The 143,506-nt window shown below is 42.7% G+C and overlaps 1 protein-coding gene across 4 annotated transcripts; it reads left to right on the top strand.

Annotated features, from left to right (window-relative positions):
- Nucleotides 1–27,013: 27,013 nt before the first annotated feature.
- Nucleotides 27,014–140,298, top strand: MYO1B (myosin IB). 4 transcript variants are annotated; one of them, XM_080399904.1, is made up of 31 exons: nucleotides 27,014–27,154; nucleotides 43,494–43,634; nucleotides 58,040–58,155; nucleotides 77,397–77,491; nucleotides 80,653–80,757; nucleotides 83,714–83,760; nucleotides 86,394–86,457; nucleotides 95,133–95,231; nucleotides 95,600–95,703; nucleotides 96,564–96,711; nucleotides 97,368–97,486; nucleotides 98,190–98,276; nucleotides 98,578–98,643; nucleotides 109,609–109,713; nucleotides 111,200–111,262; nucleotides 112,003–112,203; nucleotides 114,326–114,552; nucleotides 114,731–114,931; nucleotides 116,200–116,293; nucleotides 116,732–116,881; nucleotides 119,044–119,112; nucleotides 120,760–120,846; nucleotides 121,165–121,251; nucleotides 124,018–124,104; nucleotides 127,268–127,342; nucleotides 127,748–127,882; nucleotides 128,793–128,899; nucleotides 131,883–132,015; nucleotides 133,575–133,727; nucleotides 134,638–134,765; nucleotides 137,313–140,298. In XM_080399904.1, exons 2-31 carry the CDS (start codon nucleotides 43,500–43,502, stop codon nucleotides 137,434–137,436), a joined length of 3,411 nt encoding a protein of 1,136 aa, XP_080256030.1. In that variant the 5' UTR covers nucleotides 27,014–27,154; nucleotides 43,494–43,499; the 3' UTR covers nucleotides 137,437–140,298. The 4 variants fall into 4 exon arrangements, with proteins under 4 accessions (XP_080256030.1, XP_080256031.1, XP_080256032.1 ...); XM_080399907.1 differs by lacking the exon at nucleotides 27,014–27,154 and adding an exon at nucleotides 33,237–34,762; XM_080399905.1 differs by lacking the exon at nucleotides 121,165–121,251.
- Nucleotides 140,299–143,506: the final 3,208 nt, after the last annotated feature.

The following is a 143,506-nucleotide window of genomic DNA, read 5'->3' as shown; positions in this document are numbered from 1 at the left end:
TGGGAGAGGTGGCTGTGCAATGGCCCGGTGACTGGTATGGCCATGGGGGGCTGAGCCCTGGGGGCACCTCCTGAGTGAAGCAGGTACAGCCAGAGCTTGTACGCTGAGTAGTTTGAAGACTGTGTCTTGTGAAGTGCCATTCGCTTGTACACAAACTTTTTTTTATCTTGAGGTTGTTGGAGCCAGGCATGTAAGTGCACATCTGGAAGGAGAGGACTGCCCTGTCCGAGGAAGAAAGTGATCTCCGCCCCTTAGCAGTCCCTATGTCATCGGTTATGACTACAAGCCATACATATGAAAATATAAAAATACATCTCTTAGTATTAAAAGAATATTTTGCAATAGGGATTAGCTATACATGCAAACTTAAATGGCCAGACTCAGCTGATGAGAAAGATCTTGATGCATGGTGTTAAATTTTGCATACTTCTGCAGCTAGATTTGAATCTTCTGTCTTGAGCTCACTACCAGCGTTGTGTAAACCAAACCATATGTTAGGCATCTTCAAAAGAAAACTGAGAAAACCACAGTAATTAGAGTGGGTTTTTTGAATAATCAGACTTTTTTTGCTTATTTGAAGATTTATTGTTTTGCAGTTCTGCTGAGAACAAGTATCTTTACATTGCTTTGTGAACTGCGTATTTTTTTCTCAGCCAGAGGATCCTAATTCTGAATAAATGTTGTAATCTAAATTACATATATTACAATCTACATTACATATTCATTAGCATTAAGAGGGGCAACAACTATGAAGAGAATTGCCAAATTCAGCAGATTATTGCTATGGGACAGCAAAGCCTGCTGCCGTCTCAAAAATTTTCCTGTTTCATCAGTCTGAAGAGATACAAGTGTTGATAGGTTTAATGAGGTCCTCAAATGACAGGAGGTTGTGTGCTGATGTGGGAGTTGTGTGGTGACTCAGAGGCAGCCACATGTGAGTTGCACGAATGCGTTTGTGTTCAAGCAAGGTGGTTATACTGCCGGAGTTCACCAAGGTGAAGACTCTGTTTTCCATGTGCCTTTCTTTATCAAAAGCTAATGTTATTCTAGGTAGCAAGTAATTAGCAAGAAGGTGGCTATAAAGAGATCTTGAAAAAATTACCAGAATTAAGAGTGAAAAGGACTGCATTGCCATTCAAAAGGATACTGTTGAGAAAGACAGTACATAAAATTAGACTCTACCTCATGTTACAGAAAGATAATACTGGTAGGATATAGAACCATAGCATGGTTTGGGTTCGAAGGGACCTTAAAGACCACCTAGTTCCAACCCCCCCTGCCATGGGCAGGGACACCTTCTGCTAGACCAAGCCCTGTCCAACCTGGCCCTGAGCCCTTCCAGGGACAGGGCATCCACAGCTGCTCGGGGCAGCCTGCCCCAGTGCCTCACCACCCTCACAGTAAAAAGTTTCTTCCTAATACCCAATCTAAATCTACCCTCTTTTAGCTTAAAACCATTACCCCTCACCCCATTACTGCACTCCCTGATAAAGAGTCCTCCCCCATCTTTCCTGTGGGCCCCCTTTAAGCACCAGCAGGCTGCTGTAAGGTCTCCTTGGAGCCTTCTCTTCTCTAGGCTAAACCATCCCAACTGTCTCAGCCTGTCCTCACAGGGGAGATGCTGCAGCCCCCTAATCATCTTCGTGGCCCTCCTCTGGACACGCTCGATAGAGCTTGTTTCCAAACCAGATCCTGCTCCCATAGCTACCTTTACTGGCTTACACATTGGCTTGGCTTCATAGTCTGCCAACTGGGTGGGACCTGGAGAACCTCTTGAAACTAAGCCAAGTAACGGGTGTTATGAGGTGTGTTTAATTCCAGTATACTGGAAAGCAAGTCATGTTTCACACTAAGATTCAGACTATCCAAGGAGCTGTTATCCATTAAAACATGAGATCAGTATTTTATTCCATGAGTTGTAAATATTCTTTCTGAATATGGAAAATAGGCTAGAGAGTGCTGGTTGGAAAAGGCACGTCAGGCAGTCCAGGAGCAAAGTTCAGATTCAAATTGTAGAAGCCCATTTGGTCTTCTGTCGGTGTTCAGGTATCTGCTAGATCACAGCAGTAAGCATTTCTCTACTGTAATAAAATGTTTCGTTTATTCTAGTATCTGCTTTACTATTTTGATATTGTCTTCAGAGAGATTTTTCTAATTATTAATTAAAGCTAATTGTTAATTAGCTTTTTTCTTCCTTTTTTTTTAGCGTTTATATCTTAATCTCAAACAGATATGTTTGTTTAAGCTGGAGGAAAAAGAAGCATGATGATGACCACACAGATGCTTCAGAGTGGTGAGGCTGTGCGTCATTTATGCAAAAGAGAAGTATTAGATTAGTATGTAATGAGCTTTATTACAATAAAAATACCCTCTTGCAGTTATTTCTTCCCATCCATCCTATAGCCAGGCTTAGGAGTGTTACCACTCTGATTGTGTGTGTAGCGATGGTGCTTAGAGACCCTGACTCAATGTTGCTGAACATTGTGTGCATCTCTCACCCAAAGTGCTTATTATTTAAAAGTAAATGGATGTGCAGTTGTATGAGCACTAGAAGTGCAGAAGGGGGAATAAAAGGTGACAACAGAGTAATGATCATCATTGGAAGAAGTAGTCATGTTTCTCAGCTGCGCCTCTGACTCAGACTTCGAGACAGAGCCCCTTAAGGTAACGTGTCTGGCGCTCTGTGCCTCTGTTTCCCCATCTGTACCTGCATCTAAAATGCAGATACCTGTATCTGTCTGGCAGGTGTGTTGTCCTGATTATAAAGGTCTTGGTTTTGTACAAGACTGCTATTGTGATGGCACTGGCATTATTTTTGTTAATAGGGGTTTCTGGTATAATTAGAATTGCCTTATCTACCTTTTTTTAAGTAGATTAATTTCAAGTGTTAAAATCATCATGATAAATAAGGATATTTGACTACAGTATGGGTCACTTTAAAGATCACCTCAGTCATTATCTGTCAATTTTTGTTCTTTCCTTCTTCATTTGTTGTTTGTTTCCCTGTTAGGTTTTTTTGCGGGGGGGGGGGGGGAGGGGATGGGAGTGGGGGCTGTGCAATTAGGTCTGAGGGTTCCTTGACATCTGAATTGCAAACAGCCAGTGTTTCTGTTGGAATTTGCATGTAGGGATGGGATATGTACCAAACCAAGAAAATACTGGTAACAGCACACTAACAGGTGTCTATTCAGTGTAATTTGGCAAGTTTAGCACTAAAAATGTTTACAAGCATCTTGTTAACTAGGGGAAAACTTTCTGGATCATTTATTATTTGTTAAGTGTTCACAGTCTAGTTGCTACTCTGTGACTTTGTCTCTCATGGATTCCAAGATTCCAAGCCTTAAAAAACTAAAACATACAATGGATGTATAACTAAAATAAACAATCCAAAAAAATATGGATTTGAATCCTGCTAAGATTAACATTGAAATAAACTCCTTTCCTGTACATAACTTTCTTAATCCTTTTGTGAAATTTTAACAATTCAGTTTTTCCTGCTTCGTCCCCATTGACTTTGTCTATATGGAAAGTATCTTTGGAACACATGCAAAACAGAAGTTCAGAGTCATGAGCAGACACCCACATACGCTCATCGCCTGGAGTTAAGTACTTTCATGACAAAACAGGGTGTAGCATAAATCTGTTTGGATATATCATTTTAATTGAGCAAGAGTTGCTTGTAGAAACACTGGTCAAGTTGTGTTGTTTTTTTTTAATAAGGGAAAATATGATGCAAGTGCAAATTGTCATAATGCTGAAATACTGTAGGTGTAGTTTCAGTGGAAGAATAATAGAGTCAGGACTAGTGTCTCCGATATCTCATCCTCCTGGTTATTTGAAGGTGGTAAAATACCGTTTCAGTGCACATGCTAAAACTTGCCACTATATTGTTTAAGTGTAACTCTATCATATGAATATTTAATACAAAGGAAATACAAAAAAACACAAAGGCTTATTTTTCAGAGCTTCATCAAACTATGCTCCCCTATGAACGGTGCCCAAGTTCCCTTTAAATTCTGTTGAAGTTAAATAAGAGAAAGCTTGTCAGGATTTTGAGGCTTGCTATGTCTTTAGACAGCTCAGCTCCTAGCTCTGGCTTTGAGACATCCTGAAGTCCATTACCTATGTTTGTGTTGTTCCTCAGCAAGAATTATCTAGTCTGATACACTGGCAAGGCAAAACTTTAATTGTCTTTCAGTACTGCACTTGAATGTACATGCCTTTTTACGAGAAGGCAGTCTTATTTGCAGTAAAGTCACTTCTTACAAAGCTGTGCAGTGAAACAATGATAATGTCACAAGTTTGCAGTTATGTCTAAGTAAGAGTAGTAGCTAGCCCTCTACTGCCGGCATGTTTCCTGTGTAATATTGAACTCCATCAGCAGGGATTTCCAAACTGGGAAAACCAACATGTACAGTACTGTATTTATAGATCTAGGTGATGTCAAACTTTCTGTTGTGGCAGGGGAGGTGTGGGATTTACTAAACCATGTTATTTCTGCTAATCTCTTTCTCTTGTTTCCTTTCTTTCATCACAACACTGAACGCCCTGAGCTATCTGTATAATGATTTCAGGCAGCAATCCACATTGTTAGCTTATTTCCCCTGGGTATATTTGGTGTATTTCTGAAAGTCAATTTAGAAATGGCATAGATCCATTTGAAAGGAATACAGTAGTTTCCGTGCAATTTTGCCTTATGAGTGCCTCTAGCAGGCTGAATTACCAGAGGCGCACAGCTTCTTGGAGACCTACTGTGGAGTGGTAGAGCACAGCTCAACAGGAAAGGTGGTGTTAACACATCATGGCTCTGGTATTTGATGCTCTGGGTGAAGACTTGCAAGACCAGGAAAAGAAAATCACATCTGCACTTAGTCACCAAGTCTGCAGAGGCAGATACCACTGCTTCCACTTCACGCGCTTGCAGGCAGTTGAGCCAGGCAGTGAGCACAGCCAGCTTTCGTCACAGATTTTCAGTTGTACCTTGAACTTTGAAGAGCTGAACTCTCTGAAACCTTAGTTGAGACTGAACCTCTGATTTTTCTTGCCATTAAATAAAACCACCTGGAGATTAGCAAGCTGGGTAAAAGCAAATTTACTGATTTTATATTTTCCAAACCAGAGCTGATTAAGATGTTCAGCTCAAATCTGCAAGGATCAAGGCTGCTCAAGATGCTGAGCTCCGCAAATGGTAATGAAATGGCAGTGGCGACTGGTGAGCACCCTCCAGGGCCTAGGCAGCATGACCGCTCTTTCTGCCGAGCAGTCAGACGGCTTATAGCCAGAAAGGAGATCTTGTATGTTGTGTCTGAACTGCTACGCTGTGCCCAGTGGCTCGTGTCACGGCAGCACAGCTCTTTGGTCATATCTCACCCAAAGGCTTGGAGAACAATTTGCTAAACCCTGTGAGCACTTGTGTTAAGCTTTGCTGACTCTTATGACTACTGAGCTCAGCAATGGCTGAGCTTTTCCCTCTGCCCCTGCCTTCTTCCTTCCCCAGCCAAGCAGCTGTGAGCGTGGAGTCCAAAAATGTGGCAGCATCAGAGATGGTCGTGCCAGAGCTCCTGTCCCTTGAGGCTGTGCCATCTGTAAGTACAAGTCCTGTGCCACTCAGGATCTGGAGAGACACGTTTTCTGAAAAGCTGGCCTCAGTTAATCCATACCCAAACATTTCTCCCAGCATTAACTGCTTACCCAAAAGCCCCTCTGCCACAGATGCTGTTGCGTGAGTTTCCAGTTCAGATTGCCGTTCCCCAGTGCTTGGTGCTCACATCTCACGTTGTACCTTGCTAGGGAACCTGGGCTGGTTTCTTTCCTGCCTCTCAGCTCCACAGATGTTTATGTCTAAAGGCCACCACAGCGGTACCATTCAGGTGTTCTCTGCCTTGAACATCACTGCAGCTGTTGTCCATACCTGGATTTCTACAAGATTTTGCATTTCTATTTCACCATGGCCTTAGTATTTAGTTTGGGTCTTTCTCCATACTAAAATGAGAAGAACTTTTTGTCATCTTCTACCAGGGAAACTGATTGAATAGCAGGCTTTCCATTTGTTAATAGCTCTTCTTGTGATAGCTGTGGAAATGCTGTTATGCCTGAGCAGAAAATGTAGATAAATAGGTTTACAGTCCAGAGATGTGTGCTTTGCTGTTCTGCTGTTATTTTTAGAAGGCATGTTCTTATTTTAATTGAACTCTTGTTTAATTTTCAAAGAAAAGGTTTTACTGCGATCTGCAATATAATTGTTAAAATAAGAAATTGCCTCACTCAGTATGTGAGAGGAGGAATTCAGGTGCTCAGCCCACCATGTGTGTTGCGATATGCTAAATGCAAGAAATTGTCCTCTTTACTAAGTTTATGTTTCCTGCAGAGGCCTGAAATACAAACCAGCTCACCAGTTTATGAAATTAAGGGTAAAGCTGAAGTGTTGCTTGCCTTGCCTTAGGAAAGAGATAATAATTATGAGACTGTACTTTAAAAAAAAAGGTGGTGATTGGTTCATCTTATGAAAGAATATCAACAAGCCTCCTGCTGGCCGAGTGTGAAGAACCCTGTAGAACTGTTGGACTTGTTCGTGTGTGTGTGTAGAAGGAGTTTCTCCTAAAATTGACCTCCAGCTTTCTGTTAAGTACCTGCACAGCTCTGGAAAAAGCTGCACATGGAATCAGAGCTAACGGATTTTACAATTCAAGACTTTTGCTGACTTACAGGACTCTAGCTCTTGATCAAGACACATGACATTTCAGTTAACGCCATACGCCTTGCTGATTGGCAGTTGGATAAATGCAGACTTTGTAAAGGTTATTTCTTGGTTTTCGCAGTACCTTGCGTGTTTGACTAGTATGCAATCTACAGACCTTAGGATGCTTTTGAAATCATCTTCTTTAGTAGCCTGGGTTGATTTTGAGCTTCACAGAAACAAGGTTTCCTTTGAGAAAGAAGGAAAAAAAAAAAAATCTAGTGAAAAATGTAAGTTCTTTAACTTTATGAGGGTATCTATTTTTAAGGCATTTCAGAGAAGCAATAAAAAAATTGTGGGAAATGTAGTTTAATTGCAGTGGCCATGTTGAGGATGGACTGACTCATGAGTGATAATATTTTGGATGTGTTTGATGAAGATACTTCAGATAGAGCTGTAATCCAGGCTTAGGTGATCCTGCTGGGACAGAGGTGATGTGATTTCTCCTAGTAAATGAGACATCTAAATGGAGTCCCTTTTTAAGGAGTACATAGCACCAGAGGATACTGCAGGTGTGAAGCACACACTCTTGCAGCTCATGCCAAGTAATGCTTCTTAAATGATACACTGGGGCACTATTTTATGTAACTTGCCATCAGATGACATAAATTCTCTGACAACTCTGAACTGCACTGAAGGAAGCATTCTTGGAATAGGTTGTAGTACCGGAGCCAAGCAGTTAATCAGGTGTAACATGAGGCTTTGACATGATTTACTGCCTGCTGGTAGCTTGTACTGGGACTGTATTGTCCTTCTGTATGTACTGTATAATAGTTTTAAGCTGTCCTTGGACAGGGCCCTATTGTAAACAAGCTGTCTGGCTTAACTGGGATATCCTGTAAAAATATGTTAATAAAAACTGAAGTCATTGTAAGGGATCCTATTCCTGCTATTTCTGTTTTCCCAAACTATTCCCGCCAGTGAAGTACAGCACATGCTCTTAACTCTTGCTGCGCTGCCGCGTTGCTGGTGCCTGCTAGTGTCATGATGTCTCAAAAGCCCATCAGTCATCGTGGGCCATCTCAGCTGGCTGCTGGTGTGCATGAATCCTCTCCCACCTCGGCTCACACCATGCAGAATTTACCACTGAAATAAAGCTTATTCTCAAGGGGTCATCTGATTTTATTAGCACTTATTTTATTTCATGTCCCTTTGTGTCTCAGCATGGTCAGGCCTATGGAATGAGTTCTGAGGTAGCAATTTATTTACGTTAATAGAGTTTTTTTGAATGAGGTAAGTTGTGTTTGGTGTTGGTATACTATGTCAGGCCCTTGTAGCCTGGAGCTAGTAGGTTCAGATACAGCAGTAAACAGTTCCTGGGGTGATGTTTTTCAGAAGGAGATTCTGAAAGACATCATCAGACATCATTTGCTGAGGGCAACCTCTCCTAGACTTTCTGGCTAGGAATAGATGCTGGCGGGGAGATGTGCGCCGGTGGGTTTAGACACGCTGAATTTCTTGAAGAAACACATGCTGAAAGGTGCATACTGAGAATCTGCTCCCAGAATTCACTGAATTTTATAGGCAGGGTGAGACATTTAGGAGACAGTGACCTGCATGAAGGGCTCTTGTTTTACTAACCCACCTATGGTTCCTGGAGGAGCAAAACCTAGAGGGACTCGCCTCGGTCTGCAAAGGGTAGCACTAAGTAGAACGTGATGCTTTGGAGAGATTTCTGGTTTCTGTCTCTATTTTCACCCTGGAGCTCTGCAAAGCACAAATCCTCTGGAATATGGGCACCAGGATTTTAGCAGGACCTCAAAGGGAACTGCTGGTGGCTCTAGAGAAATGTAGAAGTAGTTTGAAATAGCCCCCTCCCAGCCCACTCATTTTTGATAGACAAACTTGTGATATCACAAGATATCAAAACTTGTGTAATTTTGAATGTAAAGCAGGCATCAGAACTTTTTAGTAAGGATTTGGATCGTATCCGTAGTAGGGAACAATACTTGTGTGTTGCATGGTGGTTTGGGGAGAGGAGGGTCGTGTATGTGCAGCTGTTGAAGGCCATTAAAAAGTGACCTGAGTCCCCCCTGAGAGCAAGCCTGGGATTAACTGTAAATTGATATAGCAGATCGCAAACACAAATTTTACATTTCTCCATGGCAGAGTTTTGCTAAATGTTCTTGGTATACTGGTTACACTAATCTTTCATGTACTTTTAAAAATAGACTGCCTGGCAAGTCATCAGGTGTCAATACAATTTAATAATTGAAGAGTTAATCTTTCAAATCTGAATAAGAAGAATAAATCCCCCTGATGTATTTCCAGCATTGTAGTTAATTTAAAACTTACTTTTAAAAATAAGGAAGGAAAAAAAAGAAGGACTAACAGTTTTGATTTTGTATTGCAAAAGGAAAAATTGTAGGGGTTTTTTTGCTTGGTTTTTAAATTTAGAAATGGATGTTATCTTTGTTCTGGCAAATATCCCCGAATGCTACAGGACTTACTATCACGATTGTGCTGCTTAAAGGTCCATTAGAGCTTGGAAAGAAAATTGGTAGTGTTGGAGAGAACAAGATGGTGAGTCCTGATTTAGCTTTAAAAAAAGCTTGCAAGCATATCTCCCGTAATGCCAGCACTGCTTCCTTTTTTTTTTCTATTTTTTTTTCCCCCTTGGTCTGATTAATTAAAAGTTCTATGGTGAACTTTAAAAGACGGGCATGCTGGTTGTTTTCTAAGCATCAGTAACAAAAGTGACATTACAGAGGGGCTGGGAATCTGAGGTAAAGTGTTCTGTGGGTAAACAAGGAGTGCTTTCTGCTGGAGCAGTTACTGGCAGGGCGATGTTTCCCGGTAAAACCCCGTCGCTAACTGAATCCAGTTGTTGCGCATCAGTGTCATGGTGGAGACAGAGCAGAAGTACTCACCTCAGCTGACGGCTCGGGGCAGGAACAGTGCTTGTGAGGGGCTGGCGGCAGAGACCCAGTGCCGATGCTGACCTTCTGCCGAGGCGAGAGCCTTGCGTGAGCCCTCTGCGAGGGTTTGGTGAAACAGCAGCTGTGCACGTTGTCTTGTTCTGGAAGTCTTTGACAAGGGCGTGAAGACAGAGTTGCAATGCCTCCACCCTGGCCGGGACAAGGGGACAGAGGTGCCCTCGGCGGGGTGGTGATGGCACAGAGCCGGGGGGAGCGGCTGGCACCCCAGAGGCTGCGCTGCCGTTGGGCCAGGCCTGGCCAGGCTGGGGAGCTGGCGGGGAGGGACCTCATGGAGCCCACCCGAGGCCGGCGTAGGGTCCTGCCCTGGGGGGGACAGCCCCCGGCACCAGAGCGGGCTGGGGCTGAGCTGTGGGGCAGCTCTGGGAAGGGACTGGGAGTGCTGGGGGGCAGCAAGGTGCCCGCGGGCCAGCAGTGTGCCCGGGTGGCCGAGGGGCCGGTGGGACCCGGGGGGCATGAGGAGGAGCGTGGCCGGCAGGTCGAGGGAGGGGATCCTCCCTCTGCTCGGCCCTGGGGAGGCCGCGGCTGCAGTGCTGTGGTCGGTGCGGGGCTCCCCAGTTCCAGAGAGGCTGGGAGCTACTGGAGAGGGGCTGGCGGAGGCTGCGAAGATGACGAGGGGACTGGAGCATCTCCCTGATGAGAAAGGCTGAGAGAGCTGGGCCGGTTCAGCCTGGAGAAGAGGAGGCTGAGGGGGGACCTTATCGATGTCAACAGACACCTCAAGGGCGAGTGTCAGGAGGACGGGGCCAGGCTCTTTGCGGTGGTGCCCAGCGGCAGGACAAGGGGCCACGGGCCCAAACTGCAGCACAAGAAGTTCCATCTGAACGTGAGGCAGAACTTCTTTCCCTGGAGGGTGGCAGAGCCCTGGCACAGCTGCCCGGAGAGGCTGTGGGGTCTCCTTCCCTGCAGACATTCACATCCCGCCTGGACGTGACTCTGTGTGACCTGCTCTGGGTGACGCTGCTTTGGCAGGGGAGGGACCAGATGGGCTCCAGAGGTCCCTTCGACCCAGACCAGTTCGACATTCTGTGACCAGTTGTCTAGCCAGGCTGGTTAACTCTTTGTAGGTGGCAGCATGGCCCAGCCCCCATGAGCCCAGAGCGGACACTCCAGCTGTGTCGCTTCCTACATGCTCATGTTGATGGGCAACTGTTCCCCAGTATCTCCTGGGTATTTTGGAGACCTTTGGGTAAGCCCATGAAGCACTTCATCAGGAAAGAATGAATAATTTTGAGGTGGCAGAGAGATAGAAGCAACTAAACATTTCAAACCTCCTGAAAACAGCTGGCTGCTGGGGCGGGCTCTGTAGCTCACCTGTGTTTGCCATCGCCTGATTACTGCCGCTTGAAAGAAAGCAGCCAAAAGGATTCAGGAGGTGGAAAACCATATCCTTAACTTCACAAAAGTGTTTCATTTTTAGAAGGTCACAGTTTATTATTTCTTTAGGTTCCTGTGAGTAGGACCCATTCCAATAGCTCTGGAAGCAGCTATGCAGGACAGCAATCATCGCTTTTCAGTGGGAACATGGAGCTCATGAGTCACCATGTACCTTTTGTGTCTGCTTAGGTGATTATTTTTTTTTTAATTTTTGTTACTCTTTTTGTTAACTGTTAGCTTAATGAAAACAAAAGGAATAAAACCTAATATCTACGATGTAACCGTTTTCCGAGCAACAACAAAGTAATTATAACTTTGCACGTAAATGAGCATCACTGACTGGGGGTGGGGGTGGGGGTGGGGGGGGAGTGGAAATACAGGAAAATCACTCATTTTTAATAAAAGAAACCATTGCTCTCCCCTAACATACCACTTTTCATTTTTGTTCCTCGCCTCCTGTCTGCAATAGTTTTTGTGGGGGTTGCACAACCTATTTTCAGTGAGGTAAAGCTGAATGCTTTCCCATTCACATAAAAAGGTCGTGAACACTGGCCTTCAGAATACTGTTTATTCACCCAAATGTGATAGTCATGATAGTCATGCCTTGCAAAACATTTTGCCCTAACTTGTCTCTAAATTTTGCATTGACACAGTTCAAATTAGTCATTCGTTTCCTTCCCTAAGCCAGTGAGACTCAGGAGGGAGTCGCGACAGGAGGTTAGAGCCTATTGTACAATTTGGTATTTAAGCTGCATGCCTTTTGCATACAGTAAAAGCATCAGGGATTAATGAAAGCATTTTATGGATTTCTATATTCATGAATCATAGCAGAACCATGAGATCACTATGATAGCCTGACTACCAGATTTTCAGACCGGGTAGTGATAGTCTATTATCAAGTGTGGTTTTTCTATGCATGTGAAAAATTACCTGGTGAATGAATGTTTTTTTACTTTCCCCATTGTATTTTTCTACTGTATAAGATGCATGATAAGGCTAATCAAAATAATTTTGACAAATAGAGAACTGATCTCTTAAATTTGATGACAAGGCAAATCCTTTGCCTCTCAGACTAATGTGTCTTGTATCCTTTTCCTGAAAAACTAAAGCCATTCTAGAATGTCATTTTACAATGCATATAAGATACTTGCTGGATTAACATTCATCCCTAATTAGTGATGAAGTGATATTTTCCTATAAATTTGTTCAACAAAAAGCATCACAGTAAAACAATCACCTGTTTATTTGAAGTTAAGGTAAGAAGACAAGTTAGATCTGCCCATGACATGTAGGGTACCTCTTAGTGTGTGGAACAATTACTGTGTGTGATGCCTAGAAACCAGGCTGATCAGGATGCTGAAAAGGCGATGTAGAAAAGGGCTGGAAGCATACAGCAGAGGACGGTCTTGCCCGTGTGCAGTTTTTGACGCCTCTGGCTTCTGTGACTAGCAGAGCAGAGCTCAGTCTGCAGCCACTGGAAGTGTTTCAGCACAGCAATTTAGAACATCCTGGACCTGAAATAAGTTAATACTTCTATTCATTCTTTTAACAACCGTAACGTACTGACCTGATTTATGATCCCCCTCAGTTTTCTGTAAGGAGAGGTTGTAGGAAGCTTCTTCTGCCATTGACCTTGAGGACTGTAGGAACCATGTTGTAGGCTGGATAAAGGGGAGGAGTACTTTTTTCTTGTATCTTGTATGCCAAGACTGTATCTTATCTGCATGGACTTACATGTGACTGTAAAAATGCTGTGGTCTGAATTACCCTCATCCTGCCACCAGATTACCAATGCCTAAGCCTTGTAACTTCCCTGCCACAAGTCCTCTATAGCATTTTGAGGACAACATATGTGTCGATTTTGAACACGAGACTAGAAAACTATTACTTAATATTGCTAACACACATGGAATTCATAGTGAAAATGTCACCATATGGATCACTGCCATTCATGAAGAAATAGAATCGGTGCGTATGGCTTGTAGCTCGCTTTTTTTTTTTTTTTCCTAATCGTTAGGGAGCCTAACTTCTCCCTTTCTAACGAGACCCCTCCATTCTGGCATTGCCAAGGGGCCTTAGTCAGGCTGAGTTTCATATTGGTCCTTGAAAGTCCTCTCTACTGCTGGAGGGGAGTCATAAGGAGTATTTAATACAGGTGTAAATCAGACATAGTGCCCTATTCAGGAGACAATAGCTCTGTTCATAAAGTCATTAAAAAATGAGGAGAGTGATTTCAAAATAGTAGAATGAACAGACACATCCAAACTCCACTAGAAACTGAACAAGCTGGACAGAAATTCATGTTTCCTTATAAAGTGGTAATTGTTTCCTATAGAGACCATATGGAGCTTGACAAGAATAGCTGAGATGACCCTAATGGTTTTAGGCATGAACTTTCCTTAACCAATCATTAATTTGGTTAATGTTTTTTCCCCTGCTGCAATCAAAATAAAGCAGCTACAGTGAAGCGCATATGGTGGATAACACTATAAACACTTTCTACATATCTATAAGTTTGCCTATCTGAGCGATGACAGTAAAGTGTCTAACAGCTTTCTAAAGAAAATGGCAATGCTTGCATTTAGGCAGACCTTGGTCGATGTCTTACAATTCTTCATAAAATCTTTGCATGTTTGCAAAAGATGCAGGGCTTGCGAAAATTAAGGCCTACAGAATACAGGATTTAACACATAGCGCTAGCCCAAGTTGACTGTTTTAGGTCATGGGGGAGAAGTCTCATCTAATTACTACTATGCCTTTTGCTTTTTCCATTTTCATGATTTAGTTTCAAAGCATAGAAATACCACTTCCCCTCCCTCCTGATTGCTCGAGACATTTTGATTATTAAAATACTTTTTGTATAATTTCTTCACTTAGCCTCACAGTGCCCCCTTTGAGCATCTGTTTTAATTATACTGAAGCAATCTATGATTTTGCTGGCTTAATATTTCCAAGACTGGATGCCAGTAACAATGTGTTTGGCTACTGCCTTACTCTAGTTCTGCCAAAGAAGAAACTCCCCAGGCTGTTCACTTCTGATTTTTTTTCCCTTTTTTTGGGGTGTGTGTGTGTCAAGCCTTAAAACAAGAGATGCATGATCCAGTGTTAGTTTTGATTGACTTTCAGACTAATTTATAATTATGTCCCTTCCTCTCTACAAAAATAGTACAGAGGAGATCCATAATAATGGAAAAAATTCTGCTTGCTCTAGCAAGAAAAGAAAGCATCGGAATAGGCCCAGCATGAAAATGTTATGGTGGTATTAAGCTTTGCAGCTAGTGTTTACAGCTGTAGAGGATGTTTTCTTGTAATCTTATTCTTGTCTTTATAGTTATTACACTGAGTAACTTATTCTGTTTGCTCAGGAGATGTCTATGCTTGGCATCCTGTGGAGCTGGAACATGTAAAGCTTCTTTTTTATGAAGAGTACGCTGAAGAAAGAGAATAAGACAATATTTAACACATCCCTTGTGCAAATAAAATTAGTTACCATAGATTACTATTCTGTTTGAAATCAGCTATAGCTAACTGGTTAACAAGGAAAGGGAGAGGAAAAAAAGGAAGAGGAAATACTGCTCAAGATATTTTGACACAGGTAATGGAAGGACACAAGCAGATAAGCAGGATTTCTCTTTTTAAAAAAAAAAAAAAAAAACAAACAAAAAAAAAACCAAACAAAACAACCAAGTGCTCGCTGGAAAAATATGACATCTAAGATTAGTGATTGGCCTTCCTTTTTTGATTTTTTTTTAAAGACAAGACTATAGGCATGCATGGTCTTTCTAGTTAAAATTACAAACTGCTTAATATTAAATTGAGTGATTATGGCTCAAAACACAAACTCTAAGAGAAGGCTTGCAGTGAAGATTAAAGCATGACTTCAGTTCGTGCAGGCAGTCCTTGTTATGCTCTGTTCTGCCATGACTACACCCTTGGCCGTACCAAAGGTGGTTCAGAGGCAGTCTGGGGGCTCCCATCCATACGTTCCAGCTGTAGCTGGTAGGTGTTCTCCCAGGTTTAAAAGCTGGCACCTAGGGGCAGCCTGTTCCTCTTTTCCTTTCTCCTATTCAGCTTACATTTCTGTGGGTCCTTTAGGAAAATATAAGTAGAGAGGAGCAGCTTCCTCAGCTGTGTCATAGTCTTCTGCTAAAGAGGACAGGCAAGCTGTGTGTCCTAAAGGAAAAATTTGCTGTGGAAGTGATAATTGGGTGTTCTTGTGTTGGATGTCAGTGTAGTGGTGAATTTAACCCTGTGTGAAGCAATGGCGTGGTCCTACACTGTGCTTGGGCTTCAGGAAGTTTGTCTTGCTATGTGCTTTTTCTTAAGTGCAGAGATAAAATTAGTCTAAACAAAATTCCCTGAAATGGCTGTCTGTTTTGAAGTACCCATGTAATGTGGACAAGGGACGACTATATTGACAATAACTTTTCCATCACATTTTTATGTAAATAGCTTTGAATCTGAGCTTCATGTTGTGCTGTATTTGGAATGGTGGCAGATACCGGTGGTATTTGGTACGAAACCGGCCTTTCCCGAGGAACTGTTAATGAGCTGCAAGATCAGGCTAAAAGGTGAAGTCCTTCCCCACTTGATACCTGCAAAGCTCTGGTCTTAGAGCATGATTTTCAGAAAACAGTTTATTTGCTGAATATGAATTTCACATCTCCTAGTAGTTTGGTTGCAGTGAGGGTTGAAAAAGCGAGAAGGTTAAGAGGCTGCAGAAGTAGCTGCAACCCTTCTTCCACTCCAGTTGGAAAGGATGTAGAGGAGTAAATGAGTATCACTGGAAAGTAAAAGTGGGCTTGCCCCTTAATTAGTTGAATCCTGCTTGAAGAGGGTCGGACTTGGTTTCTGCAGGTGGCTGAACATATGAATTGCTATTTCATACCCCTTTTTATGCATATCTTTCTGTTGCAACTTTTTTCTTAAAAAAGATTAAACTGCAATGTTACTGGAAAAGTCAATAATACAGAGCCAGAGCAATAAGAAAGGAGTCTACCCTGAGGGAAGGAGTGGGAAGCCCCAGTGTAACATATTGAATGGTTCAACAGTGATACGTCCGTGATTAATAAATTCATGAGAAGCTGTTGTGCAACAGTACACAGAACAGATCAGTGAGTAAGCATTTGAAAAGCCTTGTTTTAATAGATTAATAATTAGGCAGGGCTATTCTAATTTCACAGGAGATGCATTTTAGTGCATGATCTGGATGATGGTATATGAAAATTATAAGTTTAAAAGGCTTCATAAAAATCTAATATTAGTAGGAATGGTTTCATGATTAAAAAAATGGCACAAAAGCCTTTTGATTTTAAATTAAATACCTGCATGGTTTTTGCAGCAATATTGCAGCTGTGGACTACTGGCATAGTCAAAAACCAATAAAAAACTAATCAAAGGATAAAATGAACATATATAAATTCACCTCATGAATGAGGTGAAGAGACTAGTTTTCTAAAGGGTTTGTTTTTAAAAAGTGATGTGATATGTATTTTCTGGCTTTCAGCATGGCTTTTAATTTGGAATCCTCTGCTCCTAGCGAGGAATAGCAAAACCGGAGCCAACATTAGTACATCCAGTTGTGTTTGTATCGTTACCTTTGGCACAAAGATTCAGCATGTCTTTTTAGCTTTTAGAAGCAAAAATAAAAACCTTTTAGAGTGACAATGTGCCTTTCTGTTTTCTGGCAAGGCTCCAGGACAGTTTTCTTTAGTCTGGGTTTACAAGGACAGCCCAAAGCTCAACATAGGTGGCTCAGGCGAAAATGCTTCAAATTCTGGACATTTTGCAATCTAAAGTCCAGAATCCAAGCCCAGCAACTGCCACTCAGGATAACCTCATCCCTTTTGGCCTGACTGATGCTTAGCAAATAAAATCTGCTTGCTCAAAAGACTGGGGACATGATGAAATCAGATACTTGCCCATATTGCAGTCTGAATGTTGAAACAAGAACGAGTTGTTCATTAACACTGATAGCCTTTAAAAGAAGTCTCTCCTTACGACCGAGCTTGATTAAGGCCTCACGCCTCTCAAACTGCACTGTCAGGAGGTGAACAACTGCAGACTAATCAGGGTTGATGTTCTAGTTTCTGCTCTGAAAAAAACCAAACCCAAACCCCAATGCATTTTCCTCAAGAGCTTTGAAATCTCAAAATGGCAACAGGTGGCGAATGTTTGCATGAAATGTGCAGTGGTCTCTGCAGTGCTCAGTCATTCCTCCAAGCCCATGTCTGCTGGAATTTCTCACGTGGAGAAAGTTATCTTTCTTTAAACAAGTAAATATAAATTAATGTCTTTTGTAGGAAACGTGCTGAGTAAGGATCTCCTACAGACTCAGTTCTGTATGTAGGCAGAGATGGTTTCTGGACTCAAGCCATTCATTTTTCTCTGTACAGTCAAAAACATTCATTATAGCCCACATAGTTTTACTTGAAGTCTAGCAGCTTTGTTTACAATGAAGAATCCAGCCTTTTGAAGACTCTTCTCTCTTTTCTGGTATGCTATCTTGATAAAATTACCAACCCTAATTCTTCCACCACAGCAAATGTGTTTTATCCGTCCTTTCATTGAATCACAGGAACTCCCTTGCGATGAGTGTTCTTTTCAAGGACTTGAATAGCATACGTATCCTCAGTATCTTCTTCTCCGTTGCCTTTTTACGTTGCTTGTCCTGTGTTTCACAGCCTGCTTGGTTCTGTGGCCTTGCCAATGCATCGTTGACTTCAACAGCACGTGTCGTACGATACTAAACCATTACTCAGAATGGTTCCCTGTAAAGTACGGAGCGGTAACCCTCATCAGGCATCTGACAGTCTGCTAGGATTGTTCCTGCTGAGGTAACTCCTAGATGTAACAGGCAGTACAGCAAGTAACTCTGACCAATCTGGCCCCTTCTCGTTATTTTTGTATAGAGTTTAAGAAGCGAATGAGATGGGGAAGAGGGGCCGGCACCCTTCTCACCCATCGCTTTGCCAGTATTTATAAGAGGTATGGCAGGGACAAGTCTTGTGCTCTATTAAGTACAGTTGCACCTCTCACTGGCTCCTGGGGTGGGTGATGAGCTGGGAGAAAGGTTCCTTTTTGATCTCTTTCTCTCAGGACCCCTTCTCTCATTAATTTTTCAAGGCAAAAGGAGTACTTTCTCCCTGAAGCAGGTGCTTCAGAGCTCACAGGCAAATAATACAGATGAAACGGCAGCTTTCCAGCTATTTTCTCTCTTTCTCAGTTGTGCATTCCTAAAGAGAATAATCATAGAAACCATAGGGACATGTGTGAGCTCTTTCTAGTTGCGTGTTATATTACAACAGTAAATCACTTTCATGAATGTGCTTTTTCTGTGTGGAAGCTGTTGGGTAATTTAGTTCAAAGTCAACTGAACTTCTTTAGTTACTTCAGAGATGACGTGTCCTACCATAGTAGGGCACCTACAGCAAGTAGCCAGTCTGGTTTTTTAGCATCAGTTAGAAATATCTCTATTTATGTACACGAAACGTGACCTTCAGACCTGTTGTGGTCTGCTAGGTAATACCCCCAGAATGGCTTGGCACAGGGCTTGGATTTATGTCCTTCTCTCTTTACCTTTTTTTACCTCATGCTGGAAGTGGGCACAGTACCTCGGGCTTGAGGGTGGTCACAAGCCTGTGCATCTGTTTGAGGAATAAAAATAGCGATCTTTGTTAAGCAGCTGTTATAGATTTTACAGAGTGTATTTTCAACGTTCAAAGCCCGGTTCAGCCCAGCTCTTCCGCTTCAAAGAAGCACACATTTAGGGATCGTACTACAAACATGGTTTGTGCAGTCCTTCGAAAAATAGCAGGGATTTTTTAGTTAAACCTGTATGGGAGATAAAGATGGTTTATTACTTGCACAATAAGAGTGTTTCTTAATGAGTGAATGTGAAATAACAAAGTGGATGTTGTGAAGAAAAGACAGGCTGTGACCCTCTATTGATGAGAAATATGTAAGCAAACAGTTTGTAATACATATTATGGGACAACACGTGCACAGGAACATACACCATAAATACATAGAATTTGATTATAACACGTATGTTTTGTTTATGTAAAAATGAGAATCTATATATTACACAGAATAATAATCACAGAGAATAGCTAAATCATGCACAATCGGTGAATGCTGGAAGTTTTTGTATAGGTTACATTTTTACAAAGAGACTAGCGATTAATCTGGTGACATTTAATAAAGTATATTCTTGGATTCAAACAGGTAGTAGAACAGCTTGAGTAATTGCATTGATGAGGAGTTAATGGGGCAATGTAGGGGAAGGTTGCATTGACGTGTTTGCTCTGTTTCTATTTGGACAGAGTTAAAAGTTTGGCTGAGGCATCGGTTACATCACTGCTGCCTTGCTTGTTCCAGTAGAATTGCAGTTGGTTCGCACTGGTGTAGCTGGGGCTGGATTCGAGATTCTTGCTTCAAATAGCATCTTTCACAAGCACTGCATTCACCTAAGAGGGAAGCAGAAACATGCCGTATACATATGTTATTAATTTGCTTCTTTTTGGCGAAAATTTGCATGGCAAAAGAATTCAGTAAGTTGTAATAAAGCTGGAGAACAAAGAAATTGCAATTTCCCTGCGTATAAACCACGCATAATCCCCAGTGAGCAGTTAGCATTTGGGGAACATAGGAAGAACTCTGGTGCTGGCAACATCTGTCTTGCACGTGCGGTCACATCCTTCACAGCTGGGTTACCTTCCACTGGCTTTTCTTGCAATGAAGTTGACTTAATAATTGTCCTTATGTGCCCTAGATAAGTTGATCTCTTCTCTTTAGCTAGCAGGGGAAGCAGAAGTCTCTCAGGCTTACAAAATGATTACGATGGAACTTCCAGAAACATCTCATTTCTGAGGTTTTTAGCCATTGATTTTTCCATGCTGCACTTCTCTTTGTTTACACTGCTTTCATTGTTGCTACCGCTCACAGACTGGCGGACAGCCAGCAAAGAGTTTGGCTGACTTGTCCATCTGTCTGCACTTCTGCTCGCAGTCAAAAAGATTTTGGATCCGCAGCCTAAAACTTACGTAGTCAGTTCCCCTTCAAGCTCTTCTTTAAGAAAATCACAAAGGTGAGAGAATGGTATGTAACTAAAGGAAATACATGCATAATAACTTCATCTGTAACTGCCTGGACACCATCCAGCATTAGTATTTAGGATGAGAGCTTTTATAAAGTCATTCTCTTTTAAACTTCTGTTGGCCTAAGTGGTGTAACTCCCCTTCTAACACCGCCTTCTGTTGGTCACTTCTCTGAGGAGTAGACTTTCATTTTTCAAATTCTAGTGGAAATAATCGACTAGGTTTAAATAGTGGGAAAAATAATAATAAAGCATGACTTCTCATTAAAAGTCTTGATAAATATATTGTAGAAATTTCGCATAATTTCATGCTACCAGATAGGAATGGTCATTCCCGGTCTGCAGCAACTTGTTAAGCCTCAATATGTGATGCGTGGGATTTATTATTGTAATGTACTTGGTTTTATTCTGAAAACAAGTTTGCAGATACCTACAGTTAGTTCCAATGCGTTTGGGTTGGGTAATTTTGTTTTGAAAGAATAGTCATAGTCCAGCATCTTTAATCCAAGTACAAGTTTTCTTTCTAAGCAGAGTCCTTGGTAACAGAGGACACACAAAGCGCAAAGACGTGTCATTGCTATGTTCATATGCCTGTGGGAAAGAGGATCCTCACAAACAGATGTTATGTGTGGTTAGAAATCTCAGTATCTTAAGTACAACTCTAACACATGGTGCTTATTACTTACTGTACTTATTGCCTCCTGTATGCACAGAGTTCGCAGCACATAGTTGATGTGCTCCCTAGTGCTACACGGCTTCAAACTGAAGATTTGTCACTTATCACTTAATGTGGGGACTGATCTGACATGAAACTTTGAATCTCACAGGACACTGGGCCTTTCCCTCTCCTAATTATGGTTTTTATGATTTCCTGGACGGGGTGCTTGTGAAGGGATGCATGCAGCTATCTCTCAAAAATATTTCTTTCACAGAGGGAGGAAAGAATAGTTTGTTCTACTAGATAAAATTGGGTCCTTCTCCGGTTCTGTACCATCAACGGCAGAATCCTTTGGGTGGGTGGGTGAATGTTATTTAGGAAGACTGAAATGTCAAGCTTTACCTCTGATAAAAACTCTTCCTTAAGCTCTTGAAATGCTTTCTAAGTTTGTAGAATTAATGAGACAACATTTCAGAAGGTTCTTATAGCCCTCCTGAGTTTTTAATTTTCTTTTTTTTTTCCCTGTATTTTTCTTAATTTTTATGGATATACTTACTCTTGAACTGAAAAGCAGAGTTACTAAGGCAGGTTAGCAGGGAAAACTGTATGCGGTTTGTTTGAAAAATAGTGAGAGAAGAAAACCTGTTTGGGGCTCCTGGTTTTGTGACTCAATGTGCTGATCCAGCAGCTAATGAGTCCATCGGATGCTGCAGTATCTGTCCCCTGGGGAGCCCGTTTTTCTGTGCACTGCATCCCAGGTACTCACAAAGAGAAACCAGAAAACAATCAGCCAAGTACTTGAGGGAGATGCTCAGCCCTTTGAAGCAGATGAGGTTCATTCTGCCTGGTGGCTTTTGGGTTTGGCCGCTGCGATCGCTGGTCAGACCGAGGACGTGCCCTTGCAGAGCAGGCTCACAGAGCTGCAGAGCTGCCAGGGATGAATTGTCCGGGTGTTTTTCCATCTTGCCTCCCTGCTGGCTGCCGAGGAGGGCACCCAAACCCATTTTCAGCAGAAATTTCCTTGAACTGAAACGGTTGCCCCAGATTTATACCCAGTCAGTTTTCAGATGTGTTTTCAAAGGAAACCATGGAAATGAAACTTTGAATGTGTTGGCATTGTAACTTGTTCATGCTGATGTAAAGATCTCGTTGGCGTTCGCACTGATAGTGGGCACTTTTCCAGATGTGCCTTTGGAGAGGCCCAAATGTGCTGATGTCCCTAAGGAGCCCCCAGCTGCGAGGCAGAGCCCGGTGCGTGACGGCAGGAGGCAGGGGCTGAGCCGCCTCCATTCCAGGGGTTTCTTGGCTATCACAACCCTTAGCGTGAAATGCACAGGTCAGGTCGGTGGTCTTTGCTAGCTTGTGCCAAGCACCAAGCTGATGGCAAGCCTGAATTAGCCAGAGGTTTGAATGCTGCTTCCCAGATCCTGTCCTGAGCTTAATGCCAACAGACGGGGTGAAATCTCCCCTGGGGTGACCTCTGTCTTTAATTCTGGGTCTAGGCACTCAGGCTGTCTTATGCTTCATGGCAAAGGAGAAAACTATTGTGCTAATTGGAGGCACATTGCTCTCTCTGGACAAAAAGGGAAATGCCCTATTTGGCCAAATGAGGAGATATCGTGGCAAAATGGAAAGCTGACAGTGTTTTGACAGGTGGGAAAACAAATCCTGTAAAAGATCCACAGTTGAGGAAGGCAGATGATCCACCTCAGTACTGAATGAACCGATGCTTTCCAAAGCACCTGAGGAGCATTCCAGCCCGTGGCTGTACGGAGCTGCTGCTTGTTCGTTCTGACTTGTACGCAGTTTGATTTGCCACAGGTGGGCGAAGGATGAGCTGTGTTCATGCCCAGTCTTTGCTTTCTGGTTTTCCAGTCACAAAACTGGAATTTGCTGGATGACTGGCAGCTTGTTTATTGTATGATTCAGTTGTGTGCAGGCAGAGCTCAAACCTGTGGCCGTTTTCCGTGACAAAGGAGCCAGAGACTGTTACTGTCAAATCCCTGTGCTCAGACTTACAGCCAGATTTCCTGCCACTGTCTTACGAACACTGGGTTGGTGGCTAGGTTTTTTTTGCTTGAAGTGGAAAAGTATTCTAGCTGCTGCAGGGTATATTCCCACAACTTCTGGTATGTGCTCAGTCCCACCGATTTAGAACAGAGGTATGGCCGCCACATTTTGTGAGTGCGCAGAATTTTCTCACCAAGTACAGGAAAAATGGCTAAGCTTGAGATTAAAAACATGTAAATTGTGTTTTCAGCTCTGTCAAGGAATTGCTGCTTTTTTGTTGTTGTTGTTTTGTTGAGTTGTTCTTGCTGACTCAATTTCCTCATCTGTAAATAGGAATAATTTGATCTCACATAGTTAATCTCTCCATATATGAGAACTGTATATCTAAACAAATATGAAATGTCATGTCAATCTGCAACTATCCTTGGTGTCTGAAAGAAAAATAACAAAAGCAAGGGCTGATATTGTTTTTTCTCTCTCCTTTTTAAAACTATTGAAACCTAATTTTAAGTTGTAAATAATAACAACTGTCTTAAGTACTGATTTGTTAACTATGGTATTTAAAGGCATGGTTCAACCAACTAAATGCATTTGAGAGCACGTCTACCTGCCATCCAACTTTATCTAATTCACATGTTTTTGTATTTCTAGTGAGCTAACTTCATCCTAGAGCCATGAACACAGCTGAGACTAGATTACTACCCTGCCTCGCTGCAAATCCTGACAGGCAGTACGAGTTACGGTTCGCAGTAGTTCTGTTTTTGTTCTCTGAAGTGGCTGGCTCGGCTATGCTTTGCCTTCTTTTCTCGGCAAGGTTGGCTAGGAGGTACTTCTAGCCATTAACTAGCGCTCCTCTTATTCCCAGGGACTGTCATCGGCAAATCCAAGGACAGTTGTGCGTTTGATTCATGGTCTGCCAGTCTAAACGGCACCCTGAACCGCCGCAGTTTTGCCCTTGCAGTCTTAGCGACAGCAAGTTTTGCAGTTGGTTTTCTGGGTTGCTTGGCCTGTGAAGCCATAGGCCTTAAGGCCGTAATCAAAAAACTATAATCCACCCTGTGGAAACGTCCAAAAAAAAAAAAAAAACAAAGGGGGAGGGAAAAGGTCATCTGTAAATGAGCAGCTCCTAAACTGCTCTGGTGTACACGGATGTCTGCCACAGCTTCTGGTGAGTCCATGGTTCAGGAGCTGCAAATCAGGGATGAAGCCAAAATCCCATTTTCTCTCTGAAATTGCGGTAGGCTGGTGCCAAATGAAGCCTCTGCCTCTGCCCTTTCAGAATGATGTGTGCGTGTGCTAAAGTAAGCATGTTTAATGATTCAGTAGTTGGAAATTCCCCTTAAATATCCTCTAGGTTACAGCTAACGGTCAAAAGAGACCTGAATGTGGGTTGAATACTGATTTTCCTTGATCTCTTATATAGTCCAGGCTATACCATTTGGCTTTAAGAAATGAGCCATATCTTAAATAAATGAATTCTTGGTATCTGCCTGATCATCTGTGGCCAGGCATGTCTTTTAGTTTAGTTTAGATATTATTTCTTTTTCATTTACTGTGTCAGCGGTAATTATGGTGGTCCAGTAGATGTAGTAAAAAGGAAAAAATAAAAATTCTAGTCTGAGTTGTGATACCATTTCCATTGCACCAACTTGCTTTAGGGAAAGGACACAGGTTTCAGGACTGATGTTGCTTTCTTTGCTTACTCGACAAAGCAAGGAGTGTAAGATACAGGGATAGGCTGCTAATCCGCATTTTACAGAGTGAGAATGGAAAATTGCCCAGGCATAAGGATGGCTAATGAGATATCTTCTTTTGCACAGATCTGAAACAGGAAGGAATGGAGTGCTGGAAGGCTGGGGGAAAACCCTGGGTATTTTTGGTTCGTTTCCTGGAGGACAAGGCAGCCTCACCAGGATGCTTAATGTTATCAGTGTTATAAATGCTGCCAAATATCACCAGCTGTTACAGGTGGATCGACAAGAATCTGAGCATCAAGTGGGCAGGAAGAGTGTATCTGAGAAGTAGCTGCTGTTGAACCCCTTTGAAGCACAGCAGGAGGACCGTGGAAGGAAAGCTACACTACTTTTGGATGAAATAAAGAATTTTGACACCTGAGGTAGAAAATTGTGTGTTTTCATGCCAATGCAATGACTTATGATGACTTTAATGTGTAAAATTGAAAAAGATACTTTGTGAAATGTTGGCAGTCACTGCCTTGTGATGCTCCTTACTGTCGTGGGTGCGTTGTTGATAAGTAGTGTTAGCTGGGCAGTAACCGCTTTCCTTACAAAGGCTTGAATTGAGTTTTCATTTAGATTTGGAGTAAAAGGAAATTACTTCCCCCGCCCCCCCTTCATTAATTGGGAAAGAACGAACCGCAAGCTGAGTCACGAGCAAAGCACCCACCTCGATGGAGAATGGGGTGCAAGGACAGGTCTTGGTGCTGCTCAGGAATGTTTCTTGCCTGTGTCTCTTTCGGACCATCCCAGACCTAAATTATCTTCCTGAGAATACCTCCACCAGACTGTCACTGTTTCCACAGAACTGAGTTTTGACCAAGCCTTTAATTTTTCAGTGGGAAAAATATTTTGTTGAAGCAGTTTTTGGAGCACTTCTGATGAAAGCAGCCCATCGTTTTTACAGACAGAAAAACTATAGGGCTGGACAAATCTTAGGAGCTAAGCATCTGCTCTGAAAATCAACAGATAATAAACCAGTGATGAGCCTGAGCATCAGCAGGGCTGCAGGGCTCTAGTTCCTGGGGTTCATCCGAAAGCTGTCTCCAACATTTGTATAGTTATAGATTTGACAAATCATGTGAGAATACAATCTTTTTCCATACACAGAACAACTGTGTATGGAATATCATATAGCTGAAGGAGCAATATCGCGTAGCTGAAAATTTAGTATTTACTTTGAAATAACTGAAGTATTTTAATGAGAAAGGATTTTAAATGCATTTTGCATCTTTACTGTATGGTCCTGATCATATTGAAGCTGGTGGTGTAAGCTGGATTTCTTCCACATACTGAAGCGTTTAGGTTGTGCGCCTGCAGTTCAGGTCCTCTTCCCCGTCGCCTATGGATCGCAGGGCCAGCTTGTTGCTGAATTGAAGCTTATCGCTGTTTAAAACCAACCCAGCATGGGAATAACGGTTTGAAGCCTACCTGCAAACACACACACACAAAAAAAACCCCAAAAACCAAAAAACACAAACCAAAAAAACCCCACCAAACCCTAAAAAAAGAAAAAGAAAAAAGGTAATGTGGTAATTGGTTTCTCTAGGAAAAAGCACATACAGTGAAACTTTCCACGCAGGGTATTTTGCCAGGAAGCGTGTGAGTATCAGGCAGAGTCCTAATTACTCTCCTGGCTCATCTGTGCTTTGGGGAATTTTTACGGGGGTGGGGAGAACCCCCTGCTGCTGCCCTCAGCCCCGCTCTCGGGCAGGGAAGGGCCGGGGGGCAGCGTGCAGCCTGCCTGCCCTGAGGGTGCCCCCCCCCCCCCCCCCCACGGCAGGGTGGTCGCCCTGCATTGTTGGCGGCTGATGTGGTTATCAGGGGCAGGACCGAGCAGATAAGGCTCCTTATGTCAAAGCTCGCTGTAAATACTTTCGGGTGCTTGTATTTAAGCCGCCGGTGTGTTTTGAGGAGGTGCTGAAAGTATCTTTGTAGCCATCCAGCCCGGGGACGGGGGGGTCCTGCTAAAACAGGTCGGTTTCTCTTTTCGGTGAGTTTTATCCAGGTTAACGGTGAACGATGTTATGTAGGTGGGGAAAAAGTGAGGAGCCGGGTGTGATCGGAGAGCGGCGGGGGCCGGCGGGTTTGCGGGATGCGGGAGGGGGGAGCTGGGTTGCGGCTCGGGGCACCTGCCGGTGCTCGGTGTCACCGCGGCGGGGGGATGTCTGCCACCGCACCCGGCGGGGGGGTCTGCGGGGCGGGCGAGGAGCCCTGCGGCCGGGGGTGCGGGGCAATAGGGGGAGCGCGGCGGCGGGGGGTGCAGAGCTGCGGGACGGCCGGGGGCCGGGCTGCGGGGGGATTGCGGGGAGCCCGCCGGTGGCGGCTGCGGAGAGTGGGGCGGCGAGGCGGGCGGGGGGCTGCGGGAGCCGGCCGGAGGGGGCTGCAGGGACCGGCCCCCGGAGCCCGCCGGGCGGCGCTGCGAGGCCGGGGCGGGCGGGGGCCGGCGGGCGGCGGCGCCTCCGCCCCTGCGAGGCGCGGGCGGGGAGGGGCCGGGCTGCGCCCCGCTCCGCTGGCGCCGGGGCAGGGCAGCGGCGGCCGGCGGCTCGGGGCGGCGGCGTCGGGCGGCCGCGGGACGGCGGGCAGCGCCCTGGGGCGGCAGAGGTACGGCTCCCCCGGTCCCCCGCCCGCGCCGGCCCTTTGTTGTGCCGGGACCCCCCGCGGGGCTGGGGCCGGCGCTGCGGAGGCCGGGGGGGGGTGGTGGGGTGTTGGGGGGGCGGCGGTGCCGGGTCCGGGTGCCGAGCGGGGGAGCCCCGGCGTCTCCCGGGGGTCCCTTCCCGGGGGTCCCTTCCCGGGGCGAAGCGGCGGCCGCGGGCCGGTTCCCGGGCGTTGTGGCTGGCTCAGCATCCCCCGGCGGCTGCGGGCGCTGGGCGCTTCCCTTCGGCGTGGGTGCTGGTGCGCGCACCCGCAGGGGTGGCCCGGACCCTGCCCTTTAAAATACGAACGTGGGTGCGTGGTGCTTTTTCTGGAGAGAGACCGTGGCGTCTGTTTCTTCTTGTCTAAAATAATTACCGTGCGCGCGCGCCCTTCGCTTAATTCCAGAGAGCGGGCTGGGTTGGGGGTCCGGGGAGCCAGCGGGGTGATGGACGGATCCTGCCGTCCGGTAACTTTGGGAGAAGAGACTTGAGAAAGGGCTTTCCAGGGCCGGGTCGTTGTCCCAGAGAGCCTCCCAAGTTAAGATTATCCGTCTGCGCCTGGGGAGGCGGAGGCAGCAGGGATTCGGGGCAGGAGGCTTTGGGAAGGGCATCCCTTTGTTCCTCGGAGCGGCCAGCCTCCCCGTGCCGGACAGGGGCAGGACGGGCACGGGTCATAGGTGCTGTGCTCCCTTGTCGCCTTGTCCCATCTGCACCTACATGCGTGCGCCGCTCGCTTCTTCCAGTAATTTAAACCTTTGCAATTTCAGATGATGCGATTAAGGCAATGGCTATGTATTTAATAAGGACCCCTGTCCCAAAGGACAGCCGTAACGGTAATGAAATAAAAGCTAACTACTCTTAAAACATATGCTGGAGAAAGTAAAGTATATCCAGATCAGGAATTACCCCTGGAAAATGTAAAGGTTGGGTAAAATGGCTGACTCTGCAGTTTTTGTGTCGAATCATGAGTTTCCTATATCCGGCTGTCCTATTGTTAATTTTGAATTAAGGCTGGCAACACGCTGCCCATCCTTCCCTGGATGAATCATCACTTTGTCAAGCCCAGTGTCAAAAACAAGGCTTTCCCCAAAAGCGCACACTGTTAGGGAACAGAAATAGTCCGACCCATCTGTTAAAGTAGCGTTCGCTGCTTGGCTGCTTTTAAACATATGGAAGGTAACGATGTTCTTCGTGTGTTTTCATTTCCAGTTGTCCCAGGCCTGAGTTTAAGAATGTCTTTAATTTTGTGCTTAATGCAACGTGCTGCCTTTGGCTTGACTCTGTGTGAAAGTGGAATGGTTGGACCGTTCCCGTTATTCCCAGAGTAACATACAGTGGTTACCACTCATGTCGGTGTTTACTTTTGTTGGCGATTACTGGTGTGTTAGGTTACTACCCGTTCCCCTTCTGCCCTTAGGAAAGAAGATGTTTCTGAAAACACCTATGTGGTGTTAGGTGGTGTGTTTGATGGACAGCTTAAAATCTTCTGCCTGTGCCTGGGCACCACAAACAGGTTGAATGCTCTGCATGGTGAAGGTGAAAGAACTCCTGAAAGCATCTTAGATCACAGAAACTCACCTTTTTCTTTGTTGGTTGTTTTTTTTTGTTTTTTTTTCTCTCTTGAGAGACCGTGTTAAATCATGTCTGTGGGAAGGAGCTCTGTGAGGAAAGGATGCCAGGGGACGGTAGTTGAGTTCAGCTACGTGTTAGCCCTTTCAAACATTTTGCAAGTTTTGATGTAATTCCCTTTTGAAGGGCAAACGTACATTGCGAGCCTACTAATGCTGCTGGGGGAAAGGAAAATAAAAGTCTGGCAAATGAGAGGAGGAAGTGGGAGAGAAAAATTGGAAACATAAGCAAAGCCATTAATTTTTCCCACTGTGCACTCTTAAGAAACTGCTGGCAATATCCTGGAGATACTCTGCCTCATGGAAGTGTCATGGACTGGCTTCACATGATCCTCTGAGATCATCTGGTTTCTCTGAGCTCTGTGGGAACAGAAGTGCCTCGTGTTGGGAGTCTGATCTCATCTTCCTTCGGCAGCAGTAATAGTGGTGGCTTGGGGATCGGAGAGGAAGGTGAAGCAAGCGTGAGTGGGACGGTTTGGAGAAGAGCTTAGTACTCGTGCAGGCCAGTTTGGATGCTCTGCACTTCCTCCTGTCCCTTGCCCTCTGTGGTCAGAGCTGGGACAAACGCTAACGTGCCCGCCAAAGCCAAGCGCTCTGTCAGTTTGCTAGGCTCATGTGTCAGACTGCCCCGTAAATCTTACCTTATAATTTCATTCATCCTTTTTATTGTGCTAATGAAGACCTAACTGAAATGGAAAATGGTGACTTGAGCGATGGTATGCGTCAAGCTTGGGGAATTTCCTGAATCTGATGAGAGACAAAAATAAAGGCTCCCCCCCACCCCCCGCAGTAGCAGTGTACTCAGTCTTTTGCATTCTCAGAGCCTTCTGAGTGGCTTCTCCTGTTTGGTGGGCTCTGCTGGCGGGGGGTTTGGGAAGGCTGCAGTGGGATGCCCAGCCCTGGAGTTCTGTAACCTGAGCCACAGCTTTTTCCCTTCCACTGGGAAAGGAAATAACAGCTCCTATTACAGCCTTATGTAACCTCTCCATTCATGTCCTTCAAAAAGAAGGAAACCAGAGTGCTTGATTTCTGATGGATAAACTAACATCAAGGCGTGCTGTGTCAGAAAGAAGCAGTAAAGAATTTTCTTCTGTTTTGCAGTTCCTCGAATGAGGAGGGGGGGAAAATAAGTAAAGATTTTTGTTCTGCACTGGTGGGATAGTCAAAGGGCTGCAGCTCTCTGTCATGTGCTGTGAAGTAGCTGTTAAGGAGGATGTGGAACTGCAGCAGGGGTCTTTCTGTGACTCCTGGTGAGTTTAAGCATTAGTCTCAAAACATTCACCCTTTACAGCTGTGCCCAGTTTGCTTGTAGGCTGTGGAAGCTTGGCTCTTCTGCTTTTGTGGCTCCAGGTTCTGGTGTCTGAACAAAGCGTGGAGAGGAGGATCTCCTCTTTCGTTAGCTGTTGGACTTAAGCCCTGTTTTAGGGCTTAAGGGAAGGGGAAAAAGTGAGGTTCTTAAAACATTTCCATGTCCTTTCGCATTTATAAAAATATGTAAAAGGACCACAGTAGGTATTTTTCCCTTTGAATAGAAGTACCTCTGCTCACTAGAAAGTAAAGGAAGACTCTCTGTGACCCAGTCTGGGTTTCCCAGCTTCCATACCTCAGTAGGGACTTACTCTTTTCCACACTTTCTCATCATTTTGGCCTTTGGTCTCCTGCCAAGCTGTTTTTTTTCTCTAACCAAGTGGCCTCTTCTTTAATTTCCTCTGGTATCTGTCCCCCATCCTCCAGAAGTCACTGGCGTATCATGCTGGTTGCAGTTGTATCCTGTGTCTTGGAGGCTGGTAGCTGTGAAATGGGTGGCTTGATCCTCAGGGACCAGCCTGGCCTTTGACAGGCTCTTTGACAGTTTTTATGGTATGTATGGCCATTTTCAGTGACTCTTGCCATTTTTGATCCTGTGCTCTGTGTTTGAGGAAACTTGTTGTAAACCCAAGCAGTTTATCTCCCCTTTTGCTTACCTTTCTTTTAAGTAGCTCTAGAGTCTTTGAAGTTACTTGTAGACTCGAGATTTTAGACTAATGTATCGTCCAGCCACAGGGCTAGAACCATCCAAATTGTATTTCTGCACGTGAAGAGCTAGTGGCATAGCTTTTAGAGAAAACTGTGCAGACGATTAATGTTTCTGTCCCTCCTAACTCATTACTGGGAAATTTCCCAGTTGGTATCTGCAAGTAAACTTCTGTCCATTTCTTGGTATATTTTAACTCTGCTAGCAGAGTCACTGTGGTGATGAAAGTGTTTCAGTGGGAAAGGCTGAGGTTTCAAAATACAGTTTTAGATATGAAGAAGACGATTATCAAGTCCCCTTTTTGGATGCAAGCTGGTTGGGGTATCCTTCTGTGCAGTCAGGTTAGCAGGAGTGATGGACCTGCAGCATCCTTTCTCACGGGTGGAAAAATGTAGACACACGCACGTGACACAAAACACTAACGCTCCAGCCTTCGGGAGGAAAGCAGTCAGGAGGTGACCTCTAGCCTAAGCAGCCAGATTTAACGTTTCAGTGAACAAGTTGCAGGCCCAAGATAAGGAATCCAAATATCCAGAGTCCTAGGGAGTGAGGGTGAGAAACATTTACTGTCACAAGGATTTTTTCCTTTGCAGGGGTGGAGAGTGGGTGTATCTTGGGGTTTAGGTAATTAATTGCCTTGTCCCTGGCTTTGTGCAGCACTGCCTCGAGCTGCTGTGGTGTGTGGGTGTGCTAATAAACTTTTGTCTTGTTCTCCCTCTCTTGTAAAGGCAGCAGTCCTTGCAAGGGTCTTACAGTAGCAGAAATCCTTACACGGGAGCACCTTGAAAAGAAAAGATACCGGGAAGAAAGGAAAAGTATATAGGAAGGAGAAAAACGAGGAGCTAATTATGAGGAATAGGTGCTGAGTAACGGAAGGGTTGGTGGGTGCTGTGCTGTCACAATTACTTGCTGTACACGTCTTTGTTTTCTAAATACAGGCAGCAAGGAGAGACTCATTTTTCCCTACTGTCAGCAGAAAGGAGATTTTTTTGAACGTTTGTGACCACAGCCTGGTCAGCATTGGTACAACTTTCCTGGGCCCACAAATGCGCTCTGCATGCAAGCTCTTCTGCTGTTGATTTTCTGCTGCTTTTTCTGAAATTTTCCATAATTTCCATAGTTTGTATGCTCTAAAGTGCTACTGGGGTTACTTTGCATTAGCAAGAAGCTGCAGGATTTACTACAATGGAAAGAAAACCAGGTAGAGAGCAGTCACATCCTGAAGTGTTTCTACTCTTTTATATGCATTTTCTTTATGGAGTCTGTTCTTCCTGGTGTGCACAAGAGCATACCAGTGTTTGGATATCTTTGTGAGGACTTGGCCTCAAGGTAACCAGTTTTTATGCACAATGGAGCATATGTAATGTCCTGATACTGTGCTTTAGTCTTTTCCACGGACTTTTGAGAACCTGTACCTAAGAAATGAAATGAGAAAACCGCTGGGTGATAAAGTGATGAATTCTGTATCTTGGGAAAGCAGGAGCCAAGGAGGTTGCACTTACTGTCTGGATTTTAATGCCTTTGTGTTAAGACAATTTGCAGGACAGGTAAGGGTGTCCTTGTAGATCAAAGAGGTATCCTTAAAGTCCTTGTTGCGTAAGGAGTCTTTGGATGGTACTGCATATGAGGAGTTAGTTCTGTTTCTAGGAGAGCTGTTGAAGGGAGTGAAGTTGGTATTAATCCTCTGCATTGTTCCTCTGTGGAAGCAAATAAACAGCTTAACAGAGAGGCACTGGTGACACTGGCTGAGAGGTGAGGTGAGGAGGTGCTGTTTCTTCTGGGACTCTGGGGACCCATTAACCATCCACCAAATAGCTTTGCTAGAGCTTCGTGTTTGAGGGCCCAGGGAAGAGCTTTTTGTAGTGGAGCTCATGCTTACCCGATGTGAAGGAAGGAGTACGTCAGATGCCTAACTTGGGGCAGCAATACCAGCTGCTCTACCCTTTCATCAAGAAGCTTGGAGACAGGTCAGGAGGAAGATGTTAGGGTTGAAAGGCAGATTATTTTTGGGGGGGGGGTAGTTAAACCTACAAGCTAAACAAGTAACCAGTTGGTTACTTGAACATCTGGAGACCCTTCCTACTTTTTACATGTAAGAGGAGGTCTGTGACTGATGGAGCAGTTGAGCTTAGTTGTGTGGGGTAAGCTAGGGAAGTGCTGGTTCCAGGGGAAGCTTTGGAGAAGGAAGAAGGGTAATGAAGGGGGTGAAAATTAATCCCCATCTCTCTGAGGGAATATTCCTGGTTGTGGTGAGGAAATATTGCTGCCACAATATACCAGGTATCCTTTGTAAAGCCTTGGTTAACCCTTCTCAGCAAAGATGGGCTTATATAGGAGTGGGAGTATAGAAGGGCTGTTGGGGTGCTCGGGGGGATGGGGAAACCCCTGAGAGGAAAATGAGCAGTACCGTCTGTGCTCTATTCAGAATGAGGACCATGAGACGATCCTCTCTAAATAATTTTCCTGGGAAGGAGAAAGCACATTTAAATTTAAAACAGAACAAAACCCCGATAGCATTAGCACAAGCAAGAAGAAGTGGATGTTGGCTGACCGTGAATAAATTTAGGCTAGAGATTGGGCACGCTGCAGGAGCTGTTTCCCATGAAACGTTAGAAGGTTGAAAAACTGCACTCTGGAGTAGCACAGGATAGTAGTCACGATCGTATGATGCAGCGGTTTTGGCACCGGTCTGGAACGTGCAGAAGAGATACAGCTACTACTGCTGTTGTGCAGTTCCCAGGCTGTCGGACTGTGGATGTCGAAGGGGCTCTGGAGGTTGCCTCCCGCAATCGATCCAGGAGTGCAGCGCTCTGCTCAAACGGAGTTCACTCCAGGAGAAACCCTGAAAAACCTTTTGGCAAGCCAGGGTAGAGCCGGAGCTCCTTGTACTTGTAATAGATGTGTGACGCAGGGGCAGCTTGCCTGTATCTCATGCGGGTAGATCTGTCTGCTTCCCAAAGCTGCCAGGTGATGGTTCTCGCTGGAACAACGCGAGGGAAAACGCGGCACCTGTGACTATACGCTGAGTTGGCCGTGAGACCGGCTGCTCTGCCGTGGGAGGGGGGTGCTTTCTCTTGATATTTTTGGAAGGTGTTCCTCTTTAACTCTGCAAAGTGTTATATTTCATTTGGAAATGCCTTTGTTGATCACACTAGATGTTAATAAGAACACTGTCTGCTGGTTTCTAACTTCACAGATGAGAGGCATTCATGTGTGTTAAAATGCAGCTTCCTGAACCGCTCCCGTTGTCCAAGATAGTTCTTGGAAAGGGGCGCACAGGAATAGCTTGATACTTGGGATACACAAGCGGCATACCTGGATTTAAAAACTGATGGCTTTTATCCTGCAATTTCAGGCGTCCTGCTGAGAATGGCTGTTGAGAATGAGAATGGCAAAACTGTGGATATAGTTCAACACTTGAGACAAGCAAACATGTCTAAACCGTGCACATAACTTAATCTAAACCTCCTCAGCCCTTAAAGAGATGCTTTTTTTTTAGCTTGGGTTTGGGCAAATACTGCTTCCTCTTCCTGCAACACTTGCAACCAATTTTTTTAAAGACCCACCCTCCGCTTTTCATTGAAATAGCAGTGTTTTGCTGAAGAGAAATTGATGTGCAGAACAGACAGTGATGGCAAATGGCAGGGTGAAACCTTGCACTGTTCTGTACCTTGGCAGCTAGTCCTGGGAGAAATGGGGCTGGCTGAGGCTGTCTTCCTGCAGGATTTTCTCTTCTGATGGACTGACTTCTGAAGAAGCAATAATTTCCATCTGAAGCTTTTCTGTGGCTAGAGAATTTTGTGGAGCCATTCTCCTACAGTGGCTCAGTGGTACTTAAGAAGGTGTTTGTTCTCCTTGCAACCCGTGTCTCTGATGGGACGCTTATGCTCAGATCTCCTCTCCTGCCTGCTTTAACAGACACATGGGAAATGAGGTATTCTGGTGGCCTTTGCTTCTCCGTCCTTTGAATGAAAGTCAGCGTTAGGCACGTATGAGAGAGTAGACATACAGACCAGGACAGCTGTGTACAGCTAGCACAGTGTGTCTCATTTTTATAAAATATTAGGCTAAAACCATTCCAAATATTATTTACGGATATTACAACGAGCTCGTCAGTGAGATTTCCAGGAGGGGGAAATGGCAGTAGGGAAGAGTAAGATCTCTGGGGTGGTGTTTGGGTGACTTATTTTCCTTTGGTTTTTAAAGGAAAAGGAACGGTGTGGAAATGCACAGTGCTTTCGGCCGTGCAGGTTTTAACTTTACCCAGGTTTTTGCTGCTTGGAAGAGAATATGGGTGCGTGGCGACTTGGCCCCTGCTCTGTGGGTGACTGCGTGGATGCGCTGGTGCCTGCTGGCTGCTCTGGGAGTTGGGGTGTGCTGGGTTGTCATGGGTGGCTTGGTGGTGGGCAGATAGGGCCACCAGCGCGTCTTCTGGCATCCGCATTTCCTGAAGCTGATTAGCTTTGTGTTTGTCCGTGCCCAGTTCAGTCTGGTTCAGTGGCCGCCGTGATGACTTTCAGTGGCAGCTTTTCCTTCAGCTCTTGGCAGCTGAGTGAAGCTACAGCATTACCTATTCTGTTACTCCATGTTCTGCATATCTTCAAGGCTTATCGCCGGCAGCTTAACAGGCAAGGCACACCGGCATTTGGGGAGAAGATTAGCGTGTACTCTGCTATTTTAACCCTGTAGTATTAAGACATCTTGCAATACCCACCTTACTGACATGCTATAAATTGATGTTCCCTCCAGTTGCCCTGCCACGAGCAGATTTCTTTTGCCTCTGTCAGGGCAGTGTGGTTCATGTGCTGACTGGAGGAAAGCTGGTGTGGAAGGGGAAGAAAAAGTCCTATCATAATAAAAGGATAAATGGACAATCTAGATTACAGCTCCCAAAGGAGTGAAACCTCAGCTGAAAGAAATGTTTTGACTTTTTGAGGGCTGATTGGTTTTAAGTGATATTTTGTGAAGCTCTGCCACTGGGAGATCTTTCGGACACAAGCTCTGGTGTGGTAGCAGGCTACTGGTGTGTGACATGCAACAAACCAAGGACATCCCCCAAAATAAATAAGTGCTGCCTTGGGTTTTGTGCCCCTGTTCTGCAACAGCTATGCAAACATCACCTTTGGATTGGGCAGGATCCTAAAAAATGGGCAGAAAATGTTAAGCGGCAGCTTGAAAGATGAAGATAATCAGTTTAGAAGGGCACCCCCTGTTTAGTGGAGTTCAGGTATCCAGTAGTAAAAGCTAATTTTTGTGGTGGTTTGGCTTTTTTTGGTGGGTTTTTGTGTGTTTGTTTTGGGTTCCCACCCCACTCCACCCCCCTGAAAAAATGAGGTTGTTTTCTTTGCATTCGTGTTCTGTACTGACAACTTTTTAAAAAATTCTGTTGTGTGAAGAACACTGTCAGTCTGAAATGAAGGCTTTGGCTTAGGGGAAGAGGCGGGACCTTTGACAGCTTTTGGTTTTGCAGTCATGTTTTGCTCCTTATTCTGAAAAAGATTCAAGAGGATCTTAGCAAGGTATATGCCAAAAAGAAACCCCCTTTATTCCAGAATGTTTTATCCCTTTCTGTAGATGTGGACCTGGAATGATTATAAAACTCTGTGGTTAGGCAGTGACTAAGAAAAGTCTAAGTGTAAGAAACCGCTGTGGATCATGTTTCTGCTGAAGTCAGTGGGAATTTAACCAAGATTTTGGAACACAAGCAGCCTTATTAGTGAAGACTTATTTCTAGATGCATTGAAAATGCCCAAGGTGTTGTCCCCATTAAGCAGTAGAAATTAAAAAGAAAAAAGGAAAAAAAAAAGATCAGATTCCAGAATAACTATTTACAGAAAAGGCTATTCCACATCTATAATCTTTGAAGCCTGCCAATATAATCCAAAATATAATGGAACTTTTGCAGGGTAAAAATGGGGTACCAAACACCCTTCGATTATTCTAAGGCTGCATTTTAGCAGGTGTTAAAGAAGGGTGCCTTAGCAAGGTTGAAGGACCCAAATGTTTTTCCCAAATCCTTGCGTGACTGTATGAGCAACCCAGAGGAGTTAAAGCAAGGTTGCAAGTTGACTTAAGAAATAGAGCAACCCCTGAGTGCAATTACTGGTGGCAGTTACTGTGTTGTGGTTGCAAAATAATTATTAGAAGTAATTTGGAAACCTGTACTGCTGGGAGTATAAAGTAGAAATAGCAGAACAGATATACCCCACAGTCTCTTTACAGCAGGTAGTATCCATAGCAGAAAGATGCCTTAGAGAAATGCAAACACAGCCCCTCGCTCCTTCCCCCAGGCTCATGAATTAGCCTTTTATTAGGGAAGAGGAGGAGGGCAGAGACATATCTTCTGCACACGTGGCTTTGGTTATTTTGGTTTTGTGGTGAGGAGTACTGTGCATCTTCGATGTGATACGAGAGTGGTGCGTAGGTAGCCTCATCACACAGGATGTGAGCAGAGGCTTCTCTTTCGCTTTTGGGGGATTCATGACAACTAATTACTGCTTAATGTAGACCGTGACCAAGCTGATGTAAAAACAAAAAACCCACCCAAAACCCCCAACAAACCCCAAAGAACTCCAGCAACAGCCACCAGACCTCCCCCCTCTGCCTTTATAAAGGACCTGAGTCGTGTTAACAAAGTTTCAGCCACTGTTTATGTCAGTAGGAGATAATGTCCCAGCGAACATTTTGTACACGTCCTAATGAAGTCTAATTATTAAACTGCTAAAAGATGATAGTTTTTCATGTGGTTGCAGCTGTTGTCGAGCAGTACCTTAAGTGGCCTGTTTATTTCTTGCAGATTACCCAATCTTTAGCCAAATGCGTGGCCTTTGGTAGCAGGAGCCAGCAGAGCGTTCATTTCTCCGATGGAATTCGGCTGTGCAAGTCTGTCATCTAAATTGCAGTCACTGGGTCCTAATCTGATATTGCTAAAGAGCCGTTCCCATTTAGCTGATGCTGAATGCAAACATTCCTGCAGCCCTAATACAAATATACCCCGTAATGCCCCATTTTCCTTTTGTAATTCACCGGAACTGTTTGTTGTTAAGTACTCGAGGAATGTGGTACACATGCGTAATGTTCAACACTTTCAGAAAATAAAGAGAAGTTGCACAAGGTTTTTTAAGTAATAGCTCTTGCGGTAGGTGAGGTGTGAGAAACATTAGCTAACCCAAAAGCCCCGAAGTATAAACTTTTTCGGTTTGGAAAACACTGATTTGTTCAGTAGGACCGTGGGAGGAAAAGGAATTCAGAAGATACTCAGACGTTGGCCAAACCAAAAGCGAAGATGGAGAAGCAGAGGAGGCGGTTCGGTTCTTTAGGAGTGCTTTTGCCGCTCTTGCGATACCTGTTAACCTTGCTTCTGCAGTCTGTCCGTCAGGCTTCGCAAGGCCATCTTGCAGGAAGAAATCACGGGCTGCAGCGTGGCATTGTTTTCTGGATTGTCTTTTTCTTCAGCGCACCGATGGTGACAGGGCAACCCCTGCGAGCGGTCACAGCCGGGCAGGAGGCTGCAGGTGCTCCGAGCAGGCAGCGGCCAGGCAGCACGTAGGGAATGCTGCGTGCACCGCTCCTCTGCAGCATCCAGAGACTAAAACGGGGGGGGGGGGGGGGTCTGGAGGGAAAGCAAAGATTATTTTTTATTTTTTTTTTAATGTTATTAACATTTTTCACGCATTCTGACATCGGGAAATCTAGCTTGGAGTGAAAAGGGCACTAGACCAGTTTAGCTGCAGCCTGCCTGGTGACCCAGCACAAGGTGGTTCCAATGAACTGGCGCCTTCTGGGCATCAGTCAGAGAGGCCAGTGATACGTGGGGTGTGCTGGGCAGCGGGACAGGGTGGATGTAAATCCTGCCTCGTGCTGAATTGGTATTGTCAGGAGTAGAACAAGGCGGCTGAAGTGCCTTTGGCTTTGTTTTGCTAAGGTAGTGACACTGTGTCCCTAGCTGCTTTTTGCAGCAGTGGCCTGTCAGTGTCCCCGCTCAGTGTCAGCTGGTGGGTCCTGGATGGAGAAAAAAGGGAACGAGTGGGCAGGTGTAATTGCAGCCTGAGGGGGGCCCAGGGTCAGACCTGGAAATTGAAATCGGTTTGAACTCTGCTATCGAATTACTGATGCAGCAGGTTGTCCCAGTTAACTCTTACGAAAGAAAAAGGTGGTTATTTTCTGCAGCGGGTTGGTGGTAGTGAAACCAAAGGCTTTTTGTTGGTTGTTTTTGTGGTTTTTTTTGTTTTGTTTTGTTGTTTGTTTTTTTTTAATACTCAGAGCTTGAAGTATATGCAAGTCCATCTATTGTGTCAGTTTTGGTGGGAGGGGAATTGTCCTTTTGCTGCAATGCCAGAGAGGAAAGCAAAGCCACCCCTGCAGCCAGTGGTAATTCCAGCACAGCTAATGCAGGAGTGTGCGAGGGGCTGCACATCTGTCGGAAGCTGCTGACAATTGCTGTTTTACTGTGTCAGAGTGCTGTGGGAAACCTTGGACAATTCCCCAACACACTGTGTGCCGATAAATGGGGTATTACTTCATTTCCCCCTCAGAGAATGCGTGAACTTAATTGTACAAGGCTTTGGGGGGCTTTGCCTATTCTCTGTGTCATCTTCTATTTATAGTTTTCATTAGCTCTTGGCTCAGACCTGCTGATAAGGCTGCTACAGCTGCGGGATAGTGTAATGTTTAATTTGCCATCCTTGTGGTCCAGAGGGATGGGAGGGTTTTAGATTCAGCCGGCCTGGCTGGCTGGCAGTCCTGGGCATTGCGAGTAGGAGATACAAGAGTCCGTGTTTTACGAGGTGATGCTTAGTGTGTGGATAAAAGCATTTTGCAGACGTAGCGTGCCCAGCACTTCTTGTCCCGAGCCTGTTGTCCAACATAAACCAGATCAAGCTGCGAAGGATTACTGAATGGTCTTTTTTGTTTTTCTGAGAATGGAGACATGTTGAAAGCGATCTCGCTCTGTTCAATGGAGGTGGAGGTACAAGACCGAAGTGAGGAGGAACGGATTTGACAAATGACTCCAGTGAAGGGAGATGTTCTGAAATGCTGCCCATGTTTGCTTTCAGGATAAGGAGTGTAAATCCGGGAGACTTAAGTGGTCAGTGGGTGTAGGAGAAGAGATCAGGGAGTGTTTGAGGAAGAATCTGATTTACAGACTACAAGCATTAGAGGAATTTTGCTTTATTTTTTTGCCAAGCTAATTTGTTGCCATATTAATAATTGGTGACTGGAATCTTTATAGAGCTCTTTTTTTTTTTTTGTGATGTCAACAGAATGAGATGTTGCGGTCACAAAAGCAAGGTGTTAGGTAAATCAAGGGTGTACCACTTATATTTTTAGGTGATGTTTTAAATTGAATTTCCCGTTTGAAATTACAGCACCTCACAGCAACACCTCCATCCGCTTACCTCCGTCCGCCTTCCCCCATCCAGCAGTCTTCATTGAAAAAAATCACTAAACGTGTCCCTGTTTTAAAGGACACAGCCCGTTCTGGTTCTTTCCTCAAACCCGATTCCCTGTTTGTCAGCATTCCCACCAGCACAGCTGCGGTTTCAGTCACGACGCATCTCTCAGGCACTGGGACCGTGTTTTGGTCCTGTCCCTCTCGTAGTCCTGCTTCTTGGAAACGGTTCTTGAGAAAATGGTTTTCATCATTTGCATCATTGAGAAATCATCTTTTTAAAGAGGCATGAATATGGGCAGAGGTGAAAGCCGCTTACTTTTTCATTACTTACTTTTTCATTACTTACTCCCCAAATTGTGGTGAGCACGCTGTCACCAGCACTGATGGGAAAAGATTTCCAGCTGTGCAGCATCTTTGAATATATGGCAAATACAAATACAAAAATACTTGGACGTGGATTTGGATGGAGTTTCTGAGCTTAGTGGCGTATTGCTAAAAATCTTGACTGAAGCTTAGTCTTGCAGCGTCACAAGGCTTTGGTTATTTATTTTTTTTTTTCTGTGCAGTGTGCTGATTTTGGAGGTCTTTTTCAGAAGCTACTTTTAAAATTAGTATTTGGTATTTTGAAAGTGCTGTAGATATTGATCTATTAAATTCTTCTAGGAGATTAAATTCAATTATTACGTTAAATCTAATTGTTTAATGTTGTGTTTAAACGTTGTTGGCTTTTCTTACCAGTGGTTTTTTTTCCCTACCTGTTACTTGCGTTAGGCAACCAAATTACCGCACAGGCTGGATTTGCCTTTGTTGTTAGCTAAACCAGATCAGGGGTTATGGCTGGGGACTACCAACACTGCTGTGGCAGAATGCTCTTGAGTCATACATCCATGTATGAGGTGATCTTTAAGCAATATTTTGCAAAGGCTAAGGTGTTGCAAATTGTGATGAGAATTCAGCGTTAAATGAGATGTCTAGGCTTATTGTCTGATTTTTTTGATCACCAATGTTTCTAATATTTTCTAGCTCCAAGTTAACAGAAATATTTTAACTGTAGTACGATCTTAAATTATTGTGGAGAAAAAAACCCAGCTAAAAATAAATGCTTGACCATAATATTGAAATTTTCAAATATTTTGATAAAATAATATTTGTGTTCAACTTTCTGATCCAGCTTTTAGTGGTAGATACAGCATCTTTGTGCACCTCTTCTGCAAAACATGCCTCTGAGCTTGGGAATACATGAATGTTCTTGATGGGTTTGGCTGCTCTTGGTCTTGAAATTCCCGAGCAGTGATGCATGAAGTGTGGTAGGTGGTATGTAATTTCACAATGGTAGATGAGGTATACGACTTAAAACTTAAATTTTAGGTTGAAGTTGCCCATATTAGGATTTTTATGTTGGCTTTTTTTTTTTGGCTACAAACTGAATATTTAATAAGTTCCATACTTGAGAAGGACTGTGTGGTGGTTTTTTTTTTTCCAGCCTTCAAAAATTATTTGAGCATTAGTTGATGTATGGGAAGTAATTAGGTCATTGAAACAAGACTGGTAGTTTAAAGAATTTGTCTTAATGGGATGCAGAAGTTGAAGTGATACCTCTGAAAAGATTTTGTCAATATTTAAAATTTTTTTGGTGATTGAGAGGTGAACTTTTAAGAGTAAAAGTATCTTTCTCTACAAAAGTATTTCTCCAGTGTTTTTGTTTAAAGTAAGTGTCCTTTTGTTTGTTTAGCAGAGTTGACTCAGCTTTGGTTGGTTACCATAGTTCAGTGCTGTTTTTGCATTTCCATGTGAATTTCCAGTAATTCCCAGGCTGGGTTCAGGTTTTGGGGATCTTGCTGTATCACTTCCGTCAGCTGCCTGTGGAGCTGCGCTTCTCTTCGTTGAATTTGGAAAAACATCAAACACCGCTGAAGTCTTGATCTAACATCCCTCGGATGTCACTCACTGCTCAAAAACATCAAATGACATGTAGTAACGCAGTGGCTGTGGACAGAAGCAAGAGATAAAAGACTTTGCTTGTTTTAACTTAGTTATGTGACGGACAGCTGCTATGGCAACTTAACGCTGATTGTACAAGGTAGTAGCTGTTCAAAGGCGTTTTAAAAAACAAGAAAAAATTTTGAGAATTAAAATACGCTGCAGTGGTAGAGCGAGGACAGCCTGACGGCATTCCGTGGCGGAGGGGTGACAGCCGACCAGTGCAGCCCAGCTGTCGTTCTGTGTAGCTGTAGCTGGTTCTCGGTTTGTGTGGTCAGCAAAACTGTTCTCTCACCTCTGGTGCCCTGTTTGCCGGCTGCCGCTGCTAACACCTTCATTTTTCAGCCTGGTCATGAAAACTGAAAGCAGTAACTACGTGCTTGGAGCTCTTGAGCCTTGAATCTTCTCTAGCGTTTGGATTGGAAGGGGAACAGGCTGGGAGCATCAAATAGGTGTCGGGTTTTGGCCTGACCTTGACTTCTTTGTCTCAGTTACTTCCTTTTATCAGGTTTGATGACTTTGTTTGATCCTGGTCCCCTCTTTCAGCCTGGCTTCTGCCTTTTGCCGCTCCAGTCATATAGGCATAGAGTCTCCACTGTCAGCTGAATCGTTGCTGCCCAACAAAATGCTCCCTTAAGCAGTAAAATCACAAGTAAATCCATAACTTAATTAGTCTGGCTAGGAAATGCAGTAATTTGGTAGCTTCGCGTAACCAAGGGCAGTACTGTACCGGAATATAGGTACTCTAGAGTACAGAGTTCATGAATTAAGATAAAATAGTGCGAGTTTTGCCTCTGAGCGGGTCCCCTTAGTTGGTTTCCAGTCAAAAGTTGACAGAGTTGGAGCAACGCAAATGAGAGGGAGAAGGAAATTCAGGTTAGGATACTGACAAATTTAACGCTAATTTGATACACTGGAGATGCTGAGGAAGCTTTTGATAAAACTTGGTTTTGCGTACGCTTGAGTACTGTGTTGAAGTTGTCCAAAAAATCTGGATGTGATGCCCACTGGAATCTTCATTCCTGTTTCTTGCCATTTCATATTTAATGTGTAGTGGACCAGAAGGCTTTGTTGACTGTTAGAAGTTAAATTTTTGGAGTTGTGTGGACTCCCTGGGTAGGTAGAATAACTTTGAGAATTTTCCTTAGGAAAGTGATTTTAAAGCAGCGTCATTTGATGAGGTTTATAACTTGTACCCCTTAAACAGTGTTACTGGATAATGCCCGTGAATAATTAGAATGATTTTGAGCTAACTTTGCTCTTTGTTTTATTTTTGCTTCTTCCTTTGCAGGAGAAAATGGCCAAAATGGAGGTCAAGACGTCACTTTTAGACAACATGATCGGAGTGGGAGATATGGTTCTTTTAGAGCCACTTACTGAAGATTCGTTCATCAATAATCTGAAAAAGCGCTTTGATCACAGTGAAGTATATGTGAGTATATGTTAACAGATAACATCCTATGAGGAGCTGTGTTGTCTTGCTTAAAATACCTGTTTATTTGTGAGGATACACATAGACTGAATGCCTGAGCGTAGTCTGTCATATTAGGGATATTTTAAACCTTGCTTGTGCTGTACTCTTTCCTGTGCTGCATTGTTTGCATTTGATCTTTTCCATCTGGGGTATTTTTCCTTTTTCTTTTTCCCCATTGCACAACGTGGCAGACCTCTATTTTCGTACAAAACAGCTCTAGAACTAGTGGTGACAGTAACTTTGATAATCCGGTTGTCAGAGGACATCACACTTGTAAATAATTCACATACAGGGAAGACGCTTCCAGGATGTGAGAGCACGTTGATGTAGAAACAATGCACAGCTGGAGTATGCCAGGGCTACCTTACATGTTGCCTGCTATCTTTGAGTTCCAAAAAAAGTTATGTTTATTAGAACAGTTGAATTTTAAGCTAGAAACAATGAGCTTGGATATATGTTCAAGTAATCAAAATCTTCAGGCATATTAATCTCTGAGTGTTGATTGGTAGAAAAGGTGTTATGGACCAGCAGCTGAAACACAGGCAGGGAGTGAAGAGGCAAGCTGTGATTCCCGTTAAGCCTTTCATTTCCTGCTTCATCTCGCTTTGTTCCAGTTTTGTTAAAATGTGCACACTGTTGTATCTGTCGTGCTGCTGAGGCTGTGTCAGCCGAATGATTTCTAGAGACTTTCCAAGACTGCTGGTGGAAGTCTTTAAAGAGTAAAGCTGAAATATTTAAAGCAAAGTATAGCTATGATCCGCAACCAATTGCGTCTGCAGCTTATTGCAATCAAATAGATGTGTTCTGTACTTTATTATAGCTTAGCCTTCCCCCTGCTTTTTAATTTTTAGTGTGACTATATTTTTGCTTCTTGCTAAGCGTTTGAACCTTTGTGGTTGCATTATAACTTTTCCTTTCCATCCTGCAATATGGAAGGATCTGTGTAATTTTTGTTTCCTTCTTCTATCCCTTGGTTGTAGTCTGTGCTTTTGTACCTCTGCTATTCATTGTCTGCCACATCTTTCTTCTTCTGTTTTTAATTTTTTAAAAAAATGTTTTTTATTTTAATGCTTAGATTTTTTTTTAAAGACTCAATTTCCCTGTTCAACTATGCCTTTTCCATTTTCTATAGGTATTAGCTTGGTAATGCACAGCTGCACCTGTCTACTATTGTCACCTCCACCTGTTCGCTCCTTAAGTTTGGACCGACAATTTAAACAAACCAGAAAATTAAAATAAGACAAGGGATGTCAGTATCTATTAAAACCTTGTTGGAGAAGAAACCAAAACGATCTGTATTTGCAGAAAGGTTTCTTCTGCACTGGTTAAAAAAAAAAAATAAAATCTTCCTGATACTTTTTCAGAGTTACATTTCCAAAAACGTGTGTCTTAAATTTTCCTTGTTCCTTGAAGTTGCAGTCTCTTCCCTCTCGATGACCCTTAGACATAGAATCGGGCAGGTAGGTACCAGACTTCTCTGCTGCTCTTTCATCCTGCTTCTGGCCAGTCTTCCATATCCAGCAGCTGCAGCGGCTGCCTCTTCTGGGATTCGGGGGGGGGGGGGTTCAGTCAGTGGCTTGTGTAATCAACTTGTTTCACATCAGTTTTAGGGTTAACTCTCTGTTCTTAATACCTGTGGTAAGAGTGAGTGATACTGAATGATCTCATTCCCCTTTAGCTGAAGAAGACGGGAAGGAGAAGAGAAGGAAAGGGAACTGTTTGCTTAGAGACTGAGGGTGACAGTATGACCTTGCCCAATCTTTGGGTCATGTTTGAAAGTTTTATTTAAAGCATTAAGGACAGAGACCTATTCTGTGAGGGTACCCTAGGCTACGCAGTCTATTAGGGAGGATTGCTCTGAGTCATACGGGAGTGGATTTCTCAAGGGTTTTGCTTTGGTTTGGTTGTGTTTTTTGGGTTTTTTTTTTTTACTCTAAACTACTATGGATTGCAGAGTATTTAATTACATGTTTCTAATTAATTTAGACTGGATAGCTTTTTCTTGAAAGAAATCGGTTTGAATGACAAATGGGTAATTTGTTTTATTTTTATCTGCTATTACGTGCTAGCTGACAGCCGTGTTCAAACACACAGTTCGTTCAGGCAGTGACAGTGAAGCATGTTGTTTCCCCCACCCCACCCCCCCCGCCCCCGTTCCTGATTTGGCTGGGCCTGGCACTGACGAGCAATGTAATGAGCTGTATTAAGTGCTCGGGTGGGTGACGCGAGGTGTCACTTTTCTCTAGCAGTGTAGGATCCTTGCAGGTGGGAAAGCCTAAACGTGCTCTGCTGAGCAGAGTGAAGTGCTGCCAAAACCAAAGGCGCTTTGTTGGTGTGTTTTTGGTATTTTGTTTTGGTTTGTCTTTCCCCTGAATTGTTCCCTTGTTGTGCTATCCTTTACCGTTTTTATCTCCAGGTTTGTTTGATCATGTGATTTACTTTTTTTTTTTTTTAACGGTCTTACAAGTACTGTTTGTGAATCCACACTATGAAGGCATAGTTGCAGATCTTTGCAAGAAATGTTGCAGAACTTTGCAAGTATGAAAACATTCCCTACATGAGTGGTGGGAAGATGTTTGTGTCTGTGCCACGTGCTGCTACCAAGTATTAGTTCGTGATGCCGCGGGGATTTTTTAGTCACCAAATCACTTGAGGATTATTATCTGCGTATTAGCTGACTTCTGCTGGCCTGCAAATTCCATGCCACTGTTGCGTATTTTAGAAAACTTTTAAACCAGCAGGAGCTGGAATGGTGCTCACGGTAGCCACCACGTTGATTTTCAAGTGCAAACTTCTCCCCCTTCCTTCTCCTTATGGCCACCTGCTCTCTTTTCTCCGCATTTCACTTATGAAAACTATACTTCGCATTTCTGCTTTTAGATGAGCACAACGAAGCCTTTGTTGCACCTGGAAGTAATGTTTGTTTTACCATGTAAAATCTGTCGTTTGCGTGCAATCCTGCGGAAACCAAACTGGGCTATTAAAGAGCTACTGTTGGTGCTTTTTAATAACTTAATAATTAAGTTTTCTTATACTGCAGGTTTCTTCAGCTCTAACGAGCTACACACAAGTTGACCTCTCAGGATCCTTTCAGAGAGCAATAGGGATGGATTTGTCCTTTCATGGCTCAGCTGTGGGGTTAAGTTCAGCCCTCATGTTAGTGCTCCATTGTAGGCATTACCAAAAGTTGTGTTCAAACTGAAAAAACTAAGTCAGCCTGAAGCCATATGAAACAGTTGAAATGTTCCTACGGCAGTAAAGCAGGGCTTAACATCAGTTTCTAAGCGGTTCCCTGTAGGCTGACGGCTGTATCTGTGCCACACATGTTAGTTTTAAAACGGAGTTGCAGTTATAATCTTCAAAAGGGTTTGTTGAGAGGAATGAGAACTGTAACATGGATAGCTTTGAAAATGCTGTAATATTGGCCAGACGTTGCCTAATTGTGTTAACCAGTCTTGATAGGTAAAGCAGCAAAAGGGGCTTGTAAGAAAGATGGGGACAAACTTTTTAGGAGAGCCTTTTGCAATAGGACAAGGGATAATGGCTTTAAACTAGAAGAGGTTAGATTTAGACTAGATAATAAGGAATAATACATTTTTTTTTATGAGGGTGGTGAAACACTGGCACAGGTTGCCCACAGAGGTGGTTGATCCCTGGAATCATTCAAGGTCAGGTTGGATGGGCTCTGAGCAACCTGATCTAGTTGAAGATGCCCCTGCTTATGGCAGGGGGGTTGGGCTAGTAGACCTTTAAAGGTCCCTTCCAACCAGAACTATTCTATCATTCTCTGAAATGTGAGAGTGAGATCGAGCCATCAGTGAACAGTGCCAGATCTCCCCCTGCAGCCAAAGATGACAAGATAAATAGGCTCATTCCACTGGAAGAGTATACGATTTTTGTCTTTTCTAGTCTCTTTCACAGTAGTTATGTTTGATGCTGAATATTTGATGTTGGACATCCTAGTGCCAGCTCCATTTACCCCTTCGAAATTCTGGATCTTCTCCCTAAGAGCTCACCTTGCACAAGCATTTAGATGTGGATCCCCTGACGGTCCTCTTGTACCATCCTGGGTATGGTCACTGTAAGCTCTTCAAGAAAATTAGCTAAGTTTCATGCTGTGGTGCAGACAGAGTGATAAGCATCCTCCTAACAGTTAAGAGAACAGACTACAGCTTGATTACTTGTTGTTCAATTTTATGTGTATTTGATGGAAAGTTTAATGGACTTGGGTGTTGGGTTGCATACCAGAGCGCAAAGCTGGAGGCTGTGCCTAAAAAAATAAGCATGAAGGCTGGTGGAGCTGGAGTTAGGCCAAGTATTCTACTAAAGACCATCAGATTCTGCAGTAATCTCGTGCTGAGTGGCTTTGAGGGGAAGGGCTCGTTGGGTAACACGCATGCGTTAATTGGAAATGGGAATCTTGGAGTTCAGTCATGTCTGGAAATGTCTGGTGTATGTCTGACCAAGAGAAATCTCGTTAGAAAGCTGTAATTATTTATTATATTCTTTGTGCAACTCTTAAAATTTTCATTGATAGCGTTTGCGTTGCTTTTTTGCAAAAGTTCTTTTCTGTAGATATCAGTAACAAAAGCCTGTGAGTTTTTCTTTAGTTTTACAGACCGAACAGTGGCTCCTGGGAAATGCAATTAGCAACCAGAAAACCCCGCAATGCTGATGATCTGAAGGTTGCAGGGAACAGTTTGTACGGTTAAAACACGTGACCTGGAGACCGCATGGAAAACTTCAAATATATTTATAAAATTCAGATTGGACGTGACTGATGAATTTTGACGCATTCTGTTGAGCCTCCCTCCCTGAACTTTCTATTTTGATTAAAAAAAAAAAAAAAAAAAGCTTGTCTGAAGTATGCTCAGCCAAACCAGCTCAGCAGTTATTTTTCCTGTGTATTTTTGGATGCTGACAAACGGGAGGGGGGCATCTGTCTATATGTGTCTTTATAGTGACTCATGAATGGTAGAGATTTGAGATAAACTGTAGTGTATGTGTTGATCTAAAGCTTATTTTTGTACTGGGTTTCTTCCTTTGTGAGGCCGGTGGAAGTGGCGAGGGAGGCGTGAGGAGGCTGGAGGGGAGCAGATCTGCGTAGGCTTACGGGAGTCAGCCTTCGGGGGCCAGATAGGGCTTTATTCTGCTGCCCTGCACATTTTTCCCTGCAGTTATGTTGTTTCTTGAAGTCTTCCCAAATTTGCAGAGGTCAACGTTTTGTTCCTTACAACAAAATGTTTGTTTGCTTTTTGTTCTTAGAACAGAACAGAGTCTTTCTCTGATGTCAGCATTTAATTTGTATTTGCTGTGCGTGGAGTTTGTGGGCTGCTTGGGGACGGAACAGTCTTATGGCACTGAACACATGTTGTTTTATCACCGAAACATTAAATATTTGGCATTCCAGTGTAATAGCTCAGTGTTAGCTGTCTGAGGTAGCATCCTTCGGGCTGCCTTCTGGTGGCGCGGCTGTTGTGGTGTGCTTGTTGCACAGACTGAGCCACTTCCTGTGGATCTTTTGTTTTAATATTTTTAGGGGTAGCCTTTTTGTTTCTGACTTGACTTGACTCAGCTATGTCTGTCTAGATTACCGATTCACCCCTTTTTCAGCTACCTCACGGTGCTCGGGAGTTTACTGAGTTGCTGCCGAGCGCGGTGGCTTTGCCCCTGCTGCGCTTGTCCTGCTATTCCAGGTGCTGCATTCGGAAGAAGAGGGAGGGGGACAGGATTATGTGGATGAGCCCAATGGCCTTGGTCCGCATCAGCTTGGTGTGACTGTCCCTCTAGAACTTTGTTGCTGTGCTGGGGTTTTTTTGTGCTTTTTCAGAGTTTTGTGGTGTTGGGGACCATATGTGCAGCTTGCTGGGAGAATCGTCATGGTAATGTGTGTGTGAGTGATGGTTGAAACTCACTTTTAATCTCAGTCCCACTGCCTTCTCATGTCAGCACGGGCACGTTGGTCTCTAGCCTATTGTTTCTGAGGGCAGGTGGAGTCCTTTGTTGGCTTTTGTTGTCCCCTGGGGTTTCAGGTACGTCGTGTCGCTAACAGGTCCCTGCCTTTGCTGCTGCTGCAGCAACGTGCAGAAGAGTCTATCCCCCTGCTAGACCTGGCCCTGCTCTCTTGCACCTTGATGTACTTACTTGCATTTATCCAGCAAGTCCAGCCTGGCTTGCTGGTGTTCCTTAGGGAGCTGGAGGAGTGGCAGGTGTGATGGCTGGGTCATTTCTGAAAGGCAGGATGGTTGGAGAGCCAGAGCAGAGCAGCCATCCATCCGCCTGTGATGGGAGCGCAGGGGCCCCGCGCTTTCTCCGATCTGCTTCTCTTCCTCCCTTCTTCCTCCCTCGGGGGACGCCTGCGTCAGTTCGAGCAATTTTCCCATCAGTGCCCCCACGGTTTCCCTCTTTGAGGGAAGCTGCTGAGTTGTAGTAATAATATTGTTGCAGCTGCCACAGGCTAGGACCTCGAAGCCTGCTGCTTCTCCTTCAGATGTGAAGAAGGGCTTGTGTGCCCGTGGCACATCTTTTCCTGGGATAGCTTGTGGTCTAAGAAGAAGTGTTCTGCCTGCCTGTAAATCTTGTTTTGCTTGTTACCTACACAGAGATTGTGTCGGTCCTCCAGCCCTTCACATCAGCCTGCTCTGGAAAACAAACTTTATAACTTGCTGGGAGTCAGGAGTAAAGATTTTCGCAGCCAGCAGTTTGGTTGCTTTTTACCTTGAAGGGCTTCATGGGAGCAGAGCTACGTATCTCAAGGCAGTGCTTTGTTTCCTTTCCTTTTTGTACAGCTCCCACGATGCTGAGCGGAGCCCTTGAGGCATTTCTTTGTAGGACCATATGCAATATCTGCATAAAGGAGCGAGAAAGCATTAGTAAGGATCACAGAAAATTGTATGCGTATTGTGGGCTGTGTGTTGGGGTCTTCTTCCCTACATGCTCGCTCGTTTTTTTTGCCTCTGATGCGGCACTCTGAGAAAGGAGAGGAGGTGGTGTAGGAAATGTAGGCCCCAGGGACTGTTGCAGTGTTTTGCAGCGTTGGCTTTGCCCCAAAATGCTGTGCATTTCTTCACTAAGGTGGTGATGACATTTTGGCATTTACCAGCGGTTTCAGTGCACGTTATATGAAGTAAAAACACAAAAGGAAGAGTAATGAAAGACTGGCAAATAACAGAAGTAGAAGCAGAAGTGTCCAAGCGCCGTCAAAGCATGGTTTGCACCCTGAAGAACACAGGTTAGCCTTGGCTGCAGCATGGCAGGGGGCACCCCCCCCCTCCCCTCCCCATTTTATTTGTACAGAAATAATGAAATGTTTTTGAACAAGTGCTCTTGCTGATGTTTTCACCAATGGTTCCTTGGCACAGACACTCTCCAGTCTCCAGCTACAGTTTGCTTACAAAACCAAGTCTTTTATCTTTTGAAAAGTGAGCAAGCACTGATGTTCTGGGGTATTTAAATACTGTCTTTTAAATTTCTCGTGTCTGCTTTGGGTTGACTCCTTCACCGCTTACTTGACAAGTTTTGTCTGCAATTGTGTCCCGTGTAGGAATTCCGTTTGCTTGTCTAAAAACATCCTAATGTAGTCAGAGAGACAGATGACTGAAGTGATTAATCTGCTTCGTCAATAATAATGTTAGAATCTGTCACAGTGATCGCGAGGCTAGCAGCAGTGTGCGGTGAGCAGCGGAGAGATTTCTGTGCCCTTGAGAAACTCGGAAGAGAAACCTTGTAATCTGTGTGCATGCATCCACTTCAAGTACTGGCCGTGACTTGCCATGCGGGTGTTTTTCTCTGGCAAATGATCCGTTCTTACTTCAGGGCTTGGATCCAGAGCAGGTTGCAGTACGACTAAGGGCCTGATCCTGGCTGGTGCAGGTTACCCACAGCTTGTTCAGACTGCTGCTGTTTGCACAGGGACTTGCAGGATCAAGCCCGTGTTGAGGAATATTTTAGCGGTGGTGTTATCCTCTTTGACGTAGGTTGCCTGTGCTGTGGTGTTTGCTTTGGGATATAGATGTGCACTTCTGCCTTTGTGTTGCCTGTTTGAGCGCCGTTTCTTGACTCGCTATATCAACCATCAACGTATTTGCAACAGGGCTGTCGTACGGACTAACGCTGAGTTTTGTTCCCTAGCAGTAAGGTGGTTTTTCTTGAGCCGTGGATACTGTTGCCTCAGTTTCTTCTGCTCCTTCATTTTTTTTTATCCCGCTACCTTCCCAATTTCAGGAACTCATCCAGTGCTCTTCTATGTAGTTTTCCTTACAATCTTTACTGTCCCGCCCAGGTTTTACAAGGCTGCCTATTGTGATTAATAACTTTATTAAGCACATACAATAGCTTGCCAGGGTTGCTTTTTTTTCTATTATGACACATAGACTTTATCCACTCTATTTCTGGGGCTAAAATGTTATATCCAGGAGGTGTTCTTGAGCAAGAGAGTTTTAACCATCATGGGGAACAGGCTGTGTTTGTTCAGAGATCCAGTATTATATTTCTTCACTCATACAAACGTAACTAGAAAGGACTCTGTCCGAACTGCTGTGGAAAAATTGTATCAAGGAGAAGGAGAAGTTTGTCTCTATGTGGAGAGAGAAAGACCAGGTATGAGAGTGGTTTGTATTTTCATTTTACTGCAGAGTAGCTTTTGGAAAAGTAAATTTTTAGCATTGGCTCCTCTTCCAGGGAGGGGGTGGAAACAAACTTGCTTATCTCTAGCAGCTCACTGATTTTTGCAAGCTCTTTAGAGCTGCTCTGGAAGTTTGCAGAGATGCTGTATTTGCTGGGAAATACCAATGAGAGGAGTCAAAACACAGAAGTGCCTTTTGCTAGCTAAGGATTAGTGCTCTGTGATGCTACACGAGTCCAGCCCATACTGGGTATGGGAAAATCCACGCAGAATCTCCTGTTTGAGGGAACTTTGTGTTAGTTCCTGTTCTTTCCACTTGATCATTGCACTTTGGGATCCTGGGATTGTGTTGTGCCTGTGTAGTCACTTGCAGGTGGTACGCGGGGGCTCTGCTCATGCTCCCAGCTCACTGAAGCACGAGGAGTGTTAGCCAAGCACTGGCCCAACGCAGTGTGCAGCTGCACGCCTTGGATCACAGGGAGAGTTTATTTTGTATGTGCCATCATGAAACGGTGCGAGCAAACTCTGGAGTATTTCAGGATGGAATCCTAGTTTGTTTGTTTGTCTTTTTCATGTACCCATCCCATCCCTCTCCACCAAACAATTCAAACACCCACACTGGGATACGCAGGAATAAAGTAAATCAAAGCCCCAGAAATAATAATGGTCTAAGGTGGGTTTGCTTTTAGTTTTGATATTACTCTTTGCCTTACTCTTTTCAAACATAGCGTCTGGCAGCTTTGCGAGTGGTTCCAGCCTGAAAAAGCACGGTGGGCCAGAAGCAGGGTGCGTTTGGCTGTTTTATTGTGGCCAACCACAATGAAAAACAAATTGGAGCACACAGCGTGATTGTTCAAATAAGAGATGATATTTTAATAAGGTACTGATCTGGTTGCTAATGTGTATTAAAATGAGGAACTTCATTACGGAGGAACGTTGAAGTGTGAAATTTGCCAGGTTCTGTTTGAATTTGAGGCAGTTCAGGAGATGGTGAACATGTCAGCACAGGCTTCCTCTGTGCCTGCCGTCTCCTCGGCCTCAGCTATTCGGAGCATGCAGCGGCGCATGGGCTTATGAGCTGGCAAGATCCAGAGCCGCAGTAGTTCAGGGAAACACAAATGAAAATGAGTATTATATTAGACATACAGTTTTGCATATGTCACATTAAAAAACCCCACAAAACCAAAACACAGCCCTCTCTGCAAAGAAAACAGTGCTGCCCAAGCCTTGGGTTTGGAGTTGTTCCAGTAAAATCTAGTCACGCTTCTCTTTGATCTTGCTTTAATGTCTCTTGTTTCAATGAATTGTTTTAGTGGAGTGATCTGAAACTCCTCAAAGTCATAGGAACCTGGTACATTGAAGCATAATCAGTACTAAACAAATGTGCACTGTGCATGTCTGGAGTGTTAAAATTGGTCTGCATAAATGGAAGAATCAGTATCGACACTAGCGATCTTACTTTGCTAGAATTTTTTTTTGTTTTCTATTTCTGTGCTCCAATGTGTTTAAAAAATAAATAAATAGAGTGACCTTACTGGACCCTGGGAATTTCGGCATGCTTGCAGGGTGCATTAGCAGTTGGGCATTTTTAGGCAGGAGTGACTAATGTGCAGCAGGAATTTTTCTGGACTGTTACAGGCTACCACGGGTAAGAAGCAGTAAGTTTGTTTTTAATAAAGCTGACAAAAGTGATGTAGAGTACACTTCCAGAAGGTTTGCAGCAAGTCTTTGTAGATGCTTAATGATTTTTAACTCTGCAGAAGGTTGCTTTGCAGCGGGTGCCAGAGATACGGAAAAGCTTTTAAAGATAGGGAGCAGGCTATTATGACAACCCCAGCTCTGCAGCTCCTGTGCTGCAGCTTCAGCTGCTGTTGATAACGTTCCCTGGCTTCCGCAGCTGCAGCCTTCTCTTTTTCTGGGCCCTTGGGGTATTGCGAGACTTAACTTTACCAGGAGGAAAAATAGCTTTGTTAATATACTGCATCCCAGCATGTGAAATATTCTCCTGTAAGCTCTACTGGTGGTCTTCTGTAGGTTCCCCCTGGGTCAGCCTGCGCTGCCTCTTTGCTGTGTGCCAGGTTTCACTGCAGGGCTGGTGCGTCCTGGCTGCAGAGGCAGCTGGGGACCCTGCGCTGGGCTCTCCGTAAGGGCTTCGCCACCTCTTGGTTGAAAAGGTCCACAGACGAAAAGGTTCCTTGGCTGGGAAGAGGCTGCTGCCTGTGGGTTTCTCCTGAGCAATGGGACCCTGGTATCATCCTGCTCTTTCAGGCCTCTTCTTAACCCTCCTAAAGCTGTGTGGGTTCGAAAAGGCGCAGAGAACCTCGAAGTTGCAGTAAGATCTTGCCCCGAGCGGTGACGTTGGCTTTCAGTCCTGGGGGGAGAAAATCCAGCGGCGCTGCATCCCCAGCAGCACTGACAAGTGGTGTGTAACAGACATTACCGGCTTTTCCAGTTGAATGCTGATTTAGAATTTTCTTCCTGCTTGGGGTGTTAAAGCCATAGCTGAACAGGACTGAGCTGTATACACAGTTTTGGTGGAGAATGCAGAATATCTTGGCATTTGGCCGGACGGACATTGAATGCTCTTTCCTACAGGTGAAGTGTTAGCCCACTAGAGTGCTGCCGGGCTACGTGACAGATGCACTGATAAACCACGCGTGAGAGTCCTTTTGGTTTGGGTTCTGGACAGACTGCCAAGGAGGCAGAATTTGCCGTTGTGAGTTATTGCAATAAAGTGGAAATTTGGAGGAAGGAGGATTATCAAGAGTCTCTAGTTAACAGAACTTGAGGAGACAGCGGATCTTGTCCAAACTTGCATAATGAGACCATGTCAAAGCCAAGAAAGAAATCACATCTCCTGACTGCGTTCTGTGCGTTCATCATCACAAGGCTATTCCTTTGAGATTTCATTTTTTTCCTTAAACGGGGAAAATGAAGGATCTCTTTAGTCCCTGGAGTGCCACGGTATGGTCTCCCACTACTCTTGGGCGTTCCGCTTTCAGCGCTGGAATGTTTCTGTGCTTGTCGCTTGCTCAAGGATTTAAGCCATTTATTTTGTTTATAATAGAGTTCTGGTGGGAAGGCAGATGTTATGTGGGAAAGCTATTTTCCGGCTCTGTTTATCCCTGTTATGTGGAACCTCACAGACCACCAGTAGCAGCTAGCTATTAGGCATCAGCATTGAGATATTGCCATTTTTGAACGACAAAACGTGTTAGTGCGTGTAAGCAGCTTTGCAGCAAAACCAGTGATTTCTTGGCATGCTTTGGCTTGGTGTTTAAAATGGACATGAGTGTGTCTTTGTTTCAATATAGTCATTTGACCTTTTGAAATACTGGTATTTTAGGAAACGGTCTGTATTTGTTCATGCCTGACAATAAACAACTGACTTGAATTCCCAAAATATATAATCTAAGCAATACTTAGCTATGAAGAGATGGTTCTAAGTAAGTCTCGTTTGAATGCCTGCATTCAAAATTAAAAATCAAGGTTTTCACTTTTCACTCATCTTTCTTTACCTTGGCATCTCCAGGCGCTTCAAGGAACTGAGCAATTAAGTTGTATGCTATTATGGTAGCAGAACAGCTGGAAAGGACAAGTCTGAGTTTCGAAGAATTCCTGTTTCAAAAGATGATCTTTGAGATCTGGCCTTTGTTTCTCTTCTGCTGATACTTTCAAGCACCAATTTCACAACCAGCTTTTCACAAATCCTTAAGATTTAGGAGGAAGCATGTTAACACATTCATGTTTTGTCAGGAGAGAGTCCTGACTGGGGTATCCATGCACTTGTGAAGGCTGCAAAGCTTCTTACTCTGGGGTACCTGTTACTCTTGCCAAGAACCAGTAGGCTTGCCAATTGCCAAAGGCACATGTGTTGAGAGAGCGAAGTAAATGCTGTAGAAAGGCAGTTTTTGCATTTTGTTGTTCAGCTGAAGAGATCATCGATGGAAAACCACTTTCCTCCTTAGGGGGGGAGGATGACCACAAAACTGGAACATCTATATAAGCACACGCTCCAGTGCGTGTTTGAAAGAAGCAAAAATGGTCATTATTTTGGGATTGTTCTCAGCAGCCTGTGTCTGAATGCCTCTGGGGCGCTTCCCTCCCGAGCGGCGGTGCGAGGCACGTGGGTGTTGTCCTTTTGAGTTGCAGCCTGGCTGTCCAGATGTGGGGCAGCTTGGGGCTTGCTCCCCCTCCACCGCGTGCTGCACCGGCTCTTGACGTGCAACCAGCCTGTTTCTTGGCTGTTTGATCCGTTCCGGGCTGGGATGCATGGGGGGAAATGTTTTGCAGAACATTTCTGGCCAGTTCCAAAGAAGATGAGAAAGTATGCGTTGTTTAGAAATGGCCAGTCTTGAGCCCAATTAGTGGAGTATTGTGTTTCATTGTAGCAGCAGTTGTACCATGAATTGTCAGCGGTGGCTTCTTCGGTTTCATCCCGTGGGTGGTAAACACTAGAAGGATGGACTAGGAGAGTCTCTGGAAGCCTCAGGCTACTTGTTTTATCGCTGCAGTCTAGTTTGTTCAACTCTGTTTTAAATGAGACAGAAAACACTGTGTGAGTTACCAGCTTGCCTGTGCACATGCATGCTATGGAAAAGGGGAAATCTTGCTCTCTTAGGTTTCTGCTTGGGACTGAATTTGGTTAGCATTTAGCAGAAAATTGCTTTAGACGTGAAAGATAGGGAAGGGTTGCAGCAATAAATATTTTGAATTTGTGACTGCAGCTCTGGAGGTAATTCAGTGCTCTGCTCAACTCGTTGGTGAGGAACTGCCTCCCCGTGCCTCGGTTGCCATGTGAAAATGTGTATTGCAGCCCCTCCCCATAAGGGAGGTGGTGGGGAGAGGTCCAAATGGTGGTTGCAGGGTGCTAAGGTATCGCTGCAAAGAAGCCATTTCAAAAGTACAGACCTATGTAAAACCCACTGTTTTCCTTCCGTAGTTACTAGCAGATGTAATCCAGCTAATGGGAACCTCTGGCTTTTGTGTACAGCCTTTGCACCTCCCAGGCAGTCCCTGGTTATGGGAAAAATGTGTTTCACCAGGTGTTATTTATTTATTTCATGGCTGTGGAAAGAGATACCAAATATTTGGGGTTTAGTTAATTTTTGGTCAGTGTCTGCAGCCAGGGTGGCATGGGGTTTTGGCATTTTTTGCCAAGGAACCACGGGCAGGACTTTGACTGACTTGGATCCTGACAGTAGACCTCTCCTTTGACAGAAACCTGTCCGAGGCTATTGAGCCTTCAGGTTTCTTCTCTGTGAAGCTGTTCTGTGCCCGAGGCTTTGAAGAGGTGGCGCGAAGCCCCTCCTGGAGTGAGGGAGCGCGGTTCAGCTCCAGCCTTGCCTTTACATGGTTTTTCTGAGTGCCCAGGGGCTGCAGCAAAGCTCGTGTGACATTTGCCGTGCAGATGGAGTCGGTTCTTTGTGAACATCTGTGTCCTTTTTCCTTTCCCTCCCCCAACTGAATTAGTCACAGAAATATTGTACGATTGGGCTTTCTGTTAAAAAAGTTCGTAAGAGTCTTTCAGTTACATAGAAGTAGCTACTCGGTACCCAACAGTGGTTGTTGAGACAGATCTAAAAGGTGTTGCAGACTGCATGCACATATTTATTCGTTGCTACAGCTAGGCTTTTTGTTTGTTTTGGCATAGGTTATTAAATGGGAGAATAATACATAAGCAGCAAAAGTCTGTTAAAAAGAAAAATCCGTGATAACGTTTTTGTTTTTCCCTCAACAGACATACATTGGCAGTGTGGTGATATCAATAAACCCCTACAGATCTCTACCGATTTATACTCCAGAGAAAGTGGAAGAATACAGAAACCGAAACTTTTATGAGCTCAGTCCTCACATGTAAGTACAATGGAGAAGTTTAGTTTGCATTCTGTCCCGAAGCAGATGGTACCAGCTGTCTCTCTTCTCAAAAGGTCTGTGTTGATTAAAGCAAACAAAGCAAAAATCACACCACCACTCCCCCACGCTGAATTTTTATTAGTTCATCCCTCTTTTAAGGAGAAGTCAAGATGAGTTACTCTGTTTCACGCATTTAGATCCTAGTATGTGCATTTCAGAACGTTTTCCTGTAACTGTTAGCAATAGCCTTTGTTACTGCATTGTAAAGTAAGGAGTCTGTTTTCAAGGAAATCTGTTCCTTTCAAAGTCCAGATTGCCTTGTGAAAGCCTCTAGGCGTTAAATATGTTTGAGTTGTACAGTATTCCTTTTGATATCTGAAACTCTTAATTTCTCTTTGCACAATGCAAAAAATGAAAAAAACCCTCATGATGAATGCAGAAACATATTGGATATGCCTGAATGGTAACTGTAGGAAAATAAAAGCTTGGTCTCCTCTCCTCTGTGCTGGGTGGAAATGAGCCCATTCTAAGAAGGCAGCCAGAGTACTGTAAATATATAGTGCAAATTTTAAGGCTCAAACATGTAGCATATATACAGACATATAATATTGCCAAATATGATTTGCACAGGATGTAACTTCCAAGACGGAATTAGGAATGGAAGGCTGGGGGGTAGGTGTAGTTCTGACTTTCATTCACCCTCTGTAATTCCTCTGCAGGGGGGCATATTGCAAAGAAGGCGAAGCCCTTGCCTTCTGGTTGTGGAGAACTGACATGACCCCTATTATCTGGGCCTGCTCGGGATTATTGAGAGCAGTGGAACGTCGTTAAGGCTGTCCATAACAGGGTGTGGGTGCTATGGCTGAAAATGAGGTACCTGGCCTTCAAGGTCTGTAGGTTGCAGTAATTGTTTTATCTTGGACGTGGTAGCGGTGAGATGAAAGCCAGCTGGGCTCTCCTCGGCTCGATGCTGGGATGGAGGGGTGCTGCGAGGTTGCCACCTGACTTCACAGTCTTGTATTCAGGAGACTGACTCGAGTGACCAGCGACTGGAGAAGTGTCTAAACGTGGCCATAAATTTGTGCATCTTCCTTCAGTGTTAGCTTGTAGGTTAAAAGGAAATTACGTGTGGAAAGAGTTCTAGAGGTTATTTTGTTCTGATTAATTTTTTGCCTTCATACTTGGTCTGTAACTTTTCCAGATACATCGGCTGAAATGCAGACAGCTAATTGGTTAGGTCAAATAAGCTTCTGGTAGTTCTTGGCCCTCTTGGATCCGAACTCTGGCTGTGTTCAGGTTTTCTTTCTTCACAGTTTTGTTTAGCAAGCACAGTTCCTTGCTAAATTAACACAGTTGCTTGCTAAAAGAACTTTCTGCTCTGCTGGCTATGTTCAGCTGCATAAAATTTGCTGTCATATGATGGAGGATTTTAGAAATGAAATCTGGAAGTTCAAAGTTTGTCTGACGTTCTGAAAGTCAGTACTATGTACTTGGTTACACGTTGGATCAAGTACATAGTAATACATTGATCTCCACATTTTTTTACCTCTCTTGAGAGTTGGTTTTCCGGAAGAGAAATGGCCAGAAGTCATTCTTGTCTGTTTTATGAGAGTCTTAACTGGGTAGAAAAATGTTTCATAAACATCATTCATCACTAATGACCATAATTGTATGGTCAGGCTGCCATCTCAGAGTAAGAACCTCTGGAGTCCGAACACTAGAAATTCACTTTAGGAGCAGTAGATTGAAGTGAGACAATGTTGACTTTTAACTTATGTCAGGAGGTCTCGACTGCATGGTAGTAATAGATTTTCCGTGCAAGTTTGGATAGAATGCCAAGTCATGAAAAGTGTAAGGCTAATTTGTCTTGGACAGATACGATCTCTCCACAAATTTTTTTTATTTGGTATTACTTCTGTATGAAAATATTGTCTTCTGGCACCTTCTCAGTAGACAAAATATCTTTAAAAATATAGGATTAGGAAATAATCTTTGTTGTGGTTTCTTTTACAGATAAAATGTTTTCTTTTTGAACTGTAAAAATATGAATTGCTCTTCCTTTATGGTGACCTTACTTCCTGTCCCGCCTGTCTGTGGATGCTTATGAAAACTGCAGAATCAAGAGAGTCGCTTTTGTCTCTGCTGAACTTGTTAGACTTCTCACCATCTTTAAAAGAGGTTTTTCAGATATTGTATGTGTACGACGCATGGCTGCCTTACATCATTTCTGAGTAAACAACTTTTCATCCCCTTTACCATATAGTGCCTTGTGCTGCAGCCTAAGGATTCACGCCAGTCCTGGTGTTCCCTGGTGAACACAGAGCTGGTACTGGGACGCTGCTTGGTAGACCGTGAGGTGGGCGTGCAGGCTGGCCGCATGCTCCTGCTGCAGCCAAGCCTCGGCTCTTCACCGACGGGGCGCTTGCCTACCGTGCCGGTCAGCAGGGGCCGAGACAACCCCAAGGGTTTGGCCCAGAGCTGGCATCACCCCAGCCTTGGAGCCGGCTGCTGATTCTAGGGCTGGGTGCTCTGGCAGCAGCAGGTCCCTGTTAAAAGCAGGGTGCGGGCGTTTTTGGGGAGGTTGCTATGCTTCCGCAGAGACCTTGCAATCTTCAAGGTGGTTTTTTTTAGCTGCTCGGCAGCTTTAATGAAGAGATGCTGGGAGGCGAATTGTAATTTGTGGCAGTGCTGCTGACGGAGGGGTAAAAAAACCCCAGGCTGATTTATAGAGTTGTACATACTTATTTTTCTTTGACATGTAGATCTCTGTTGAGCCATGGCTGTTCAGAGCTGGCTGCGGGTGAGCCCGCTGTGCCACCTAAGTGTGCTCTGGGAAAAGGCTTTTCCTTCCTCTTGGGCAGTTCTGAGCAAAGCAGAAGTCTTGCCTGTTTATAAGGAAGCTAAGACGTATGACTTAGTGCGCCTAGAAATACAGTGAAACATGGTGTGTTTCTTATTTCGGCATCTCCTTTGTACAAATAATCTAATTTTGTTACTAGTACGAGCTAGAAAAATGCAAGCAATGTGTTGCAGAAAAAATTTCTAGCAGTGGTTTGGTTTGAGATTCCTATAGAAGCTGGGTCTGTAATGCACCAAAACTCATCCGTCAGAAATCAACGTGCTGTCACCTGTTGGCGTGATAGCTTGTGTTCTCCAAGGTCTGTCCTTTTGGAGAGAGCCCTCAGGTTTGGGAACCCCAGAGTTTAAGCATCAGCATCTGTGAGGCAGACTGCCAGGGGACGTTCCCAGAGCTCCAGCTCTGTGTGGGAGCTCCTGGGAAATGTGGAATCGAAATTGGTTTGGTTGTTTTCCAGTTTCTGATGACCTCCTGTCTGTGCTCGAGGTACGCGCAAGTGTTCCGAGCGAGAGGGATCGGTATAGGGTGTGCTTGGGAATGCCGGCGGTCCCAGTAAAACAGCAGGCTTGGTGAGCAAATGGAAACGGAAGGAAAGAGAGAGAGAGGTATATAATGACCTGAAGGAAATTCATGCCTAGAGATTTTCTTCCCGTATATGGTTGTTGAGGGAAACACATACTTACGGGAGTGAAAAACCTTTTCATGTGTTTTCTTAGTCCCAATCTGAAAGAGGAGGGGAGCGAACAGCTAGTCATCTGCTCTGTGTTTCCTCAAGAGCGTCTGTGAGAGTGACTGATGCTTTCAGTGACGCTAGTTAATACTTAATTGCAGGGTTTGGGCACACTTGGTTTGGTGTTTTGTTTTTATTTTATTATTATTTTATTTTCTTTACATGATCTTTGGAAACCAGAGTAAAGCCAGGGACGTACTTTGAATAGGCAGCCAAACTGAATTTCTGGGAGAAGGTTTCTGGCCAGGTGATTTTTTGATAGTGGTGTACCTGATAAAACTTGATCAAAGAGATTTTATTTTAATAGTTCATTCCTCTCTAAATACACCACTGTTGTTGTGGCACCATTTAATAAGGTGTTACTTTTCTAGGTCTCGTGGAATGCTTGTTTTCATAGTCTGTGGCTATTTGCATAGCTGTAATAGGAAGTTTACCAAGCTTTTTAATTGTTGGGGTTTTTGGTGGGGTTTTTTCCCCTCGATGTTTTGTTAATCTTGCTGGTTTTGTCTTTATCTGCAGGGCGGGATCAAACTTGTCCCTGACTTGACAGGGCAGAGTATGACATTTCAGTGTGCAAACAGTTTGCTGCTTGATTTGTGCAGTTCTTACACTTCTGTTCTGCTCTTTCAGTTGATGTAATTACTCTTTCAGTTGATGTAATTGCTGTTTTGCTTACCTGGTGGGTAAGCTAGACATGAGAGAGCACCAAGCTGTCTATCTTGCTAATCTACATTGACTTCCACCAGCGACAAAGGCAGCTGCTGGCATCTTTGAAGTGAAGGCAGTAGGAAATAAACAGCTTATCGTACCGGTTACTTGTAACCATCGTGCCTATCACTTTTCCTACCAGTAACAGATTTGCTTCAAGGGATTGCAGGGGAGGTGCTTTCTTGCATTTCACCCCTGAAGGTCGGCTCCCGGCTGCTTGCAGCCCTCTGTCTCTGGGAGGCAGGGTGGCATGTGGCTTTGTGCTCCCTTTTATGTTCTGAAACACCTTACCTGCTCGCATTCAGCAGAATTGCAGGTTATTTTAAGTTGTGGGACAAAACAGAAACTGGCAACTCTACCTACTAACGGCAAGCTACGAGCAGTAAGAGTTCAGAGACAATGTGCATTTTTTTTTTTTTTTTTTTTTTTTTTTTAGCAATGCACTGGAGTATTTCTAGTGAATAACTGGGTCAGCAGAAATATACCTGGAGAAAGCTTTTATCCAACATCTGTTGCATTCCACTTAGGCAATTTTGCTGTATATTTTCTTTACTTGCTATGAGTTCTTTTAAGTCAAGTATTTCTGAAGATACAATAGTTCTGCCTTAAAAGCTTTCAAATGTAGAGAGACTTAAACTTTTGCAGGCAACTCCTGAAAACCAGCTTGCCTGTATATAGGATAGAAGCACAAATCTATCAACCTGATGCCTATTAAAATGCAAGATTGAGGAACTTATTAATGTTCCCCATTTCAGTCATGAGCATCTTGATAATTATTGGGACAAATCAACATCCTGTGGATATTTGCAATTACTCTGGCAATAGATACAATTTGCTGTTTCCTTTTCAAGTTTTGAGCTAACGCAAGCAGCGAATATAGAAGTTATATTTTTGCTTCTGGCTTTTTTTGCTGGTATTCCAGGATTGCATGTCTTCAGAAACACCGAGGTTACAGTAACTCTTCTTCCTCCTTGATTTAAAGCAAATATTTTTGTCTGAAGGACGTGAAACAGCTCCAGCTGTGAAGGATAGTTTTTGCCTATATGTAAAACTAAACTTTTCCCCACAGGTAGCAGAGTTTTAAGATAACACGGTAGCTCCCTTTTTGAAGAAGGGGATGGTAGGGTGAGAGCCTGTGTTGTAGTTTAGTGTCCTTCATTGCCCTAGTATGTTTATTTTAACATTTCCTTTTCAGTTTGTCCTTTCCTCATCTTAATTTGCTTTCATTTTGGTTTTGAGGGGGGTGGTGGTGGTGTTTGGCTTTTGCTTTTTCATTTTCTTTTTTTTTTTTTTAAATCCCCCATATGCTTTGGTTCACCTTGCAGTATCCTCTTTTTGCAGACCTTTTATTCTCATTCCTAATGCCTGACTTCTCCAGAGAGTCAGTCTTTGGACTTGTTCATGTAGCTCACCAGAGTGCCTCTTCCAGGGGAGATTTATAGTCGAGGGAAGACGATAATTTCAGAGGTTAGTTGGCAAAATTAACTGCTGGGCAGGGAGGGAGCATCTATGGCTGACAGAAATCATAAATAGCAATTAGGGAGGACTGCTAGTACCTGATTGTTAAACCCATGCTAGGAATGCATTGAAAGAAGGTGGGGGGGAAGTACTGACACGGAATATTGGAGTCTTATTTTGGAAGGGGTCAGCCTTACTACTTTTTTAACCTCTGTAGTGAGGCGGTACTGGATATGGTGTGTCCACAAATGTAACCCCCTCAAGTGTGTAAGTAAAAAGGGGGTGAAGCATCACGCTTGCTTCAAGGGTCGGAAGGACTTCATGCCCAAGAAGAGCCTCTTCTGTTGCAGGCTGCTCGCACGCCACCCGTGGCATGCAGAATTTCCTAAATTTTACACTTGGCAGGAGACCTCCGAATTCCTTCTGAGCAAAAAGGGTTTTGAGGAAGGCAGTTGTGATGTGGCCATATGGAAAAGGCTGATTCTCTGAAGAGCATTTTGGATGTGATGAGTGAACTGGAAGGCTTAAAGCAAGGTTTCCCTGGCATGTCACAATAAATTTAGCTTTTTCCTGAAATTTGAGCAGGGCTATTTCCGTTGGTTTTGATAGCACATAATGCAGCCATCTCACCCCAGTGCTTCGGAGGTGAAATAGTCTTATTGACAAGAACAGTAGTTGCTTGTTTGCTGCCAGTGTTAGATCGCATGAAATTCTGTAATAATGCATAATACAGGAACCAATTTCTAGCAGGAATTGTGGCTGTAAGGAGACTCAACAAATGCCCCCAATGCCCAAGAAGTATGAACAGCCTGGAAAAGTGATGTATAGATGAATGTTGTGCTTTATTTTAATTTTTAAAATGGTCTGGAGTGACATTTAGACTAGATTCCAAAGTTCACTGGAACGAGCCGTTCTGTCGGTCCTCTAAGTAGTGCTGCCTAAATTAAGACATGGAGAGGCCCTTTAAATTCTTTCTGTATGGCACTGGTGCTGTCATTCTTCTGTAAGCGTTGGGACGTGGGATTTCCAGCATGAGAATGCAGAATGCTGCGTGCAGCTGCCGAGCTGTAGCGCAGGTGGGGTGGAGGTACCTGCACACAGGCCTGCCCAGACATCAGGCGGGGTGGAGTCCAGCTGGATTTTTGTGCTGTTGTGGCATTTAAACGTTCCCTAGGCTAGGAAGGAGTGTGTATATATAGGCTACAAGAGATATAAAAAGCATCAAGACAAAACCCATCTCCCAAAATACCCCAGGCTGGCGGTGTCTCGCCCCGCAGTGTCTCTCAGGAGCTATGGGAGCATGTGCTGCTGGGGCAGAATTATTCAGAAGCCCCAGATCCACCAGCTCCCGCAGGATCTCGGTGCCCCTGGCTGTACCTGTTGGCAGTGCCGTCAGTCACAGCCCCCGGAGCCTCCCGGGCAGGACCCACCTGGCTCCGGCAGCGCCTGCTCATCCATCAGTCTCTGGTTTGGAGAGCTGTGGGTGCTCCCAGCCAACACTCACGTGTCCAGGGGACTTTTTGAAGAAGCTTGCAAAAATGCAAGAATTGGGTACCTTTTAAAACACAGCGAGTTTGGAAGGGAGGCGCTTAGCTCGAGATCGGTTCCAGATGCTTCTGTTAAGTCTGTAATTGTCGTCATGGTGTACGAAGGAAAATAATCTTGGGGCATCCTTCATGAATTAACTGCTGGCTTAGAACCTCAACAAAATAACTTTGTTTTCAGAACTGTTTTCAAATATTTACTCATACCTCTGTACACACATACTTTCACATTTGACTTCAGTCATGTCTGGGATGGAGAGTCAAATGTTTTCAGTTATCTGTGACGATCTCTTGCTCTTCTGGTTTTTGCTTGTGAGTGTATTTGTTACAGTCTGTGTTTATTTGTAAGCATAAAAAAATTTGGGGATTGGTTAGATTGTTAGAGCAAAGATAATAACAATAATGATAAAAAAAGCCAAAAAAACCCTAACTTCAATATATGTTGGGTAGTTGGAGATGTGTATTAACGTGTTAACGCTCCTGTAGTCTAAACTAATGGCAGCTTTTTTGCCAGATCCCATTTCTCTCATTTTCCTGGAACTGGACTGTTCAGGCTAGTGTTTGTATTATGCCATTGATATTTTTAGGACATAAAATGCTGATTTAAAAAAAAAAAAATCAATTCACATTGTCTACATTAAGTAGTATCCCTCTAATATACACAAACAGCTTGGGAATCCATTCGCTATGACTGACTTTTCTGAATGAAGTGGGCGTTTAATTAAATAAAGGAAAGGACCTGCAGTAATTTTCCAGTTTTCTAGTGCAGTTCTCCAGATTTGTCAATGCATAACTGCTCTTTGTCTCTTCTCAACATTTCAAATAGTTCTTCTTCCAGCTCTTCATTTGTACCTTTAGGCTAGTGCTAAGACTAGTCTTTTTTGTGCTGCTTAACAAAATGAAGTTCTTCTGATTAGAAAATTGACTGGTGTTATGGTAGGACTTGGAAATAAAAGCATTTTTGAACATTTCACGCGGTTTTAAATGTAACTTGATTTTTTTTACAAAAGGATCCAACAGCTTCATTTTTCTTTTCATTAGAATTTTGGGACTTTTTGCACACTGAAAAGAATGAGAAGCGCTTATAAAGGAGCCGTGGTTTCACTTCTTAAAGGCGGACTGAAAAGTGAGGGCAGGTAGAAGCCCTGTCAGAAATGAGAGAAATCCCGATTAAGCGTTGTGTGTATGTGGACCAGAATTTTCATTATGCCTGTCCCAAATTGGCAGTGTGGTACTCTGTGAAGATCTGGGATTTCAAATTGCGGTTAAGAATGGTTGTTGTCCTTTCATTGGAAGTGTCTCATTGTGTTTAATGGCTGTCTTTTTCTCTTTTTATTTTTTTAGCAATTTATAACACACCAGGAAATGCCCATCCGCTATGCTAGGAGCTTTGGTCATGATTTGAGAGACAGCGTAAACAAGGCTAATGTTTAAAGCCTTAAAGAATCGTCAGTAAAATTCCAGCTCTTGTACCACCTTTAGCGGCAGAACATTTTCCATTCAATCTCTTTTTATCAGCAGCTTTATGCAAAAGGCTCTGACTTCTTCAACTCTGGGTACATCACGGTTAATGCCCAAACTGGGTTATTAAAGATAAACTTTTTTGTGTTATGAATCAGGAAATACACAGTCTTAATATTTACTGTCTAGCACACTGTATAATCTTTTACTTATGTTTTGAATAGATTACAGAGCTGGGACTGGGGTTTGCAAAGGTCTGAACTACAAAGACAGTTTAATTGTGGTTGTTTCAGTAAATTAGTTCAAATCTGCATTTTTCTTGTAGATACAATTTCCTTTTTATATACTACAGAAATTATTTTTTAGTTGCTAAACCTTGTGGAGTTCAAATTGCAACTGGTCATAGTTACTCCGAGAGAATTGTTAGTGAGGATGTATCCACAGGCCAAAAAAATGTGTGCTGTTGGCATCCTCCTTGAGTATCAGCAGACCAACCGTGGACGCAGTTGAAATACATTGTCCCTGGAAACAGTCCACGTGGGCTGCACTGGAGCATAGTTTTTGAGCAGGCTGGAGAAGGCTTTTCGTTTGTTGCTTTCACCATTCATGGAAAGAAAACTTGGGATTTATATCCACAAATTTCCACGCACAGACTTGAGCAAAAGCCATTTTACAGAGTGAGTAGACACGTTGGCTTGACGTTGTACCTGAGCTAACAAGCTCTCGGGAACTCAGATAAGCTTTGGTGCTGACTTTATCCAGGGGTTCACAAGACGTACTTCAGTTGGAAAAGAGTTCTGGGAGGCAAAAAAATAAGTTGTGTAAGGCTTCTTCTTAACAAACTACTTGGTTTGTTAAGAGGACTCAAGAGCGACTTGCACAATTAAAAGGTTCCGTAACTCCTCTGAGTGAAGTAGCAACATACCTCTGCCATTACACGGCGTTGATGTTGCCCACCAGATGTTCTCCAGATAACTGCAGTACTTTTATTTGCAGTTTGGTCACTGTTGTCTCTGATAAACTTGCGGACACTGCGCGTGCTAGCTTTTGTGTTACAGAGCCTGGATTTCAAACCTGATGATTAGCAACGTACTTTAGCTTACGAACAGCCATGAGGAATACTCCTGTTTCTCCAGGATTGTAGTATGGATTTGGTGGTGTACTTGCCATTTTTTCTGATGGCAAGCCGTGGCCTTCCATTGCAGCCTATTGCACTACTGCGTGGTGACGTTTCTCTGCCCATCCCGCCGGGCAGTAGAGATGTGAAGTCACTCCAAGATGTGTCTTTTCGCATGAGGTGCTGTAGCTCCGAGGTACGTGGAGCTTTCGGGAGTTCAGTTGTGCTGCGGTATGCTGTTGCTCTGTGAGATGAGACCTGTGAAAGCACGTCCCTTTCTGTGAAGTGAGTATGTGCAGCTGGGCACCTCATTTCACCGTTCGTCTTCCCCTGAGGACTGGGGCATGTTTGCTTACTTTAGAATGAAAGAATAAATTTACGTTTCATTTTCCGATTAGCAGAGTAAGGTAAGCTTGTCTGAGAGTAGTGATACTTCTGCAATAAAATTATTTGCAGCGAGAGAAGTCCCTGGGTGAGCACATGGTAGCAATGCAGGCTTCTTGTGGAAGCCAAAACTTGCCTTGCTGTATCTCTGCTCCCACCACATCGGGGGGAAATTACTTATTTCTGCCTTCAGGGTGATGCTTCTTAAGGCTGCAAATAAAAGCAAAGTTTTCTCCTTGCTAAGCGGGAGTACAGTATTTGAGGCAGCAACATGGAACGCTGCCTGTTTGCTAAGTGTTTTTCCATGTGAAATCCTTAGAGCAGCACTCCCCTCCCCTCTGCCTTGGAAAAGCCCCGCAACCAGTACAGCCCTATTGTGGTTTCGTCTGCGTGCTCTCTAGAAGTCGCATTTTCACATGGACCATCTGTGGTCTGCCGCTGATTTGGAGAAGCTCAGACTATAAGAGCCAAAGATACATCCTTTTTGGAAAAAAAAAATAAAAAGGGGGGAAAAAAAGCAAATAACGTATGTTCCCATCTGTACAGGAAGAGCCAAGCTATAATGGCCGTTGTTCCCCTAATAGGTTTAAGATTAAGAGTCTTGTCTTCTAAGCATTTCACTTAACCTGTACTCTGAGCCTGTTTTTTCTGAAATAGTTACGGGTAGTTGTAAGGACCTGTGTTTAGCCAGGATCAGTGTTTTAAAAATGAGGAATAGTGGTTTCTCAGCATTTTGTTTTGATGGAATACGTATTATGCTTAGTAATGTAAGCCACGATGAATTTACAGTTTTCTTGGGGGAGTTAACTTTTCACGTGCTATTGACACGGTGCAGCAGCACACTCAAAGCATGCCTTGTTCTGCAGAAAAAGATTTCTTTTACGTCAAATTTGGTCAAAGCTGATGTGAACTGAACCCGTGTGTTTGACCAGTAAACTTCCCTGTTTTTCAGACACATGCTATATTGGGTGCAGAAATTAATTCCATTTCTGTAAAAAAAAAAAAAAAAAAAAAAAAAAAATTATTGACTCTGGCTGTTTCAGCACAGAAAGGGAACGACTGTGATCCCCTGCTCCCCCTTTTCCTCCCTGTCCCACCGACCCTTCATTTCCACATATATGCAAGAGCTCAGAGGTGCAATTCAAATCCGCTGGTATCCAGATGAAATAGTAAACCAGGATTTTAAAAAAGTTGTGTGCCCTAGAGTGAAACTGTGGGAGAGGCTGGGCATGGCGAATGGGTTTGCACCTCTCTGGCCTTACTGTCAGCTGTGACCCCTTGATATTCCATTTGAAGTGGGGAATGCGCTTGCTGACGGGACAAATCCTGAATGTTACCAGCCCAACCTCAGGGACTGCAAAGCTGCAGAAGGTCCTTGGAGAAACATGGCTCTCACCACCGGCGTTTCTGCCGTGTGGTGGAGGGGCTTTCCTCGTGGGCTGGCAGTTCAGGGGGGAGCCTGCAGCTTCTGACACAGCCACGGCCACCAGAAAGGGTCACCGTATACTTTTGCAGTCAAACCACTGAGCCTAAGGGTTTGGCTGGTTTAGGCAGTCATTAAATTAAGCGTGCAAGTGCTGATTTATCTTAGATAATAAACTGCATCTAATTAAGTACGGTTTTTAATAAAACAATAGAAAAGATTTCCTGTACTTCCCTTCAAGGATGTCATAGCCCAGTAAAATTATTATTTTTGTAAACAGAAATGCCTTCTCCCCCAGGAAACTTAACGTCCTTTCAGTGCACGTGACAGCAGACTGACTTGCTGTAAAGCCTGTGAGAGGACCCGCTGTGCCCTGTGTCATTGTGTCGGAGCTGGTGGGTGGCCTGGGGTAACGCAGCCCGGCACAGGGGGTGAGGGGTTGTTCAGGTTACAAACCCGTCTGGTTACAAACCCATCTGGTTAGTGCTGCTCCTTGGAAATGGGAGTTAGTCGGTGACGCTAGAGCCACGTGCTGAGCATTGGTACGGGTGAGGAGGTGATGGTTACGTGGCATCCAGCGGGCTGATGTAATTTCAGGGGGTGGGGCTAGTCAAGGGGGAATCCAAGCCAAGCTGCTCTTCCAAAAAGCTCACACCTTGGAGATACTGGCTTCCCACACCCCGCCTCGGTGTACGTATATATTCGCTTCAGCCGACAACAGGAACCAGCCTCAAATAAGAGTTTGCTATTTTCATTCCCTCCTTTAGGCAAACTAAGTCACGAGTTCTACCTGCTGTTTGCCTGCAGCTGCTGGTGTTTATGGTGTGCACAGCTGGTACCGGTCCACGTCGGTTCAGTTTGGTATGCCCGAGCGTGCTTTCCATGGTTAACGTGTTACTGGGACAGGGGCACGGAGCTGGTGGCTTGGTGATCTGCAGCAACCCAAGCTCTGCCACCATATGGCATTACTTTGGAGGACCCAGCTTTGGACCCATGCCCAGCTCCCTCTTCTGACAGTCTGCTGGGCGTATTTCACTGCCGTACGGGGCTGAGCCACTGAATGTGATGTGGACACGCTTACTGGGGTTGGTAGCATTTGCTAAAATTTAGAAGAAGAACTTCTTTTGTAGTCTGGATTAGAAAGTGGCCCGGTCATCCTCAGCTTCAGAGATCCTGTTTTGCACTGGTTGAAAGAAAATAATGCAACAGCTGGTCATAGGCTCCTGGTAAAAGGCGTTTCTTGTTTTCCATCCCACTAATGCGCAGCTCTAAACAGATGCCTTAGATGTTGAAATAGGCAGAAAATCACAAGCTGCGTTTTTGGCTTTGTGTGCAGTGCTGGGGAAGGACCACTGTTGGTTTTTCAAAAAAATCACAGTTTTTTGGACTGTTGGTAAAAAGGAAGCGTTCCAAACTGATAAAGCCTCCCACTTGGTTGGAGGGGACATGTGTGCCCTCCTGCGGGAAGGAAAAGGCTGGGGTACAGACCAGGCTGTGCAAGCTCAGGGTTTGGGGAAGGAGCATTGTCTGGGCTGCCCTGTAGGGAGATTTTTGAGGCGAAGTCCATTGAAAATGTCTGAAATCTGCTTCATCCTGAGAAAGACAAGATTTTCAGAAAGAACATTCTCTTCTTTTTGTCTAGACCTCAAAATATTGGCCTCAAAATCTTCTGCTAAACCTGCCGTGTGTATACAAGCATCGGAGGGTATATTATGTTCCCAGTCTCCTGGAACAGAAAATAAATGTCTTCTGGCTTAACATTAGCCTGTGTTCTAATGTGGTAAATTGAGAAAATCAAGAGTGGCTTTGTCTGTCGTCTTCCCCCTCCCTTTCCCTCTCTCCCTTTCCCTCCATAAATTATGGCTGATTTACACAGCTTTGGGCTTTATTCTGCATCTAATAATGTCACAGTTGCTAACGTGAATAACACAGTGCAGGAGGTACCCTTCTGCTGTGGCTGTTAGCCACAGAGTATTGTTGATGAAACAGGTTTCTATGCACACCAGGAAAATAAAATTGCAGAATGTGAATAGGAGAAAAGGCTTTCCATCTGCTTTAGCACACCTCTTTATCCTGATGTTTAAACTTGTTTCATTTTTTTCCTGATGGGCATTTTTCAAAGAGCAGCTGCTTGCCTGTGAAGGTCTATCCTAGCCGATGCTCATCAATTTAGCTGTTACTTTATTCACTCCGATGGCAGGCTAATCAACCTTTTCTTTTCAAGTGTGTCAAAGTGCTGAACATGAGACAGTTTGTAATTACGGAAAATGGGAGTACGCTTTCTATCCTTAGGGCAATTAGATGAAATGATTCTGCACTATGAGCTAATACTATAAATAATCACTTCCAGGTTTTTTTTTTCCTGAATGGTGAATGTTCCACTGAGCTTCAATGGGCGGGGGGGAACATAATGGCAAATAGTGATGATGATTTACAACATAAAGCCTCAAAGCATTTATAAAATGTGCTTCCACTGTTCCGAGCTCAGGTTATTAGGAATTTTTATACCAAACTGTGATTCTGATGTTTTCCTACTGCATGTTGTGAGAGGAAGAATTCATTTCTTTGCTGTTACGCTGTTACTGAGCACCTCTATGCATTCAGAAAAAGAAGGAACGAACTTAAATGATGCTTTTAATTAAACTTGAAAGAATTACTATAAATGACATTTTCTGTAAAATTTCCATTAAAAACGTAGGTACAATTTGCATTTTAGTACCGTTCTTTTTAGTCTAGTGTGATATATAGTCTATGATAAGCACTGACTTCTAGTATTCTGCCGGCGTGTTTAGACACAGTTGAGTAGAGATGAAATGGTACCAGGGCTGTGCTTCGTGAGGAGTTGGAACAGTCAAGAAGAGAGGTGTTCTTAATTTCCTGTGAAAGTAGCAAATGAGTTGGCAGCTGCAAGCCACGATTAAGCAATAGATGTTTTAAAATGAGGACCAAGACTCTTGGAATCAAAGCAACAGCCAGTGAAGATGGGATGAAGGGAATTGACTCTATTAGTGCATGAGAAAAACAATCGGAGGAAGCTGAAGATACTATTAACTAATTACTGTTAATCGAGAGTGCTAAGGGAAAGGAGGGGAAGGATGCAAATGATGGTGGAAAGAAGACCCAGTAGCTGGCGAATACTGATCCTCATGATTTTGGCTTAAAGGAAGAAGATGGTAGAAGGGAAGAGCTGCTCCCGTGAGCTGAATTTATGACAATGAGAGCAAGTTTTTTACCCCTAGTGTAATTGTGGGTGCTGTCCTGAGCATCCAAATGAAGTGCTAGCAGTTGATGCTCGTTTTGGGGTGAATGGGTGGGAACCTTGTTCCTGCTTCTTCCTGACCCCAGTGTTTTGCCAGAGCGTGGAGATGCTGTTGTGCTGCTGAAAATTACTGGAGCTCTTTGGAAGTCCCCCTTGGAGGCCTGTTTGCTCTTTCCCTTTGTTAGAAATTTTGGGTTAGGACTTTGTGACAGATCTGGCCATCTGGAGCTATCTGGAGCTGTGCTATAAAAAAAAAGCAGAACCTTCTTACTGAGCTAGGTGTGGGTGGCGTTTTGACTTCAAATTGCTTCTATACTTAAGTCTTCACTAAAACAGAATGCCAGTAAATAGTTCTGTGTTTGTTGTGGTAGAAGAATGTCATCTTCTTCCATGAAAACCTAAAAATCAAAGGAGAGCTTATTATAAGGTATGGTCAATGACACTGCTGACACACTCACCAGCTAATTCAAAACACATGGTTTATAACTGGTTTTTAAACTACAAACTATTCTAAAATTTTACTTAGGCTCTGTAATTGTGAGGTGGCTCAAAGAGGGATATGTGGTTTAAACCTATAGTTGCAAATGTTGACTTTACAGAGCTGTGTCTCTTAACGTTGCTGAAAGGAAAGGGATAGAAGGAATCCTTGTGGTCTAGAGATCATTAAAATGTGTTAAACTAAAATGGTCTTAAATGAGATTCTTTTACATGTTTGTAACAAATAGGAAAAAGCATGAAATTATATTTTTGGATCGAGTAGAGTGAACCAAAAGACTCAAAGTTTGGTGGTTGTTTTTTTTGTTGTTGTTGTTGCAAAGATAGAAAGTGCTAATGGATGGGAAGGACTGCAAGGTGTGACGTTGTGCCATGAAAGTCAACATGACAAATGAATAGATCTTTTTCTTTGAGATAAAGGCCTTTGTTCAGGCTCTGACATAAATGTGTCTAATGCTGTTTATGCAAAGCCAGAAAGACAAAGAAATCTTACTTCTTAAATATGCTTTTGGTTATGCCTCCTCTGCTTGAATTGTTGGAGCAGTGGTTGAAACATCAGAGGTAGATTTTAGAACACTTTTACTAGGTAGCTTTTGATAAGTGCGTACGCCAAACTTCTTTTGAAATGAGTCAGCTTGCTTTTTCTTTTGTCTGTAGTAGATAATACTTGATGTAGTAGATAATACGAGACTTATGAAGTATTAGGCTTTGCTGGATTGTGTAGACTGGAGGAAAAGAAATTGTATGCCAAGTTTAGATTGAGTAAACCCAGAACTGCATGAAATCCCACTCTCTTCTCCAACTGTCAAGGTCTCATTGCAGTATTAGACTCTTAGTTTCTCTGCAGAGGAGGGAGAAAAAGCAGGATCTGGTGTTTTTAACTATGCTCTGCAGGCAGAGTTAATAAATACATCAAACAGTAAAACATATTCTGACAGGGGCTGTTGGGAAACTAACATTCAGTGCATTAGAAAAGATGAATGGTTACTAAGCTGATTAACTCATAACTCAGTATATCAACAGAGAGAATACTTTCTCTGTGCTTGATGCTGACTTCATTTTCCAGCTTGAAACTTCTGCCAAGAAAGTTGTTTCAACAGTGAAATGCTAGTTGATGGCTGAGATTGTTTGAAGGACAGCAGGCACAGAGTGAGCCATCTAGCCTGTAAGTTTGAAAGGCATCTGAGAGTCTTACCTTCCTGCTGAGACAGTGTTCTGAATCAAACCCATGAAAACCACAACATTATTGATACTGTCTCACGTGGCCCGTGAATGCTCAGTGCAGTTTTATTTCTTTCCTTTTCATCCTATTACTTTTTTTTTTTTTTTTCCCTTGCAAAAAGGAATGTAATATGTACTGGAATAAGCTCTTCTGAGTGCCGCATATCGTACTCTTCAATTTACAAGTATATCTGCAGCAGCGTTCAACAAATATCATTAATTTCCTAAATATGTCCTGTAAGAGAGTCTGGTAGAGTGTTACTGCTACTGTAGTTTGGATTCCGGACAGTGAAGTGGATGCCAGAAATTGTGTCATAGTCTCTCAGCAGCAGCAGAATATTATTTTTTCTTGCTAGTTCTTCAGTGTGTTGGCCACATCACAAACAGACTTTGTTGTAATGCTAAAAACATTACAGCCTGCTACTTTCTCGTAAACACATTTTCACCTCCAGTTGGATTACTGAGTTCAGCTGCTTCCATTGCCATAGCAGCGTTAAGTTTTGAGAGATCAATCTTAATTTGAGTTCAATAGTGTATGTATCAAAAGGAGTTAATGACCTCAGACCGCGGTGGTTTGGCCCAGCCATCTTGTGCTGCAGCGCCTTAGACGATGTAAGCTGGCGGGACAGGAGAGAGCCCAGGGGCCTGGGGCTGGTGGTCCAGCCACGTGGGCAGGTGCTGCAGGAGAGGGACACCGAAAGGGGGGAGCCGGTGACAGGAGCATCCTTGGCAAGAACTAAGGATGAAGGGGGAGGTGTGAGTATTCAGTAGTGAAGGAGCCGAAAGGCTTTTAATTTACCTGTTTTCCAACCTTTTCTGAATGCCACTTGCTTGGTACACTGGTCTCTTGCAGGATGGCTGAGCTGGTAACATGATGCAACCGTAAAAAGAAGCAAGCAAAGAAAATCAAACCCCAAATAAGCGATACGAGATGAGTCTAATACTGATAAGCAAGTATAAATGGTGTTGTGTGTGCACGTGGTGATGAATTTGGGACAATATGACATGCTCTCCATAAACTTTCTGGGGGAAAGAAGCCAGGAAGAAATGCCTGAGCTAAGGGGCAGTGGTAGCAATAAGTATGAACTGATCTGGCTGTATGTAGGTTTAATATTTGAAGCTTTCAATATGTGGTAATAGGAGCTTTTAGGAAAGGCTCTGTGTGGCTCTCACCACTTGCGTTGTGTGTTGTCCGTGCTACCCCTAACTGGGCTCTTTAGAGCTTTCTTATCTATAAAGGGGCTGTGGTTGCCTGTGAGAGCACTATATGGCTACGTTATTCAAAACAAATACTTGATCTATTTGTAGTTATCAGCTGAATGCAAAGCTCCTGAACTGTTGTAGGTAATCAGTTTCTAAAAGTTACATTGAATCTGCAATGATTATGTGTTTTATGTTGACCTGAGAGTTCATTTCCATTTTTCATACATGGTTTCTTTAAATAATCAACAGTATCCACTTCTAAGTACATACAAACACTAAATATTTTACTAGGTGCAGTAATCTAACAAAGTTCTTGGTCTGCTGGATGGATGTTTATTTCACACAAAAATATGGCGTGTTTAGCTATGACGTTTTTTTCTAAGTTGTGTCATGCAAGTGTGCCTTTTTATTTGGATTTTGCTTCGATGTCTTTTTTCAGATACTACATGCTTAAGTTTTTTAAAGGGGTTCTAATGCTCAGAGTCCTTGATTCCACAAACTGAAAAATGCAGTTGAAATAAAAGTCAATGCTACTCTTGCTGTGCCTCAAAATTGCTACTAAAGAAAACTAAATATAAGTAACACATCTGCAGTTCTCCAAAATATATATTGCTGCATGGCTACAAAGCACATCTGGAATCAGATTGCAGCCCAGTAGTTTCGGGGTCATGATGTTCTCAGCTCCATGAATAGACTTTTGGTACAGGATTTGGTACCTTTTTTTGTACCATTTTTGTACAATTTGGTGCAGCAACAGGGAAGTTGCTGATTCTTACTATATTCTTTACTTTTGCTACTTAACATCACCCTTACTGAGTTAAGAACACAGCTATTGGGAAACACCTCTTCGTATTTATTGTTCAGCAATACCTGAATGCTTAAAAATGCTTAAATTGCTCAATATAAGGTTCTGATATTTCTTCATGCTTTTTAGAGTAGAAATTGCAGCTTCTGGTATTGTTAATGCTCAGGATTCTCCCGTTTCCTTTTTCTTAAATGTCTTCAGACAGAACTCGTTGCATTGATGTTATGTTCAATAAAGAATATGATGGTTTTTTCAATGAAGAAAGCTACCTGAATTTCCCCAAAATTTTGTGAATTTGTTTTGACCTTGCTGTCTTTAGAAAAATCTGGAGATTGTGCTTGCTTGTTCCTGGAGAAAGTCCAAATAAGTCACTGAGAAGAAATATCCATCTCGCTTCTGTTGGTCTTTATGTTCTGAAAAGTGAATGCTTCACCACTCACAGAATGGTAGCACTTGGAGGGGGGAATGTGTGGGGGGGGTTTCGTTTGTTTTCCTGCCTGGATGTGAACGTCTGATTGTAGTTATTGTTGGGATTTGTTTTATCTAATTCTCAATTGACTCTTTCTTACTTTGCAGCTTTGCCCTGTCAGATGAAGCATACAGATCTTTAAGGGACCAGGACAAAGACCAGTGCATCCTTATCACAGGAGAGAGTGGAGCCGGAAAAACAGGTAACAAGCAGCTTTGATCTTACTGAAAAACAGAGTTATTTGGAGTCTTGCAAAGTGATGCTAGAGTCTGAGAGCTGAGAGACACCAGTATCGTTTTGTGTCTGGTGATTGCAGAAGGTGGATGCTGTCGTGCTTGTTGCTGCTGGTGTGAACTTACACAAACCAGTGTTTTTTCACGTGGTCACCAGGGTGCGGTCCTATGGCACGTTGACACAGTGTCCTCATCAGTATGCAAAGTCATGCTAAAGTAGTGCTGGTTTGTGATGGAGTATTGTGAGGGCTGGAAAACATTGCGGCTCTCCCTGTGGGAAACGTGAAGATGGAGAAAACTGAATGTTCTTGGTCTTCTAGAGTAGAAGACAATCCTTTAATACTTTTGCATGTCTTTTATTAAATGTGTGCCTTTACACTGGATTATGCTATTCATCCAAGGAAAATAAATAATAAGAGCTAATTACTTTGGAAATTTTATCAGTCTTTTGCATGCTGTGCTCAGCTGCAGTTCTAAGATTGGCCTGTGTACCAGAACACTCTGCTTCTCAGGCAAAGCTGAAATTGCCTTGAAAATGACTGCTAATTTGTAAACTGGAATGGCAGAAATCAAGTGAGGTTTGCATAACTGCGGAATGTTTTAGATAGATCTTACAAAAGAAAAGAAAGCCAGTTATTTTCTGAAATAACAATTTAAAACCGAGGTGACTTGCAAAAGAGACAGGGGATAGGAACGCATGCATCTGTTTCCATGTAATTTAAGAGATTTTGTTCTCTGAATCTGAGAAAATGTGGAGCTTTGTATGCATATACTGAGCAAGACTGAAGGTGAGTAACAAGAAGTTGCTTTCCAAGCCCTTTGTGAAAATGTGAAGTGCAGGTTTCGTCTTTGTTTTCCTTTGCCTGATTAGTGGCAGCCAATTGAGAGGTCTTGAAATCTTGTAATACAATCCTTCTTTTCAGTTCAGTAATGTGAAAACACATGTGTATTCAATAAAAGTGTACATTAAAATAATCAGGTTCTTATTAATACGGTTGTTAGAGACTCTGTCTAGGAGTTCAGACGTCAGCAAGGAGTTCTGTACCGGTATTACCTAATGTCTTGACTTCCTCAGGACCTGTGAATTACCAAGCACCTCATACAATCGAGGTCCACCTTTTATTCATTTATTTATTCAGTTGAAAGGGGTAGCAGTGCTTGAGTTTCTGAACTCCTGTTTGTAGAGAATATTCTGGCAGTTTTAGGTTTGTACAGAGATTTTTGGCTGCTCTGTAATTTTCGTAGCTGTATGGAACAGAATATGAATTACTGCTTTATAAAGGTAAGTACAGAATAATGCAGGGTTTGAGATTCAAGTCAACAATTGACTTGGAATCGGTGCTGTTCTCCCCCCAACATTTGATGGAACTACTGTTGCTGAAATGGGGCTGTTAGCTGAGGAGTCAGATTTTCATTGCAAAAAACCCCAAGGGGGTTGAGAAATGAGGAGCAAGTTCCTGGAGTTGGGGAAACGAAGTTCTTAGTACTGTATGACTCTGGTTTAAATTTTTGGTAGCCAGAACATGTAGCACGTTTGGGCTGGAAGAATTGAAACTGAAGTGGCATCAGTTGGGCTTTTTTATTTGCTTCCAATTTTGTTCTTGTTCCGCTGCACGTTTATATTGCTAATCGATAGTAACTGTGCAAGAAAGCATGGTACATTATCAGAGTGAGTGGTGTATTTAAATGTTTTCAGATGTTAAGGTAATGATTCCCTTCCTGGTGTCTTTATTGGACTCAACAAGAGTTGCTGATAAAAGAAAGGGCCTTTGTTTTCTTTCAGCGATGTTCTATCTTGAAGTCGTTGTGCGTTGTCTTACTGCATGTTGTAATAGCTTATTTGCTGCTTCAGTGTGCGCTTCTCTCAGTGGTTGAGTAGCTCTATTTTAAAGGCGTTGACTGTTTTAAGAAATACTTCAAATAATTTAGCAATTGCCGGCTGCGAAGGGAATGGATTCTTCAAGACAAGAGCTGGGTTCAGGGCGCAGTTAAGAGAGATGGGAGGCCTTATGGGCATGCCCATGGTGCTTGCTCCTTCCTTGCTTCCTCTGTGGCAGGTTTGCTTGGTTTTCTCTAGCATATTTTAATACAAGTATTTTTAAAAATATTTTAAATATAATTTTTAATTAATTTAATATTAATTATTTAATAGTAGCAGACACATTTGCTTAAATAGGAAAGAATCAAAATCCAAAGGGTAACTTCTCCTTTGTTCTTTCCTGAAATGAAACCCTTAAGTTTGCAACAGATCTCTGAAGAGCAAGTAATGGTTTTTTTATGACCACTGGCTTGAGTTGATAGGGGTTCCAGCTGTTAGTAATTACATTGTATATCAACCAATTTTGCCTCAAATTTCACTCTTTTGCATCATACTAAACATCACAGACTCTGTTTATAAACAGAATCCTCTCTCAGCTTCTCTTTGTCCTGGCCAGCAAAAACATAAGGGTTGGATGGATTATTTAATATATATTTCTGTCTGTATATGGGTGATTGACTCCCATAGGAACCCAGCTTTGAGAGTCCAGATATTATTCCAGAATTTTTTAGAAGTTATACCTTCAGATTGATTTCATTGTTTAAATGAATGCTTCACTTTCTCTAGTTGGAGTCCTTTGAAACAGACTGCATAACGTTACCGGCTGTTGCCATTACTCAGTTACTTGTCGTGTACTTTGGAGTTCCATGTATTGTATGTTTACGCTTCTGTTACTGTGTATCTGCTGATAAAAGCTGATTGAATTTTGAGTCTTGAATCTGCTTGGGCCTATTTTTTCAGGCTAGATTAAAACATTTCTGACCTGTCAGCTAGGGATAACGTCCTTTCCCTATGGAATGCCTCTTGGCGAGGCTAGATGAAAAAACACGCAACGTGCCGTGTCTGCTGGTGGCTGCTTTGGCTCGGGAAGGCTCTAGGTATTTAGGTCAGCGGGGCTGTTACGGGTCTCATAGCAGGGATGCGCCTTCCTCACTTCCAGGTGGTGCAACGATGCAGAAGAAAACTGGAATGTAATGCGCTTATGGTTCCTGTCTGGCGTGCTGAAAATGTGATGGAGATCAAGTCTGCAAATCATTTTATGGCCTATTTGCCAACACTTACCACTGTTTTATTTTGCTCTCCCCCCCACAGAGGCGAGCAAACTTGTCATGTCGTATGTAGCTGCTGTGTGCGGAAAAGGGGCAGAGGTTAATCAAGTAAAAGAACAACTTCTGCAGTCAAATCCAGTTCTTGAAGGTAAGAATCTTGCAGAGCACGTAGGTGCGTATTGCCTCTGTGCGTATCAGCATTCCTGCTGAGCTGGTTTGGAAAACTGTGTCTGTTGTATTGTTGCTATTTCATGTCCAAAACTGCAGGAGATGCTTTCTGTGAAGGCAGCTACAAGATTTTATTGGGTTTTGGGGAGGTTTTCTTGAGAAGGAAACTGTTTCCCTCGTGAAGGGAGAGCTTACTAAGTTAGGTCATACTGCCCAGCCTCCTTCTGCTGCTCTCAGAGGACGAACCCTTTCTTATCCCTGCCTTGATGATGCTGGACTGTATCAAAAGACTTAACTTCAGTCCAGCCCCTCTGATTCATTTCCTTCCAAATTGTATTATGGTTGTCTCTAGTAAACAAACAAGCTCTGTAAAGCATTATTTTTCTTTTAGAAAAAAAAAAAAAAAGGGTGAAGAAATGGATCTTAGCAAAACCTTAAGCCAATCCATATGCATGCCTGTTGGTCCCTGAGACTTATTGTTCCCTGGGTCTGGTGACTCTGTTGGCCCGTCTTCCTGACAACTGCCTTTCCTGCTCTCCCATGAAAGACTTTTTTTTTTTTTATTAGTCATTTTAATTCAAAGCTGTTGGCTGCCAGAAACAGGATCTTATTTTTTTCCTGGAGATAGGATATATGATCCTCAAAGCTTGCACTTTTGTCCCATTGTCTAATAATTGCCTTCAGAAGTGCCTTGGTTAGCGTTGACTTATTTAGATCTATTGTGTTGATTCCTGACTCGGTCTTTCCCACAGTTCCTTAAGCTGTTGTGGTGCTGAGACGAATTCTCATGACTGCTGTACAATAATTTTGTATTATGGCCAGATGATAAGCAGTGTTTGCAAGACTGTTGAGTGTCAACATTTTATTTATTGCCTAGCTATCTGTATGTCTGTGTGATGATTTGGAGTCTGTAGGGAGCAAGCACTCTACCAATGAGAACGGAGCGGGGAAAATAGAAAAAAGGGAAGGGAAAGCAAAAGTGGGCCGAGAGCAGTGGTGAACTGGATGGGTGAAATGGGGTCATTGACTGCACACAAAAAAAAATGTCAGAGAAGACTTGTAAAGAGAGGATGAAATGTTAAAATTTAAGAATAATAGAAGTGCTGGATAAGCCTTCCTTTGATGATCAGATACGTTCCACTTACAAGCTGAATGGAGGGATTGCGATCATCCATTGTTTGGGATTTACAGAGAAGAGCTGTGTTGCTTTTATCGCTGTTCTGGAAGGCAGATAACAATTGTAGACAAATAGTATGGGAAGTACGGAGGTTTTTCTTGCCAAAGCTAGATTGTTCCCCAGGGACTGCCAAATGTATTGGATTTCTTGTTGGTTTGTGAATCTTTGTTTTAATGCAGGAGGAATAGACTAAGCTTACAGAAGAGTGCCTTACCGCTCTAAGGTGTTATTTGTTCTACTCGGTGCACTGGTAACTGCCTATTTAGCTTTTTGGAAGGTGGGGTACTGAATTATTCCATGAGGCTGCTGAGCAAGCCTGGCTGCTTATATACATTTTAGACAGAAATTAAGCATTTGTGGTTAGATTTATTTGTCTTTGGTTATATAGTTCTGTTTCAGTCGAGCTGCAGTGCAAGAAAATGACATAAATGTTACATATGCATAATTTATCTTATGGGATTATTTTTTTTTAACTACAGTTGCTACTGTAAATTAACTTTTAGAAACAATGAGCTTCAGGGAAAACTGAGGAATGTGTCTCGTGCTTTATAATAGAACGTTTGTGCTTGGTTCTGTGCAGTTATAAATGACTTTACTGTTCAGCACTGTGTTTAAGAAAATGCAGCTCAGAGATTTGGTTGTTGAAAAGATGATTTATTGCAGGGCATAAAGATTTTAAAAACAATTCTTTCACTTATCCTGGGCCTTCAGGAGCAACAAACGTTTCCTTTTGGCCTCAGTTCTTTGATCAAGAGTAAGTCTACTCATGCAAGTTTGTTGAAGCCCTACAAGCATGTATTTATTTCTGTCCAAAAAAACATTGACTTGACTTGATCTTTGAAAATATGTATGCTATATAAATAAATACTGGGATAAATAAAGTCTCCTGTTGGAGTAGGAGTGCTATACTTAATAATGTAGGGGACACTCCTCTTTGGCTCCATGTGCTTTGACAATGTGTGAAGTTTAGAGTTGAGTTGTCCTCCAGTCTGAGTTCTGGTCCTGCTGATGTTCTGAGCTGGTGGCTGCCCACCTGAACGTGGCCCTGGGAAGTCTGTTCTTGGAGAGTTTATACTGTCAGAAAACTTGAGCAAAAGAAATTAAACCCAAACTATTCAGCAACCTAATTTAGGTCAGGCTGAGGGGGGAGTGTGTGAAACTTTCACTGTAAGTCAGGCTTCTTTCAGCTGAAGAATATTCAGCCTAAGCTAGGATAAATGTGGTGGAATAGCGTAAATAAACCAGTTTTGAAGCATTGGATAAACTGTCCCATGCAGACAATTTTTAAGCGTCATTCCGTAATTTCTTCAGTTCTGGCCTCCATCTTTTACCACCTTCAGTTCTGGGCACTGAGATCTGTTTCTTTCTGTGAATTGAAAAGAAAGAAGTATTTCCTATCTTTAAAGTTATATGGGTAATAACATCTTAAATGTCATTTGAACCCTAAGGATATATGCTCAGTCCAGGTGTCGTTTTGTCTTGGCACCATTTCCCCTTGTATGTTTTTCTTTCACATTTTTAAACAAAGCAAGTGTTGAGAAGAAACTTGTTTGGATTTCCTTGGGTGTCTTCTCATCTGTGATCACATCTGTCACACTCTGTCTGTCCCCAGGGACTGATACCCATACACTGAACAGGGCGTTGTTCCCCAGAAGCCTGTGATTCCTTTAAGTATATAAAGAGTCATAGATATTTTAGCATTTAAATATTTTTTTTACTTATCGATTTGGTTGTCATATTTGTTCTTCTCTTTCTCCAGCTTTTGGAAATGCCAAAACGGTGAGGAATGACAACTCCTCTAGATTTGTAAGTATTTTCTGCAAGGCTGGATTTGAATTCCTTTTAGGGGAGTGTGTTGGCTATTTCTGTTTTACCTTGTATCAGCCGTCAAGGCGTCTGTAAGGAGGGAAGGAATCCTTTGGAGACAACTTTCTTGTAGCTGTTGGCGGTGGTGTTTGGGGCAGGCAGACACCTTCAGCAGCAATCGGTATTTCATTCTGTACACTCGAGCATGTTCCCCTGCCCCAGTGTGTGGGGAGTGCGTTATTAGCAGTCACCCCCCTCTTTTTAAAAGGTGTTTCGCCTGCTTGTCAGGAATCTGGTTGGTTTCTGATGTGGGCGTAGACTTCTACTGAGAATCAAAGTAGAGGCTAAAACCAAACCAAAGCAAAAACAAAACAACAAAAAAAATCAAATTAGGATGTGACAGTCTGTGACCGGATGAAAACATAATTACAGCGCAGCTGGATTCTTTTAATTTTCTGGCACTGGTGGCTTTAATGTCAGCGGCCATGTGCCTTAGCAACTGGCCTGCTTAGCAAGGCGATCTTCCTGCATGATCTCGTTTTCCATCCATATGTATACATTTTTTTGTTAAAACTGCTACTTTAGGTTCTTACTTTCTTTCTAGGATGTTTACATTTCTGTGCGTTTGCAACTTTAGTTTTCATTTCAACATTTGTAACATTACTTTTTTGCTTATATTCTTTATAATCATAGTGGTTGAATTCGGGCTTTCTTAGCACAAAACTGAATGTGAAATTCCAGGAATTGACAATTGGATAAAAACAAACCAAAAAAAAAAAAATAGTTGACGCTAGAGCTGGGAGATTCAGAAGTGTGAGTACTCATCCCGGTTTCTCCTGCTAATGTCAGCAGACTGAATGCAGCTCTGTCATTTGCTCACTTGTGCACGGGAGAGCAGTTTTAGTGAGATGTGTAGCGCAGACCACAGAAGACAAACCAGTATGCTGGGAAAATGGTGTGTTGTGAGTGTAAGAAAATGGGTAAAAGATGGAGAGCAGCTTTTTGCCTCATGGGAGACTCCTCTCCCCTTCCGTTCTGGTTCTCGAGGGTGGTTGATGCTGTTCTACATGGCTGTGAATGCTCCTTCTGCGGCTGTCGTTGCCCCTGCTTGTGAGCAGAGCAGAGGCTCCTCATCGCAAGGTCAGGGCCAAAATTCGAGGCGTTGTAGAAAATTTTTTGGGGTAGAAAGGGTAGAAAAAATACAACTATCAGAGATGGCGTGCTACAGAAAGGAGGAGGAGGAGCCAGCGAAGGGGAGAAGAGGTGCTGTTTGTAAACAGAAGTCTCTCCAGGACAAAGTGTGACCAACTACTATTTTGCCTTTCAAGTCCTTGCTTGTAAACATAAAGCTAAAAATACTTTTGGAAACATCCAGCTGGCCAAGTCCTTAGGAAATTAAAATTTAATTATCTGGTCTAATTCTTTATCTCAGAGATTTGACTCTGCTCAGAATTAAGTGCGACCAAAAAAGTACAAGAACTGTCCTGTCTAGCCTGCCTCAGGAGCCAGCAAGGAGAAGAGCAGAGTCAAGCCAATCTTGACAAAACACCCAGTAAAGTAGAAAGTAGCTTTGAGGGACTCAGTGTAAAGTGCTTGGGTTTTATGTTCTGTAATTAAAAGAGAAAGAAAAAGAAGAAAACTCTTCCTAAAAGCAGTGAATAAAGAAGTGTAAACACAAGGCTTCTCTTATCAATAGGTTGGTTTTGTCCACTGTTAAGTAAGCACCAGAGGGTGGTGAGATCATTCCTGTGTGTGGCTTGTGGGATTTGGTTGACTTCCTACCAGCAGTTTTTATCTTCCTAAATTTCCTTGCCAAAGTGAGCTGCGCTGCTTTTGCCTTTTCTACACAGTACAGCTCTGTCTGTTTTGTCACTGTTAAAAGTAGCTGTGACTCCATTAAGCACTTGTCATCTAAATGAAAATGGTGCAAAGACCAGAGCGGTCTTCTGTGGTGTGGAAAAGTCAAACAGAAGTTAAGGAAGCATGCTGTGCCAGTACGGCTGCAAACGAAATCCGTTTTGTGGTGGCAGTCCGTTAATTGTTGCCTCTAGTCTCCTGAGTTATGAAGGAGAGTTCAGTGGGGAAAATCCATCACTTTTACAAGCAGACACGCGCTTAGGGACAGGCGCTCCACGGTTTCCAGCAGCAAGCTCTGCCAGCCGGTCCCTCGAGCCAAAGCTAGTGGCTGTCCTTCAACTGCCCTGATTCCCGCTCCGAGGAGATCGTACACTGAGGAGACACATCTGCATGGGAGATCATTTCTTCCTGCTTTCTTCTGTCAATAAGCATGGCGATACCTGCACGACCGTGAGTGGTGGTGGTGGTGGTCGTGGCATTCTAGTGAAAGCTGGTATAACGTGCATTTTCTTCATATAACCTTAGGAACTGAGCAAATTATTGGGTTGCCTTACAAACCCGATTAAAGCTATTCTCGTGAAAATCTCTGGCTCTGATAGTGCGATTGTCTTGAGAAATTTGAATAATTTTCTGTTTCTCACAATTTGACAAAGTGTATAGTCACTTGCCAGGTTGCTCTTTTAGCCTGTAAAAACCACCGACTAACTTGTTAAGAAATGTCTTAGTCACTTTTTCTTAAACGGAACTTACAGTCTTAAAACATGCTGCTTTCACAGGGAAAATACATGGATATTGAGTTTGACTTCAAGGGGGACCCACTTGGAGGAGTTATAAGCAACTGTGAGTATTGCTTTTGGTTTCAGCATATCGACAGCTTTAAATGTTTTGTTCAGCAAGGAGGATGGTTAAATTGTTGAAAACATCAGCTGTGTTTGTCTAACCAAATCTCTCTGTGCTATGTAATAAATTCTGCTTTTTAATTCTATTATTTCGGTGCTATTCAGCATATGTTGGAGTAAGTGAAAACCGACTTGAAGTAAGCATGAATGGTGAACGTGCTGTGGTGTTTGAAAGATGCTGGTAAAGTGCATGGGTTCGTGCATTGTCCCTGGGGCTGGCAGCAGCTGAATAAGGGAATCTCAGGCTCTTTTTTGACTCGAGTCCCTGGGGTCAGTTGTATCACTTGATTTGACGGGTCTTGTATTTATGGTAGGTGATGTCTGAGATCGCTGTTCTGTGATTTGTCAGGGTGATAGGAAGTACGCCGGAGGTCACCACCAGGTGGGTATGCTTGCTGGGACTCAGAGCGTTCTGTACTGGTTTTAACATGCCTGGCAGTGGAGGAAAAGGCTTGTGCTGCGAGGGGATGGACGGCTGTTGAGTTCAGGGAGGTAGAGGTGGCCTTGCAGGCAGTTCCTTGACATGAAGATGCTGTGATGAAATCCATAGCTATTCAGAAAGTTTAACCAGCTCAGTGTTGGGGAAAAAAGAGGCTGTGAACTGAATGCCGGCCCAGGATGCTTTGACTTGCTTTTTTTTTCAAGGGTTTAAATGCAGCTTTTAAATAAATTGCTCTTCTGTGCTATATAAAGCTCTGTTTGTTTGGTTTTCTTATTTTTAAAACGGGATGGAGGGCAGTGAGTGACTATGCTAGGTGTCACTGACCTAGCCTTGACCTCTCTGCCCACGCAGCCAAATTCAACGCTGTTTCTTGAAACTGACTTTTGACTCCATCGGCATTTTACTGGTTGTGAAATAATGAGAATAATCCAAGGTGAACTGTACTTTCCATATATAGTATAAACATTTTAAAAAACTGTGAAGAATTTTATGCATAAATAAAGGTTTGGGGTTTTTTTTGTAGGCAAACATTTTTTCTGGCCCAGGTCACCTTTTGGAACTGTGCCTGAAGGAACATGATTTTTGTGACAGAGTAGATCTTGACAGTCACAGCAGTCACTATTTAAGTGCTTATGGCTATGTATTAACTTTGACATTTGGCAGTCAACAAAACTAGGGTCCAAATGTACTCAGGGTATTCATCAATAATTAAATGTGAACAAAAAGGTTCTAGCAAGCTAGCTGTGTTTGTTTGTTTGCTTTTATTTCACATTCAAAGTAGATGCATAAAAATGAACCCTCCTTTGTAGAGTGGATATTCAACAGTTTGACTTTGAAAGTACTCTCCTGAGTCATCTAACTAAAATATTATGTCATATATAAAGGGGATCCAAATAGTTACTCTATAGTTTATCTGCTGTATAAATCTTCGCATGTTCTAATTATAACATTATATGTAATTACGATGATGTGATGACACATGTAGTCAAGGGCAGACACATTTTTAGATCTTCCTAAAAGACGTCTATTTTAGGCATTCTCCCTGTCTTCTCACAATTAAGAAATATCTAATAGCAAGCAGCTGAATTTAAATTTAAGAATAAAGACCTTATGTATAAACCCTGTTGTGGAAAAGGTGTTACTTGTTGGACTGTGAAGCATCCCACGCTTGACAGGGTATGTCACAGGTAAATACTGAGTTCCTGCAGCTGCCTATTAATATATATCAACTTGGATTTAGTGCTCACAAAATTTGGTAGCCCGCCCATCTCCCTTTGAAGGAGAGTTTGAATTCTGTACAGTTGTCCTGCCTTAGGTCTTTCCCACATGTCTGCAGCATTGCACTGCAACAGAAACGTTTCTGTTGTGAGGCATCACCATTCTGGAGATACCGGTGGCTTTAATTCTTTTACACCACTTAAAATGTACCCTGGTTAGTCAAATTCGGGATTTATTGTCTTAATTCATCAAGTAGGAAGCCAAGTAGTGCTGAAGTTTCCTATCCTTAAAAGGGAAAGTGTGATTACTTTCTTCATAAATATTCTTTAATTTCTGACCATCTGTTGGTTTGGTGTTGATGTGATATCCTAATATACGGATTAAAATTTAATAGTTGTATCTGACAAGCTTGATTTCCAAACATCAATGAAGTTAGTGGGCTTTTTGGATCACAGCCTGTGTCACCAAGCTGGATTTCATACTGTGAGTGGCTGGAAGCAGGCATGGTGAACATCCAGTGTATTTTGGTGGCAAGAAGGATAACGAAGACAAACTAATAATTTTATCAGACTGGTAAAGATCAGCAGAGACCTGTTAGGCTGAAAGGTCTCGTTTGAAATGATCTGGTCTGTCCTACTCTGAAATGCTATGAAGCTGCGTGAACCACAGAATGTCAGACTGGTCTGGGTCAAAGGGACCTCTGGAGCCCATCTGGTCCCTCCCCTGCCAACGCAGCGTCACCCAGAGCAGGTCACACAGAGTCACGTCCAGGCGGGATGTGAATGTCTGCAGGGAAGGAGACCCCACAGCCTCTCCGGGCAGCTGTGCCAGGGCTCTGCCACCCTCCAGGGAAAGAAGTTCTGCCTCACGTTCAGATGGAACTTCTTGTGCTGCAGTTTGGGCCCGTGGCCCCTTGTCCTGTTGCTGGGCACCACCGAGAAGAGCCTGACCCCATCCTTAAAAAGAAGTAAACGGAAGGGTGAATCCTTTGAGTAAACCAGAATGGGAATAATAAAATGGAAGGGGTTGCAGTGGAAGGAGTTTGTAATACTGGTTAGGTCAGACTGGTATGTTGCTAAACTGAAGATAATTTTATGTTTGCGCAGCGTAAAATACATATCAAGTCATTGCTGTGTGCGTTACATGGCTGCTCTGAGCCTCTGACCGCGCTGATTTCTAAGGCGTTTGACATGTTGCTGTGTCATCCTGGACAGTCATAAAAAGAAATGTGAGAGTGGAAAATTTGAGATAAACGTGATTTATGCAAACTTTAAGTATATTACTTCAGTCGGGATTTTTTTTGCTTTAGGCTAGAAAAGAAAAATTGTTTCAGGTAGCATGTGCTGCATTTGTTTGATCTTGCATTGGTGGCAACTGAGGCGTGGGGGGGAGCGGGAGGGTGGAGAAGGCTGGGTAAGCTGAGGTGCGTAAGTAAGCCCTTTTTGTTAGCTTTCTGCAAAGGTCCCAGCTTGTTCTCCTAATGGGTGGGAGATGCTGGAATCCCTGTAGAGTGAGGTGCACGTCCTGGCGCTAGCTAGCAGCCAGCCCTCTGCCACGTGTGCGGGGTTAGGAACCCCAAGTGACTCTTGTGAGCATTTCCGAACGCTAAACCCTTGCTGTATTGTCATCTGTGACTGCAGGCATCGCATCACTCTTGTAACAAACACCGGTCCCAGCTTACAGGTATGCTGCTGCTTGTAAATGCGTTTACAAACCGGTGAATTGCCTTGACCTTTTCTGTCCCCGAATTGAGGTGTACCTGCGTTTTGTGCCCTCCCGTGGGGTGCTTATGGTTGCTGGCGTTCCAGTGAAGAGTCTTGTCAGCACCTGTGTGCTCAGAGATATTTTTTTTTCCAGAGCACTGGTGAGGAAAAGGCAGTTGGAGTGTGGAGTAATTCACTTGCTTTCACCTGGGTGTAATATTGTGGAAACAAGTTACAGAAACTGTCTATACTATCTGTAGTTTTCCATTTATTGTAACTGCTGTGTTAGTGGGGATGAGAGCAGGAGAAAGGAGAATAGTAGGGTTTTTTCCACCTTTTAGTTCCATGTAATTACAGAATAATGTGTATTTTATGTAAAAATAGCTGTGTTTGTTTTTGAAGTAATAGGTGCTAATTGCAATAGCTTGTGCAGCTCTAAAATATGACGCTCTGTCCACAGATGCTGCATCTGCTCTGTACTGGAGGCAATATTTGTGTGCGTGCTTGGTTTGTTAGTTTTGTGACTGGTTTTGTGTACGCTGTAATTTTATGGTTGAAATGGTTTTGCGTAGTACAGTCCAAAATGTTTCATGCTTGCGGTCGTTCAGACCTTTTCAAAAGTGGGGAACTTGCCGTATCTTTCCCAGAGTATTTGTAAGCCTTAAATTTTCACCTTTCGCCTGGAATTTCCTGCTGAAAGATAGCTAGCTTTTAGCATTAGGTGAGCTTTCCTCATCTGCCCGATCCCTTTGGTGATTTAATGATTAACTAGGAGACAGCGGTGATGCAGGTGAAGTACAGTAGATGTGATGCCTGCTTTGGAAAAGCCATTTTTAACCAGCACAGTGTACTTAAAGTCTGTTTTGCTGTCTTTTCCAGCAGCAACATGAAAAAAGCCTGTGATGTTTAGCGAAAGCAACGACTTTTTGAAGTTTGCAAAGTGATAGCCATCACTTTACAACTTGTTTGTTCCTTTTAAAAGGGAAAGGTAATTACCCACTTACTGAGAAATCAGCAACTCAGGCTGTTGACTTCAGTTATGGGATGCTGTTAGTGAGCTCCTCTGCTTAGGGAAATGTTATACAAATTTTGCAATGAAATATTATGGAAGGAGATACTCATTGATTTAAAAAATAAAAAATAACTTGTTCCAACATCCCCCTTGGTGTTCCTGTTAGCACAGTTGCCACCCTTCAGGCAACTGCCTTGCCTAAATCAGGAGGTGTTTAAAAAAAACAACCAAAACCCAATACTAAACGTTTTGATTAGCTCATTTTTCAACATCATTTATCACTTTAGCAATCAGGGTTTAATACTCTTAAAATTGTGTGATCATTATATTTTCACTGCACTTACTGCCCAGGTAGTAGTTTTCATTTGATACAATTACCTTTTGTATGATAAAACATCTAATTCAAGAGAGTGTGATTATACACTTGGGGGGATAATGGGGAAAAGTTCCTGAGAAACCGCTACTGTATTTTCTTTTTCATCAGTGCCTTTTTTTGATGACAGCTGAAGAACCAAGGTAGGAAAACAGAAAACGTAATTTAGTGTGATGGGGCTGTAGAGATAAGCTTCTGTGACTAGAAAATGTTCTGTAAATTTGGGTGAATATCTAAAATGGTCCTTGGTCACGGCCAGCTGAACAGACTCTGTCTAAAATAACCTTTTGCTGGATTATTCGGAATGTACCAAGGTAGTATCATTTTTTGGCCTCAGTGTTTACTTACTCCTTTCTTGAATGTTGATTCAATTTCTAGTGTATTTACAGAAATGCAAATATCCTAAATTTTTCTGCATTGGTCAAGTTCATGGGTCAAGTAACCGAAAAGAAATAATGTAAATTCGGACATTGGAGTTTGCAGAAGTGTTCAGCATCAATTTTTATTTTTTTTTATTTCATGTTGGGTTCAGTCAAATGGTTTAGCAGGATGCTTACACAAATCTCTTGCATTTAGGAATAACAAACTTCAGAACCTGAGGAACACAGCTGGATTTTGAGTCTCTGAAGCGATGGATATTTAAACAATACGATTTAAGAAGTGTTTCCAGGGTGGACCTCGCCAAAGCAATTTATTTTTTACGGTTGTTTTGATACGCACAACATGTTAAATGTTTCAGTTCAAGCAGAAGCATTATCAGATAATGCAGAAAAGAGTATCGAACCCATAAATACACCATATGGAGGTCTGTACGGTCTCTCTAGACAATTCTGTGTTGTCCCTATACATAATTTGTATAGACTATATAACAAAATGTAATATGGATAGAGTTTGGGGGTTTTTCCTTGTGTGGGTTTTCATATAGATAAGCACCATCTGTCCACACAGGCCACTGTAAAAAGAATTGCCCAGCGGATGCGTGCAGAAACCTGGTGCGCATCTTTGTGTCGTCTCTTTTTACTGACTGATTCACAGGATTTGTCATCATGTGAGAGTTAACGCGAAAGCTAATGGTTGTGCAGTAGTTGCTTTAGAAAAAAAAATTTTGGTTGATTTATTAAAATGCTAATTAGGGCAAACAAAGGCAGGAAGTTTTCTTAGGAGTAGGGCAGATGGTCGGGGTGTTTTCTACCCATCTGATTTCACCCTGCATGTGAACAGAAAGGAAAGAAAAAGCCCAGAGAATGAATACAGCTTTAAAAAGAATTGTTAGCAGCTGCTTTGTTAAGGTAGATACCAGATTTTCTGTAACTTCTTTCTGGAGCTGTTTTCCTCTATTACAAAGGCTGACAGAACATGGAAAGTTGGGACTTTGGAAATCTGACTGTTAATTACTTAACCTTGTTGCTTCTAAAAATATAGATAAATAAGATAAACCGCAGTGAAAAAATCCAAGACTGTTATCCTTCTAACATAACTAATTTGACATGCATGCAAGAAACTGTTTGTTAAATCTGCTGAAGGCATGCATGTAATTAGAAGGCTTACATATAATGCTTTGCCAGGATGTGTAGCTGAGCTTTTACGACAGCATTTGAGTAAATGTATATGTAGAAGATTTTTAAACCCAAATAAGCCAAACCGCATTGCTTCAACATCCTTTGGATACAGCCACTTCCTGAAGTGTGTGTAGCCGCTGCGGGAGCTGGAGTTGTTTATTTCTTTGAGATTAAATTTGGCTGCGATCCATTCCAACACTTTAACTGGAGAGCCTTCGCAGCCAGCGCAGCTCTGAACCACCCGGTGCTCACCTTGCTCCCTTGGCCCAAGTATTAACACTCGGACGGTCACGCAGCCTCTCCCTTTCAGTGAGGATTTAAGAACTAGAGAGGATCAGGTAATCTGATAGTTAGGCTAACTAACCAGTTTGAGCCACAGCTCAAGAGGGAGAGCCCACACCTTCGGTGAAGTTAGAGGTTGCCCACCAGGCTGCCGGTGAGAACTGTACCTTCTGTTCAGTGCCTTTCTGACAGAGCATCAACCGTCGGATGTTGGTTACCTGTGTTTAAAAAAAAAAAAAAAAATAAAAAGGAAAGATGCCAGTAAAGTGGAAAAAACAAAAGTGGAAATCTGTAACCTGCCCCATCCTAATGTAAAGATGAGCTGCTGGCACTATGTGACAGCTACTTGTTTGGGTTTATCTTGGGTGTTCTTTGTCATCAGGGTGTGCAAAACTTCCCCGTACTGACACAGGGCCACCTTTGGGAGGAAGGAGACTGTGGGGTTGTTGAGTTATGAAAACACAGATGTCTATTTAAACAAGGCTAAAGCTCTGGTGTGGTCACACAACACATTAGATGTGGAGGAGGTGTTCTCCTTCAGCCGGCCAGATGCTCTGGTTGCTGGGATCACCATTCCCTGTCGCCTCCAGCGCTGGTTACAGTTCTTCTCTCAGGCAATTGCAAGTTTGTGGCATAATGTGGTTCAGCTGGTCTGTAAAAATATTTGAAACTTGTCCTAGTATAAGCCAATCAGAAGATTAATTATAGCGTCTGCATTTTATCATTGTTGTCATTGGCTAATTATTAGAGCAGAAATTAATTTTTGAATCTGTCTTGCTGCAGTTTGTTTGGAGGAGGGTCTCTGGAGGCTTGCGTGTGATTTTGTGCGTCAAAGTTTGCTCTTTGGTTCCTGTTCCACGGGAAGGGCTGTAAGCTGAGGCAACGGCAGTGGGCACCAAGGGCATGACGTGGCAGTTCTGATGAGTGACAGCCAAGCTGTGGTAGTTTCCCTTTCGGGGCGTTCTTCTTGCATGGGCACAGCTTAAAGAGAACTGCCCCCCGGGTCCGGGTGAGCTGCGGGGGGTACTTAGTGGTGGGCGTGGGGGGGACCCCTTTGCTGTGCACTTGGGGTGAGGCACTGAACGTCTTCAGCTTCGTGTCGATGAGTATCTGTAGCTTAAGGAAAACTCTGTACTGGGAACCGTGGGTTTGCTGTTGAGAAAAATGGTGTGGAGCGCTTGTGTGCCAGTGAGAAAAAAAAGGAAAAATGTCTTTTTTACCAAAGCAGCGAGTGACACTTGAGGTTCTTGCCACATCCCTCTCCCGGCATGCTGGGACCACAGCCTGTCAGTGCGGTGCAGGCTGAGCAACCTTTGTATTGTCACCTCCATGGGAGATACGATGCAGGGTGTGAAGTGTTTGCATGTGTTACAAGTCAGTCCGCTTCGGCTGTCTGCCTGGATGCCTGCCCTTGTTGGTAAGGCTTAGAAATGTGCCCGTCGCTAGCGGCGGTGGACGGAGCAATCCTCTTATCAAACTGCTCGGTCAGTGCAGTGGTGCTTTTCAGAGCGCTGCTCTTCCTCACTCTGGTGATGGAGCTTTTCTCAGTCCCACTGGGAATTATTTCATAGTCTGATGCACCTGAGGATCACAAAACGCTACATGATTATTCAGTTTAAATTCTTTCTTTATTCAGATTCCCCCTTTCATGTGCTTAGCCTGTTAACATTTCCGTTCTTTTCAAACCTTCGCCTGTGTGATCATTCTCACCAAACCTTAATTCTGTGGTGGTGCTGTGTATCAGCTGACATCTTTTGAGCACATTGCCTCCCTGACCTGAATTTTCTTTGCAGCTCATAGACTGCAGCGTTTAGAAGTCTACTGGGCTTGCTCAAATAACTTATTTGAGAAATATGTACTAATGTGATACATTGTGATAAGGTTTGTGCCTACCATTTATCATCATCCAATTTGCTGCTGATGATACAAAGCAATGAAGTAGAAAACGATGGGGCATTGTATTCATATTAAAGAGTTTTGCTCCAACAAGCTTTCCTGGACCTGAGAGATTTTGTTTGTTTGTTCAGATCTGCTGGAGAAGTCTCGTGTTGTTAAGCAGCCAAGAGGTGAAAGAAACTTCCACATTTTTTATCAGATACTGTCTGGTGCATCGGAAGACTTCCTCTGTAAGTGTTGGCCTTGTGCCATTTTCAGGTGTGAGTCAGGTGTGCTGTTCCACACACATCTTCTTTCGTGGGAAGTGGGATACGGATTCATTTTTTCAAATGATTGGTGGTAGTGGCTGTAGTAAATACCTGAAGTAACTATATGGTTTGGTATTATCCAGATACCTGTGTCAGAATTGGCTTTGCAATCATTATAAACAAAAAAGGGAAGCCTGCTCTTATTCAGGAGGCTTGTAATTAAAAGAACTAAATAAAAAGAGAAAGTTTAATCCTACTGATAACAGGAGTGCTTGACAATACTGGTTCTGGGATAAAAGAGCTGCTAACGAGAATGCTGTTGCTAGTGATATTTTTGTTTGATTTATTAGGCAAACTCAAACTGGAGCGGGACTTCAGCCGATACAACTACCTGGGCCTCGATTCTGCCAAAGTGAACGGAGTGGACGATGCTGCAAACTTCAGAACAGTCAGGGTAAGGAGTAGCAGGGGCTGGGTGCAAGGCCCGAAGGGCTCAGCACCAATGCAGGGCTCAGCACCGATGCAGGGCTGTCGTACCATCCGTCAGGGCGCTGGGCTGGGCGCGCTCTCTGTGCCAGGCTGTAGCATGCTGGCACAGGGAAGCTTAGCTATAGCTAGAAAATGCAAAGAACCAAGATTTTGGAGTATTCTAGTAGGAATATAGCAATGACAGCAAACAAAAGAAAGGAGAAAAAAGAAAAGGAAGGGGGGGAAAAAAAAGCCCAGACCCCTTGATCAGCTCATGGGAAAGGTTATATTGTGTAGTTGCTTGTGATGGCAGTGACTGAGCTTCATGAGCCAGGTGATGCTGACCGAGTTGAAAGAAAAAAGCAGGGCTGGGATGGCTCTCAGGGTGATTTACCGTGATGTTTTTGCTTGATTGGGCTCCGGGTCCAGAAGGATAGAGGACCCTGTTACCCCATGTATGCAGATTGAGATTGTAAACATTACCTGGCACTGGAGCAGCAGAGCGGGCTGAGAGGCTGGCAGTACCTGCTGGTTTGACGGTGAAAAATTGGATTGATGATAAACTAAATTCGGTGGCTGAAAAAAAAGTACAGCATTTTAGGAACCCATAAACAATGAATCCTGGAAGCGGACTGGACTGGCATGCCAGCTCGATTACCAGCTCTTCTTTAACCTGTCTTGCGTATTGAAGAACTCACTTATCTAAGCATAGTAATCTTACCATGTTCTGTAGCAAAAGCATTCATAAGACGTTTCCAATTGATGCTAAAACAGATAAATGGTGAGGTTTATGATCTCTTTAAGTGTAGATGCTTTCATCTCATAATTTTATCCATCCCTTCACAGAATGCAATGCAGATTGTTGGCTTTATGGATCATGAAACACAGTCTGTTTTTGAAGTGGTGGCAGCCGTTCTGAAATTGGGAAATATTGAATTTAAGCCCGAATCTCGTGTGAATGGCCTAGATGAAAGTAAAATCAAAGATAAGAATGGTAAGACAAGATTAACAATGAGAGGAAACCCACTAATTTGTCTCAAGTCAATATTAATTTTATTGTTTTTGTAGACATACGGTATCCTTACAGATGAATCAATGATTGTTTCTAAAACTCACCTGCATGCAAATATGGCTCGAATTCTGTGCGGTTTCAGTTGCTGTGTTTGAAATTCCAAAAATGATTATTCCACTTTGTTAATGCTTTCTTCTGCAGTGTTAAATGGTGCTGTGCATTGCTGCAAGCGCTTGGTTATTCTGCAGTGGAGGCGTTTTGTTCCTTTGGAGTAGGGTATCTCTGCCTGCCACCAAAAATCCATTTGGTTGCATTTTTGCAGTTCATACATTTTCAAAGTTCATTTATTTTCATTTGGAAGTTTTTCTTCCTGAAAACTAGTCTGTGGCAAGTGGAAGAAAAGTTTCTTCACAGAAATAACCAGATAGAAAGTGCTTTCAAAACCAATAACGGGGTTTCCTCTGGCTGTGCAGATTTTTAAAATCTTTGCTTGGCAGGGCGGTGGGGAGAGAGGGTGGAGGGCCGCTTCAGTTGAAGAAAACCTCCTTTGGGAAAATCCTGAACCACTAAAAAGCTAATAGTGTTGGGGAAGAAAAGGCAATGATAGGGAAGGATTCAATTTATTTGTACTCTGCTAGAACTCAAGGAAATCTGCGAGCTGACGGGTATAGACCAGTCTGTACTGGAGAGAGCTTTCAGCTTCCGAACGGTTGAAGCCAAGCAAGAGAAAGTTTCCACAACGCTGAACGTGGCTCAGGTAAGAAGAGGTCCTGATTTGAAAGGAAAATATAGTTTTAAATGGCAATTTATTCTATGTGAGTAATCCGTAACTGCCCAAATAAAGACGACGATAGGCTGGGTAAAGCATATCGCCAGCATGTGTGTTTTTCCTTCAGCAGTGTCTGAGTGTTCAGATACACCGGCTGTTTTGGGGGTGGGTGCGAATTACCTCAAAAAGATAAAGGATAAGAAAATGTTGCAGAGAATGAAAAAAATCAAACAGTTCTGCAGAAAATGCGTGCTGAAAGTATTGTGGCAGACTGTTTTCATTTAGAGCAACCGGTGTAATTTCATGTGAGTTGTATTCCCCGGGCTGCTGAAAGCCCGCTGCCGCCAGCGCCTGTCCCCTTGTGCCATTGCCACCCGTGCCTCAGCAGCGCAGGCTCGCAGCAGTGTCGTTCCCCCAGCCACAGCTGCTCAGGCCCCTTCGCGTAGGGTTAGGAAGGGGGGGGGGAGTCTTCAGAGGACACAGGGATGAGCAGGAAGAGGGCTGAGGTGCCCTGCTTGTGGCTGCTGTTCCAGCTGCCAGCGCTGCCCGTGTGCCCTGGCACCCCTACGCCGGCTCGGTGCCTGCCGAGGCAGAGGCATTGCTGTCCCAGCCGCTCTCACTGTGTTCAGTAATACAAAAACTTCAGGGTTAGCTCAGCATTTATAACATTCTTCTTCTTTCTTCTGTTGAGGCTTATTACGCCCGTGATGCTCTGGCTAAGAATTTATACAGTCGTCTCTTCTCTTGGCTGGTCACCAGAATCAATGAGAGCATTAAGGTATTGTTGGTTTGCAACTAAAAAAATCAATAGAAATCCTTTAAATTAAAGTGGACGGTAAAACTTTATTTGCCCGTTTCATTTTTCTGTATGCTGCTACATGTGGTACAGGTGAATAACTGTATCACAGCTCAACAAATTGCTGTCTGCTCTTGTTTTTGAGCTTATAAAAATATTCATGTTTACTGTGCGTAACGGTTTACAGAATTTGACAGCCTATTTATGAGATACATTCGTTTTCTTGATTCCCAAGTATGAAGTGTACAGATGACCGACTGGACGTTTTAATATTTTTTTTAAGGCACAGACAAAAGTGAGAAAGAAGGTAATGGGGGTGCTGGACATCTATGGCTTTGAAATTTTTGAGGTAAGATCTTTATAATTGCAAATGTTTAACATGAGAGCTGTTATTAAAGCTTCATAGAGTAGTTCGTTAACTTGTAATCAGAATACATGTAATTTGAATGAAGTCTGTTATTCCTGACACAAAAAAAAACCCAACAGTAGAAGAGTAAGCCAGAGAGAAGTCTTATCATGTCTGGCAATTGAAACAAAAATTTATGAAAGGCAAACTTTTGGGTTTGCACCATAGGTAAATAAATGTTTATAATGGGTAAACTAAATATATTTTGTTGTGACATACGTTCTGAGCATAAGAGAAACTCTGGCAGTGTCATTTCTGCCCTTCAGGCTTTTTGTGCATGTCTTTGAACAAGCTTTCTATCCTTCAAAGAACACAACAAAAACTATACATCTTTTTTCTGTCAAGATTAAGCAAGGAATTATATTCCATTTCATCTCAATTCACTTACATAAATATTCCAAACCGATTCCTAGCTAGCGATCTGTGGCTCACTGCTGTTTACTGTAGTATTTTCAGACTGGTGGGGTTTTGAAACAAAAACAATCGACAAGGAGTTTTTAATCGGGTTAGAAAACACCAGGGAGAGGGCATTTTCATAAATCTTACTCTGACAGGGTTTTTTTTGAGAGATTTATAGATCTTGGTTGGGAATCTGTGTAGTGTTTAAAATAGAAACTTAGCTAGGGAGAAAAGTCAGTAGAAAACTTGCAGTTCTTACCCACTTCCCTACATCCCTCTGGAAAATCCAGGGAGTGTGTTTAAACCATGTAGAAGATACGAATAACCCAGAAAAGAGTAATTATACATGGGAGGGTGGTGTAAGTTTTATTTCAGAAGCTTAACATCAAAGTTTGTGCAGATGAAAATACCTCTATGAAGAGGAAAACCAAAGCTAATACTTGCTTTGAGGGCTTACTGAGCTACGTTGTGTTGTTTGCATTAAACACCAGAGCGTATTTATGAAAATATAGTGCAAGCAGTCAGGCGGCTGAATGGAGGTTGGTGCCAGACCACTTTGGAGCTGGTCCTTGCCATACCTTTAGTATGTCCTTTGTATTCCAAGCTGGATGCTGGAATGGTACTGCTGGCATCTTTGGGCAGGAGTCCTGTTTTCACGAGCTCTTTCCTTCATGTTTGATTACACGTAGGGTGAGGTGGGAGACAGAAGCTTGTGCTAGCAGACAAGCCAACTGAGTATTTGGTTTTGTGGGATGGTGTTCCAGGGACTTCGTTGTTTCTTGCATGTAATTTGCTTTTGTTGTAGGAGTTCAACATCTTAGAAGGTCGTAAGTAAGTAGTTGAGCATAGGAGGGGTAGTTTTGCGGAAGAAAAATGAAAAACCAGGGCTCTTTCCACTTACCTTGCATACTGAATGACAGTGTAGCTTTCCCAATTCATACAAACTCAAGAACTCTGAAATAATATGGGTGGTTATTGGTCGCTCCTTTAAATGCTGAGTGTTGTTTCCACTGGAAGAGGTGGGAAGGGTTTGCCTTGTGACTTGAGGATCAGATTTATCAGTACATTCATACAAGACAGACTCTTCCCCTCCCGAGTTAAGCCCTGTAGTGAGAGAGCTAGCCAAGCAGCTTGGTGCGGCATCACAGAAATAACGGAATTGTTCCTGAACATTCCAAATGGGAGCCAGGTAGCATGCCAGCAGCATACGTGGCTTGTACCGTGCCGTGTGTTAATGTAAAGATGTTTGAATAAGTCACTGGGTTGGTTTAGGTTTCTAGAGGTAACTAGTACAGTTACTGGTTTGGGGACTGTGTGGCAGTACTGTAATTCGGAGGGTGAATGATAGAAAAACAATCCATTAAAAAATCCTGAATCAGCTGGATTTGCCATACCACCCACTTAGCCATCCCTGTGCTTCCAGGCAGGTTAATTTCATAACCAGAAACCACTGGTTTATCTTTGCTTTTGATTCAATTGAGAACGTTCTTCCAAGGCAAAACAGAATTAACTTTCTGCTTAGTTGTAGTTGGGTTATGTTACGTCATGATCCTTACATTGAGTAAAATAATTCTGTAATGAACACTGTGTAAGCAGTGTGTAACTCATCTTGTGGTTGCTTGAATGAATGTCATGTAGTAAGGTCAGTTAAGAGGACGCCTGCCAAACATTTTTATATCAAGTTTTGTAACAAATGATTGAATCTCACAAAAATTGTTCAAGACTTTGAGAAAATGATTACAAAACCCCAATTATTATTGGGAATTTAAGTAATGGCTTCAGAGAAAATATGTTGCTTAGAGTTAATTATATTAAAACAATCAATAAGTGAATGAAATTTTAACATTGGATCATGCTGTAACTCAAGGAAAAATGAATAATGTCTTAAGATTTATAGCATAACAAGTATAGTGGAATTTGGAGCGGTTTGCTGCATGGTACATTTGTAAACATGATGGCTAGACGTTTGAAATATTAGCTGAGGTGCAGCTGATGGCAGTAACTATGTCCATCTAAGTACAAACTACTTAAAACCTCTGGCTAAAAATGGGCAGTTCCCTTTTGAACCTAATCCTTAAGTCAGATTTTGATTTCCGTGTCTGTTCTTGAAGGTTAGAACTAACGTCATCTCTACAAAGAATGTTTTTTGGCAAAAATGCATTTGAAAGCCTTTGTCATCTTTAAACTTGAGCATTTAAAATACGTAAGCCATTTGGTATGCTGAAGGTAAAAAGGCCTGCTTCCATCGTGTTTCTAGTCAGGAATCAGGTGGGTTTATCATTAGTGCATGTTCTTTGACCTGAAGCGTCCTTGTACCTTGGAGCCGGAACATGCCAAAAAACATAGAAAGTGTGTGTAGTAGCAGGTTTTAATATACGTACTAAATATTTACTTGTGATGCTTAATACAGTTGGAATAAGTAGCAAGATGTGTGTTTATTGAAGGGTGATTTTTTTTTCCCGTTTAGTATTACACTTACCCATCACGATCGCTGAAAGAATAAAATAACGATATTCTAGTTTACCTCATTTGTCCTGAGTTTCTCACTTAAAATTTATTGGAATACATTACAGAATACTCTGCTTCCACTGCCAAAACATTAGTTTGCCATGGATTTTTGATGTTTTTCTTTCATAATGGGCAGGGCAGACAATATTTCTTGGGTCTTATTCCTGGTTTCTTAGATCATCCTACAATTTCTCCTGTAAGAAGAGTAAAGAAATCCAGATTTACCATCCTGAAAGACCCTACACTTCATCTTCTGATGGCAATAGCAGTCTTGTTCTATTATATGCAAATCAACGCTTCTATAATTGAGATTTTTTCATCAGTTTTTGAAAGATTGTTTACCATCCACTGTAATTTCTGCAGTTGTCTGTACTTTAAGATGAAGTTAATTTACCAAGTAACTGGAGGTTTCTCGACACTTAACAAAGGAAAGGTGCTGGAGTATTGATAATGCTGGCATATGTGCTTTGGGATTTGGTTTCAGCTAGCCTTTTTATCAAGCACAAACCCCATTTTTCAGGCAAACCCAAAAGCTATCCAAGAAAGCAGATTTAAGGGCTTGGCTGTCCAAAAAATTCACATTAGGGAATTTAAATCTATTGACAATCCTCAGCCTTTGTGGGTTTGGCGGATGCCAACAGCAAGCTTGGCTACACAATCCACAAAATAGGTGCTGTGAAGCTGTTTATTTTTGACTCCTGCTGTGCTCTTTGTGGTAAGCTGTATGCTGGGACGGGGTGTTTTGAAAGCAAAAGGCTGAAATTTTGGGGGGTGTCTTGTGTGAATTGTCTATGGGCAAGGCTTTAGGGACTAGGATTGGTGTGAAAATGCAGGCGCCAGGACCGGGTGGGTTGTGTAATGCTGCTGGAGCCTGAGCAATGGGTTCGAAGCCTGACACTGATTGCTCCAAGGATGTTTATCCGTGATTCTGAGTGGCTGCATACGTCATCGGTCTGCCGTCTAGACTGTGATTTGAGGTGGGGTAGGGATGGTGGTTGGTGGCACTGGGAGTTTCAGAAGCAGCTGGATGGCAGACTTCTGGGGTAGGGTTAGGGCTGGCCCTGGTGTATTCCGTGTTTGTTTCTGTATTTTGGGGCAGAAGTGGTTTTTGCATCTCTGTGGAATGTCAGAGTGGGGTTTATGAAAAAGAAATGAGGGCTGGCAGGTTTCAACAGAGATGAGGGTACAAGGCTCATTCTGCTCGCTTTGGACATTTAATTTTCTGTTGTGTGCGTGTCCTGTGTAGTCAAGGGCTGGGGTATGTAAAAATGGATGTCATGGAGCAAGCGTGAATATTTCATCCTGCCTAGCCTTTGGAGATGGGAATGTCTGCCTGCACTAGTCACCTTAAAGGCTTTATTCTGAATTTTCAGGTGCCGCTGTGTAGCTGGTCCCTATGACCAAGCTAATGGCTTGGAGTGCACTTTTATGAAAGTTAAGGCTGCCAAAAAAGGCTTATTCTTGAGATGTGCCCGGCCCTGAGCTGGCGGTTCGGGAGCGTGAATGCCCTCTGCTCTGTCCCTTGGCAGAGCAATTTGTTCACATGTTTTAGCCTGGTGAGAAGCAGGGATGCACCGGGGGTAGAGCTGCAAAAGTAAAGGCTGCAAAAGCAGAGGGACTGTTCTCATTTGGCCCTCAGACCCCTGCTGAGGGTTGACCTGAGGTAATGTGAATGTCTTGTCTTTGGGCAGAGCATCTGGCCAACTCCTTTTGCTCCAGGTACCCAAGGACATGCAAAAATGTGGCAGCATCCATTACATTCTGCATAAAACCGAGCAGTAAATAAAAATACTAATAAAAGAGCCAAATGAGCCACCCAGCAGTGAAGCCAGGTCCATTTCTCAGTCTGTGATGCAGTTGGATAGCACTTCTATTTATTTATGGCAGTTAGCTTGTTTCTTGTTGACCGTTTGTTTCAGAGCAAGCTGAGCTCTGGGGGATTGCTGCTGGCTCGAGAATTCCTACCCTGTCCCACCTCAAGGAAGATTCTACTGGGGAAGGGTCTGGTTGTTTGCTAGAAAGAAGAGTTGGAGGGGGAGGAAAAAAAAAGCACACAAACTGGCTTATCAGGATCTTTTCATCTTCTTCTTCTTTTTTTTTTTTTTTTTTTTTTTTTTTTTTAATTCTTTTAGCCTCTGGGGACCCTTTTTTCATGTCTTGACTTTGGCTCTAACTCAGCCATGGATATCTGTTGCTTTGGGAGTTCCCTTAATCTCCAGACCACAATTTCCAGTCACTTTTTCTAGGCACTCTACCTTGCGATAGATTTGCTTTTCCAAATTGTTCAACCCGTTTCTGCTGCCCATCAGCACAACGCGTGCTGCGCATACCTCCCCCTCTGTTCACTCTGGTGGCGCAGGGCAAAGCCTGGTCCAGTGTGAAGGAAGAGAACAGAATTTTCAATCTGTAATTGATCAGCTGTCTCCGCTGGCAAGGGTTATGAAAGAGGGGAGCTTTACAGAGAAGGACCCTTAGTTGGGCTCCTAGGTGCTATTTTTATGTGTGTGTGTATATATATATACAGATAGAGAGGAAATTTTAAAATAACACTTAAAGCAGTAATTTCCTTAAGCGCTAGAATGCTCAGCAGCAGAGGTGCACCCCAGGAAGTTAATCATCATGTAATTAATCACATTCTAATTTAAGTATTTAGGGAGGCTTATTTTGCAAAAGGACGTAAACCCCCTCGGCTGGCAGTTTCCAACAGAGGAAACATTCGAAATGCTAGAGCAAATACACAAAAAATGCTCTGCTTCGGGTGGTGGGAGTGATGTGTTGCCCTGCAGCAGCTCCTCTGCCTTCGTGCCGGAGTGGATGTGATGAGAGAGTAGGTGCCTGCCCGTTTGTAATGTCTCTTGTCCCAGGTCTGGAATTTGTCAGGCTGATTTGTTGAAGCGGTTGTGCCTGGGTTTCCCCGTGGATCCACACACACGCGGTGCGCGCTGGATTCACCCTCATTTCTCATTTCCAGATTTGGGTGAGATTGTGTGCCTGGGCACCAGGGCCGAGAGCAGGATGGGGTGCAGAGAGCCTCGTTCTCTGCCGGTGCTGGCAGCATCACTGGGGGCTGGGGCTGGTTGTGCTACACAAATGCAAAAAAAGGGAAATCCCTGAAGCTTCGGCATTTATCGTTGCTTCCATTAGATACACTGAAACGTAGTTCGATTACATATACATGGAATACGTATTGTTAAATGATACACTTCTCTGGTTCTTTGCCTATGGAGATACTTACACAAAAGCAAGAGCTTATTCTAGTTTAGATATTTTTCAATTAAGTTTGATTTCAACAAGTTTGATTACTGAAATGTTTATGTATGTAACCAGAAAAGGGATATTGATAACATATCTTCATTAACTTCGCAAAAAAATAAAAAGAAATTGTTAGAACTTGTCACATGTAGCTTATTGCTTTCTAAGGTGAAATAAGTGTCTTTTAAAATTTTCTTTAAATGCACGCTCTCCCTTTTGCTGATTTTCACTTTCTAGCGTTTATATTTCTTGGTTTCATCTCATAAACTTGTATGTGTCTGTGGTCATACATAAAAATTCTTATTCCCAGACACCACAGTAGAATATAAATTAAATTTGCTGGTTGGTTTCACCATTCATTCCACCACTCATGTCAGCGACGTGTGTTGTCCATCTCCATTGCTTTTGCCGTCTGGCTTTTTCTCTAGAGCCCCAGCAGGAGCCTGGGAGCCTGGTAGAACTACCTGGGATCGCCTGCCTGTCTTAGGAGGAGGTCAGAGACTTCTGCTGCCTGCAGAAAAGTTACTTTCTAGGGCTATAGGTGTTGGAACAAAAGCATCAGTCTCTCTATGTCTCCCCGCCCCATACTGGTCAAAAAAATAATTTTAATGGCATTAGTTTTGTTGCTTTCAACTGTCAGTCTCACAGCACGCAATGTTTGGGTTTTGTTTTAAATTATGCTTTTCCTTTAAATACTTCTCATGTATTTTTTTTGGTTCTAGGTATGTTCATACAAGGTATTTGGAAAGGTGTTACTGCATACCTCTGTCAGTGTGGTTGTAGACTGAACAACATGTAGATTTTTTAATTGGCTGTCAGCAAGAGCTGGTGTGATGAAAGATTAAGAAGCGGAAATATTGAGAAACACTTTGTGTAGGTGTGATGCTGGTGATACAGCTGAGTCTGTGGATATGAATTAACAACATATGCTTGATTTGGGGAAAACAGTGAAGTGGAGAGGACACAAGAGAACAGAACACTTAAAACTAGGGCTCTAGTAGGCAGGTGGAAGGTAAGAATTTATTCCTACCTACTAGTATGGAAGAGTGCCCAGGTTTCAGTTTTAAGTAGGTATCCTAGTTGCCTCAGTATTTCTGGAAATTGCTGGCACCTGGGTGCTCAGAAGTGAATCTGAATTCTCTATGGGGAGAGGTTAGAAGGAGGTAGCTGGTTTTAATGGGGAAATGCCCTGTTGTATTTTGTGTTCATAAATCTAATGCCAGACAAGGCACTCAGCATCAGCATGTGGAGACGTTTCTGCTTGAGATCAGTAAGAGACTTTTAGCCTAATTTTTTTTTTTAAACAAACAAACAAACAAATGTCTTTTTGCTGGTGGTATTTACTAGTATAACAATGTATAAGATCAGGAACACGCATCTGTGTTTTTTCTGATGATTCCATGATATGCATGATTGGAGTCTTCCAAAGAAGAAATTAAGTAACATTAAGGGACAAAAAATATTTCCCTTAGACTTTCAAGCATCTTTATGCAATACATTGCAGCGGTTCAAAACTAGAACTTTTTTATCTTTTCATGGTCAACTTTTAATAACCTGAGTAGGTGCAACATCATGATCTGCTTGTGTATATAAGCACTATATTTTTGCATGGAGCCACATTTTTTAGAGTTTGAAAACTTGCTGTTCATGAATTGCCACCCAGATGTCTAGTAGTTTGAAGACTGGTAAAGAGTGAAGCTGCATGAGCAAGACACCGTTACTTGTGAAGTGAAAAACATGGTGAAGTAGGCTTTGATTTTTGTCAGTGAATTTTTCCACTTCGTCTAAATTTATTGTTGCACCTGATAAAAGATTGTGAGGATAAGCTGAGGGAGGTTGCTTTGTCTGTATCTGTAAATTTGACATGACATTAAGCCTGTCTCAAGTGACATTCTGTTTTGCAGCACCTTGAATTTAATTTGAGAAACTGAGTGGTTTTTTCTTCCCCAAAGGTTATACTTTGTATTCCACAGGGATTTCAAAGGGATAGTTTGAAATGCTGCTATAAAAATGCAGGGATTAAAGTGATGCTCTCAAAATTAAAGTAGCAGAATCACAGCCTGGAAGGGAAGCTGACACTTTGAGAAGTGCTGGTCTTAACTATTACTTTTTTTTCCTAAAATTTCCTAAGGATATTTGAATTTACTAACTCTTCCTGAAATTTTGGGTTGGACAGTGCTGCTGCTGTGTGGGTCAAAACCCTTTCTGTGGCTTAATGCAAATGGTTAGCGTAAAGAGCAAGGAGAGTATCTGATGGCTGAGTCCTTCCAGCCCGTTTCTCCTGAACAGATTTAGTGATGTGCTGTCACTGACACTATTCATTCTCTATTGCCTTCTCAAAAACAATGTCAAAAGTCCTTTAGAACCCTTCTAGTTCTGTCATATTAATTCCTAGGAGCCTTCGTTAAAATATTGGGGATGACTCATTTGTGAGCATGCATCTGTGCTTTGTGAAGCCCTCACGTAATTCAAAATTATAGATATATAATAAGGGAAGATAAATTCTCAGTCTCTGTTGCCTTACTCAGATTTTTCCAGAGATAAACACTTTAATTGGTTTTTCATACAATATTTCTTAAAACCTTTAAAAAAAAATGCCTCTTTCTGAAGTGTATTTAATTTACCGAACATCTTCTGGTCTGTTTGGAGTTAAGCATTTTGAGAATTTCAGTAATTCCAAATGTTTTTCCCCATTTCCCTGGCTGTAATTAACTGTTAGCCTTTTGCTCTGTATTGTACATAAAGAACAAAATTGCTGCTGCTCTTCAACGACTTTTTTCCTGGAATAGCAATTTTCAGTGGCTTGGCAATGGCAAGTAGAATTTTATAGCTTGGAGTGATTTGTGAAGAACTCTGTGGATTTTGGTTTGCTTTTCTTTGGCAAACCATAAATATTGCAAATACCTAGCAAATCGGGAAAGCATCTAGCAATTACTTTAATATATTGTTAATGACCTTTTAGTTAGATGGTTTAGCTGGATTTGCAGTTCAGTTTCCATCCTCTTTTGAAGACAAAGCCTGCGTATAATGCGTGAGCGAAAAGTCCCGCGGTCCTTGCGATCGGAATAACATGGGCTGTCGGAGGAACAGTCTTGCTGCGCCGGGTGGCGTGTACCTGGCAGGAGGGTACGGAGTGTGTTTTACCCTTCCTCTTTGTCAAGGTGATGAGTCAGTTGGGGTCCTTTTACTTCAAACTCAATGTATCTAAAGCGATGGCTTTATCTGAGCGTGTCAAATAAACTTTTCCTCATTCTTCCCCCAGTACCCTCTTCCCTTCCCCATTCTCCTCTCCCTTTAATGAGATTTGTCTGCCGAAGGTTATATATGTGGCTTTTTGAGACAAAAGATAGAGGGTGATTTAGAGACGTGGCAATGCAGGAATGCTCCCCTGTGTTACGCCGTGATGTGCCCCAATCCCGTGGTTTATTTGACGGTACCTAAAGATATGCTCATCTACAAAGAAGCAATACGTTATGTTTATGTAGTACTTCGTATTTTCAATGACATACAAATACAGGCCTGATAAAAAGACTGATCTACTCAGTACACTAAATAAATGTAACTAGATACATCCTGTGTTGTTATGGAAGTGCTGTAAATACTGACTGCAGTTTATGTAATTATTTCTTTTTGCAACAGAACGCAGTAAGTATGACTTGTTTGCCGTGCTGGGTTTGATGCATGCCAAATTTTAGCTTTCTCATCTAGAGCTATGCAAGTTTTGCAGTCTCCGATTGACAGTTGTGATTGGTGCGAGGGGCAGAGATTGATGTGGCTGAGAAAGTTTGGTGATCAGCTGTGATTTTGCTTTACCTACAACTAAAATGATAACAGAAATCTGTGCTGCCTCAATATTTTCTAATCTGCTTGTGTGTTCTTAATACCATTGAGCAAACAGATCTCCTTAATTTAACCATGTAAGTGATTGCAGTTTCTCTTAAGTCATAAAAATTCTGTCACCATACCTTGAGCTTCACAGGTATTGACAGGTGTTATATAGCAGACTTACTTGGTCATGTGCAAAGGTGTAGTGATTTATGTGCCCCTGCCACGTGGCCGTGACAGCGCGGGCTGCTGGGGCTGCAGCCCCCCTCTCCTGGGCTCTGCTCCAGCCCCTGCTCCAAAGCGTCACGCCCGTGCTTGCTCCCTAACCCACTTTTATATGAATTAGCCTTTTGCAGGAGATAAAGTTCTTTTTTAATTCCCATCGTTTCAGCAGGCAATTACACGAGCAGTTTGTTGGCAGGGAGGGGGTGGGGTGACCTCTGGAGCCAATAATCCCTAAACCCCCGCTCAGCTGCAGCCAGAATAGCAGCTCGAGCCTCGATCACTAGTGAAACAGGATTCTTTGAGTGGAAAAGAGCTAATGCTGCTGTTACAATTTTATTTATCCGAAGCTGCAGCAGGCTACTTTGGACGTATGGGGATCGATAAGTGCAGGCAAAACTGTTTTTTGTTCCCTGACACCACAGGTGCCCTTATGGCTTATCCCAAGGAGTTGATACAGAGGCATCACGGATATCACTCACAGAGGGTTTGTCCCTCCCAAGGAAGAAAGCTGCAGGGAAGGATTTGGTCTAGAATTTCCAAACTAATCTCAATAAAATACAACTCCAGCCATCACTTGGCAAAACTGGAAGGAGTAGTTAATGGAGCGGCTTGTGGAATTGCAGCTGCTGCAGTAACTCACTCCAGCCGAGTTCCTGGGTGTCTACACAACAGCCAATGCAAACTTGTTTTATCTGACAGGACAACAGCTTTGAGCAATTCATTATTAACTACTGTAATGAGAAGCTGCAGCAGATCTTCATTGAGCTGACCCTCAAGGAAGAGCAGGAGGAATACATCCGAGAGGTAAAACGTGAACGGGTCTTTCCTTGTCCTCTCCTCTTCCCATTGTCCCTGTAAGGTACACAGGCATCCAAGCTGGAACCTCTTTTTAGGGAACCGTCGCTTTGTTGACCTGGCGTGGAGCGTGTTTGTGTAGGACCCTGTGGTAGTTACACTGAGCAGGAACGGTTGGCTTGGGGTTTGTTTCACATGATGAGTCCTCCAGGTAAAAACCAGACCGAGTGCTCGTCCATTTGCCACAGTGGCTGGTGGTTCTGAGCAAAGGCTAATTAATTTATTAGGAGGCTAATCTGACATCCTGGTATTAGTGCCGTTACCCTACAGCCTGTGTTTTGGGTTACGCAGCGGTACCTAGGATACACCCCAACAGCAGCCACAGCTAATCCTGTGCCAGAGGGGGACTGGGTAGGTAAAACAAGAGCACGTGAGAGGAAAGAAACGGCAAATATATTTTTGGTTCTAGTTTTCTTTCAATTAAGTATTAGAGGGAGCTGTGTGAGCTTTATGGGGAAATTTGAGATGCACTTTGGAACCCAGACTCTGGTGTTTGATGTTACCCTGTAAGTGAACATCAAGTTAAAGTTTTAGTGGATTTTAGGAGTACCCCCATGATCTACAGAGCTCAGATGAAATATCGGATCGCAGCTGTAGAAAACTGGTGTATGCTGTCTGTACTCAAATTGGAAGATACCACTTCGCTATATAAACATTCCTAAAAATGTAAATAAAGTTCCAGCCTTACAATCCTGAGGATAATATTTGGGCGTGTCTTTTTTTCTTTTTGCATTCAGTGGTGAAACTCTTGAAACATCGTTACTGCAATTTGGTTCTTGAATGATATTTCAAATGCTCTGATAAAACTTAACTGCGAGAAGTATAGCACAGAACGCAAATGAAAAAGTAAATTTGTGCTTTCTTTTTCCAGTCCTTTGCCCTACCAGTGTTACCCCCTGATGCATTTGGCATCTCATCTTGGAAATTTTATCACTGATATTTGAAAAAAAAATAGGGTATTAGGAATATCTGAACAACAGCCAACCTTTGGATTTTTCAGATGGTCTCAGCTAAATTTAGCCCTCTTTCTTCCTCCCATTAAAAAACAAAACAAAACAACAACTAAGAGCTTAGAAATGTTGCTCTCGGCTGCTTGCAGGGCAATGGGCCGGTTCCCTTGCAGGCAGCGGGAGCGTGGGCAGAGGGTGCTGGGGCGGGGGAGCGTGGCGGGGCGCCAGGGGAGTGCATGGGAAGCTGACACGGGTGGGGGAAAGGAATGGAGAGCAAGTTTGGCAGCTGCTCAAGGGCGGTCATTTTGCACAGATCATGTTAGTAGTAGATGACTGCATTTCTTTCTTAATAAATAAAAGGTTGGTAAGCCTATAGGATTAAATCTGAAAATAGTATCTTAGGTAAGTGGAATATAATTGCCTAAAGGAACAGCTCCCTGTTCATCCTTCTCCTGTTCACACATTTCTTTATTTTTTTCTTACAGGGGATTGAATGGACTCATATTGAGTATTTCAACAACGCTATAATTTGTGACCTAATAGAAAATGTAAGTTGTATTCAAGAATTTATCTGAATAATTTTTTAATGTGTGGATTAAATTTACCTGTAGAGTCTGTACGCAGCCTTATGCGCTTTGGTTTTGTAAAGCAAGTCGCTCATTGTATTAGTCATCTGATTTTTTTATGGTAAAAGTTGATTTTACTTCAAAAAACAAATTTATAAGGCTATATGTTACTTTGTTAGGAATGTTCAGTAGCACCCGTGCAAAACAACAAAAAGAAAAATAACCAAACAACTCTTAAATGTTTACATTTAGTGCTGTTTTCAATAGCAGATACACATGCAGCATTGTAAACATTTCTTTTTATAATGACGCTAGAAAACTCAATGGCTTGTAACTGAATGCCGAGTACTGAGTACAGAAAGTACTTGCATCTAATAAGAGGACTTGCTATGGACTTAGCGCTGCAAGGAAGGTAGAATTCCTTAAAGAATAGTTTTTAGCCAGTAACAGAAGACATATGCTGTTTTTTCCCATAAACTGCCTACTTTGTTAAGTTGGAGTTTCTAGAGTCTGAATAAATGATGTGAAACTCCAACATGAAGTTCAAGATCAGAGAAGCGGTCTTTTAAAAATGCAGATATGAAAAATCCGTTAGAAACAGGGATGAGGAAAAGAGCCACACTTCGAGGTGGCTCGTGGAACGTTTTTCTGGGTAGCAGAAGTCAAACAGGTGAGCAGCCTTGATGGAAACAGACACTAAAGCTCTTGTCCTGAAACTTCAGAACCAGACTGGAATCCTGGCCATGCTAGACGAAGAGTGCCTGAGACCAGGAACCGTTACCGATGACACCTTTTTAGAAAAACTGAACCAAGTCTGTGCCACTCACCAGCATTTTGAGAGCAGGATGAGCAAGTGCTCCCGATTCCTCAACGACACCTCCTTGCCTCACAGCTGCTTCAGGATTCAGCATTACGCTGGGAAGGTACCTGGTGGAACTGGGAATGCGCGGTGTGTGGGGAGCCTTGTACCCCGGGAAGCCCAGCGATGGTACAGCAGGGAGGCTCTTCATCCGCTCAGTGAGGTTACAGAAATGGAGGAGAATTCCTTGAGTCAGTAGCTGATTAAAAAAAAAATAATAAATTCAGGTCTGTCCTGATCTTCTCAGTCTTAAGCCTGAGATTCATCATTTGGGGTGGAAGGTTTTCCGAGATCACAGTACTCTAGCTGAAATCGAGGGCAGTTCGCTTTCCATCAGCGGGAGAGGATGTCCCGTGTGCTTTGGTGGTGAACATCTCCTCCTGCTAGGTCTCTGGAAATGAAGCGTTGTTTAGAATGACAAATTTTGCACACATACGAAGGCAAGGTATTTTGGAAGATGAGGTTTTTGTCACCGAACTAGCTGAAGTCCTTAGCCATGTTGGTGAGAAATTGGTGGAGCTTCTTTACATGTGAAGGAACTGAATTTATTCTGACAGTCTGCATTTAAAGAGATGGAAGAGAAAGATATACAGGGGGCTTGCAAATGTGTTTGCTTTTTGCGACATAAGCAATATGAATAGTTACCAGTCTGGTAGTTTTTGATGTGTGATTCAGTGTGCCTATTTATTTATTAAAATGAAAATAATTAAATTCTTTTCAAGAAGACAATTAAAACCAATGTAAAAGCAAGTGTAGGGGCTGAAACTATTCTTCTTGTTCGAATCTGCTGAACCGTTAATTTCACACAATAAAGAATATTTGGGAAGTGTTTCATTTTCCTAGGACTGTTTAATGTTTCCCTAGGTTTTAACATTTTCTCAGTCGTACAATTTGGAATAGCTCAATAATTTGCTCACTCAGAATAGTCCTGGAAATACCATACTTGCAGCCTTTGAGGCAGCAGTTCAGTAACTTTGTTATATGCATTTGCCAAGAAGATTTTGTAACTGCATATAATCTATTGGGGATTAATACTTAGGTTTCTTTGGCTGTCAGAAATTCAAAGCAAACTGGAAATGCCCCGGTACTTCGAGAAGACTGTGAACAGATCGTGCCTTAGCAGGCGGTGAGGGTCTGTGATTGTTATGGGCATTCACTGACCCAGCAGAGCAGTCAGTGAATTCCTCCTATTTTGGGAGGAATGTTGTTTTTCCATCCTCAGCGGAGAACATTTTGATCTAGTCACTGGACAACAAAAGTCTGACCCTCCTTTTATGAAATATAAGCAAGTTCACATGAATTGTTATTTCAGTAGCGGCATTTGCCACACCTGCAGGAACGGAGACGCATGCTCCAAAGGAAAACGCTGCCCGAGTTCCCAGTTGCTTGCTGTTGTGTAAAACATGGCTATGTCAGTATTAGTTGTATTCAATATTCTGTGTACATAGCACATATCTACACAGAACTGAGAAATCATGAAGCTGAGGAGTCCGTGTTACCAGCTGGATGACTTGTCACAGTTAATCAAACTAGATTCCCTACCCTCAAAAATTCAAAAAGCTAGTGGCAACCTGAGATCTACATGAAGTTCCCCTGGATGCCTCCTGGGTCTCCAGCGGAGAGCTTTGCATTCGTGCTTCTTGTTGTTGGGCCGTTTTCCTGCTAAAAGTCCTTTAAAATAAGTCCCTTGAGGTCTGCAGAGGCTGCTTGCTGCTGTGGTATCAGGAGGTGATATTTCATATCTTGTATTAGTTAGGCAAATAATGTAAGCTTTAGTACTTTGAAGGGAAAAGGGTTTTTTGCTGCTGTGATTCAAAATAGAGGGAGGAAAGCATTTGTCAGCCAAAAAAAGGTTGTTTTGGAGTATTGTCAAGTGGTGGTGCATTGGAGCTAACACGGGAGAAGGGATTTTTTCCATTACAGAAACCAGACTTGATCAGCACAAGGAACTGTTAGTGGTGTGAGAAAATGCATCTTTCTCAGGTAGCATGTTCACAGAAATTTTATCCGGCAAAAAGTCTTCCAGATGTCAAATCTGAAATGAAAGCTGAAACATCTTTTGTTTGTTTCGGATCGTGAGAAAGCAGGATAAATCCATTTCTTTTTGACCAAATCTGGGTCAATTTTGAACTGGCCTGTGTTGCAGTTCAAAACGTGCTCTGACGAGACTCTTCTGTCTTGTTCAGGTTATGTACCAGGTGGAAGGATTTGTTGACAAAAATAATGATCTTCTGTACCGCGACCTCTCCCAGGCCATGTGGAAGGCCAATCACTCCCTTATTAAAGCCTTGTTCCCAGAAGGTAACCCCGCTAAGATCAATCTAAAGAGACCACCAACAGCAGGTTCACAGTTCAAGGCTTCGGTTGCCACCCTGATGAAAAATCTTCAGACCAAAAATCCAAACTATATCAGGTCAGTTACCCCGTGGCAAAGCTTTGGTGAATTTATATTCGGTGACGTTAAATATAATAATAACTAAAAAATCTTGATTTCCAAGGATAAACTATTGAAGTCTATGGTTTAAACTCACAATAATAGTTGTTGACACATAGTGCTGCAAACAAGCATCCCTGTTCATTTCCTTTTCCAGATGCATCAAACCCAACGACAAGAAGGCTGCGCACGTTTTCAATGACGCCCTGGTGTGCCACCAGATCCGCTACCTCGGTCTTCTGGAGAATGTGCGGGTCAGGAGGGCAGGTTACGCCTTCAGGCAGGCGTACGAGCCGTGCCTGGAACGGTACAAAATGCTGTGCAAGCAGACGTGGCCCCACTGGAGAGGGCCAGCCAGGTAGGAAAACAGCGGTGTTCTGACCTGTCCTGTTCCAGTGAGGGAAATTACTGCCTTCCTCCTATTCTGATTTTTTTTTTTTAATTTATTGAACTTTCAGTTATTTTAAAAGTAAATTTAGAAGTAGGCTAGTGCAGCTCAAGTGTTTTACCTGTATATTGTTCTTTAGCATCTTGTTCTGGATTTTGGATGAGTTCGTTCACTGGCAAACGTAATTTTCCGTAGGCTAAAAATTACAGTTCCTTGGCAAAGGAGGTGATTTTAGTGATGAACTGATCTACTAATGGAAAAGATTTTGTGTGTGAGCAAGGAAGTCGCGTTGGGTTTGGAATATATTGCAGCCTTTACTCATCTGGGCCTGAAAGAAAGGGTGAGAGAGATGCTGGAGTGGGATCAAAATGACTAGGAGGTCTGGAGTGATCAAAAGAACACTTATCTTTAATAACTGACTTTCAAAGTATAGGAACACCCACTTCTTTGAAGACAGGCATGCAATCTTCCTCTGTCCTTTCAAGAATAATTTTACATAATGATTGGAGAAGAGCTATGAGATGATACCTCTTGCAAATCAACTGTGTTAAATATATAATTTTCAATTGCATTGTATTCACGTGTATAAAAATAGATGACATCTTGGGTCGGCAAATGAGCTTCTCTAAATCCTCTTTGCACATGGCCACCAATAGCATGATTTAAATTTCTTTCATAATGGATTAATATCTTTAGCTACAATTTAAATCTTTAGGTTATTGAGATAGCGGTGGGAGTGCAGTATTGACAGCAACAGTGCTGTTACAGTCATAGCAAAGATCTGTGTGACTCCTTTTTTGTTGACATCTATAAAATTTGTAAAATTTATAAAATAGAATTGGTGGCGTGTAGAACGTTAGCATATGTCAAACTCATTGATCTTTTTTCACATTTTGACATTAGCGCGAGAGCTCTTCCTTTTTCCTTTCTTTTTTTTTTTTTTTTTTTTAAGTAAGCTCATTATAGATGTGGGAGGAAAAGATAAGCCATTGCTGATTCTGTTAAATAAAAATTGCTCTTTTTTCATCATATTATTCTGAGTCTTTACAGTGATTATTCTTGCTTTTAGCTAAATAACCAGTGAGTAAATGAGTTAGGTTTTCAATCTTATGTCAAGCACTATTTAAGAATTTAAAATATGCTTTCATATACTTCCTGTAAATTAATCTGTGAATATGTAAACTAAGAAGTTTTAGAGCTGGGGGTCATGTTTGTTAAGCTCGTTTACTTCTTATTAGGGCTGGAGTAGAGGTACTGTTTAATGAATTGGAAATCCCTGAAGAAGAATTTTCATTTGGCAGATCAAAGATATTCATCCGCAACCCAAGAACAGTAAGTGAGCAATGTCTTCTGCAAAATCAAGCTGTCTTTCATGAGGATGGCCTGTTACAAACTGCGTAATTCACTAGCTGGTTACTACAGATTTTTTTAGATATGGTGCTTTGCTGTGTTGCCTTGAAAGATAGCATTGAAAAAGGCACTTTTTAATATTAGAGCTGGTACAATTGGTGTGAATTAAGACTTTGCAGTAGCTGTCAGCCTGAATTTAATGTAACTTCTGTGCAACAAACGGCATCTGTGCCACAAACGTTGCTGATGTAGCTGCCTGTAGCTCTGGAGATGAATAAAGCAAAAGGCATCTGAAGGGGGGCTTGAATGACAGAGAGATTTCTCTTGCAATAGCACTGCTTATGGGTTTTTTTCTGCTCTCTTCTCCCTCGCTGTTTTTCTTCCAATGTCAAACAAAACCTTACAAACCCCCACACCCAGCTCTTCAAACTAGAAGATCTGAGAAAGCAGCGGCTGGAGGACCTGGCTACTCTAATCGAGAAGATTTATAGAGGTTGGAAGTGCCGCACACACTTCTTGTTGATGAAAAAAAGCCAGATTGTGATTGCTTCCTGGTACAGGAGATACGCGGTAAGATACTGTCCTTATTAAATGGGTGTGGGGTTGTGTCTTCATCATTTAATACATTTTTTCGTAGAACCTTGCTGCGGTATTTCATGCAACCTTCATACAATATTTTTCCTTGATATATATGGAGAAGTGCTGAAAGAATTCAATTTTATGTTAGTATTTCAGTACCAATAACATGCATAAAGACAATTCTGTAGAGCACTATTAAGTGTTTACATTGTGCTTCTGCTTAAAATATTAAAAAGCTCACCAGAGTCCGTTAGCTCCAGGAGAGCAGGACTTGGTGGCCCAGCTGGGAAGAGTCTGTTTCATTCAGCTGGAGCACTATGCTGCCTGGCAGTTACAGGGCTTTCAAAACAGATGGTTAATGTGTGAAAAAAAATGTTCAGTAATATACATGTGCGATTCTGTGGAATTCAGTCATTCCTAAGGCTTTTTGTATTTTTGCCTTTTTTGGAACCTTTGCATCTGAGGCTCGACAATGCTGCTTGGGAGCATCCCAGGGATTTGTTTTAATGATAGCTCATAAGTCGTATAGTTCAGTATTGCTGCTGAAACAGTTCTAAAACAGTTCCAAATCTGTTTGTAGACTGCGTATTCCATGTCATGAACTGAACGGTACTGTTATATGGCTCGTGTTTCTTTTCCTCAGTTAGTAAATAACATTGACCTAAAAACAGTAAATCTTTTCTAAGTTTTAAAACAATTACTACACAGCTGCATTTTACTAGTGTGTGCATATCCGAAAGCTTGATGAAATATAGGATACGGAAAGAAAGCATCTTCTTAAACTGCAAGTTGTAGAATGACAATCACTGGTTTTTAGTCAACGAGCGCTTCTGTTTAGCGTCTTGAAAGCCATCAGTGTTTGGTTCAGTTGTCTTGGATAATTAGAAGTACAGGTCATTTGGAAGAAATAGGAATAAACGCTTTTTTACTGTGAAAACTCTTCTCTCTGAACTTCCATGACCGAATGCACCGCTTCTACAAACAACATGATTACAGAATTGCATCGTGCCCACATGGCTTCATTATGATCTCAGACAATCTTAATGATTTGAAAATAGAGTTGCCACAGCTAGATTGGCACAACGTTTAATGTGAAGAAAGGAAAACAAATATGTGACCATATTTACATCATTAACTGTAGCCCTTTATTGGTTCACTGGTGAACTGTGGCAGCAGTTGTCTTTGAATGGAGGATGAAACCATAGCAAAACTCTCAGAATTCCTTACGGGTGACAATAAAAATACTCCCTCAGCCTCCTCCTGTAGATGGAGGGCACTATTCTCCTAACCCAACGTGACTGTTAGGTGCTGTGATTTGGAGTGTTTCCTAAGGAATTCCTTGCGTGAACCAAGCTTTTTGACAACTCCTTCTGCTGGAGGCTTGGCCAAAGGATCTGCAGACACTTGCCTGTCCGTTCCCTTGCAAGGCATGACGGATGTCAGCCATGGCATGAAAGTGGCCTCGGGGGGATGCTGGCTTGCAGAGATGTTCACTGCCATTGAGTGGGCTGACTGTGCGGTCTAAAAGCCTTATTGCAAAGTCTGTCAGCTGTTGTTCACTTAGCAGTATACTAGCCACTGGTCTACTGGAGGTCTGAGCTTTTTAGGAGGAAAATGCTCGGCTCTCTGGGAAATTCAATGTTCTGACTGGCATACTTGAATTCCAGCATGTTATTCTGGAATCCATGGGTTCTCTTTTTTCCTCTTCCTAAGTTATCATCAGCATTTGGTATTATGAAGGGACTGTGGGTAATAGGAACAGCACAAGTCTTATGAAAAGATGGCAAAAAGCTTAGCCAACGAACCTGAGCATTTGTGATGGTTTGTATGCTACCCTGTCGGTGGGACAGACAAATAAAGCTGCTACTGTTAGTGTTTAATCCATGTCACTTTTGTGCTGCTGCTGACCGTGAACTTAGTGTTTCTGTACACAGAGGGTGACATTGTCCGTGCAGCGTTGTTGATGTGCTTTGTTTCCCCTCTGGTTGAGTACAGAATCTACACTCTCATCCGCGTGATGAAAAATTGTTCAATTTTTACGTTTAGTGCTTGTATCCTTAATCGTATTTTCAAATGTTAGTAATGAATGTTTTATTACACAGTGTTTTGCAGTTGCAAATGTTCTAAGTATCACATATTTACTTCCAATACAGCAACAAAAAAAGTATCAGAAGATAAAGAGTTCAGCTATTATAGTTCAGTCTTACATCAGAGGATGGAAGGTGAGTTTTCTGTTGCAGCTGTGTCTGCACAGGGAGGTAAGGAGCGGGTCAGGAAACACATTCCAAACGCACTGAGCCTCCCGACTTCCACGCCAGCTCCCTCCGAGCTGGGGCTGTGCCGCGGCTGCTGTTAAATGCTTGCGTTTGCCATGAAGAGGTGGGTTTGGGACATCTGTGTGCAGCCTGGGCTGGCTGCATGTCCCTGCAGATGGTGCCCGTGGGTGGCTGGGACCATGCTAGCTTCTGGGTTGTCCTTGGGCCGTCTTCTGCCGGAGAATTTGGCCAGAGGTGCCCGCTTCACGTGTGTCAATGAGGGAGCCTGATGTTCACAGCAGATGGAGGTACACGCAAGCGGGCAGCCCAGCAGCTCTGGAGCGGGGCTCTGCCGCTGGGCTTAGGGAAACTGTGACGTGGGACTGATGTGGAAGAACTAAGTTGTGTTTGGAGGTTATTTTATGGTAAACAGGATGCTCAAAGAATGAACAAGATGGAAAGCAGGTTGAAAATAGGTCACCTGGGCAGTATGTTGCTGGGGTGAAGCCTTCGATTCTGTGTGTGCTTGGCGGAGGGGTGGCAGCGCCCTGTGCTCAGCCTGTGCTGGGCGAGTACCTTGTGCTGTGTGCCTGTCCTCTGCCTCAGCTGGCTACAGCTTGGCTGCTTCTCTGAGAGCTTTGTACTTCATGAAGGGGTAATCCTGCACCTGTAGTAGAGGCTTAAGGAGTGATGCTGAACTACCAGGTAAAAATGCAGTTAACAGCTCACAGGAAAGTGGCCACAGTGCTTAAAGAAACTACTGCTGTCCAGCTTCGGAGAAAAATGTTTTCTTGTTAACCATCCGCCACCTCACAAAATGTGGCTTTTTGCTCTGTTCAGGGAAGAGAGGACTGCCTTTAATTCTAGAGTCAGTTCCCTTGCTCTCAGGTGGGGAAGGAGGGGGCTGCAGTTACTAGCTGTAGGTGTGAACAGCCCTCTCCTGCCCAGAGGGTTTTAAAGTTTGCCAGCAATAAGCTAGCATCATTTGACAGTGCTATTTTTCTTGTTTTTGTTTTTGTTTTTTGTTACTTTGTCTTTATTTTGTTTAAATGAGTTAAAAATACCCTTCCAGTCCAACTGTTGACATGCTGTCTTTTCCCATGAGCATTATTTGAAGAAAACTGGGTAAAAGCATCATCTCATCTTGAGTTACAGTTTTCCATTTCTCACTGGAGAACACGCTTGTTTGTGGTAGTGCTGCCCTGGGTAAAAGCCTGGCGTGACCTCAAGTGTGACCTGAAGCCAGGCAATTTATTCTTTATTGCAGTGTAAATGGCTAAGACGTACACCGTGTGGAGCAAAAGCATTGTTGCCGTTGTACAGACAGACACATAGATATCTTGGGTGATGCAGCAAATCTGGGAGACAACTAACCATTGAGCTGAGATCCCCTGCACTGCCCATCCCGAGCTCCCACTGCGTGCAGAATCCTCCCGGGACCAGCGGACGTTAGGCTGCGTAGCATTTATGAATTTATTTGCTTGGAGATTTGGAGGCATTGTTGGTTTTTTTGGTTTTGCCTAGATTTATAGGTTGCAGTGCCTTAGTTGAAAATCATTAAGAAATGATAGTATTTTTTTTTTTAATAAAACAATCTTTTTCAATGGTTTACAGGCTCGGAAACTTCTTCGGGAACTTAAACATCAGAAGCGTTGTAACGAGGCTGCCACAGTAATTGCTGCTTATTGGCATGGTACCCAGGTAAGAGAATGGCAACAAATTGTGCACTTAGTTGTCCCTACATAGACTGAAGAAGGCCCATCAGGATAAAGTTATCTGGGCATATTTTCAGTGGCTTAAACTGCTGATTTTTTTCTTCAATTATTTAAATTGTTTTGGTTGTTTGTTTCTCTTGCTGCTAACATTCTTTTGCTGGTGCAGTCTGGGAAGCTGGGACATGCTTTAATATTTGCTGTTTGTAGTGACTTGTTTCTTTCTTTCTTTCTTGCACCACTGGGGACTTGCAGTAACCTTTTCTTTCCTAAGCTTTTCTATATCCCATTTTCAAATGCATCACAGGCGCGAAGGGAACTGAGACGACTGAAGGAGGAGGCTAGAAATAAACATGCTATTGCTGTTATTTGGGCTTACTGGCTTGGATATAAGGTACTTCATGCATATATCACATGCCCCCCTTCATTACCCAACAGTATCAACATTTAATCGGTAGTACATAGTGAGATGTGATGACTAATACGATTGACTTTTAGGTAATAGAGCATGATCATTGATTCCTTCCATTTCCTTTCATGCCACACTTAATAAATCTGACAATGTCTTGTACGTCAGTTTTTTGTAGGGTAGGAAATTCTCTGCATGGCAACCAACTAGTGATTTGCACTAACAAGCCATTAGACTAGATTAAAAACGACTAGACTGCCGTATTCTCAAAATAGGAAATGCATTTAACTAAATGTAAATATGCGAAGCATGGTTTGCAGGGGGAAAGGAGGTTGGGGGGGTTTGCTGTGTTTCTCACCCCCCGCCCCCCTCCCAAGAAGTGCTTTCAGTGACACTGTGTTAGTGATCCAGCTGAGGTTTTCCCCAGGCTGTGTATTCTGCACCCTGGACAGTCTTCATTTACAAGTTCAAACCAAGGCTAGTAAGTTCTACTAAATATTAATTTTAATTGGTTTAATTGATTCACTGGCTGTGATTTGAACCAGTAAGAAAATTTCAGTAAGTTAAAGTAAAGCGCAGTTTTATGACCTGATCTTTTAGCAGTAAATGATGGTAGTTTGCAATTCTAAACTTCCAGCCCTAGAAAAATCCCAGGAATTCGAGCATCAGCTGTTTGTTTTCAGAAGCAAAGTCCCACTGAAAGATTCTTACTAATCCCCAGCCTGCTGTTGTGGGTTATGTGAACATAGGAAATGCTGTTCACTAGAGGCCGAAAATATATTGGCTTTAATTAATAAATTTGTAATTTAGTTGAAAACCATATTCAGTAAATACATTAAGTTGAAAATGTTTTCCAGTTGTTATTTAGGTTGGAGGGGTGGTGGTAGGATGTTGTCAGAACACCTTGCCAACTAGATGGAGAAATGTGCTCAAATTACATCTGGAGTATAGTGCTGAGTTTGACCTTTGCTATTTTGATATAAATCTATTAGATTTCTAATGAAATGGCAGCCCTGGGAATCCACACAAACATGTATGGAATTTCCCTTGTACTAGAGACACTCTGGAACTTTTCAGTTCTAGCTTGATATTTAGGTAGCTGTGTAATTGGACAGACTCACGGTTTCCCCTGTGGTTGTTTCAATGCAATACATCGGTAAGTTATTTTATTTTTAACCAGAGGTCCTTTCACCCCCAAAATCGCTCAGCACTGCAGAAGTGGTACTTTCTTTCCTAGGTTTAAGATATCCTTCAGAATTAAAAAGGACACATCTGGGAAGTGGATGCAATAGTGTTACCTGTCTTAGAGCTCCTCGTTTAAATATTTAGTAGATTTGGATAGTTTTTAACATATTTTAGTAGTTATTTTTACCAGTTGACTCACAGGAATTTCAGGCAAAAATTGCATCTTTATTCCTTAAATTATTATAAGTAATCAAAATAGAATAATATATATCTAAAGATAATAATCTAAAAAGATAATAATCTAAATTGAATTAAGATTAGAAAAAGAATTACAGTATCCGATAAGAGGGAGAATTGGTGTGATGTTTTCTCTTTTCCCAGGGGAATGCTGAAAACAAAAGTTTCTGAAATTTATTGTCAGATAACTTGCATTACCAAAAAAAAAAAAAAAAAAGAAAGAAAAAAAAGGAAAGCTGTAGACCTGAAGTACTCCTTCCTTTTCACAAGACAGACAAACTTAGCTTTGCAGAGCACTGTGCAGTAGAAGCGTTTGTCCCAGGCAGAGCAGTGAGAGCACGTTCTGTGAGTCCAGGTTAACCCCCGCACCTGACCCAGGTTTTAACCCGCGCAGCTGTGCCGGGGAAGCGCCGCTGGCACGGGCTGGCACCCGCTGTTGCACCGCTGCTGATGGCATGTATCCCGACACGGGCAGATGCGTGGCTAGAGCTGCGGTCACCGGCGCTGTCAGACTGGAACTCTTGGTTTTACTTGGCTTTTATCATCAGATAACTGAATAACAAATGTCCTGGTATCTCCTCAAATGGGAGATGCTGTGAAGTTGCCCACGCTTGCCTTTGTGTTTAGAATTGCAAATTGCTTTCCTAAACCGGGAGGGATTGATGAAATGTAGGTGGGTGCCTGTCTCTTTGCCCATGAGGAAGGCACTGGGTTTGGGGGGGTGGGGGGGTTACCCCTTCATTCCATAAAGACAGACTGGAGAAGATTATTAACAAGGCTAGAGAATTTTTTTTTAAGGTACATAAAGATCAAAATAAAAAACACCCTCCGGAATGAAAGCCCTCACCACAGTGCCGGTAATTCATCCTTACATACCTGCTTTCAGAATTGATTCTGCCCTGGCCAGGCACTCACGAGTGGAAGAAGTGACTCGATAGGGAGATTTTAGTAGGTCTTGATTTTCATACGCATCCTTTTGGTCACACAGCTGCAGGCAAAGGTCTCCATTAGAATCAAATTAGGAGATACCTACCGCTGGCTGCGAGCTGTGCTCGGACGAGGAGATGGAAACGTTGGCAGTGAATAATGGGGCTGACAAAATTCTGACCTCTGTGTGCCCCTTACGCAGCATTGGAGGCTCTTTTTGACCTCCTCTGTGGCTTCACACTGATCCACACTGACACGTTGGGTTTTCAAGGTTAAATGCTGTTCTTCCACCTTTCCGTGTCTTGATTGTAAGTTGGCTGTCCTGTTTAGGAGAAGCCTTTTCCTGGTCGTTGTGCTGTCTGCATCGGGCTGTCTCTTTTGTTCACTATCTGAACCTTTTAGGCTCGAAGGGAGTTGAAACGCTTGAAGGAGGAGGCTAGGCGTAAGCATGCTGTTGCAGTCATTTGGGCTTACTGGCTTGGACTGAAGGTACTTTCTCAAACCCTCTCATCTGTCAACATGAACTCAATAAAGTGTGGCATCTTACTAACACTTAATAAACAAGCGGTTGTGTGGGCTCACTAGCAGGGATGGTTTTTACACAGAATTGCGTTGCTTGATTTTGTCATGGATTTTACTGAAACATTCCTGAGCTGAAAACGCCTCATTTACAGCAGTATTGAGGCACCAGGTGTTTTTTGTCCTATTGGGAATTTGAAGCAAAAGGCAAATGTCAGATTAAAGGGACTGTGTGACGGTTGTTGGCTTAAAAACCTGACCTACGTTGGCAAAGATCCTATCCCGAAAGATTACAAGGATGTATTTTCTTCTTGTGACCTCTGCTTGTTTGAATGGGAAGCGGGGTGCAGCTGTGTGCCTCCACTGCTGCTCACGCTCAACCCCTGCCCAGCGTCGAGGGCACGGCGCAAAGCTAACAAAAACTAACGTCCTCTTGCCTCCGTCAGCCTTTCTCGGCCACAGCATTGCATGCACTTGCCTATGGCTTGTGGCAGCCATGAATTCCAGAAAATTGAGAAGTCCAAGGGTCTTTTGGTTTCTGTCCCTTGCTTTCAAGGACTGGTTGGCAAGAGAAAACACATTTGTAATCTGGAAGAATGTAGTTCTGCTCTGTAAGTAGACGATGAAAATGGCATCTTGAGATGTTTCGGATCTGCGCCCAAACGATTTACATGATCCAGCTTCCAAACCTCATTGTGCAGACGCAGTCCTGAAGAGCTGCGGAACCTGAATCCCTTCTGTCTGGCTGGGTGGCACTTCTGCTAACAGGGATAGCGCAGGCTACGGGCGTGTAAAAGGGAGCAATTCGCTTGATAATGCAAAGTCCAGCTTCGTATTCTCGTATACTTACCCGAACAGTGATGAAATGGGGAAAATAGTTACAAAGCATATAATTCTATATAATATATTATGTATATAAAAAATTCCATTACAATACCCACATGGAAACGAGAGCTGGAAATCCAAAGGAGCCATTTTAAGAAGTCCTTCTGCAGAACAGAATCACACTTTAGGTACTACTGCCAAAGCAGGTCTGTTTTTAGGATTTCAAAACAAGAACATGTCCCTCCTGAGAGAACTCAGAGGCTGTTTTATATCAAACAGCAGCATTTCAATGAAAACTGGTGAATCCAAAAATCTTTAAGGCACATTGCAGCAGGAGTATGTTTCCACCTGTCTGTGCTGTGGCTTTTCAAAGTATTTTTTTAAATAGTGTAAACAGCACTTCCATCTCACCTGGCAGGCGCAGCTTTTTCTGAATAAGGTCATAGGCTGTGATTGCAATATATCACTGCTGCCACAGGTAGTTCTCATTTGATGGCAAAGTATTTTCACGCATGACATTTCCAGGTGAAGATTTAAAGTCGATACAAGTGATCAAGATTAAACCATTAATTCCTGAGTCTTTTTTTTTTTTTTTTTTTTTTTTGATTGTACAAGAAGTAGATGTTAATAGCGTTTGTGGTACTTCCGAGATTTAGGCTTTTCTGGAACGGCTTGCATTTCCCAGTGCTTGCTTTGCAGCTTCCCTGCAGCGCCAGTAGGATGTGGGGTGGGGGTGTTAGTCCCTTTGTTCCAAATTAATTTGCACACCTTGCAGCTCACAAAGAATTATGTAAAGCAACATCATTAAAGAGAGTCTATGAGAACGTGGTGAGATTTGGGATTGGTTGTGGTTGGAGTGGCTTTGAGTGTGTTAATTTCCATCCCTGAATAATAAATAAAGGATGTACGTTAATTACAGAGCACTAAACTTTACAGAAAACCAGTGAATAAGAATACTTTTTCTTACAAAGTGAAGCGGAAAAAGTTATGTGCATACAATGGTGACAGATGAATGCTGTCAGTTTTGTTGATGCATCTTAATGTGTAATTAAGCAAAACCGATTTATCTCTGGGGGATTTTTTAATCCCAGAACAGTGACAGATTCTTGCTTTCATAATGCTGGCTGATTTTAAAATGCATCACCCTCAGTACGGGGCAGAAGGTGTGCCAGGGTAAGCCGAGGGACCTTTTTCTTTATAAGTCAATGTGGGTTTTTCCCTCTATGGGTTTCCCTCGATTTGCTGGTTACAGTGAGCTCGGTAACACACAGCGAGCGAGCTAAAACCGCAAAATTTGCTCTGGGGTAAATTATGCAAAGCCACGATGTTTTCTCTGATTTTTTGTTCCAAACTTGTAGCAGGTGTGTTGCAAACTGTGCCAAAGTTTGAGGAAAGCTGGGGGATGTTTCAGCTAAGGTGATGTGAGCCTGGGCTTCACATCGAACAGCAGACCAGTTGTGCTCTCCCTCAGACTGCGTTTGCCAAAGGGAGGAATTTCAATACTGTGCTAATTAGCACTGATAGAAACAGGAAGGGCAAAACCAGTACTCTGAAACCTGCATTTACATGCATGTATTAAAAATTAGCATCACCCACAAAAAATGGTTTTCAGTGATCACTTTTTTTTTTATATTTCCCCCCTCCCCCCCCCCCCCCCCCCCCAATTCTAGAAACAAATACCAAGCTTGCTGACATTAAGCGACCTTTGTGTTGATTCTCTGCTCTTACCAAGCACCAAAACCCTTTTTTTCCTTTTGGAATGAAGACTGCTTGTGTGAAAAGAGTTTTTTCATGCATAAGGCTGTTTGGGGGGGGGAAGGAAATCCCTTTGTTATTATAGAAAACTCTGTGTATTAAGAATCTTCAAAGAAAAAAATTAGAAACAGTTCATCAGTTAACTGTGTAATTAACATCAGTTCAGTGTCTCTTCAGACACAATAAAACGTGTGTCACTGACGATACCTCACTTTTTCCAGTCTGACTTTATGCAAAAGCTTTATGAAAATGGAGTCATGCTGTGAATTCAGCCATATTTGAATAGCTTGCCTTTTCAGAGGAGAGTGTTTCAAGTTCTCTGTGAAATTTGCAAATGACTGTTCTCAGGTCAGGCGAGGTAATTTTCTGACCTCTTGGTTCATGGTCTGGTTCATGTATTTTAAGTGTGCCCAGTTCGTGTTTCTGTTTCAGGGAACACTTTGCATGTTTGTATGCTTTTATACTATTTTCTTCCATAGAGCTTTATAAAAATGTACCTGTGCAAACAAATCTGTTCTCCATACCCACTTTGAAGGTTTGTTTTACTTTTCAGGTCCGTAGAGAGTACAGGAAATTCTTCAGAGCCAATGCTGGAAGAAAAATTTATGAATTTACCCTTCAGAGACTTGTATGTATACATCTGTACAAAGCACATGTAGATTTTCTGTGTTTAAAATTGTTTTATAGCAAAGTAACAGCTGTAGTTTGGCCTTGATCATCTTTGTAAGGAAAGGTCCAAGCTCAACATATGGAAAATTGGCAACTTAAATATTCTGATGTGAGGAAAGGATGGTGATAGTGTTTTGAAGGTGTGGGAATGGTGCTAACTAAGCATTTGCCACACTTCTGTGATATCTAAATCTGTGTTTCTCGATATACCTGGCTTTTAAAATCCATATTCAGGTTTAGGAAAGCTTAGCGTTGTGGTTTGGTAACTGTGCTTTTAATCACAGAGCATCTGCTTTTCCTTGCTTGTTGACATAACTCTGGTATTTGAACATTAATAAAACATCTTGCTTCAATTTTATCACAGATGCAAAAATACTTCCTGGAAATGAAGAATAAGATGCCTTCTTTATCACCGATAGATAAAAACTGGCCAGCAAGACCTTACCTTTTCTTGGATTCAACTCACAAGGAGCTAAAGAGGATTTTCCACTTGTGGAGGGTAGGACACATTCTGGTCCAGTCTGTACAGAGCTTCATCACATCATTTCCAGTAGTTTTGTTCATGAAGGGCCTATTTTTAGAATGTATTTCTTCCCTTTCCGGCCAGGATGGTTTTATTTCTTTGGAAGAAGTAGGGGTTTGATTATTGTCTTTGGCCTACGAGGGGTACAGCTGTCCTGCCTGCCCCTTCCTGGGGCTAGGGAGAGAAGAAGATTGCTTCCTGACATCAGCTTTTAACTCGACACTAAAGCAGTATGCCTGTTGCCTGTTAATTGGCAGCTTATAATACTTGTGTCCGTGGCCAGGACTGGGACTAGCTCTTAGACAACCATTGGAAACACGGGGTGGAATTTTTTACTTGTGAACTGTGGTTAGCTGAAATTTGGTTTGGATCCGCGGATGGAGAGAATGGTGAGAATCTGTGTAAGTGCTGATGAGACGTTTTAACCTTGTGGGCTGTGTTTTCTGTGAGTTGTCGAGGAACAGATTTTCTTTCTGAGCCTGCAAAACTCATCCTCTCAGTTGTGTTTTGTTCTTTCTCCCTGCTTACAGAAACTTCCACAATCGTGGAACTATATTTATGTTTCTGTGAACCCTTTTAGCACAGTCTTCCAGAGACTGGTATCTGATGGATTAAGCTCATGTCCAAATGCAACATGCTTAAGTGAGATGTTTTTGATACTTCTGAATTACACCAAAACCCTTATCTAGAATGGGTGGGGGAGATAGACACCTCTCCTGGTTGTTAGTGTGCCACAGTGGCACGTAGGATGGTGCTGAGTCACTTCAGAAGTATACAAAGAATGTGCATTTTGAGCGATAAGCAAACATTAGCCTGTGGTGCTGTTGCTTCAGATCAGATTGGGAAGGATAATGTTTTGGTGTGTGTAATAAATCGTGTTTTGTAGTGTAAGAAGTACAGAGACCAGTTCACAGATCAGCAGAAGCTTATATATGAAGAAAAACTGGAAGCAAGTGAACTTTTCAAGGACAAGAAGGCTTTATATCCAGCCAGGTAATGACTGACTCCACCGCTTTTACTGTACAACACGTTCAGTATCTTTACAGAGATTTAGGAAACTAAGCAAGATTTTGCTTTTTATCTTAAGCAGGAAGGTGCATTTTCCTTGCTGGACAATGTCCCTCCGCCGTTTTACTTTACAATCCTGGAAACTGAGCTCAGTTTGCTTCTAACACAGAGGTTGTTGCAGCCCGCTGATCCCGCGATGCTGAGCGCTTCTGTCCAGGATACACAATATGGTGTTGTTCTAACCCCTCGTGACCTGTTCACATCGTAAAAGTTTGGAGAGCTCGTAGAAGGGAATAACTCTCACCCTTTCCCCTAGTTTCCATCACGCTGGTTCCCGCAGCCGCTAACTGTCGAGTGAACTGTAAGTTGAGGCGTGCTGGGGAGCTCTTCTATGTTTGGACTCGGTACATTCAGCGTCACACTTTCATATGAAGACTAGGTAATTTAGGAGTTAGGTACATCGGTATATATCTTTTTGAAAGGATGCTTTAAAAAAAAAAGTGCTTAGAAGTTAATTTCCATTTAAACTTTATTTTTTTAATCGGAGACTTTTTCAAAATGTGAAATCTCTGCAAATAAGCTTTTTGGTGTCTCGGATTATTGAGTTCTTAAAACCTGATAAATTCTTGTCATTACTATCTGTGGAGCTAGCGTTCTTCAAAAAAGTGCAGTGGTATCTGATTTTACTTCAGGAGTGCACATTTTTTCAAATTTTGCATGCAGTAAGGCTGACGAGGGAGATCCGATGTCCTCAAAAGGAGTGGAATTGGACGTTTAAAGTAAATATGAGCTTAGAAATTGTATTTTTCTTGAAAACAAAGGTCTTGTCCATCTCGGGAGAGTTTTCTTGAGAAGGCGTCATTTGAGGTGAGCAGGAGAGAGGCACTGTGAAGCGAGGCTCGCTGGAGGGAGAGGCAGGAGTCTGCAGGAGGAGGAGCGCGGCTCCATGCAGGGGCGAGCTCTGCCGGCTGTTCCTGTGCTTTACTGGTTTGCTTTGGTGTCATTTGTTATTGAGACGTTTCCTTTTTTCCTGTAACAGGCTCAGCAGATGTTTTTCTTTCTTCCCTTCAGTAGATCACTTATTTAACGGCTGGGTATGTTAGTTTGTGGTTTGATCCTTATTTGCTTTAGGATGTCTTTTTATCCTGCTGGGAAAAGAGGATGCTGCCTTTGGACTTTTCTAGGAGCAAGCAGGGGTTTTTGCTCTGAGTCGTTATACATCTGATCAACGTATTGCTCCTTGGGAAGGAAAGAATTTTATTTATATCCCTGCTTTAGTACTTTTCACACCAAGACCGAACAATGGCATAATATACAGCAAAATATATATCCGAGTTACTTTTATCCAAGACATTCTTAAGTGGGGTAACATGTGGTAGGGGGTAACTGTTGATTCCTTTAGTTTTAGCTCCTAAGTCATCATCATTTGATTAGGGACAAAGTCCACAGGGAATCTACTGTTTTGGTGACTATGGTTTCATAATGTTAATTAATAAAAACAAACAAAAACGCCAGCTCCAACATGAGCTTTCCCCACCCTGCACTCATGTAGAAACATTTCCATCTGTTTTTGTCTCGCATTCAGAGCTGATTAGCTCCTGTCGGGCTTTTTATCGGCCTAAGGGTGGAGGAAACGACTGTATAAAGTTTCTGATTAGTTACTATGATAATGAGTCATTGGATGTGGCTAATTTTCTGTGCATAATATAACTAAAGAACAGAAAGGGACTTCTTTTGAGTACTAAAAGACCAGTACCCTTCCTTTTCTCCCCCCTGCCCCGCATGCCAGAGGTACACCTCTAAAGTCAGGGAGGGCTGGTCTGCGTAAGACGCTGGTTCCTCCTGGGCTCTCCCCTTGGCAAAGCTTTGCCTTGACTACTTTGACTGTAATTTAATCAAAGCGATTAGTTAAAGTGGCTTCCAAACAAAGCAAGCAGCAACTGTGCGTGCCAGTTGTTAACTGCTGGCGAAGCTCTTGCTGTCCCCCCCCCCCCGAGCTGGGTGAAGATGGAGCGATGGGCAGGCAAGGTCCGGAGGCAGGCCTGGGTCACGGCTAAGGAACGCGGCAGGTCCCGAGGGCAGGCTCCTGTCTGTCACTGCGGAACGCTGTCAAAGTGCGTCCGACTGTGGAAACAGGAAAGAAAACTTCAGAGACTGTTACTGGTGATTTTAAATCAAAATTGATTGTATATGCAAGGATGTACTTGTGTCAGACATCCGTAGCAATTTGGCCCGTTTAATTGGAAAACGTTCCCAGAGCAAGGGAAAAAAAAAATCCTATTACTGTCTTCGGTGATAAATTTCTCTTTAGGCGCCATCATCATGCTGTTAATATATACAGGATTCTGTCTCTAATACACATACTCTTTCTTACTGCTCCTCTTTTTTTGCCTTTCCTCAGGGATAATGTGCTGGGAGATATATCTGTGCTACTCTGTAGCAGTTCCCAAGTTACTTTCAGCTGACGTGGTTTGCCGGCACGGCACCGGTGAACACCGACACGGCTGCACGGTGGTGCCGACCAGGGGTCCGGGGGCAGAGCGCATTGCGTGAATGCACGCTGTGTTAAAAGCCCCATTTGCGTTCGCTTATATAATTATTCAGTTGTCTAATTATCATTAATAATTCTACACAATACTATATAATAATATTATAATATAGTACTGCTATATTAGATATATAATACCTAATAATAACAGCATTGCTGTCGCTTGAAACAGGTAGAAATTGTAAGTAGCGGTTTCTGGGTCATGTTCTTTTGTTAAAAATGAAGCAGCAAACAGCTTTCCGTGGCAGAGGGTGTATCAAAGCTTCAGGAAGCTTCTGGCACTATAGAGTCATTGAAGATGGTGTTTGGTGCATCTCCTGGCCCCACAAAGCCTGAAGCAGACTGTGGCTGTTTCAGGAGGCTTGCTTTTTCCCCGAGATTCGTATTTAATTCGTGGGGTTTTGTCTTTTTCTTGGGCAGTGTTGGGCAGCCGTTCCAAGGGGCTTACTTGGAAATCAGCAAGAACCCCAAGTACAAAAAACTTAAAGATGCTGTGGACGAAAAGATCATTATTGCCGAAGTTGTGAATAAGATCAATAGAGCCAATGGGAAGGTAATAAGATGGAATTGTTTTATCTGGAAAGGTAGATCATGTTTGTTATAAATCAACTGTGGGAGACTTTCTTTTTGTCATCTAAACAGTCTGAGGATTTTTCAAAATGCCTTTTTTTTTAAGGACAAGACTGGAAATGTTGGATCCATGTAAACTGGTGATTTTAAACACCTCCTTGTTTGCTTAAAAATGCGTTTCCTTCAATGTAATGTGCTGAAAATTACCTAAGTTTAAACACCTGGTTTAAATTTACAGAAGGATTACTAATGTTTTGTTTGGGTTTGTAGTTTTCAGCAACTTTTCCAAACTAAAACATCACCTCACCAACTGGTAACAGGACCGTAATGATTCACAACTAAATGCAGTCTCTGCACCAAACTCAGATCTCCTGTTTGCCAACTGAAGAAAATAAATATTTAGAGAATATTATTCTTGTTCAAGTATTTAGAAAACTTAACCTTTCAAGGTTCACACTGTTCTTCAAGCTCCTGATCATCACATTTCATTAGGTTTTAAAACTCTGAGTACCATACTCTGCTAGCTTTGCCTGTCTTCTGACTGATACCAAAAGCTTTTTGGAATGAAGAGGCAAGTTTCTTGTATCATTTGAATAAAGCTGTTAAATGTGCTGGGTACTTTTTTACTCTGCCAGCACAGAACTTGTTTTGCATTTAAATTATACTCATTAGAACAGGGCGTATTATCCTCCCTTAGTAAATGTCATTGTTTTCACTGTATCTGTCTTAATATTAGAAGTAGTAGATCTCAGCTTCTCAAATGCAGAAGTCATTTATGCATTTGTAAAAGGGAAATTAGGTTGCCTGTTGTTGATGCCAAGTTAATTTTCCGGTTTAGAAAAAACTAATTAAATGAAGACAGTATCTTTCCTGTACTTGCATAGGCTACAGCTCTCAAGATTAAAAAAAAAATTAAGATTTTATTATTTAAAATTTTACAGGAGAAACAACTATAGGTAGATTTGAGTTCTTGTTTTCTCTTTATTATTATTTTCTAAGATGAATTTAAGAACATGCATTAAAAATATTTGTTGTTGGAAAATATGTTTATCCTCCTAAAGAATAATTTCAATAGAGAAAGGGAGGAGAACATAGCACTGAAAATACCTACTGGATCTGTGGTGTTCCGTGACGCAGTTTTGGTGGGTGACAGTGAGCAGTGAGGCTTGGCCCCGAGACTGGAAAGGTGCGTTGATTCTCCTGGGATTGACAAAGGCCGAGAAATGAGGTTATCCTGATTTGCATAGTTTCTGCGTTTCAGTTTCCGAGTTCTATAACTGTAAGCTAGTCATTAAAGGAACTGTTTATACCTAAGTATATGTGCCAGAGTGAGTTAAGCTTCTCAATCTGTAATTAGACACGTAAATAAATTTGACCTGATTTTAACTGATCTGCAGCTTTTACTGAGCATCAGATGTTGATGATTACTAATGTGCGCCACACTTATTAACTGTGTGAACTCCTTGGAGTCTCAGTAGGTGCCCAGTAAAGACCAGTTCTCTCTTTGCATGGAAAATGGTTTGCATTTTTGTATTTTCACAGGCTACGTCCAGGATTTTCTTACTAACCAAAAATAACGTTCTCCTTGCGGATCAAAAATCTGGGAATATCAAGTCAGAGGTTCCACTGGGAGATGTTACCAAAGTGTCCATGAGCTCCCAAAATGATGGCTTCTTCGCAGTGCACCTCAAGGAGGTTGGTTACGGCTTTATAATACAATAATACGACTCTTTTGCATGCAGTGATGTAAAAATTGTTTATTAATTATCTTGTAGTATTAAAGAGTAAATATCATTAGCCTGTGGATTTAGAAGTTCATTGAACTTTGCCGTATCTGCAGAAACTTTGATTTAAAACTACTGCAGCCAAGTAAGAACAGTTTTTATGTTATGAACGATGATTTACTTGTGAAAATCAAACTATATTTCACTGTAACCTCTTCAGGATGGGAGTTTTCAGTTTGTAATACGGGCCTTTAATCTGGTTCAGATGCCTTGTGGCACTGTTTTCCGTTTTAGCTGCTCACACAATTCTTCCCAACACACTGGCAGAATATTTCTCTCTTTATGGGATGCCCAGAAATCCACACTATGGCACAGCTCATTTGGTTACTCAGTTCTAAAGAACTTAGTTCAGTGCTATACTTGCTTCACTGCACTCTTACCATGGCTCTGCTAGAATTTCTACTCTAGTTTAAATGGATTTGAAGAACTTCATATTAGTGTCTGTACTGGCCGCCTTCATCCTTATACTGGTGTGGGTAATTGGTTTCTGTTCCTATTGGAAAATCTTGCAAGCGTGCTGCAGTGTAGCCAAAAGGGGGATACAGAAACGTTGCCCTTGTGTAGGACAGATGAGGGTGACCCTTCTGTAGGGTGGGAAGGGGTTTATAATGTTTTCAACAGGTTTGTGGTGTCTTCGAGAGTGAATTGCATTTGGATCCTATACACTGCACCGCATCCCTATTTAATTTCCAAGTTTAAAGGCTCTTGTTCCATTGCACTGGGAAGAGAAGGCTCCTTGTAAAACCTCCTGCTTGGCTGGCATTTATTGTTTTTTGTATTCTAGGTTTTGGTGGTCCTAACTACTTTCCTGCCTTTTTCAGGGTTCGGGAGCAGCTGGTAAAGGAGATTTCCTGCTCAGCAGCGACCACCTGATTGAAATGGCCACCAAACTTTACCGCACGACTCTCAGCCAAACCAAACAGAAGCTCAACATTGAGATATCCGATGAGTACGTTTCTTGTTTGCTTAAAAGTGCATTTCCTTCAATGCAACGTGCTAAAAACGTTAGAAAAACGGAACGCTGTTGTGTAGCTAATGCTTCTTTTCTCTTAACAGCATTCTTGTAAATAAGGATCCAATTGTCAATGCGTACTTATTTCTAGCATTTATTTGGCTCTTATTTCTGTGAAAGCCATTGGAGAAAATGTGCTTTTCCAAAGGTAGTTTCAAACAGGGCTATGAAGCAGAATTGCTGCCAGAGAACTAATTCAGAGATACTAGGTCTGAGAGAATCATTCTGCGTGTGACTGAAAAGCCCACGTATTCCTGTGAGATGTTTATTGGTTAGAGTGGACTCTAGTGAAAACAGAATGAAAAGCTCCTCCCCGAGTACATGTGTCACTGGTGCTGGTATTGCAGGTCTTTAAAACTCTGCCTTCTCTTTTGTGAAGGTGCAAAACGTATTCTGAAAATTCCTGCTGTTGGTGGTTGATCCACCTATCGTCGTCGTGGCTTCTTTGGTTGTTAAAAAGCTTTGTTTGATAAAAAGCTGGTGTCTCAAATTAGTACTTCCTTCTGCTTGGTGCAGTTTCATATTTTGGCCTTAGGTAAGGGCTGCACTTGCAGCAGTTATAGCTGTGGAATAAAACCGTGCGTGTGAACCCCTAGAGCCTGCTGAGTAAGAGTCCCTCGCTTCACCCACCGCTGCTACGTGCTCGTTTGCTGTGTGAAGTGCCCCCAGATTTCAGCGCTGTTGATTTGGTGGCCTTATTCATTCTGAATAAAGAAGAAAATTTGGAACCCTTTAACCGCAGTGAAATAAAATTTCTGTAGGCACAACCTGAACCTGTTAGCTGGCTGCAGCGCACTGCTTGTATTCTAGAGTCACCATGCAGTTTATATCTGCCTGGATTTTTATTTTAAGGCTGATTTTGCTCCTTCCTTGAAAATGATATCTGCCTTTTCCCGGTGTTCTGTTACCAGCTGGGATTTAATTTGCTGAAGGGTGTGTGTTGTAGCCTCTAAAAGAGTGGGGCTGTCCCCAGTCAGTTTCTAGTTTAATGATGGCTACAAAGGAATAAACTACTAAAATGAGGTTTAAGCGTGCATTGCACTAGTCTGGCCTGCCTTAGGTCTGGAAGTGGTCTGCCTTCTGGGAGGCGGCTTGTATTTTGGGATGTGGTTTTGTTTCTTGTCTTGCAGATTAAAAACATTGAAGTGTGTATTGCTATTGAGTTTATTCAGACTAAATAATTTGAAGCCGTTAGCAGTTCCGTCTCTGCTGATGGTGAAGCGGGACTCTCGTCTCCCCGCTAGAGTGTAGGTACAAGCACAACTAGGGACTGATGAGAAAATGTGACCTTATTTTGACTGCTGTACACTGCTTTTTGGGAGGAGAGTTGATATAAGCAAAAATACCGTTGGTGCAGGGCTATGTCTAATAAGACATTTTTTCATATAGATATATATACACACATGCGTACTGTTTATATATGTAATATTGGAACAATGTGGTGAGGAAAACGCAGCGCTGGTGACAAGAGATGATGGCGCTGAGACCTGCGGAGGATTTTTTGGGTGCTGGCACGGCCAGCAGCACCAGACAAGTTAAACCGTGGGGCGCCTGGGCCGCGCAGCAGGAGGGCGGGAGCGAAGGGCAGCTCTGCGCGGCGGGCGCTTCCTCCCCTGAGCTCGGCCGCAGCTTGATTTGTGGCTTCCGGCGGCAGGACACATTCTTTGAAGTTTTTGGCCTCTGCTGAAGGACTTTTTAAGGATCCTAAAAGGGAAAATCTGCTGTATTACAAAGGACTTTTTAGGTCAGCGGCCGCTGCGTGTGAGCCAAAAGGCGGTGCTGCCCTGTTTGTTGCTTCTGATCTTGCTCGCCCGTGAGAGGCTTGAGGCTCCCCAGGAGCCTGTTGGTTTGGGGTTTTTTTTTTTAAAGCAGTTCTCCACATTCAGTGGAATTTCTCTTCCAGTAAAAAGTGAAGAGTCAAATCCACATTAATTTATTCTGGACTGTAGGAAATAGCTAAATTTGGAGATTGCTGGCAAGGAAGAGAACTTCCCCAGCCGCCGAGCAGGGGGCTGTAAAGGCTGACTGCAGATCAGAAACGCGAGAGCTGCTAAAATACCAGATATATTGAGTGTAAACCAGAAGCCAAGCGCTCCTGATGTTCCTATAGAAGTATTTAGCTTCCGTCCATGAAAACAGCAAAGTCCCTTTGGATGATGGTGAAGCAGTTGGAAATAGTCTTTGCTGCATTCCTGGTACATTAGAAATTCTGTTTTCATCTGCCTGCTTTCTAAAGGAGTAGCTAAGGCCCACAGTTACGAGCAGAAGACAATAATTAAGAGATACTACCTGAAGGACACTCAAGCCATGCCACAACCTATGGCTTTTTTCTTTTTTTTTTTAATTCCTCTACTCTTATTACTAATGCAGACCTGAAAATGACAACCTTTGGGGTGATGCTCAGAACCATCAGGGAAAGACTTCTCCTTCTTGTGTGTTTTTTTTCCGCCTTTAACTTAAATTGTATCATGTTCCCTCTTCTAGGTTTCTGGTCCAGTTCAGACAAGACAAAGTGTGTGTGAAGTTCATACAAGGCAGCCAGAAAAACGGCAACATCCCAACTTGCAAGCGAAAAAACAATCGGCTTCTCGAAGTGGCTGTCCCGTAACGGCGGCTGGTGGCTCTCCCTTTCACGGACTTGTTTCTTTGTAATAGTGCAATTTTAGTTGTTTGGTTTTGCTGGTTTTATCCCTTTCTGGAGCTGTTGATGGCTAATAGCTATAGAAACCCTTGGCAAAACATTTGATCGATCGATTTTTTTAATCTTTTTGTTCATGCCAGAGTTCTAACCCTCAACATGCAGATTTTTACCCAGTGAGGCATTTTTACCAGCTGGCCCATTTCTGTCATACACAAATCGTTCTTTTTGTTTAGCGGTCGTATTTTAGTGCAGCATACCATAACCCCACATATTAATGATAAATTACTCATACTCCTTAGTCTAGAGATCCGCTTAACAGGAACTATACATGGCCTTGATGCTTGATAGCCACTTGTGCCCAGTGTCTTTTTGTACTGACCTGTTGTGGTGCTCTGACGGCTCCGCGGTGGCCCCCGGCAGGTGGAGGCTGACACACGGACCCCTGTAGGTAACACTACGACCTGTGTGACCCCATCTGTAAGTCACTGCAGCACAGGAGCACCTCATTCTGCAAAAGAGAAGGAATATATGATGATACAAGCAGCTCTATGCATAATTTTGTAGTAAAAACCGCAGAAGTTTTGACACAGGATTCTTAATTAGGTCAGATGTTTTTAATGACTTTATACAGTAGGAATCAGTAAAATTAAAAAAGCACGTTTCTTTTGCAAAAGCTATACAGTTTGAGGCATATTTTCTGTTCTGCTATTTTTCCTTTTAAATTATCAGTTAAGATTAGAGCCTGAAAAATGCAGTAGTATTCATAACACAAGTAAATGCTAGGTATTTAAACAGTTAGTTATCAAGCAAGAGGTTTGAGCCTTTCCTTTAGATATTGGCATGTACAATGTGCAATAAAACATACGTGACATTTTGTGAAAAATTATTTATAATACATTTTTGTGTGCAAGAGAGAAGATTGGTGCAGACTGCATAGTGTAGGGGTTAAAATAGATTTGTGTTGTTAATTTGCAGTTTTTTAGAGTGTACACTACAGTTGTCAGTTCGGGAAGAATACTTAAAATTAAAAAAAAAAATGAGGATCTGTATATAAATTGGTATTATGGTAATAAAACTGTTCTAATTCTGTGCTGTTTGGTACTCCTATGTTATAACCATATTTTTGTACTCCAAACTATTTTATATAACTCATGTGCCTGATGTAAATGCGTGCACAGAAAATACAATCAAGAGCTGCATGATAAACTTTCCAGTGTAACTGATTGCACTTAATCTTTTATAAGCCAGAAGCATTAGTTGAAATCCTTAAGAGGAGAGACGGATTTTTAGGTAGAAGCAACTACTCAAGTGAAGGGTTTGTTGGATGTGACCGTTTGATTTGTTTGATGCAAGGACAGTTGAGAAAGCATTGTATTTTTGCAGTCTGATATAGGACAGATTAAGTCCCTGGGTATCTGATGTGCAGTGCTGGAAGTCCAAGCATAAATAAAGGAAAGATAAAGAAAAGTTCAGAGTCTCGTTACTCTCCGGGTGGTGAAGTGATGTAGCACTCATGGCTGCGAAGGCTCCTCTGGGTAGTTTGACACTGATGTTGGCGCTCTGCATTCAAATGGCATTTACTGCCATAGACGTTCTAGTGCTAATGGTTATCAGGCTGAAAAAAACCAGCTGGCTTGGGTTGTACCACATTGTGCTTTGGGATTAAAGTAAACTATTTTGCTATGAGTTGCATATAAACGATTGTTTCAATCGGTTGTTTGAACGTTGCTGTTAAAAGTCGACGTGCGTGACCTTGAAAGGTGGGAGTAATCAAAAGATGTATCTCCCGAGAGATGACAAAAGGTTGCCTCCTCCTTATTGTCTCAGCTTGAAGCCTTCCTTTAATAACTGAGTCAGCTATAACAGCTCAATAACAGAGAAATGGTTTTACATGTATTGTAATTAGAGATGCTTATGAAGGCAATGTTAGTACGGATTTGTAATGCAGGATTCAGTTGCTCCACAGGAATTGTTCCATCGCCTTAAGAAGACAGCACATAACACTGTGGCATGTAAAACTCCTAAATCCCATGTTAGAATTCCTGCTCGGTAAAGATTGGAGGGTTTGAAGAACTGTTCACTATCTTGAAAACCTTATAGTAAGGACCACAAGGAGCGAATTTTGAAAATGCAGACCAAAGTAAGGAAAAATGGGAAGTCTAATGTACTCCCGTAGTTGCTTGCAGGTCAGAAATGGGAGAGTTCAGATTAAGTACAGCTGGATATTTGGCCTGTGAAATTAGGGTATTATGGGATAACGTTAGGATGTTTGATCTGTCCCAACGACAGCCAGTACACATACCTTTTAAATTATTATTTTTTAATTTGATGTTTGCAAGTCATGATAGCCATATCTGCAAAAGACTGTAAGAGGGACAAATTCCTCACTTCGGGTTCTGTTGTTTCTTTTCTTTCCCTGGAACATTTGCAGTTTTCACCTTGCATATTAGCTGGTCCTTTGTGATCGTTACCATTCGACACAAATATTTCCCAATGTACAGAATAAGTTTTGCTTAATGTGTATTATTTAGATATGCTAGGAGAGTCTTGGTATCTTGGTGTTTAAATTTAAGTATCTAGGATGTGGAAAATGAAAACGCAAGGTCACCTAGTTGTTTTTTTTCTTCTCCTCTGTTTTCTTTTATAACTGTCTATTGAATGGAGTTGTAAAGAGAAGACTATTTCTCCTATGGTGCTAACCTTACACATCCTTTCACTTGTAAATTTTGTTATCTGAAAGCTGGGCAAGGATCATTTAAAAAAAAAAAAAAAGATATTTGTTGCATGATACTTTCTAGAATCAAATAAAATTCTGTTCCTAGACCTATACTTTCTCTATATCTGTATCTTCCTTACTGCCGTCAAATCTAAAAAGAGCAGGTGGCTGGGTTGTAATTAAATAGGAGCAGCTCTGGTGTGTGACATGGAGAGAGAAGCAATTTGTATTTGGTGTGTGATTCCGTAGGAGGCAGCATGTCTTCCTCAGTGATTCACCGCAACCTTTTCCAGGGCAACTCTTCAGTGCAAGTCCTTTCCTTGACATAGTTGTCTCTGACAATTCTGCAAACTCAGCTTTCCTGACATTAGGATTTGGACTGATTCCCTAAGAACAGTATTAATAGCCAGGTTAACCTGATTTTTAAAAAACGGCTTTGAGCCCCAAACCTATCACACTTCATACATTCTGTCTTGTGATCTTTTTCTCTCTTTTTATCCTTAACAATTTTAATCCTGATTCATTGATGTCAATGTTTGTTGTACAAATTAGGGAAGAAAGAAGCTAAAATAAAAATTCAGAAAATGCATCCTTTCATTTTAATCTAGGTTTGTTTTAATTACCAAAATGAGAGCCTTTTTCTAAACCGTTCTGGGAAAATAATGGAAAAAATCATGCAAAATTTTGATACAAAATGAGATCATTCCAACAAACACACGTTTCGAAGACAACTGGAAGTGTTTTATGGAGGTGCTGCCAACTCACAGCGATATAGGCAAGCATGAATGTGAAGTGATCCTGAGCGTCGCTAACAGATGAGTTCTGGCTATCCTAGCCATCCTGATCAGAGTATTTTGTAGCTTACATAGACATATGACTGTGAGTGGGAGGGACGGTTCTTTACCGACGTTCATAAAACCCCTCAAAGTGATCAGAATTCTCTGGATCCTGCTTTTAATCCTGCAGTTTGAAAGAATTGTGTGTTATGTCACTGCCCCGTGACCTTCCAGTTAAATGTGACTAAAGGTTGTTGGCATGTCGCACGATCTTGTAGCTCTTCCAGCACAATATTTGCTAATTTGCCCTGCAGACCTGTCTGTCTGAAATTGTCTGTCAAGTAGTTTCTAAAGACTTAATTCAGGCAATGGCATCCTCCCTCAAAGAGAACAGTATTTGCATGTCAGTCCCAGTTACAGTGAGACTTCCCATTTTATGACTAACTGGAGTCTTTCCTTCTAGAGATGTAGCTAAAGGGAGGTTTAGTGTACAGGAAGAAAAAAATGCATTGGCAGAGCAGCACTTGCTTCTGCTGCAGCATCGTAGGTACCAGCGGTTGCTGCTTTAAGCACACCATATATATACATATAAAAAATATACCCACACACCCTGCACGGAAAAGCTCAGCAGCACTGAATCTCTCAGTTCTTCTGCTCTTTTGAAGCAGAGTATATAGAGGGTGAAGGATTGTGGTAAATTTATAGTTGCTGTAAATAATTGTAAGAATGTATTGACATAAGGTCGGGGCAGATTTGCATTGGCCGGTCTCAAAAAAATAGCTGTAAATGCAAAGAGGAAAAAAAGTGCTCCTAGGAATTTGTTGTTTTTAAGGAAACACATCACTATTTCATGTCTGGCGGTATTTGTCTGTGGTCAGCTAGTGCTATTTAAAGGGTTAGGGCTGAGGGGAATATCAGCTTAATCTGGTTATCAGCTAGAACCAGTTCTGCTCCTGTTCCCTCACGTCCAGGGGTGAGTTGGGTATTCAGGCTTTAACTTGGTTCAAATGGGATCAGGACAGTTTGAGGCTATTGCAGTTTTCATTTGCATTATGATCAATTGATGAATAGAGTCATAAAATTTTTAGGAACAGACTCCCTCTCTCCTTCATCCTGAACTTTTAGGACATTGACATCTGATTGTGGATGAACTAAGCAAAATTTTGAAGTATGAAACACAAAAGGCTCTATATGTGAGTGAAAAGGAAAATCTGAAGAACCTGAGTATCTCTTCTTAATAATTCAACTGATTTCGAAGGCTGCACTCTGCACTTAACCCAAGGTAAGGATCTCTTTGCTACTGTTTATGGTCTTTTAATTATTGGAAAAAAGATAAAAACTAAATATTCCTCTGGCCAGGGAATTTTCTTCCCTGGAAATGTGGCAAAGTACTGGGGATCTGTGGGGATTCCTTCTGTAGCAGCCCTTGCCCAGACCTGGGACTTGGGTGCCAGTCTCGCCTCCACCCTCAGAATCATCGCGTGCCTTTTGGGCTGCTCCCCGGCAGCCGGAGATGATGCTGTTTGCACAGTGAAGGGTGATTTTTACTGGGCTGGCAAAACCCTTCTGGACGTTACAAATCTCTTCCCCACCAGTATCTTGATGCTGGGTGCCCCTGAGGTGCTGGGTGCCGTTTCACACTCTGGTTCTCAGCACGTTCTGGTTTCCTCCTGCCCCTTGACGTCCTTTGCGGTGGTAGAGGGAGGCAGATGTCTCCAGGGTAAAGCAGCAATGTATTCCTTTAGGTTATTTTCTTCCATTATCTACCACTGCATCTTGGCACCTTGGTTTCAGCTGAACATACAGGAAACGTTTCATTTCCCTTCTAACCAAGAACTGTTTTTAATGAAAGATGCTTTGTTCCCGTTCGAGTTGACTTGCTGGCTGTATCGGTACCACCGGTCTTTCCCAAAACTCTTAACAAAAAGCAAAACGGAAGCCTGGAACATGAAAAGCAGATGTTGCTGTGTGCTCTGTCTCTTCCTGTTAGACGAGAAATCCACTTGAAGTGAAGTGATGAAGTCCCTGCTGGCTTGGTTCGCGGCACGCAGCCTTCAAGGTTGCTGTACGTGCTTCTTGTAGCCTGAAAAAAGGAATCCATCAGAATACAAAGTAGGGAGTTTCAAACTGTGGTGCCAAAAGGAAGGGGAGCTCATGTATATTCAGATGCAAAGGAGCATGAAATAGCTGCAAATACAGTTAGGTGTGTTTTTACTGCCTGTATGCTGCTGTAGCTATGGGAAGGGACCTTGGCGTAAGTTTAACCATGGAGACTCCAGCTGGAGGTGTTCAAAGCAATGCTGTCTGATCAAAATCACCATAAGCCATTGATTATTATTAAAAATTAAATGTTAACATCCAAAGGTTGTGGATGAGCTTGCAATGGTAGAGTCCAAGTGTTGATTGCATCCCAAAATTCTTAATATTATATGGGGATTGCGGCCCTGTGATGGCAGGTTCTTGAGTTGTCATGAGCTGTTCTGGGCATAATGCAGGAAATAGAAGATTTCAGCTGTTTCTGATACAGGAAAGAGGCATTTGTTTT

Source organism: Falco punctatus, assembly GCF_963210335.1.
Source record: "Falco punctatus genome assembly, chromosome: 8".
NCBI lineage: Eukaryota > Metazoa > Chordata > Aves > Falconiformes > Falconidae > Falco > Falco punctatus.
This window is presented reverse-complemented; position numbering and strand designations above follow the sequence as displayed.

What these genes read in the sequence shown, in the direction of transcription:
- MYO1B (XM_080399907.1), top strand. An exon ending in CTTACTGGCTTGGATATAAG is followed by an intron (nt 121,252 to 124,017) that starts GTACTTCATGCA and finishes TGAACCTTTTAG; the next exon opens with GCTCGAAGGGAGTTGAAACG. An exon ending in AACATTGAGATATCCGATGA is followed by an intron (nt 134,766 to 137,312) that starts GTACGTTTCTTG and finishes TCCCTCTTCTAG; the next exon opens with GTTTCTGGTCCAGTTCAGAC.